We start from the raw sequence: 144,179 nt of genomic DNA, 5'->3' as shown, positions 1-144,179 counted from the left end.
CACATAAAGGGAAACTTCATATATGACAGAAGTGGCATCACAAATTAGGTCAGGTAGAAAAATAAATAATATGATACCTAATGAATTTAAATAAGCAAGTATAAATAAAGCAAAGTAAATACTTAAAAACTCTTTGAAAGAAATATAAGAGAATATCTTTAGGATATCAAGACCAGAAGATTTTTTTTTTTTTTTAGAGAGAAAGAGAGAAGAGTGGGAGTGGGGGAGAGGGGCAGAGATAAAGAGAGAGAATCTTAAGCAAGCTCCACGCTCAGCACAGAGCCTGACCCAGGGCTCAGTCCCACAAACCTGGGATCATGGCCTGAGCCCAAATCAAGAGCTGGACACTCAACCAACTGAGCGACCCAGGTACCCCCGAGAAGAAATTTCTTAAACAGGATGTAGAAAGCTCAAATCATAAAGAAAAATACACTACAAAATTAATATATCTCATATGACAAAAGTAACTATAAACAAGGTTAAAAAGCAAGCAATGGACTGTGGAGACATTTGAAACATATAAAGCATACAAAAAATTACTAGAGTGTATGAAGAATTTCTACACAAAAAACAGTGAGCCCACAGTGAAGTGTTCAAACAGGAATTCACTGAAAGAAAAAGCACGTGGGCAGCAAATGAATCTTGCAACTCATCTGCATTTGTGTTGGGTCCGTGTAACTGAGTTTTGGCAAATAGGATGTGAAGAGAAGTGATGGATGACACTTTCGATGCTAGGGAACAAAAAGAAAATGAAACGGAGAAGGAGGAGGAAGAAGAAGCGGTGGAAGAAAAGGAAAGGCAGCGAGGAAAAGAAAAGGGCACCTGTCACCACCCTGTGTGGTCCTCTCTTCCCCATAACTCGGACAGAAGTGAAGGTAAAATACTCCTGATGGCAGGGCTACAGGATGAAGGAAGTCCGCTTGTTACCATGTTAATCATTATGGAAGAAATGGAGAGTTCAAGGCTTATTACTGCAGCATAGACTAGCCCTAACCTAACTAATATATGACACTCAGTCCTCTGTAGCCACGATTTCTCCATCCCAGTCGATGACAACTGCATCCCTTAAAATATCCGACCTCCTCTTTTTAACACCCAATATCCAACCTATCAGTGGATCTCACGGCTCTGCCTTCAGAAAACATCCAGAATTGAACTTTGATAATCACCACCCAAGTGATCTTCATCTATCACGTGGGTTACTGCAGTGGTCGAGAAATTACTCTCCCTGCGTCCTTATCATTCTCTGAGAGTCTAGTAACTATGCAACACAGTAACTATAGTGGTTCTCTTGGAACTGCTCCTCAGGATTTTCCGTGACATGGTGTCGGCAGTGCAGCTGCTTTAAACTTTCCAAACGCCTCCAGAAAACTGGATAGAAACACCAGTACAACTAAAGACAATGGGGATGAGAGACCCAGAAAATGGACAGAAGCTGGGAACAAGCCAGCCCACAGCGGTGGTTGGACAGGCACAAGATAGCTGTGTAAAAGGAGCAAGAAGCTCAAGACAACTAAATAGCTTAAAAGTTCCCCAAAAGGGAAGGATGTATCCTGAGGGGAAATGTGGGATGGGAAAGATGGGAACAATACGTGAAATTAAGAAAAGTCCCGGGGAGCCTGGGTGGCTCAGTCATTTAAGCGTCCTACTACAGCTCAGGTCATGATCTCACTGTTCTCCAGTTCAAGACCTGCTTTGGGCTCTGTGCTGACAGCTTAGATCCTGGAGCCTGTTTTGGATTCTGTGTCTCCCTCTCTGTCTCTGCCCCTCCCCTGCTTGTGCTCTGTCTCTATCTCTCTCTCTCAAAAACTAAATAAACATTTAAAAAATAGGAAAAAAAATAAAAGAGAAGAAAAGTCCTCACTGGCTCAGAGTTGCAGGTAAGTGCCAAAGCCACACAGGTGGAAGAAACTAAAATGGATGTGAGGGTTCAATAAAACCCCACAAATATCCAGAAAATACTTCCCTCCTCCAGAAAGACAGTGCCTCATTCTGCTGGAAACAACCAAATTGAGGAAGGAAAGAATCATGTGAATCAAAGAGAGAGAGGTGGGCAGTGGGAGGGAGGGATTTTTGAGGGACTCAGAGAAAGGAAAACCCAAGAAATATGAAGTATTTTGGAAAACAAGGCCTATGGACCTCAGGGACAAGAAGCACAAAATCTTTCTAAACCAGACATAGCTGTGAGAAACAAACAAGTGGCTAACAGAGAGGGTATATATTTAATCTTTGCTGGTAAAAACAGAAAGAAATTCTTAGACTGTGATTCAGAGAAAGCCACCCTGGCCGGCTCTTCTCCTAATACCCCAGGAAATCTCATCTTATTTTGTTCCTCATTCAAACATGGGGAATAACACGAACAGAAACTCTTTCTAACATCGTACAAAATCATTACAATCAAAACATAAATGAGATCTTAACAAATTAAGATAAACAATGAGATCTCACCAGAAAAATGAGGTCACAGAGCAGATAAAGGCTGCAATGTAATGTTTCAATAGTAGACAACAGTTAATGCCTTGATAAGAACACCACAAATGAGAAATAGAAAAGCTCAGAATAGATATCAGTAAAGAATTAAGAAAACAGAAAGTATATAAGAACACTAAGTAAGAAGAACACAGGAGTAAAGAGACACTATAAAGACACAGGGAAATAGGAATAAGAAAGAAGAAAATCGAGGGGGAAATCAAACAGAAATAAAGTCAACTATTTTTAAAAAGGACTTGAGAAATGTGTGTGCAGGAGGCAGAAAAATGCCTCCTACCAACCTAATCCCAGAAACCTGTGAAAATATTGCCTTGCCTAGTAAAAGGATTCTGCAGGTGTGATTAAGTTCAGGATGTCGAAATGGGGAGATTATCCTGGATTACTCAGATGGGTACAATACAATCGCAAAGGTAATTATAGGACTGAGGTAATAGTCAGAGTCAGAGGATGTGTGACAACAGAAACAGAGGTCACAGGGATGCGGGACCATGAGCCATAGAATCCAGACAGCTTCCAGAGGCTGGAAAAGGCAAGGAAATAGATTCTCTTTTATAGCTTCCAGATAGAACACAAACCAACCAACCTTGACCTCTGACTTCCAGAACTCTAAGACAATACATTTGTGTAGTTTTAATTCATAAAATTTGTGGTAACAAATATTTTTAAAAAATTGTTATAGCTACCATAGGAAACTGATAAAGAAAATGTGATAGATATTGAAGATGTAAAGTGAGAAAACCACATATATATCTTCGAAATCTTCAAAGAAGAAAACCAAAGTAATGGAAAAAGAAAAATACTTAAAAACATGATTGGAAAATATTTCCTGAAATAGAATAGTAAAGAGCAGATCACACTGTGTATCTGGGAAAATTGACCAGAAATGATCAGCCTTGGGCCATATTCTATTTTTTTAAGGTTATTTTTGAGAGAGAGAGAAAGAGAAAGAGAGAGCAGAGAGATGGGCAGAGAGAGAGAGGGAGAGAGAGAATCTCAGGTAGGCTCTGCAACATTGGAGTGGAGTCTGATGTGGGGGCTCAAACCCACAAACCATGAAATCATGACCTGAGCCAAAACCAAGAGTTGGACACTTAACTGACTGAGCCACTCAGACCCCCGGCCTTAGGCCATATTCTAAGCCAAAATTACTATTTTTTTTAATAATGGGGGGTATTCCCTTTAGTTTACAGACAAGAAGTCAAAATCATTTATAACAACTATCAAATTAGTATGAGGATCCTTCAAAGCAACATTTATGTTAGAAAAAGCATGTAGCAACTTTTTAAAAGATGTTAAAGAAGAGAAAATGTGAGAAGAATTTTATGGACAGCCAAACTTGTCTTCAACATAAAAGCCACAGACAAGCAACTAAAAATATGGAAGACCTCAAGGAGTATCATTCCCTAATCGCTTTGTGACAAATGTACCAAAGAATGAGCTTCAAACAAAATGTTTGTAGAAAGTTTGGCAAATATTTAAGTTGGTAGAACTAAGGTTGAAAGACAGGGAAAAGGGCGAAAAATAATAGTAGTTTTCACATGTTCAGACATTAATATCAACACAACTTACAAGTTAGGAATAGTGGACAATGAAATAAGCCTGTGGATTACCACAGATGAATTAATTATATTACCTGAAGCTAACAACTGAAGTAGTAGAAGTGTATTGAAGACTTGAAATATATTTAAGACTCAACAGTATATTTAGAATAATAAATAAGGTGGTTGAAGCTTAAGTAATTTAGGAAGTAAAGATTAACACTAAAATAATGCTAGAGATCAAATTTAGAAGGTAAGGGCAAGGGAGAGAGAGTAACTTTAGTCTCATTTGTGGTAGAAAATCAACAAATAGTATCTAAAAGAAGAGAAGATTAAGAGTAATATAAAAAAAATAGTGTAAATTAGGGGCTCCTGGGTGGCTCAGTCAGTCAAGCGTCCGACTTTGGCTCAGGTCATGATCTCACAGTTCGTGGGTTCAAGCCCCTCATTGGGCTGTGTGCTGACAGCTCAGAGCCTGGAGCCTGCTTTGGATTTTGTGTCTCCCTCTCTCTCTGCCCCTCCCCCTGCTCACACTCTGTCTCTGTGTCAAAAATAAATAAACATTAAAAAAATTTTAAAAATAGTGCAAATAAAACTACTAGATTGAAGAGTCAAAACTTCCTAAATACCAAAAGAATTATCAACAGAAAAGGCTTAAAAGGACACTTAATTGAAATAATTTTCAATTGAAATGTTGAGCCATACAGAAAATAGACAAGATAGCAAACTGAAACCAAAATATCAGTAAGTAAATGTAAATGTGCTTAAATCACTTACTAAAAAATTCAGATTGCTTATATAGCAAAACCCAATTCTTTGTCATACCTGAAACAGAGGGATTTGGTAAAGTTAAATATTGAAGAATAAACAAAGATATGCAAAACAATACAAAATAATGCCAAGAATAATATCTTGAGGTAGAATTATGTAAAATAAAAATATATTAAACGAGTCAAATAAAGGCCACTTTATAATGTGAAAAGCTACATTTCAAAAAAGAGCATAACACTAATATGTATCTACTCAAAAAACACAATCTTCAAAATTTTCCAATTTGCTTCAGAGGTAACCACTGTTCTGGAAATTCACAAAAATATAATCACGTGAGTCTGGCTTCTTTCATTTGATATGATACTTTTGGAGCTGTATGGTGTTGTATGTATTGGTGTTGTGTACTTAATTTATTAGTGTTCTAGTCTATGAATATACCATTTATCCACTTTTCTATTGAGGAAATATTTTTTCCAGTTTGTGATCATTATGAATAATTCTGCTATGGCATTCATGAAACTTCTTGTGATCACGTTTTTATTTCCCCTGGGTAAATACCCAAAATAGAATTGTTGGGTCATAGGGAAGAAGTCTGTTTAACTTTACGAAGAACCGTCAGTTTTCCAAACAGGTTGTACCATTTTACATACAAACAATGTATGAGCGTCCCTATTAGTCAAAATCCTCTTCAAAATTAGATAATTTCAGAGTTTTCTATTTTACCTTAGCAATGATTGCATGGTGGTTTACACTGTTGTTTGTATTGTAAACCCTCTCGTTGTGGTTTCAATTTGCATTTTCCAGGTGACTATTGACATTGAGTACATTTTCATTTGCTTATTGACATTTGTAATATTTCTTTGTGAAGATTTTATTCAAATAACTTGCCCATTTTTTTTATTTTAAATTTTTTTAACGTTTATTTATTTTTGAGACAGAGACAGAGCATGAACAGGGGAGGGTCAGAGAGAGGGAGACACAGAATCTGAAACAGGCTCCAGGCTCTGAGCTGTCAGCACAGAGCCCGATGCGGGGCTCGAACTCACAAACTGTGAGATCATGACCTGAGCCGAAGTTGGCCACTTAACCGACTGAGCCACCCAGGCACCCTTAATTTGCCCATTTTAATTGAGTTGTTCTTTTTATTATAGATTTGTAGGACTTTTTAATAGATTCTAGATATAAATCTGTGCCAGATATATGTATTTAAATATTTTCTTCCCAACTATAGCTTGAATTTTCATTTTTTTAACTGTGACTTTTGATAAAAAGTTTTGAGGACGTCCATCAATTTATAATTTCTTTTTTCATATAAAATATTATTAAGTTTTATAAATTCATTAAATTCTAGCAATTGTATAATTCTAAATCTATTTCAAATAATTTTTTAAAATATGGAGTGATATGGTGGTCAATATTATTTTTTTTCAATATGAATACTTGGCACCACATATTAAAAAATATCCCTTCCCCCCCTACTGAATTGCATTGGCAATTCTGTTGAAAATTGCTTGACTGTAAAAATGTGGATCTGTTTTTGATTGTTCATTCTGTGTCATTGAGTATTGACTATGTTTAAGCAAATAGCACACTGTCATGATTATTATATCTTTACAAAAAATTTTAAATCAGTTATTATAAACCTTCTAACTCTTGTTTTTCAAGATTGGTTTGTCTATTCTAGGTTCTCTGTGTCTCCATATGAAATTTATAAAAATTGCACTCACAATACAGTTACTTTTCCAAAAGTGACTTTGTATACTCACACCTTGCTAAACATGCTTATTAATTCTAGTAGGTTTTTACTTTTTTTTCCTCTAGATTTACCACCTATACAATCATGTCATCAGCAAATAAACATAGTATTGTTTTTTCTTTCCAATTCTCCTGCCTTTAGGTTTTTTTAAAATCATTTATTGCCCTAAGTAGAACCTCTAGTGTAATAATGACTAGAACTGGTAGGAGCGAAATTCCTCACTTTATTCCTAGTCTTAGGGGAAAGCATTTAATATTTCATCATTACATATAATATTCACAGTGTTTGTCATAGACTCTCTTTACCAAGTTGAGGAAGTACTTTATTTTTCTTGTTTGCTAAGTTTTTATCATGAACAGGTGTTATATTTTGCCAAATACTTTTTCACAACTTTTTTAGCTGATTATTTGGTTTTATTCTTCTTTATTCTGATAATATGGTGAAATATATTTATTTTTATTTCTTTAATATTTATTTTTGAGAGAAAGAGACAGAGAGAGAGAGAGAGAGAGAGAGAGAACATGGGGGAGGGGAAAGGAGAGCAGGAGACAGAGAATCCCAAGCAGGCTCTGAGCCATCATCACAAGCCTGATGTGGGGCTCAAACCCATGAACCATGAGATCATGACCTGAACTAAAATCAAGAGTCAGATGCTAAACTGACTGAGCCACCCAGGCTTCCCTATATTTATTTTTCTGATGCTAAACCAAACTTGCATTCCTGAGATAAACCCAACATATATTTACAAAAAAAAAAAATTTAGTGTTTATTTATTTTTGAGAGACAGAGTGTGAGTAGGGGAGTGGCAGAAAGAGAGGGAGACACTGAATCTGAAGCAGGCTACAGGCTCTGAACTGTTAGCACAGAGCCCGACGCAGGGCTCGAACTTGCAAACTGTGAGATCATGACCTGAGCAAAGTCAGATGTTTGACTGAGCCACCTGGACACCCCAAACCCAATATTTATAATGTGTGCAATCCTTTTATGTGGTCATGGGTTAGATATATTAGTAACATTTTTAAGAATTTTATTTATGTTTAAATGAGTGCTATTGATATATAATTCTTTTTAATATAATTTTTCTTTTGTGTGGAAAACAGCATTATTCTAGCCTCATAAAAATAGGTGGGAAGTGCTCTGTCTTCCTCTATTTTCTGATAGCACTAATACAAGTTTGGAATTTTTTTTAATGTTTATAAAATTTCCCAATGAGCCATCTGGGCAAAGAGATTTTCTTATGGGAAATGTTGTAATTACAAATTAAATTTCTTCATATAATATAGGAAGATTCAGATTTTCTATTTCTTCTTATGCATGATTAGATATTTTGTGCCTTTCAATGATTTTGTCTATTTTATCTAAGCTATCCAATTTATTGGAGAAAATCATTCATATTATTCTCTCATTATACTTTTAATTTCTGTAGGATCTGAAATGCTATCCCTGCTTTCTATCTTAATTTTTGTTACTGTGTTTCTTCTCAGTTTTCCTTGTTGAGACTTGGTAGTAGAGGTTTATCAATATTTTTGATGAATTCAAAATACTTGTCTTTGTAGGTCTTCTTTATTTGTTTTCTCTTTCCTAGATTTCCTCTTTAAACTTTATTGTTTCTTTTTTCCTTGCTTTTGGTTTATTTTAGTCTTCTTTTTCTAGCTTTTTAAGGGAGAAGCTTATTTCATTGATTTTAAATTATATTTTTTCTTAATAATTTTCTTAACCTGCCAATTCTTCCTGATGACAAAGAAGGGGGGAAAGCTAGGCCTGAAATGCTGAAAGAACACATACAACTCTAGACATTTTCACAAAGTCTGGAAACTTGAGCAGTGCAGCACCAGAGTGTGGGCCAAATGACTCTGAATTAGGACAAAATCGGTGAGATTTGCCTTTGGTGGAGGGTTGGGATTGGGCTAACAGTAGATAATTCCAATGTTTTTAAAGTTAGCTATCCCTGGGAGGAGCCAAGATGGCAGAACAACATGGAAGTTTTTTGTGTGTCTCACATACATGAAATACAACCAGACCAACACTAAACCATCCTGCACACCTGATCTGAGGATTAACACAACAATCTGCACAACCTGAACCACAGAATTCAGCAGATACATGGCATGGAGAGGTGAACGTGGGGAGAGAGAAGCTGCAGAGGGCAGGGAGGTGCTTTTGCATGTGGAGACAGGTGGGGGGAGAATGTGGTAAAAGCACCCCTCCCCAAAAGCAGCTAGATAGAAACTGGAAAATTGGAAACAGCCACAGGGACTGAACTAAAAAGGGAGAAAGGAGAAAGGAGAGGGTTTAAATTCCATTAAGACTGTAAAGAGGGGAAGCACAGAGTCTGACACTCTGCAGCTCAATACCTGGAGGTACTCTGGTGGGAAGGGCAAATCCCCAGGAGCAGGGTGGGGTCTGGGAGGTTCTCGGGCCACACAGGGAGAAGCGGTTCCACTGCTGGAAGGACATTTGGTACAGGCTGTGAGGCCACCTGTGCCCAGCAGACCCCAGAGAATGGCTACATTTGCTCGTGCTGGAACAAGGTCATTGGGAATGAAGGCTGGTGCCAGATGTGTTGTGATTTTCCACATTTCCAGAACCAGTGCTTCTACACTGTCTCGCAAACTTTTTCTGGAGCAGACTGGCACCTGGTCATGGTCTCTGGGCATCAGCAGCAGCATGTTCCTGCAAGTGTTCCTGGGTGCAGCCGGCACCCAGCCATTGCTCAGTGAGACCCTCTACAAAGGGGAAGAGTGGCTCAAAGCTGCAGTCCCTTAGAAGTGGGGGGCCAGGGGAGGCAGCCACATCTGAGACAAAACTCAGGAGGGTGGTGCTGCTTGGGGCTTGGTCATGGACAGTGTAGAAGCAGGACGTGGACTGAAGCCCAAGACGAAGGATGGGTGTGCAATTGCTGATCAGGGAGAAGAGAGTTCCCATACAAGAGACTGGGTAGCTGAGTGACGCCATTTTCACTGCTCCTGCACATGCGCATACGCACCTACGAGCGCCACAACAATCCACCCCAGTAGGCTAGAAGCGCCATCTAGTGGAGAACAGAAACGTTACACTAAGCCCCGCCCAAGTGGAACAACCTCGCTCTTCAAGAACATAATTCTCACTGCCTACTTAATTTACGTACTGTTAAGCACTTCATAGTCTGACTTCTAGGGAAAAACTAGTAATTTCAGTCTGCTAGCCAGCCCATCTATTCCATTTTCTTTCCTTAATTTTTTTTTCTCTTTTTTCATTTCTTCTTTGTGAAAACAGAAATAGAAAAAATTCATTTTTATTTTTAATTTTTATTAAAAATATTTGTCTTTATTTTTTCTACCATATTTTTTACTTTTGTGTAAATTTTTTCAAACTCTATTTTACTTCCATCATTTCATTTTGGTCTACTTCAGTGTATGCATTTTTTCAAATTTTCAAATGATTTCCTTTTTTCCCCCTTTTTTCTACAATCTATCAAGCCCCTTTCAACACACAGACCAAACGCACCTAGGATCTAGCGTCATTTATTCATTTGTGTGTGTGTGTGTGTGTTTAATTTTTAATTTTAATATTTTTTAACTTTAATTTGTTTAATTTTAATTTTTCTACCTCATTAATTCATTTTCTCCCTTCAAAATGACAAAACAAAAGAATTCACCCCAAAAGAAAGACACGGAGAAATGACGGCCAGGGACTTAACCAACACAGATACAAGCAAGTACTCTGAACCAGAATTTAGAATCACGATAATAAAATACTAGCTAGAGTCAAAAACAGACTAGAATCCCTTTCTGCAGAGATAAAGGAAGTAAAACCTAGTCAGAATGAAATAAAAAGATGCTATAACTGAGCTGCAATCACGGATGGAGGCCATGGCGGCAACGATGGATGAGGCAGAACAGAGAAACAGTGATACAGAGGACAAACTTATGAAGAATAATGAAATGGAAAAAAAGAGGGCGATTAAGGCAAAAGAGCACGATTTAAGAATTGGAGAAATCAGTGACTCATTAAAAAGAAACAACATCAGAATCATAGGGGTCCCAGAAGAGGAAGAGAGAGAAATAGGGGTAGAAGGATTATGTGAGCAAATCATAGAGGAAAACTTTCCTAACCTCGGGAGACACACATCAAAATCCAGGAAGCACAGAGGACTCCCATTAGATTCAACAAGAACTGACCATACCAACAAGGTATATCAGAGTCAAATTCACAAAATACTCGGGCAAGGAGAGAATCATGAAAGCAGCAAGGGGAAAAAAAGCCCCTAACCTGCAAGAGAAGACAGATCAGGTTTGGAGCAGACCTATCCACAGAAACTTGGCAGGCCAGAAAGGAGTGGCAGGATATATTCATTGTGCAGAATCAGAAAAATATGCAGCCAAGAATTCTTTATCCAGCAACACTGTCATTCAAAATAGAAGGAGAGATAAAAAGTTTCCCAGACAAACAAAACTTAAGGGAGTTTGTGACCACTAAACCAGCCCTGCAAGAAATTTTAAGGTACACTCTCTGGGGGGAGAAAAGATGAAAAAATAAGTAAATAAATAAATAAATATCAAAAGCAACAAATACTAGAGAGGACCAGAGAACACCACCAGAAATTCCAACTCTACAAGCATGATAAAGGCAATAAATTCATATCTTTCATTAGTCACTCTAAACCTCAATGGACTCAATGCTCCAATCAAATGACATAGGGTAACAGAATGGATAATAAAACAAGACCCATCTATATGCTATTTACAAGAGACCCACTTTAGACATAAAGACACCTTCAGATTGAAAACAAGGGGATAGAGAACCATCTATCATGCTAATGGTCAACAAAAGATAGCCAGAGTAGTCATACTTATATCAGACGATCTAGACTTTAGAATAAAGATATGCATCAAGAGATGCAGAAGGGCATTATATCAAGGGGTCTATCCACCAAGAAGCCCTAACAATTGTAAACATTTATGTACCAAATGTGGAAGAACCCAAATATATAAATCAATTAATCACAAACAAAAAGAAACTCATCCATAGTAATACCATAATAGTAGGAGACTTCAACACCCCACTCACAACAATGGACAGATCATCTAATCAAAAAATCAACAAGGAAACAATGGCTTTGAATGACACACTGGACCAGATGGACTTAACAGATACGTTCAGAACATTTCATCCTAAAGCAGCAGAATATACATTCTTCCTCAGTGCACATGGAATGCTCTCCAGAATAGACCACATACGACACAAATCAGGCCTCAGCAAGTACAAAAAGATCGAGATCCTACTGTGCATATTTTCAGACCGCGATGCTATGAAACTCGAAATCAACCACAAGAAAAAATTTGGAAAGGTAACAAATACATGGAAACTAAAGAACATCCTACTAAAGAATGAATGGGCCAACCAAGAAATTAAAGGGGAAATTAAAAAAGTATATGGAAGCCAATGAAAATGATAACACCACAACCCAAAACCTCCGGAATGCAGTAAAGGTGGTCATAAGAGGGAAGTATATAGCAATCCAGGCCTTCCTAAAGAAGGAAGAAGGATCTCAGATACACAATCTACTCTTATGCCCTATGAAGCTGGAAAAAGAACAGCAAATAAAACCCAAAACCAGCAGAAGACAAGATATAATAAAGATTAGAGCAGAAATTAATGCTATCGAAACCAAAAAAAAAACCAAAAAAAAAAACCAGTAGAACAGATCAATGAAACCAGAAGTTGGTTCTTTGAAAGAATTAATAAAATTGATAAACCACTAGCCAGTTTGATCAAGAATAAAAAGGTAAGGACCCAAATAAATAAAATCAAGAGTGAAAGAGGAGATATCACAACCAACACAACAGATATAAAAACAGTAAGAGAATATTATGAGCAATTATATGCCAACAAAATGGGCGATCTAGAAGAAATGGACAAATTCCTAGAAACATATACACTACCAAAACTGAAACAGGAAGAAACAGAAAATTTGAATAGACCCATAATCCGTAAGGAAATCGAATTAGTAATCAAAAATCTGCCAAAAGACAAGAGTCCAGGGCCAGATGGCTTTCCAGGGGAATTCTACCAAACATTTAAGTAACAGTTAACACCTATTCTCTTGAAGCTGTTCCATATAATAGAAATGGAAGGAAAACTTCTAAACTCTTTCTATGATGCCAGCATTACCTTGATTCCAAAACCAGACAGAAACCCCACTAAAAAGGAGAACTATAGACAAATTTCCCCAATGAACATGGATGCAAAAATCCTCAACAAGATATTAGCTAACCGGCTCCAACAATACATTAAAAAAAATTATTCACCACGACCAAGTGGGATTTATACCTGGGATGCAGGTCTGGTTCAATATCCAGAAAACAATTAACATGATTCATCACATCAATAAAAGAAAGGACAAGAACTATATGATCCTCTCAAAAGATGCAGACAAAGCATTTGACAAAATACAGCATCCTTTCTTGATAAAAACCCTCAAGAAGGTAGGGATAGAAGGAGCATACCTTGAGATCATAAAAACCATACATGAATGACCCAACGCTAATATCATCCTCAATGGGGGAAAAACTGAGAGCTTTCCCCCTAAGGTCAGGAACAAGACAGGGATGTCCACTCTCAGCACTGTTATTCAACATACTATTGGAAGTCTTAGCCTCTGCAATCAGGCAGCACAAAGAAATAAGAGACATCCAAATTGGCCAGGAGGAGGTCAAACTTTCACTCTTTGCAGATGATATGATACTCTATATGGAAAACCCAAAAGATCCCACCAAAAAACTGCTAGAACTGATTCGTGAATTCAGCAAAGTTGCAGGATATAAAATCAATGCACAGAAATCAATTGCATTCCTATTCACCAACAATGAAGTAACAGAAAGAGAAATCAAGTAATCGATCCCATTTTCAGTTGCACAAAAAAACCCCATAAAATACCTAGGAATAAATCTAACCAAAGAGGTCAAAAATCTATACACTGAAAACTACAGAAAGCTTATGAAAAAAATTGAAGAAGACACCAAAAAAGTGGAAAAAGATTCCATGCTCCTGGGTAGGATTAACAAATATTGTTAAAATGTCGATACTACCCAAAGCAATCTACATATTTAATGCAATCCCTATCAAAATAACACCAGCATTCTTCACAGAGTTAGCACAAACAATCCTAAAATTTGTATGGAACCAGAAAAGACCCCAAATAACCAAAGCAGTCTTCAAAAAGAAAACCAAAGCAGGAGGCATCACAATCCCAGACTCCAAACTATACTACAAAGCTGTAATCATCAAGACAGCAACACAGCAGAAGAGTGTCACAAGAACAGACACTCAGATCAATGGAACAGAATAGAGAACCCAGAAATGGACCCACAAACATATGGCCAACAAATCTTTGACAAAGCAGGAAACAATATCCAATGGAATAAAAACAGTCTCTTCAGCAAGTGGTGCTGGGCAAACTGGACAGCGACATGCAGAAGAATGAACCTGGACCACTTTCTTACACCGTACACAAAAATAAAATCAAAGTGGATGAAGGACTTCAATGTAAGATAGGAAGCCATCAAAATCCTTGAGGAGAAAGCAGGCAAAAACCTCTTTGATCTTGCCCGCAGGAACTTCTTACTCAACACGTCTCAGGAAGCAAGGGAAACAAAAGCAAAAATGAACTACTGGGACCTCAATAAAATAAAAGGCTTCTGCACAGCAAAGGAAACTATCAGCAAAGCTAAAAGGCAACCAACAGAATGGGAGAAGATATTTGCAAACGACCTATCAGATAAAGGGTTGGTATCCAAATTCTATAAAGAACTTATCAAACTCAACACCCAAAAAACAAATAATCCAGTGAAGAAATGGGCAAAAGACATGAATAGACTCTTCTTCAAAGAAGACATCCAGATGGCCAACCGACATATGAAAAAATGCTCAATGTCACTCATCATCTCATCATCAGGAAAATACAAATCAAAACCACAATGAGATACCACCTTACTCCTGTCAGAATGGCTAACATTAACAACTCAGGCAGCAACAGATGTTGGCAAGGATGCAGAGAAAGAGGATCTCTTTTACATTGTTGGTGGGAATGCAAACTGGTACAGCCACCCTGGAAAGCAGTATGGAGGTTCTTCAAAAACTAAAAATAGAACTACCCTAGACCCAGCTATTGCACTACTAGGCATTTATCCAAGGCATACAGGTGTGCTGTTTTGAAGGGACACATGCACCCCCATGTTTATAGCAGCACTATCAACAATAACCAAAGTATGGAAAGAGCCCAAGTGTCCATCAGTGGATGAATGGATAAAGAAAAGGCGAAGAAAAGGTGTCTGCTACTGTATCTAGCAGACAGAGACCTTGAAAAAGCTAATACATATAAATTATAGTAAAAGGTAAAGAACAGGTAAAGACATGGTAAATCTCAGCAAATAAGTGGAAACTACAAGAAAAAAGATACAAATGGAAATTCTGGAGCTGAAACATACACTATTTGAAATCAAAAGTACATTACATAGGCTTAATAGCCTAATGAACACTGCAGAAAAAATAGCAGTGAATTTACAGACAGATTGACTGACATAAATTATCCGGGATAATGATAGAGGAAATAAAACAATCAAAGAAACTAAAAGAAAATGTAAACAATGTTCACTAATTTTACATACATGAAATTGAGTTTTCAGGAGACTTGGGAAAAAACGAAGGGAGAAAAATTTAAAGAAAGAATAGCAGAAGTTAATCTTTTGTGATTTTACAATCCCTCTGTTTTGTTGGATATTTCCTCCTTGTTATTCCTTATTTTGAACATTTACACTTTATTTATATTTATTAATTTTACTGATGGTTTGTTTCTTTTATCAACTTTTTAATTGTTCTATTTTACCATTTTATTTATTCTCTCTCAAATTCGTTCTGCTTACATCTTTAGTAATTTCTTCCTCTGCTTGTCTTCAGATTATCTTGTTGGGTTTTCTTTCCCTAACTTTTTGAGGAAATAATTAAGATAACTGTTCTCAGTCTTTCTCAACTTCATTAATCCAACAAATTCCAAGCATGTAAATAAAAAGAAATCAGCATCAACATTGCAGTGAAATTGCAGGAAAACAAAGACAGGAAGAACAGCTTAAAAGGACTCAGAGAGAAAAGATAGGTAACATAAAAGAAAAATAATTACTAGATTGAAAACTGACTTCTCAGGAGCAAACGTGGAGAATGAAATATATGAAATACCTTCAATTTCACACTGAAATATAACCTAAAGAAATATGTGCTCACACAAATCAGAGGAAGCATTGACAAGAATATTCATATCAGCAATGTTCTTAATAGCCCAAAACTTGCAATGTCCAAAATGTCTATATATAGTGAGAAGATCTCTAAATGGTACATTTATTCATTATATCACGGCACAGTATATTCATACAATAGAATACTATGGTAGTGATGAAAATAAATACAGCTCATGCATCAATATGGATAAATCCAAAATCTAATAGTAAGTGAAAAAAAGCAGTTCACAAAAAGAATGCATACTATTTAATTCTGTTTATATAAAATGTGAAAGCGAGCAAAGGTATAGAAAATATTTTTAGCAATACACCTATGTGTTAGGTAGAATAATGCTCCCTCCAAAGATGTCCACATTGTAATCCTCAGACCCTGTGAATATGTTACCTTACATGGCAAGCACACACATGTGCACACACACACACGAACACACACACACACACACACACACACACACACACACACACACAAACTTTGAGGATGTCATCATGGACCTTGAGATGGAAAGACTATCCAGGTGGGTCCAATCTAATTACATGGATCCTTAAAGGCAGAATCTCTTCCAGCTGTGACCAGAGGGAAACTGACAAAGTCACTTAGAAGAAGACAAAGTGTGACCAAAAAAGAAGGGTCAGAGATGTGTGGGGGTGGGGGGGAAGTGTTGGGTAGCTCAGTCAGTTAAGCCTCCGACTCTTGATTTCAGCTCAGGTCATGATCTCACTGTTAGTGGGTTCAAGGGATCCTCTCTTTCCCTCCCTCTCTGCCCCTCCCTCACTTGCTCACTTGCTCTCTCAAAATAAGTAAATAAGCATTAAAAATAAAAATAAAAAAGAAGGGTCAAATAACCGCAACATTGCTAGCTTTAAAGATGGAAAACCATGAGCCAAGGAGTGTGAGTGGCCTCTGGAAACTAGAAAATGTAAGAAATGGGCTCTCCCTGAGAGCATCTAGAAAGGAATGCAGCCCTGTCATCACCTTGATTTTATAGCCCAGTGACACCCGCGTCAGACTTCAAACCCACAGAACTGTAAGAATAATCCATTTGTATTGTTTTAAGCCACAAGATCATGGTAATTTATTATCTCAGTAATGGAAAATGAATACAATATGCACGCACTAAAATTCTGTTTTTTAATGTATAAGAATAAATTCACACATAATGCAGAGTTGGAGTATACTCAGGGATTTCTTAGGTACTGGGAAATGTTTTCATTCTCAAAATGACAAATACCTGGTTGTTACTTTTTATTAGTGTTCATTAAACTGTACGTGCACTCTTCATTATGAATATTTTATCTATAAAATATTTTTAAGACAAAGGCAATAGACTAGGGATGCTTGCTATAGGAGGAGCACCTCCTTCAGTACCCTGAATAGGCATCCATTTGAGTTGTAGATTTACTTATCAGTGCCATGACTGGGTTGATGGAAGGATGGGTGGATGGATGGACGGATGGATGGGTGGGTGGGTGGATGGATGGCAGGGCAGAGAGATATGGGTGTCAGGATAGTCTCCTGCACTTTCTACCCTCTGGGATAGCAAGGTTCTGTGACTTTCTCATGACTATGTGAGAAATCATGAAATCTAACCTGTGTTGGAGCCAACTCGCTGGAGTCCCAGCCAAAAGGGCTGCCCACTTATTGAGAAGACTTTAGCAACAAGCATCTGTGGTGAGACCGCCAGTGACAGAAACCAGTGTGACCACAGTGCTGGGGCAGTAGCTGGATCTCAGGTATAAGAGGCCATACAGTGGGAGTCCCTACACAGCCATCCTAAGAACCCATGTGTGCGTGCGCTCACCGACAGCCAGCATCTGGATGGGTGCCATACAAATGAAAACGCCAGTCCATTTAGTGTCTGTTTCCAAAGCACAAACAGCCAATGAGGAAATAACTGTGGCCAAAACCAGTTAAATAAAAAGAGATTTGCCCTTTTCTCTACATTTCTCCTCCCCGGCTCCCTCTGACCCAGTGAAGCCGGGGCCTGGCTAGAAGAGGTAGGGGAATGAGTTAACAGAGTGTGCCCAATCTTCATTCCAAGCCCCTTGTGCCAAGAGCCTGTCCTGCAATGGAAAGAAAAAAGAATTTTGAAAAAAAAAATAACATAAATAAATAATTTAAACTGGGCTGGAGTGAGTTTAATAATGGAATGTGACCAAATAATTATGGAATCTGCCCAAGATATCGTCAAGGAATGGGAAAAAGAGATTTGACACAGAAAGATTTCAAACTGTAACTGAAACATGAAAACTGTGTAATTTAATATTCTATCAGATTGATACTGCTAAAAAAAGAAAAAAAAGAGTTACATAGACAAGGAGGGGTCATAGGACCCTGTCTAAGCAGTGAAGTGTAATTAATGTTCAAGTTCAAAGATAGTGGGGATTGTAGCCCTTACATTAGGTGTCAAATCTCAGCCAGTCTTTAACCCTGGATCATTTAAGCTTTAGTTTGCTCATCTACAAAATGTAAAATAAACCCAAAATAAGAAAGTATATCTGTTTGCTCAATTTAAAAAAGGATAACAGTACCTATTTTATAGGGTTCTTGTAAGGATTAAATCAAATTATAGATACAAAGGGAAAGAGTGCTTGACACCTATTGGATGTGAACTCATTGGATGTGAACTTTAATGACTGGGGAAGCATCCTGCAAGCCAGAAGACTTTCTGGAGTTGGTGACTCTTGGGCCACAGCATGAATAATAGGAGACGGGGGCCCAGTGAGGGCTTTGGTAACAAGAGGGGATGGGAACATTCTAGATGGTGACACAGCATAAGCAAAGAAAGTAAGAAACAGAAGCATGTGATATTGGAGGGGTGGGAGAGGGGTGGGGTGCAAATATTTTGGTGCTGCTGGCGTGTAAATTGTTAGTCAAGGAGAGAAGTCTGAAAAGGGGGGTAAGGACCCGATCGTGAAAAGCCTCGAGTGCCCTACCTCATAGCATTCTGTGCTCTGCATCCCAGAGAAAGGTCTGAACTCTTGAGTTATTATACATACAAAGTCCTTTTTGATCTAGCTCCTGCCCACCTTTCAGAATTCAAGAGCTCATGCGGTGCGTAGACAGGCAGATAGATGACGCCAACAGACCTGAGGCTTCCTGAATACATTAAAGGTCTTAGGCCTCAGCACACGACTCACACTTTCCTGAATACTGGAAACGGTCTTATTCTTCCTTCATGTGATGCATTCTTCCTTTCAAGTTTAATTTAATAGGCACCACCACTGGGAAGCCTTGTCATTCTTCTTCTTCTTCTTCTTCTTCTTCTTCTTCTTCTTCTTCTTCTTCTTCTTCTTCTTCTTCTTCTTCTTCTTCTTTTTTTTTTAATATTTATTGGGCACTTCTTCCTACACAGCACTGTGTAACATGCTGGGGCTGCAGGGTGAGCAGGCAAAGTCCCCGCCCACAAGAGACAATTCTCACGGGGGCGATGATCCAATACCTAGGCAATTATTAAACGATGTTATGACTCAAATCCGTGCAGGGGCTCTGAGAGCCCTGGACTCTAACCCGGGCCCCTGGGATCAGAAAAGTTTCCCCCTCATGCCAAGGATTCTCCTCCTGTGTTCCTGTTGCACCCACTTAGACTGCCAGGGAGGAAGGAGGAGGAAGAGAAGAAAATGAAGAGGTGCTAAAACATTACGCCTTGGTATGTGTCAGCAGCAATGATAAAGCACTTTAGATGAATATCTTATGTAGCCCTCACAACAACCCTATAAGACATCTAGTTGTTATTCCCATTTCAAAGACGAAGAAACTGAAGTATCAGAGGTAAATTCACTCGCCAATGTCACTCAGCCAGTGAGTGGGAGAACAGAAACTCCAGCCTCGATCAGATTCATTCCACTTCCAGTCTGTAAAACCACTGCACCATGCTTTTTGTCTAGCCGTAAAATGTCTCCATTTTGAAAAGATGATTAGAGATTGAGAGCAATTATCACAACTCGCTGTAAATATTGTTTCCATGTCTGTGTCCCTCATTAGCCCATGTCCTTCCCCAGATTCTAGGAGCTTCTCTAGGACATGGAGAATAGAGCCTAAATATTATTCACCTTTTATCTACAGTCTCAGATAGATGACTCAAAATTAGCACCCAGTAAATGTTCATTGGAATGCATTAATGCAGATAAGAATGAACGAGTCTTTAAATGAATGAATTATCTTAGGAGCTGGAAAGAACCAAACACATAGGAAAGGTCACAGAGCTCTCGGGGTTGATGACAGCCGGTAACAAGAAAAGGGCCAGGCCAAGGTGGCAAGTTGTTAGCATTAGAGAGGTCCAACCCACGGCAACAGGCAGATGTCCCGGCCACCAGGCAGATCTCTGTCATCAATATATTCGGCAACAGGAAAGAGACCGAAAACCGGATGGGCACGTGGCGGGCATCAAAGATTTGGGAAGTGGGTACCGGATAGTGCAGCACTGAAGCAGGACCTCATCACACTTGGGTAATAGAGTGACAACAAAAGGAGGCATTCAGGGGCAAAGGGAATAAAAAAAAAGGAGGAGTTCTGAAGCATAGGTTCAGGATTCAAGGTTAGAGCTGCACCAGCGTTAAGAGGCTGGTTGATCTCTCTGCACTGCCCCTTTCTGGAATCCCTCTGGTTTTTTGGACCAAGAGGCCCTGCCCAAACTGTTGGTTAAGTCTGTTTATAGTAATTTATTAGTCTCAGCTGTGGGGATAGGCGGGCTCTGGAAGCAGGAAGTCAAGCACATCATTATTAAAGGAAAGTTTCTGTGATCAGGCCAAAACCAGTGGAGACATCCCTGATTTCTCAAATTCTTTTATACCACACATCCAAACAGTCAGCAAATCCTGTAAACTCTACTTTGAAGACGTATCAAGCATCTTCCTACTCGTTCATACTCTCACTGCTGTGACTCTGCTCCACACCCCGGTCATCCTTCCTCCTGGCTAACAGCAGTGGCCTCCAAATCCCACTCCTGGCTTCTGTTCTGCCCCCCGCTTGGTGTATCCTCAGGTGAGTAGCCAGAATGGGCCTATTTGGTTGTCGTCTTTTTCTTAGCGATCTTTAGCAGTCCTTTATAATCATTGCAAATAACCTTCTCAAAGACTAGAGCTTGTCTTCCATGGCACTCTGTTCAAAACCTTCCGATGGCTCTCCGATTCACCCAGAGTGCACACCAACATCCTGAGCTGCAAGGCAATGCATGAGTACCTTCTCTCCTCTCTCTCACGTCATCTCTTACAACTCCCTCCATTTGTTCACTGATGTCCATTTGTTCCCATGACACGCTCTCACTGAGGGCCCTGCCCATGCGCTATCTTTTCCTCTGCTGGAATGTTCTGTCTCCGGATAGCCATGAACTCAACCTCTTGCTTCCTTCACAGATTGACTCACCTTCTCAGTGAGGCCTTCTTTCCTACCCTATGTATAATTTCAGAACCCCTTCCAGCTCACAAGCACACATACTATCCCCTTTTCCTGACTTAGTTTTTCCCCTTAGACCTTATAATGACCTAATTTACTATATTTTACTTATTTACTTTGATTTTTGTCTCCATCACTAGACTATAGGCCCCCAATGGCTAGGGATTTCTGTTCGTTTTGTTTCTTGCTGTATCTCCAGTGCCTAGAACACAGCCTGCCAGATAGCCACATAACAGATGCCCAGTATATATTGGCCAAATGAATTAAAAAAAATAAATAGAAGTTAGGTACATTTATGTGTGGAAAAGGTCCTGATTAAGACTTTATGACTAACTAGAACTAAAACTAAAGTTAACTTTGTTTAAATTTTATATCAGAGAATCAATAAAGTTGAGATGACTGATACCATATGTATGTGTGTATGTGCGTAAATAACATGTGTGGGGGGGGAGCTGTGAAAAAGAAAGAGAATCTTCTCATGTCTTTAGTCACCATTTTAGCTTTTTGTAATCCAGGAGCTTTACAGAGCCTTCAATATGCCAGTGTATTTATCAAATCCCAAGGAAGAAATTTACAGATCAATTTCCATTATCCCAGTTTATTGACCAAGTGAATTCATTGTTCTCTGAATACCAATTTTGGAGAAAAAATAACAGTTTGAGGGTTCTTCAAGAACTATTATCCTGACTATATACAACTCCTCTTTTTCAAAATCATTTGACTCCTTATTAACTAGAATAGAGGTTTCAAATACTAGATAAATGTACCAACAGCATATCAGACAGTGTTGAAAATTACAATCATCTTTCTTGCTTATCTCAGATTTGGCCTCAGAATCCCGTGCAACACATTAGTAGCAAGTGACTAGACTTGGAGATGAAACCAGTCTACCACACCCAACATCTTACCCCTTCCCCACACACCACAATGTAGCCTCGATCTACATTTAAAACTTAGTAACTTTATATAAGTAAGCGATACTAATCAAGTTTTCCCATACATAACCTGTTATTCTGAAACAACACACAATCATGATGCCATATTGATTTACAACCCAAATGTCCTTCCACACATCTCAGTGTAGATACACAAATGGCTCTCATTCTTTGCCAATCACCCGAAAAGCCACAGTCAGCTATAACCACTGAGCTGAGCATGATCTCTCTAGACTCTGCGCTACTCACTACTTTATTCCTTATGTTCTGACTCATTTTGCAATCTCCCCAGAGCCCTGTACAATGCCGTGCACATTGAAAGTGCTTAGTATTTTCTAAGTGGCTGTCAACTTAAAGTTTAACAAGTAACTTCCTATTTGAATATTGTATTTTAAATCCCTCCTTCCTTGAATTCCTATTTCAAATCTGCAAAGCCATTCAAAATTAGTTCCATGTAATACAAAGAAAGTTTTCAGTGTGTACTTCAATGGGCCACTTTGATCATCTGCAATTTCTATGCTGTGCAGTTGAGAGTTCTGATTATAAAACATGCAATTTCCTTTTTCATCATTCTCTGCCCTACCTCCTGGAAAGAAATAAAATAATAATACCACATTATCTCAAGTGTTCTCACTGATTTCTTCTGGTTCCTTCATGTATGTAAAAGCCTATCTCACTTGGATTATAAATTCATGTCAAGGAGAGGAATATTATTTTCCACTGTATTTCTATTTCCCACAATGCCAGGACAGACATTTCCTAAGAGCCCTTTAAGTGAGTGGGTGAATGAATTAATAGATGGATGAGACTGAATGGGCAATCATGCACAGTATTAGGTAAATTCTACTTAAATTCAAATGTGAAGACTTAAGGTGACACCGTGAAAGACTTGTGTATACTCTGAAACTAGTTCACAGGAAATCAAGAAACCATAGAGCCTTTAGCAAAAAATTGACAATGTGAGTACAGGTTTCTGATTTGCAATTTAAGTATGTTGCAATATGGAACTCAAAAATTAGTCACCTGGGCCCTTCTAGATTGTATACGTAATACTCATATACACAAATATCTTCATTAACTTTCTGCATCTCTGAACTTGCTCTGCCATAAACCAGAACATAGTAAAGACCTGAGAAACTACCGTGAAATCAAACCACTGTCTCTCTCCCCCTGACTTCCGTCAGACCCTGGAGATAGGTCTGACAAAGCAAAAGTCTGTTCCACAATCCAGCTACCATCACCTAGGAGCCCTCAAAGATCTCAAGATAATATAACATAGACCACTAAATTCTGACATTTTTCTCCATCCACAAAGAATCTGACTGTAGTAATGGACCATTATTGTGCTCTCTAGGTGAAATAAACATTTTGTTATTTTTCCATGTAGAGCAGAGTAATATTGTCCAACATTATATGAGTGACCCATTGAACCAAACAATGTGAACATGCAGGGCCCATCAAATGAGCACTTGTAAAGTACTTGGGGTGACTGACACTTGACTCTATGTTGAGTGAATTTATGATATACAAAATTGAGCATAACTAATAAAAAATGGTCTTTATATCTGCTTCCACAGACCCATCCAATTATGTTGAGGTGTAAATGCACGAATGCCATTCTAACAATAATATTGAGCCTTTTAAAAGCTTAATTCTGGTAAGTTAAACAATTAAAGAAATTTCAATAACTCATGATTTATGTTTAAAAAAGTACATATAAAATGTAAAACTGTTAATTATATCTCATTTTACATATTTGGGAATCAGACTGCTTCCATCTAAATAAGTTCCCCGAGAGGAACCTGTCTCTGAGGTTTGATTAAAATCAATTGGAAAAACATGGTAAGTTCTGTTTACCAAAAAGAAAAAAGTGTGTTTAAGGAGTCATATTTTAACTCTCTTTCCAGCTCTACTCTGGAGAAGTTTGCCTAGATGGAGCAGTCAGTGTTTCCTAGATCCAAGCAAATTTCTTCCTTTTCCATCTGCTTTTCAAAGGTAGAACAGTTGATGTTAAATAAATGATCATGTTGGAAAAGAGAGAATAAAATGTAAATATGCTACATAATTTCTTACTGAAATAACCTTCTAAGGTTACCAAACTCACTGAGGTATATTTCAACTCTCCTAATGATGACAAATACCCCTAATTATGAATAAATGTACTATAAACATTCTGATGCTCTGTCCTTTTCCAATATCTTCTGTCTGCAAATATCTTACTTGCAAATCTCCTGTCTCCCTTACTATGAAGTCATTATACCAAAATCTGCTGCTGTATCCAGATTCTACTTGAAAAATGCATTCATAATGGTATGGAAATGATCATGATCAAAAAGTGCTTTTCATAGTTACCACACAGCTGCTTGATAATGATAAGCTCAAGGAGTTCTGAAATTCTGCACAAAGAGAAGGCATCCCCATGGCTAAAATAAACTGCAATCCATTTCTGACTCATATATAATAATTTTATATAACATTTACATTTTTTGCAAAAAAAAACACTTGAAGACATAATACCAGGCATATAGCAGACATTAATAAAGTTTATTGAATTGAATTATTCTCCTAATCATTATTTGATGCACTCGTGTTGCAGGTATTTCCTAAGACCCAGATATGCACATAGACCGAAAGTGGTGAAACTCTGTGAGGTGAAGGTCATTAAACCTGTGGTCACTTCCACCCATCTCTTCAACATTCAGAGCATAGGCAACACATCCAGTTCCTAAAACACCGTCATTGAAGATTCTGGCTAATGCGTAAAGGATTGCACAATAAACTGCAACTGTGAAAGAAAGTCACCAAGAAGTTACATTTGACTTCAGCAAGTAAATTACTGACTGAATAGCCAGCTGGACACAGGTGCAAAAAATTTCCCAAACAGCCATTATTACATTTTAGAGAAGTTCATGGAAGGAAAAGATCTCTCTCTCTCTCTCTGTCTCTCTCTCTCTCTCTCTCTCTCTCTCTTTTTGTTGTTGAGCTTGTTATAAAGTTGGTTCTGGGAACACTCCTCTAGCATCTAGTTTACATGTGTGACATTGCAAGGAGTGATCTTTGATAGAGCAGGCAGAGGAAACAAGGTAGACTGTGCACTCGGGGGAAACAACAGATTCTCATACGCAGCAATGAGGATCCAAGAAAAAGAAGCATCAGAAAAAAATAAAGAATGCTTTTTTTTAAGCGTGTTATTTATTCATTCAATCATGAATTCATCCGCTAAATCCTGAGCATATACAATGTGCCAAGTCTTGTTCTGACCACTAGAGATAAAAGAGTGAAAAGTGTAGGCAAAGCTCTTGAGGTACATTATTCTAGAGGGGGGAGAAGGAGATAATAAACAAGTCAACATATGCAAGCTGACTCAGATAATGAAAAGTATTTGGAAGAAAATAAAGCAAGAAGATACAAGAGAGAAGAACCCTGGGGAAGATTACATTGAGTGGCTAGGTAAAGCCTGAGTAGGTGATACCTAAACAGAGACCTGTAGGATATTAAGGAGTCTACTCTAAAGATTTGGGGGCAGAGGATTTCAGCAGAAAGAACAGCAAGTACTATAAGCTAAACTTATTCAAGAAAGTAAAAGAAATAGGCTGATGTGGCTACGCCACACATAGCTGTGGTGTATGGGAACATGGTCTGAGAGAACTAGGCTGGGACAAGATTACATAAAGCCTTCTCGGCAGCGGTAAGGGTTAGAGATTGTATTTAAAGTGCAATGAAAACTCGTTGGAGAGTTTTAAGCAGAAGCATGGCATGATGGGATTATGTTTTTAAAAGATCACTCGTCTGTTGTTCAGAGAATGTGTTGTTTTGGGCTGTGGAGGAGGAACTAATTGGTGGCTTTTGTGGTAGTTCCTGTGAGAGACGATAGAAGCTTGGACCACGGTTGTAGCAAAGGAGAGGGAGCGATGTGGATGAATCCGGGATGTATTTTGGAGGTCGAGACGAGGTGACTTGCTAATTAATTAGATGTGGGGTAAAAGAGACAAAACAAAGATAACTTCTAATTTTTTGACAAGAGTAACTAGGTAGGACAATTAGAAGAGGAACAGGTTTGGAGGGGGTGGATATCTGGAGTTCTGCTTCTAAGGTTTGGAGGGGGTCGATATCTGGAGTTCTGCTTCTAAGATGTCTGTTAAACATAATAATAGCATCTACCTTGTAGAGAAAATAAGAAGCGTATGTAAAACATTTAGGTCAGAACTTAACACACAGTAATGGTTCAATAAATATAAACTAGTATAATTATTCTTCAAATGGAGCCATAAAGGTAGTTAAGAACATAACAGAGTTCCGCAAGATCAGGACTGAAGATATAAATCCGGGAGGGACATAGAATTTGGGGCTGCTCAAACCATGACACTTTATTTTTTTCAACTTTTGTTTTGAAAACAACTTTGCATTTATCTTTTGCATCGTGGACCAATACTTTTGTAAAATCCAACAAAAATGAATTACTTTACAGATAAAATCAGACACAAAGGTACAACGGACTAATATGCTTGGATGCCAAGGCAATGTCAAATTATTGTGAAAGTTTCTAAATGTAACTCTGGATTTCTATACTCCTCTCTCATTACAGACCAATAAGGAACAACTTGCAGACCAACCCCAGTGGAGGGAATACACTTTGAAGAGCACTAACACTCAAAGCTATGATGTAGCTAGAGAAAGGAGGCCCGGGAGCAAACCCTGAGACCTATTTAACTCCTGTAGAGGTGAGGAGGGAGGAGGCCAGGAGGGTGTTCAGTATGGGAGCTTGAAATAACGCTAACACTGTTTGAATGTAGGAGAACACAAGCAATGGGAAATCATATATATTTACAAGTAATCAGTTTTAAGTAGGTATAAGAAAAAAGCCTAATCATTCCAGCCAGGAACTCACTCCTCTTCCCACAGATGTCACATCTCAAGAGAGACACCCGCTTGCCTAATTCACCCTCACAAACACTTCAATTTAATCATCAGAGATGCAATCTAGCGCTCATGATGCATTAAGCATCCAAAGCTTCTTCACTACCGAGCTGGGCTCCGCTAGCGAATGGAACAATTATCAGACCTGATAGCTACCTAGCTGTCCCCAAAGGATATTCCAAGCCCCTAGCATCAACACCTCTGTTAGTACTTCACGACTCTTGCCTTGTCATCGCCTTCTCTCACTCAAAACTCTGGCTCCAGTGGTCCAGACGCCCGAGACAGAATACATGCCCCAGACCAGATCTGAAATAATTCTTAAAGGCAAAAGGGTCAGATTTCTGGGTGCCGATGTCAACAAAGAACTCTTCATACAGTCGAGTCCTTTGGGGAGCAAAACTTGCTTAACCCCCCACTTTCTTGAACCCTCCCGCAGGGACTGCTTCCCCTGGGACCCCACCGTTGCAGCGCTTTTTTCCCCTCCTAAAAGACACGCTTCTGGTTTCCAGCAGTCTCCTAAAGCGCACGAGAAAATAACGCGGGCTGCGGGCGAACGTGAAGTTGAGGGAGCCCAGGAGGCTGAGCCTCTCCAATCAAGGAAGGCTCCCAGGTCCCCGAGGCTCCGGCGAAGCTCCGCGCAGACCCCCGCACCGTGGGCGCGGCGCCGAGGCGAGCGCGCGGGGGCCGGGCCGCCGGGAGGGGCGGGGCCGTGACTCACGCGGCCGCGCGCCGGGGGAAGAAGCGGCACCTCGGGCCGAGCCGGGCGAGGGGCTGCGCCCGCCCGCGGGGCGCATGCGCGCTGCCGAGCGGCGCCCGCTCCCTCCCCGCCCACCCTCCCTCCTCCCCTTCCCCTCTCCCCTCCATCCTCGCCTCTCTCCCTCTCTCCTCGCCCGCTGGGTGCTGAAGTTGGGCGGATGGCAGCAAACCCGCTCCGCTAGAGGACCGAGCAGCCCAGCCTTGCGCCCCCGGACCCATCGGTGCGCTGCCCACACCTCCAGGCGACGGGGTAAGATGTTGCTTCTGAAACCGAGCGGTGCTAAGTAAATGACATCAAAATGTCTGCTTTGCACCGAGGGATGAATGTTTTAAAAGGTGGTGGCTGGGGGAGGTGAAGGTAAGAGGGGGCGGCGAGTGCAACCGCCGGAGCCCCGGCGGGGCTGGCTGCGGGCGCGGGGGTCTCGGCGCCGGCCGCGGCGCCGCGGGAGGGAGCGGGGGCCGCGCCGCAGGTTTGGGAAGTTGAATCCCGCGTTGCTGCCACCGCGCGGTCCGCTCGCCGCCCTCCAGCTGCTGCGGAGGGGCTGGGCGAGCGTCCGGCCCGCCCGGGGAAGCCTCGGTCGGGTCCGCAGCGGAGGGCTGGGCGCCTTCGGGAAGCCGGCAGAGAGGGCCGGGGGCGGCAGAGACCCCGCGGGGGCGCGAGATCCTGCGGGATTTTTGTGGTCGTTTGTTAGAAAACCGAATGTGAAATTAACAGTGCCCGTTCGACCGATCACCTCGGGGTGGGTTTTTTTTTTTTTTTTTTCCTTTCTTTCTTTGGGTAAATGCACTAACCAGGTGGGGAAGGTGTAAGCCTAAGGGATTGCAAAAATGCATACCTTGAGCGTCGGTCAGATATCTGAGTGGTGTGTGTGTGTGTGTGTGTGTGTGTGTGTGTAGGGCGTGGGGGTCTCTTTTGTTCCTCCCCTCCCGTTAGTCGTAGGAAAGGGAGTTCTTGTGTGCACGGTTTAGGGTAGATTTCACAGGCACCGAGGGGACCAGGAGGAGGAACGCCCACCAACCCCTTCGCCTGTGTCCGGGTGGGTGTATCCGAGACTCCCCTGCTGGGGGTGATGGTGATTCTTTTTTTTGGAGATGGAATCACAGTTTAATAGCTATCTTCTCGCCAGCCTCCGTCCTCCTCTCCTCTTCTGGTGCTGCGGCAGAGACTGGATGCAGACACTCGGCCGTTTCCTCTTCTCCCTCCCTGCCTCCGGGTCTCCGTGAAAAATGTCGGAGGACTGGAGGATGGCGGAGGGACAGAGCTGGCCTTGGAAGCCGAGGAAGGGGGGATGCTCCCCGGGAGCGGGAGGCTCTTGGCAGTGCGTCCCGGGCAGCCCGCGCCAGCCTTGGGAGTCGCTGGGGTCCTGGAGACTGAGCGGGGGTCGCCTGGCCGAAAAGATGCCCGCTGTGCGGGGACCCGCCCTGCGTCCTCTGCCTCCATCCGGAGTCCCGGACGCTGCTCACCTGGGACAATCTTAGTCGCTCCGGGGAGACTGACCCTGGCTCCTTGGCAGAGTTTTCCTAAACCTCCCTGACCCTTCGAAAAATGCCTCCTTCTAAAAGAGTCTCTGGAAAGGTTTGTCTAGGGAACTTTGCAACCTTCCCATAGTTGTTGTTGTTGTTTTTTCCAATTTCCTTTTGGATTATTTTACAGGGAGATTATTTCCATCATGGGAAGCCTATCATAAATAATAGAGAGAAATCTAATAGTTTAGTTCCCGTTTAGAATAAACATTTCTGAGACTAGATATCATCTGCATTTCCGGCGTTCATACATACCGGTTTTCCGGGTAATGCATCCTTCCGAAATCATTTAATTGGAGAAAAGAGAAACAGTTTTTACTGTTGTAGTGGAAAATAATGTTTTCCTCCTGGTCGCATTATGGGTATTAAATAATTTTGGAAACGGAAACACTTTAAATTGTGTTGCTAAAGTCTCTAAGTAATAATAGCAGGTATCCATGAAATACACATTATAGCACTGATATCTAACACAAAGATGATTTGTACTCCGTTTAAATGAATGAGCAGTTCGACCTCCTTCAGTTAAGTTACTGTTATTAAGCCATTTCTTCTGTTAGCATGAACTAAAACAGTAATTAGTACACTCACTGGAGAGTAGATTTACTCAGTATTTTTGTAATCTTGAAAAACTGTAGTTAGAGAAACCATGGAAGGGTAGTTTACGATTTGTGGAGATCATAAAACAAGTGTTTATTATTATGAAAAGATTGGATGGTATCATGTATTAAATAGGATGAATCTCCATGGCAGTGACAGCTGATCTCAGAACTGTGGACCCTTATCCTTCCTCCTAAATTTGTAGTCTGAAAGATTAAGAAAACCACCTAATATACAAACAACATAAGGAATCTATTGTACCAACTTAGACCTTTTTTACTCTGGTTTCTCAATGATTCCTTGGTGTTTAATCCCCATGGAAGAGAATTAACAAGGAGATTTAATTTGCTGTCTGTGTTCAATTCTAAGGCATCCCAGGTTTTCCTTCGCAAATAGGTATCTCTTTGCTTTTAGGGATCTTCGTATAGGGTCTAAATTTATTTGAACTCAGTGTTGAAAATCTAAATTATTGTCATTCCTATGGACTTCCTATACTTTTGCTTAATGACATTCCTTAACATTTCCTACCACTAGGGCTTGGGACTTTGTAGACAAGGAGATATATGTATTTAATTATAATATATGTATTCTTACTCGTTTGATCTTATTATAACAGCCACATAAAAGTAAATAACCTAAGTCTATATCGATAAAAAATCTGATTGACTCATAAATTAAAAAGTCAGAAAACATTTGCCTGTTAATCTACAACTGTAGAGACAGTGGCCTTCACATTAGAAGTCCATTTGCTGAAAGACATTCGCTTTTCCTGAAAAATGGAAGGTGGACATGGACAAAGAAGTATGGAGCCAAGAGGATGGAAATCCATCCAACTGCATTTCTGCTAAGAATCCTTCTTCTGATGGTCCAACTCTGCTTCCTTAGCAATGAAAATACTGTACCACCCAGAAGGGCAAATGTGAGGACTAGTGTATAGCCTGTGGATGAGAATAGTGCTACGTGATATTAAAAACATTTTAGTTCAGGGGCGCCTGGGTGGCTCAGTCGGTTGAGCGTCCGACTTCGGCTCAGGTCATGATCTCGAGGTTTGTGAGTTCGAGCCCCGCGTTGGGCTCTATGCTGACAGCTTGGAGCCTGGAGCCTGGAGCCTGCTTCGGATTCTGTGTGTGTGTGTGTGTGTGTGTGTGTGTGTGTGTGTGTGTGTCTGTCTCTGCCCCTCCCCCACTCACACTCTGTCTCTCTCTTCTTCAAAAATAAATAAACATTAAAAAATATATATATATATATATATATACATATAAAACATTTTAGCTTATCTGACTAGTATAATTAGAGTAAAAGTATGAATGCATTGTAGAGCCTTCACATTTTATGACATTTACGGGGGTGTCCTGGATCCTCAGGAATCCTATATGTTTTTAGGGAAAGATTAAAAAAAAAAAAAAAACCTTAGATGTATGTAGCCAGGACTTCCAGTGTTAAATTGACAGTCTTGCCACCTTCTCTATCTCTTCCCATCTCTACTTATCCCCCAAAGACTTTCCCGATATCCAAAGAAAGTCCTTCAGACTGGTCCTCCTACTATTGTGCCAACATCTAGCACAATACCTGGCAAAAGGTAGGTGTTAAGCAAGTATTTCTTAAATGAATACATTTTGCAGAATTTAGATGGCTCACAAAAGTCTTTGGGATTACACTTATTAAAAGGAGTGCTCGGGGCGCCTGGGTGGCTCAGTCGGTTAAGCGTCCGACTTCAGCTCAGGTCACGATCTCGCGGTCAGTGAGTTCGAGCCCCGCGTCGGGCTCTGGGCTGATGGCTCAGAGCCTGGAGCCTGCTTCCGATTCTGTGTCTCCCTCTCTCTCTGCCCCTCCCCCGTTCATGCTCTGTCTCTCTCTGTCTCAAAAATAAATAAACATTAAAAAAAAAAAATTAAAAAAAAAATAAAAAAAATAAAAGGAGTGCTCATGCTCATTACCCCATTAGTTTGAGTTCCTAAAGATCCTGTTCATAGCCCCACATCTTGGGAGGAAGCAATTTTTAGAATCGTCATTTGTGAATCTGCATCTTTTTAATACAGCAGTTAAACTACGGATTTATTTTCAGATTATAAAAGCATTATATGCTTATTTTAGATCCCCTAGAACACATAAAAATATATGAAACAGAAAATTAAAATTACCTGTGGGCAGAGACATGGACGTGGTGAGCAGGAACTTTGGGTCAAGCTGACCTTAGTTTATGTTCTGGTTTCTCCACGGAAGAGCTTTGTCATTGTGGTAAAGTTGCTTACCTGATCGGGGTCTCGGTTTCCTCAGATATACAACAGGGATAAAACCCATCTCCTAAAATTTTTGCAAGCATTAATTTATTGCATTGTATATAAGGTGCTAAACATATGCCTGGCAGGTAGTAAGAACTTATAATTATCCCAATGCCTAAAGAATTGCTGTTGAAAATATGCAGTAGTTTACCACTATGCATAATGTGTACTATTTTTTAAAGAAGTAGAATCACATTGTAGAACTTCATACTTACTTTAAAAAAAAATAATATTACTTTGGTGTTTCCCAGGAAATTAAAAATGGTATTTTTTTTTAAAAAACACTGGTATTTTTAATACAATTTAGTGACTGCAAAATAATTCAACTTATGGATGTTTTAATTTATTTAGTCATTGTTTTACTTTTAGATTTTTGTGTTATTTCCCATATTTTATTGTTGTAACTGAAGTACATCCTTATGCCTGGATTTTGTCTGTATATCTGTGTAGCATTTTTTTTTTTTTTTGTCTAGGTTTGATGCTTAGAGCAACAACATACTATTACCAACATACTATCGTCTTTTGAAAAATCTTTGCTAACTTGATAAATGAAAATATTTTTCAAACTTTTATTTCTTTTGTTACTAATAATGCTAATAACTCTTTTAACATGTCAAAAAGAAATTATTTTTTTCTTTTGGTCTTTAAGGATAGCTTGTTCAAGTCTTTTGCCCGTTTTTTCTCTTGGTATTCTGGTACATTTTTCTTATTCATTTGAGTGCTAATGTTAATTTTTAAATGTGGCAGAAACACACAAAAAAAGGAAGTGCTTAGTAACCCAGAGGACATTTGGCAAAGACTACTGAGATGGTTGTGGCTGAACCAGACTCCAACTCAGCTTGAGTGGAGGAGACATCACCAAAATCTGGAGATGGATCAGCCACAGGATTCGGGCTGCTGTGGTGTCCATAACGTACGGTCACCTGCCACTGAACCTGGGCTTTCCAAAGTGTACAGTCCCTTTCAGAAGCCCAGAGTCACTTAATAGTTAGGATCTGCTGTTTTTCTGCTTGGGCGCTATGCACGCGCGCACGCACACAGACACACACACATACACATACACACACCTTACTACATGATAAGTTCCTGGATTTTCATGGATTGTTTTTGTCAGTTGCCAATGCTGTAGAACTTTTGAGTTTTCCCGAGATAAAGGAAATTAAAGGGAAATATAAGAGTAGCTGGAGGTCATACAGGGCATTAATTGAAGTTTCTCATCAAAATGAAATCAATTAAGTTGAATTATACAACCATATCAGATTGGAATCTTATCTCAAATTTTCAGCTGGAGGTAAAATTTAAATATTTAAAAGGTGAGAAGCTAATCTAGTCTCTTAATGAGTTCTATATAGTGTTTCACAAGATTCAGTGCTCTACTGAGCTCCCGGTTTTGACTTTTTAAATCCTATGACTTTTGACCAATTTGGTTTCAAAAACCTGAGTAGTTAGCTTGAAAAATCTGTGAAGTCCCTTAGATATGAAACTACCTAAAAAGGGTAAACTTTTATGTTACTGCTGGTGCCCCTTCATCAAATATAGTAAAACCTCAGTAAAAAAGAATCAACAAACTTGGAATTTATAGAATGGGAGGCCCCAATAGGAAAAGCAGTAAGTTGTGGTGGAACAGGAAATCTTGTTTCAAATAAAACTAGATTTGAATTCTTGCTCTACTCTTTACTAGATGTGCAAGTTTTTTCATGAAATTATATAAATGTTTCATACTTGAAATTCTAGCATGAGTAATAAACATCTAAAATCTCTCTGAATTTCTTAAACTTTGTGTTTGAGATTTTTTAAAAAATATCTGTGTCAATAAATATAATTTTATTACAGACAATGAATGTAGTTCACAAAGCAAATATTTACTTCCTTGTATTAGGTCACAGGCTTTTCATAGTACCGCTGATTGTCTATTGAAATACAAAGGTTAGAATTCAAGAGCCATGACATTACAATAAAACAGACACCACCCAGGGGAAATTATGACATAAATGAAATGAGCAGGTAAGTGTTTATTTCATTTCTTCAATTTTCTCAGGTCTTCCAAATGGTATCGTGAGTTAAATCCAGTGAAAACCCTTCTGTTAAAGTTGACAACACTGTCTCTGTTTCTAGTCTCAGTGAGAGGCTGGGGCTTGGTTTTGGTATATTATGGAAGGCTATCTGATCTGGAGATTTTAGGAGTCAGTTTTGGTTCTAGGAAAACCAACCCATGTCTCCACCCCATTTCTCTCATGTCTTCCACTTTTTCAGGCTTCAGTTAGTGAAAATCAACAAATATTTGAAAGTCTGCTATCTGAAAAGTGGTAATCTGTGTGATTTAATTTAGAAGATGTAAAAAAGCATGTGGAAACTTGCCCTTGAAAGAAAGAGACTTGTTTAAAGCAGAGAAGGTAATTCTTTTTGGAATGAGCCCGGATTTGGGATTCAAATAACCAGAGATTTAGCCTTAACCTTGTTGAGCCTTGGTATCATCATCTATAAAATTGAAGACCTGATAGTATATACCTCAAAAATGTGGAAGTATTAAGTGAAATAATGTCTGTAAAAACGTTTCCAATGTTGGCAATGACTATGCAAGTGTTAGACATTGTACTAGAGTTAGATAATTTAAACTAATCCAAGAAGCATCATGTAGATGATGAGTACTTGAAGGGATTTTAATTTCTTGCCAGTATTTGTCTTAACTAATTGGGTCCTTATTAACGTTGAAGTTATTCTCTGTGTTTGCTGTGTTATCCTTTCCTGACCAGCTTGTTTAACCGACCGGTTAAATGAACATCCGTATTCATTCATAAACATTGTTGAGTACCTACCACATGCCACACTCTGTGATAAGATTTTTGGATGCAGAAATTAATTAAATGTGGCCCCTTTCTATAAGGACTTTATATATAAAATTCTTCAGCTTACTGTTTTGCTTCTATCTAGTGAGCACTGACCATTGTGTTTAAAAGGCACAACTAAATACAAGGTGGAAGTAATGAGTAAGGATCTCCTTAGGATTTAGCAGTTTTAGGCTAATTGACCTCAAAGTGAAGATTTCTCTACCCCTAATGAAAGCAGACTCAGATAAGGGGAAGGGAAAGCAGGAAGTGGTTCTGGCTGGTGGATGATGTAACCACCACCTCCACAATCCAAACAACAAAAGACTGGAAGCTTAATACTCTTTGTGAATCCACCCCAACTCCCATTTCTCCCTCATTAACATAAAAAAATGTCTATACGCATCTATACTGTGCCTTTTCCCCTCCTCACTTAAAAATTACCCTGGATGATCATCAAAATATAAATTAAGGTATATTAAAATGTTGGGGGAAGGGTGAGAAAAGGGAATCAGAGAGAGTGATACCATAGATCCATATTTCCTGTGCAATAAAATATCATAAAATTTCTCCTGATACTATTGACATTCCTTCTTTGATAATATTTTTATAACATAGTTAATTGAAATGAAATCCAGAACACTCTTTTCAGATTAAAAAAAAAAGTTACATTTGATTTTGGAGAAAGAAAACCATCTTCAACACCTACTTATTGAAATTATTAGGGTAATCTCTTCATCTAGCAACTAGATGTATCCTGATCTAGGAAGATCTGATATCATTTATAAGATCGAGGTAGAGACTTCAAATCCTCCCTAGAAAAAGATGAAAAGACAGTTAACTTGCCTATGCACAGTAATGAAAGACATTAACATTATGATGAATTAACTTGAAGGTAAGCTAAACCCTCATTTCAGCCACTGAATGTAACTTGCTTGTCACTAAACCTTCATCTGGGCTGCTAATAAGTAACTATATGTGATAATTTGAGATTTGAACTTATTTCTCTCTCAATTTATTTCTACTCAGCACTACCACACCATACACAATTTTCCTGTGCCCTATGAGTTGAGATGATCAAGACTTACCTAAAAGCAAAGGAAAATCCAGTGCTGTTTATGAGGGTATTAAGACAGAGACATGGTATAAAGCAATACAGTGACCTATATAACTCACAAACTTATCCCCAACTAAATGCTATATTTTGAATTGGAGTATTAAATACTCTGATGTAAATTGGAGTATTAAATACTCTGATGTAAATTGGAGTATTAAATACTCTGATGTAAATTAGAGTATTAGATATTCCAGTGTGAATTGCAGTATTATTTTTTTCTCTACCTACTGTGTGGGTGAAACGTGACGTTTGGCTTCCCTTTTTCTCTCTTTTTATTATAACTGGTATGATTGGTAATATAAGTAGTATTTCTAAATAGATAAATTGAAGAGAAAGGAGTAGCCATTCTTTTTGTACACCTAACATTTTATAGAAAATAGGTGTATACGTTATTTTATATAATTTTAGGATAGTTACCTAATTTTTGCCTGAAACTTAAGACCGAGCAAGCACTCAAATATTAAATCTGTCAGGAAAATAAAATAAAACAAAGCCACCCTGCTGTTTTATTCTCTCCTGGTAGTCAGGAATAAACTGGCCTGATTTTCATATCTCTGTTAGTTTATGAGTAAATAATATTGGCAATTTTGATTCAAGCCACTAGAGCCCATGTTTTAACCTGCTCATGCCCAGTAATCTGAGTTTTTGCTGTTGAAGAAATATTTTAGACTAAATTATCTTTAGTAAATCCAATGCCTAATGACCCAACTATAGTTGTATAAATGCTGGATTTAGTTGAAGGTATACTTATGTATCGTTTTTTAATGTCAATAACCAAGAGGTAGAGAATCCTTACACACTGGTATTGTCTTCACAGTTTAATATTTTGAAGAGGTAACTTTCTGTGTCAGTGTCTGACTGTATGTGTGTGTTTCCTCTTTTTGTCTGTGGGTTGATATGAGAAAACAATGGACCTGATGCCTTTGTAATCATAGCCAGGCATTTAGGAAGAAAATATACACACTGTAGAATACCAAGGGAAGAACCAATGAGATAAGAAGGAAAAAGGTAAAAGGAAGACTGGGCTCAGCAAACAAGACTATTAGCTAAAAACTCATTATATCCTAAAGTATAATACCATTCAATACATTATTATGTAATTCCGCTATATTATGTAACCACCTCCAATTTTGTGAATTCATGTGACCTGATCTTAAGAAGGTAATTTTTTTTCATTAATTCAGTAATTTCATTGACTGAACATCTGAGTAATGCAAGTGGTGTTTTATGATGTAGAATTTCATTAAATAAATGTTAATTCCAGGAAGGAAAAAATGTGAAGCACTTTTCTTGACCTGATAAGAGGTTATGTTGAATAGTTAAAAATTCTTCTAGGTAATACCAAAATTCACTCACATTTATAAAAAAAAAAAAAATCTCCAGATTTTTCTTTTTAAATATAACTACTCCTAAGTCCATCTTATATAAAATCAGTTTTATTTTTATGATATAAAGAGACCTTTGCATTTTGATTGAAAATACCAGCAATGAATAAATACACATGTTCAGGGGCGCCTGGGTGGCGCAGTCGGTTAAGCGTCCGACTTCAGCCAGGTCACGATCTCGCGGTCCGTGAGTTCGAGCCCCGCGTCAGGCTCTGGGCTGATGGCTCGGAGCCTGGAGCCTGTTTCCGATTCTGTGTCTCCCTCTCTCTCTGCCCCTCCCCTGTTCATGCTCTGTCTCTCTCTGTCCCAAAAATAAAAAATGTTGAAAAAAAAAATTTAAAAAAAAAAAAATAAATACACATGTTCAGCTTTGTTTTATTGAGCAGTAGGGCAATGTAATGACTTCATGACCAAACTATTTATTAAGATTTTGAAGGGAGTGGCAAGTGTGCTTGGAGAAGATTCTCTGCTCATTATCATTGCAATTATTTTTAAGGGAATGTAGATTTTTTTACGGTTTAGTAGGATCACCAAAGGTGATCAGTGATGCTGCTGGTTACAGACAAAATCAACTTTGACACTTAGTGTGCTGGCCTCTGACCACCAGCCCTGGGAATTCTAGCCTGGTTAAATCTCAGGGAAGAGGAAAGAGTTGCTGTGCTTGAGGGTAGAGCCCACAATTTGAAAAAAATGTAATCAGAGGCAGGCGGGAATAATGGAGACTGCTCTTTTGGGGCATCTGTAAATATGACGGGTGTGAGTCTGATTTTCCAAGTGTTTGCATTAGATTGCCAAGTTTTCTTCAGGTTCAGCTAGTCATTAGTTTCAGTTTTTGTTGTTGTTGTTTCCTGCCTCCTCATTTGTAATTACTGCAACTAAATTAGAGCCCTATTCTGTATCTGGGAATAGTAAAATGAAATAAGCCATAGCTAAGATGTAAGGAGCTTAAAGAGCAGTTGAAAAAAGAAATATGTATGCATATTGCTATTCCTCTTCTATTCTAGGAGAGACACAAAGTGCATGAGAACTCAGGAACTTTAGACTAACTTTTGATGGACAGACCCAGGATCTGGCACAAGTTTCATAGAGGTTGTGACATTTTCTCAAGTTACTGAAAGATAGAATCCTAACAAGCAAACAAAGGCCTTCCAGGCTCAAAGACAATGTAAATAAAGGTGCAGAACTTGAAAAATACTTCGTGGCACAGTTTCCCAGAAGTATATAGTACATGCCGGAAATCATAGGATGATAAGGCCAGAAAGGAGACAGACACCGGTGGGCATTGACATCAGTGTGGGGAGGAGTGCAGGGTAAGAGCTGTCTTCATCAGGTCTACACAGCGGGGAGCTGGAGGGAAGCAGCTATCCAGGTGAGAAAAGCTGAACCTAGACTGGGAAACAGAGAAAGGCCCAGCCTGAGGCAGCAGGACGATGACATTGTGAGAACATGTTCAACTCCGAGCCTTCATGACTTGGTCACCAATGATATTTAGAAGATGTAAAAGGAACCTCAAGGCCAACGTGAAGGATTTGAGCCTATGTGTCTGGGTAGTACAGGTACAATTAAGAAATAGTTTGTTGTACCCATCAGAATTCTAGGAGCTGCTGAGTAGGCCGTTGGTTAAAAGCCTGGTTGATTCTGTAGGCAGGTCCCCTCTTAGGCTAGGTCAGCACAGGCCCATAGTATCTAGAATGAAGCTGGTGACAGTTCTGTTCTGCATATTCAAACCACAACTGGAATGTTATTTTGAATCTCTTTCCTCTGGACACCATGGTTAAAGGTTTGCAATACCGATGGTAAAATTAACAAAATCTGTTGTTCATGTGAGAAGTGATTGGAGGAGGGGCACCTGGGTAGCTCGGTTGGTTAAGCATCTGCCTCTTGGTTTCAGCTCGGGTCTTGATCTCAGGGTCATGAGATCAGACCCTACATTGGGCTCAGCGCAGAGTATGGAGGTTGCTTGGGATTCTCTCTCTCTGCCCCTCCCTGCTCATTCTTTCTCTTTCTCTCCCTCTCTCTCTCTTTCTCTCTCTCTCAAAATAAATAAGTAAATAATTTATTTATAATAAATAAATACACTTAAAAAGTGTATAAAAATAAATACACTTAAAAAGCCTGGGTGGCTTAGTCAGTTAAGCATCCCACTTTGGCTCAGGCCACAACCTCACGGCTCATGAGTTCAAGCCCTATGTCGGGCTCTGCATTGTGGAGCCTGCTTGGAATTCTCTCTCCTCTCTCTCTCTCTCTCCCTCAAAATAAATGAATAAACTTAAAGAAAGTGATTGGAGGCACTTTTACTTTCTGAACCTGAAATAGAGTAGCTCCCCTAGAGAATATGTGTATGTCACCATTTGGAGGAGACTCATGTGAATAATTAGATTAATTAAAAATTGCCCCAGTGATATATGTGAATAATAAAGCCACAGGGCAGAGTTGTAAAGAGATAATATGTGCAGTGGCCCTGGCACATGTTTGGTATTCAGTCCATCTTAGCTCTTAATGTTACACTTTTAAGAATGGCATCAGAGGGGCACCTGGATGGCTCGGTCTGCTGAGCTTCTGACTCAGCAGAAGTTTCAGCTGAGTTTCAGCTCAGGTCATGATCTCACAGTTCATGAGTTTGAGCCTCTCATTGGGCTCTCAGTGCAGAGCCTGCTTGGGATTTGCTCTCTCCCTGTCTCTTTCTGTTCCTCCCCCTCTTGTGCGTACTCTCGCTCTCTCTCCCTCAAAATGAGTAAATTTAAAATAAAGAATAGTATTAGAACCGGCAGGCACATGTCACAGAAATAGATTTTTCCATCCTACTGGAAACAATAAAAAAAATTTTTTTATGTTTATTTATTTTGAGAGAGACAGAGAGAGAGCAGGAGAGGGGCAGAGAGAGAGGGAGAGAGAATCCAAGCAGGCTCTGCACCGTCAGTGTGGAGCCCAGAGCAGGGCTTGAACTCAGGAACTGTCAGATCATGACCTGAGCTGAAACCAAGAGTCAGATGCTCAACTGACCAAGCCGCCCAGGCGTCCCTTGGAAACAACTTTTTAATGGTCAAAACCGGCTTAGTTAGATGGGCTGCTTTGAAAGGCGATAAGGTTGCTGTCAAATGCTTGGTGGAAGCATTTGCAAAGAGGGAAAATCTTGCCAACGGTGGCGCACTTGGCCTAGATGTTATGGAGGAGATTTAAGGGTTGGGAGGGTAAAAGAACTACAGGGCCTCATTCTGACTCCGATGTTCAAGTGGTTCCAGGGAGTTTGGAATGTGAACTCAGGAGAGAGGCTGAGGCTAGAAGTACAATTTGAAAATCTTTTACTTAGAAGCAGCAGTGGTAGGTGATTGCCAAGAAAAAAAGTGTAGACAGGAGTGAAGAAAGCCTGGAAGAGAATCCTGAAGTATATCTGCATTGAGTGGGCAGGAGGGAAAAGGAGGAAACTGAAGTGCACACACATGTACACACACATACACATGTACACACACATGAACATACATACACATGCACACATGCACACAAACACATTCATACGTAAGATGGTCAGAATAAAAAAAAATGTGTTAAAAGGAAAATGAAGACTCTGTAGTCTCCCAGGAAACCAAGGAAGTAGAGTTGCTTTTAACCAACTTTCTTCATATTTATAGTAATCTTCCCAAAAGAGATTGGAAAAGGGAGACAGGTTCATAAGGGACGAGCAACTGGGTTATGTCTTGTGGCAGAGACAGTAAGACTAGGACCAAGGCAACACGTGAGATTTTGCAATGAGGAAGTTGCTTGTGAGTGTCCAGAAGGCACTGGTGATTAATAACTTATACATCATCTATTTCCAAAAGGTCAGAGGCAGCTTAAATAAAAGCACTTTCACAAAGGGGAACGAAAATGAAACAAAATAAAGATAAGCCACAAAGAGAAATAAATGGGGGAGGGGGTGAACATGCCACAAAACACGGACAGGGCTGTTATTGTAACAGGGACACTAGGTTTTACCTCTGAGATTCCAGCAGCCAAAACGAAAGGGTTGAAGGACAGTTTACCTATAACTCATTGCTTAATGAAAGGAAACCATTATTCGGAAGAAGTTTTATTTCCTGGCATTAAATCCTATGAAGGGTATATATTCCACAACGAAGAGTATATTGTATGAAGAGTACATTCTTAGATAAGGAAAAGTGACACACTTCACTATGAGGTCATCAGTGTTTCTGATGTTTCACTATGAGGTCAAAGATGATGCAGGCTTGCTTTGAATTGCTGTTTCTCTTTTAAACCCTTGAGGGTCACATAGATAGCATTAAGTCTGTGAAAGACTAGTTGGGCATCTAAATACTCCTGGGTCTGAAAACAGCATTTAGGACAGCATTCGAGAGGAGGACATCCTAGATGAGGGGAAGCAGAGTAGTTCCGGGGACGTGAGGGCAAAGAGGGCACCAAGCGCCTTACAACCTCACGTCCTTAGCATTTGCCATTCCCTCTGCCTGAAAAACTCTCCCCTGATCCTTCCCGTCATTTAGGTTTCAGTTCACAGGTCACCTCTCCAAAGAGACCTCTTCTGGACTCTGCCTGATGTTACTGCTCTCATAAATTATCAGTCTCCTTCGTCCCATATGGCAGAATCTAAACTAGTACCCTGAACAATGCCAGTAACAGAAAAGGTGCTGAGCATGTTGAAGGGATGAATGTTTTGTGGATGGGGAAATTCATTGATCAGGTTTCTAAGAGGTGGAGCCTAAGAGGGAAGAACACAGAGTTGTGGCTAATTCCCTTTTCTCTCTCTTTGGATAAGATTATTTACTGTTACCCATTTACATTATGAAGAGTGTCTTCCAAAAGTGTCTTATGCTATGTTAGCATAAATAGTGTAGCAGGAGTCTTTCAAAGAGTAATTAGCTATTAGGTACAATTCCTTCCATGATCCCTCCTGACAGCTATCATGTTAAATGTGTGTGTGTGCACGTGTGTAAGGAATGCATGGTGTGTGTGGCAGAAAAGAATGCATCAAAATTGCCTAAAGCGTAAATCAAGTCACTGACACACAAATAGAAAAGTAGAGGTGCCCAGTGAGAGAAGACCCTTAGTATTGGGGAGGAAATTGGAAGCAACTCTTGGGAGACTGGAACCAGCATAGGAGGGGAGCAGAGAGTGCTTCCAATAAGAACTAGTTGTTTGAGAGAACTGTAGAGAGGACTAAGTGGGGGAGGGGAGCAGCCTCAGGTGGGAAGCAGAGCCAACATTGATTTTCGCTATGGAGAGGACTACATTTGTTGGCAGTGAGAAGCAAAATTATCAATGGAGAAGTTTTTTTTTTAAAACATTTATTTATTTTTGAGACAGAGAGAGACAGAGCATGAATGGGGGAGGGGCAGAGAGAGAGGGAGACACAGAATCGGAAACAGGCTCCAGGCTCTGAGCTGTCAGCACAGAGCCCGACGCGAGGCTCAAACTCACGGACTGCAAGATCGTGACCTGAGCCGAAGTCGGATGCTTAACTGACTGAGCCACCCAGGTGCCCCATCAATGGAGAAGTTTGAGGGAAAAGGCCATAGACTTTTCTGGAGCACTAATTTCATTCGTTCTTGAGAAATTTAAAATATTTCTATATCAAAATAAAAACAAATATTTATTCATTCAAGATCAACCATGGCGGTTGGAAGAAATTTTGATTATTTAGCCCTATTTTGAGCTTTGCCTCCAGAATCCAAGGTAAAGTTAGCAGTTCGAAGGTATAGTGGAATTTCCCCAAGGTTGTGGGCAGGCAAGGGATTTTAGAACCGTGGAGCATCATAAGCTCAAAAGTCACCTTGAAACCACCTGAGTCTACAGAATTAATGGGTTCTTTTTCCTGTCTCCTCATCACTAATATTTTAACTCGTAGCCAGAAGAAAGATGTTGTGGGACAACGCTTACAAATTGAGTTTTCTCTAATGGCTTTACTGGAGGCATCCAAAATGACAAAAAAAAAAAAATATTTACAGCCTAGAATAAAAAATTCTCCATCTAGTTTTCCTTCTATGCTGAATGAGGAGTTTTAATCGTAATATTGTGTATTACTTAGTCAATTAATGAAATGTTTGGTTGTTAAAACAAGCAAGTAAACAGAGACTTTCCTAATTATTATTATTTGTTAAATCATTCCACATGGGGATGTCCAATCTAGTAAGTATTGCCTTTGGGTAATGAGCAAAAGTAAATTCTCATAGTTTCAACTGAGTAAGAATGCAAGTTTAAAAAATGAAATTAGTGTTAAAAAAAAATAATCACCTCAAAACCTCATTGGGAAAGCTAGTCTTTTGAATGCAAAATGAAATAAGGTGGGTTTTCATATATGTGCATTCTTTTATTTGAAGGCAGAACAGTGAACTGTCATTCAAAAGTAGGGAATAAACAGGAAATTGAAACTCAGGTAATAAAAATGAAAGGAAGAAATCATTGTTTAACTGCAAACCTTTCAAACTACAAAGCAGCAGCTATATTCATAATCTGAAATATATTGTTGTTTGTAACACTGCACTGCATTTGGCTTTTTTTTTTTTTTTTATAATTTGTTTTAATTTTAAAGAGAGAGAGTGTGTGGGTGCATGGGGGAGGGGCAGAGGGAGAGAGGGAGAATCTTACACAGGGCTTGGTCTCAGGACCCTGAGATCATCACCTGAGCTGATCAAGAGCCAGATACTCAACCAATGGAGCCACCCAGGCACCCCTGCATTTGGCTTTTATAGGAATAATCTGAGAATGAAGAATAAGTGATTTGGGGAAAAGGTTGTAAGTAAAAATATATCGTGAATGATTGAGAAACAAATTTTGTGCATGGTGCCACCCAGTAAAGTTTCTCTTTTAACAAATACTTACTGAGCACATACTATGTTCCAGGTACTGTTCTGGGAGATTCAGATTTGTTAGAGAACAAAGCATACAAAAAACTGCCTGCCTCCATGAGCCATATATGCTTGATCTTTGATTTTTTTTAATAGACTCAGAGGGAATCATTTGTAAAAGCACTTGGGATCCTTTATAAAGCAGGGCTATCAAGAAATATATATGTATTTTCTTTACATGTATATATTCCTTATATATGTATATATTCTCTACATATATGTTCTTAACTCCTCTATTCTGTGCAAATGCTTGAGGCTAAATGGGGGTATACCAAAGATTGGAATATAATGTGAATTTTCTAGACCTGAATTCTTTTGAAAATTCACATGACTTGATATCAGTTTATTTCAAACCAGTATATTGTACCACTACAAACGTCGTCATCGCAGGTCAGAAACTACTGGAACGAGAGGTCAGAGGAAGGAGATTGCGTTCTCTTGGCTTCTCTCATCCAAGGTAGTATATGATAGAACTGATAGCATCCAAAGTTCTGGCACAAGGGGGAGAAGTGAGCTCATTTTTCGTAGACTGTCAATCTGACTTCCCTCCAGGATTTTCCCAGGAATGAGCTGCCAGTTTTGTCTTCATCCCTTCGCTGGTCCTTGCATTCGTCTGCCAAACTTGCTTCCCAATGTTCTATGCTCTGAGGTACATTTCAGAGACTTTAGAGCTTAATTAACTGAAGTAGAAGAATTCCGAGGTACGTCAGAAAATTCGGATCACATTTAACAGAGGTGGAAAGCCAAAAGGAATACGTTCCCGAAATCATATTTAGGCAATAAGATAGGAATGCAGTTTTATTGTGTCAAGCTCTTGGAAAAATTATGTATGGAAGCTGTATAATGTGTAGAGCCAGGATGGGAGTGAAATGAATGAAAATGAATAAAGCTGTAAAAGAGAAAAGGCGGAGGCAGCTTAACATTTTAAGGAAGGATGTGGTCCTTTTTTTTTTTTTTTTTTTTTTTTTTCCCCTCTGGATAGGTGTTATCCTATGACTGACATGTACTCAAAGTTTCCAGTTATGTTATAGGAGAAGCAGTATTTCCTAGAAGAAATGGTCTGGAGCAATCTGAGTGCCTGTGATTTGTCTCGGTTCATAATGACATGTACAGAATCACAGGATGGCTTTGTTTTCAAGGATGGCACTGAAGCAAGAAATGATGAATTATCAAGAGCTGTTAGGGATTTGATTGTTGTCAGGGGGAAATGAAGGAAAGAAGTCTGAATGTGTTCCTGGAAGAATAAGTAAGTGTAGCTAATGCTCTGATTGCTATTTTATTTGTATTTCAATGATGGACTTGTGGAGACATTATGAATATTCCACTTGTGATAATTTAAGGCTAAACAAAGCAAGTGATATTTTTACAGCTGAGACTTTAAAAATATTTTTTTAAAGTTATGTGTTGTCTGGATGGGATGAAAATTTGATTATCCTAGTGCCTGATGATAGAAAATATAGACTTTAGGAAGCTTATTTTGTACTTGTAATTTGGCTTATGCAAATAGGACGAAAAATTCATTATAGAATTTATTTAGTTTCACTTCAAAGAACAATTAAAGGCTTCATGGAGAAATGAAATCAATTTAAATAAAGTGTTAAACTTGTTATTGACACTTCAAATATAATTATAATATCAGGTGTTGGGAGGAAAACATGGCACCCGTGACTCTGAACCATAAATTGCTACAATGTCCATTTAATCTTTAGATGGGATTCAGGAGAGCCAAGTTCTAACTAGAGCTACATAGGGGCTTAGTGAGCTCAAGAATCCTAACACAACAAAGAATTGTCACGTTCATGTAGGATCGCCATCGGTATCATCACGGTGTTTCTGGTGGGTACCGTTAATCATCTAGGATTGCTCATCCACTGTGGACCCGGATGTCTCCCACAATAGAAAATTCTCTCCCCTGAAAGGGGAATTTCGGATGCAGACTCCACATCATTTGAAGACCCACCTTTTCCTCCCCTTTCTCTTACCACTCTTCTACTCGCAAAGACCAGTATACTTAACCTGCAGAAAAAGGCCTATGTTGCCACTTCTGTGCCTTTGCTCCGACTTTTTTCTGTCTGGAATGCTGTACGTGTTTCCCTCCATTTTACTAAACCCTGACCATCTTTTAAGGTCTGTACACGTTTCCCTCCACTTTTCTAAATCCTGACCATCTGTTAAGGTCTAAGCTAAAGTCCTGAGACCTTCATGAATCCTTGTCTGGCCACCTCGTAGTGACTTGTCTCTCCACTGAAACCGCCTGCATCGTAACAGTGACACTTGTATTATCTTCTCCATGAGCAAACCTTTTTCCTTCCCATATTCTTTTTTTTTTTTTGAGAGAGAGCATGCAAGCAGGTATGGGAGGGGCAGAGGGAGAGGGAGAGAGAGAATCTTAAGCAGGCACCATGACCAGTGCAGGACCCGATGCAGGGCTCTATCTCACGACCGTGAGATCATGACCCAAGCCAAAATCAAGAGTCAGATGCTTAACTGACAGAGCCACCGAGCACCCCTCCTTCCCATATTCTTATCAGAGTGTGGCATCTACACAGTCATTCGTGCTGGTACACCAGGAGGTGACCTTGAACCCCCTCTTACACCCTGCTCATGACTAATCTGGCCTCAAGCTAGGCTTAATTTACCTCGAGGGCTTCCTACCTGTGTCCCATTTCTCTATTTCTATTCTTCCCATTCACCATCATCAGCTTGCCTGGACTATTGCGGTAGCCTCCTATCTGCATTCTCACATCATTCCACGGTCCTGCACAATGGTGCCAGGATGACCAACATAGGCCTTCCGTTGCTACTTCCCGTGCAGAAAGCATGCCGTGTCTCCCCATCACCTACGGATAAAATCCAAATACTATGCGTGGCCCTCTCCATGATTCCTTCTGGCCTGTCTTTCCCCAATTGCTGTTAGTTCTCAGGTACCTTATTCCCCAGTCACACTGGATGAATGAATAGGTGGATGGATGAATGAATGAATGAATGAATCCTTAAAAAATAAGCCATGCTATTATAAGCCTCCTTGTTTTTGCTCAGGCTGTTACCTCTGTACAAAATGTTTTACCTGCCTTTATTTAGAAAACCTCACCTTACACACTGCTTTCAGTAAAACTGTCTCTGGCTATCCCTGGCATAATTCCATGCTTGCTCCTCTATAAGTGAACACTTGGTATAGACTTGAATCATCTCACAGCGTAGCGCTAAGCTTACTGAAAGTGGGGACTAATTTTTTGTTGGGGTTAGAAAGGAGGAGGTGAGGAGAGCTTTTCTTTAAATGCCCAGCACAGATAATAGGTCTCTGATAAATATCTATTTATTAGCTATCCATAAAGCTGAAATCTTATCTGTCAACACTCTGTAGGATAGGCAATGCTCTAAAATATAAGATGGAGCCAGAGTGACATCTGTTTGCCAGGTAGCCCAGGACATACTTGGGATGCCTCAGACAGAGTCATTGAAATTGACCAGACTCCAGATTCCGTGAGGCTACTCTGACTCAGGTTATCATTTTGCTCTGAGTAAAATCCCAAGTCCCTAAAATGCCCTGCAGGACCTATGTGATGTGTCCACGGTCCCCTCTCCACCTTCTGTCCCTCATACCCCTCTGAACTCATCACCTACACTCCCCCCTTGCTACTATGCCCCAGCCATACAGCCTCTTCAGAACACTCTTAACTCAAGCCCTTTGTTCCTCCTGCCTGGAATCATCTTCCCACAGATATCCATATGGCTCACTTCTTTATCTCCCTTATCCTTGTCAGATGTCACCTTTTCAAGGACACCTTCCTTGACCACTATTTAAAATTGCAGGCTCTCCCTCCCTTGTTACCCTCCACCTTGTTTTTCTCAATAGCACTTAGAAGTCTTATGTGATTTTTATGCCTTTTATTCATTTCGGTATTCCTGGTACTAAAACAGAGCCTAGCTCAAAGTAGCCATTCAATAAATATTTGTTGAATAAATCAATGCATCCATCTAACATGTGTGACAGCTCTTCTTGTACATTTCTCTTTGAATAATCTTTATGTCCATGAACTAATTTCAGGTCCAGTAGTTGGTTAATGTCTGATCTTAGTCAAACACGTTCTGGGTTAAGAGGCATTTATCTTAGGTTTCACGCCTGGCTCTGCCACTTACTAATTATGTGACCTTGAGTGAGTCATTCCATCTTTCTGGGTCTGGTTTTTCTCATTTGTAAAACAGGGCTAATGACACCTAGTGAATTACCAGAAGTATGACAAACACTTCAACAGCTATGAAGTTCCATAAGCATGTTGTTATTTTTATTTATTATCTATGCAAGGAACTTAAGAGACAACCCGGCATAATGAATAGTCAAACAGATGTAGATTTGACATCTGTCTCTACTGCTTATTAGCTATGATTCCAAGAAACTTTACTTCCTTTTCTGTGAATAAGGAGGATATTTTATCTCAGAATTGATTGAGATACCAAATGAAGTAATATACAATGTTTCAATAGTTCTATATACTGGTGGATTTTTTGTTTTTCGTATTTTAACGTTTTCAGAACCCAGTATGCATTTTATAATCAGTGATGTCTTAGGTTCAGTGAAATGTGGCATCTACTTGAAAACTCTTATATGTTAAACAGGATGGTAATTATAGTTCAGAACAGTTTAGGTCACTCTGACAATTTTAAAATATTTGTCTCTCTTCCCTTACTGAGAAGAAGTGGCTTTCAGTGAATAATGATAAAGCAGTGAATTTTGTCTTAAAATATTTGGTGGCCATTATTTTGCAGGTTGTCTTCAAAATCTGTTATTTTTTTTCCTGATTTTACCCAAAAGAAAATAAACTGCATATTTATCATTTTATGTTTGTTTTTCTGGGCCCCTCTCACCCGTATCTTCACCGTTAGTTTGGTTTACACGTTGTCCTCCCTTTGGTTTGGTCATGGAGAACAAGAATAGAAGAATATCCTGGCAACCTCAGCAACCGTACTTTAACATAATACGGTTGCTAGGAGAAGAGGGTAGTAGCAGCACTTGAGAGGACAGGACGTGTGGTGCTGCTGGCCTGTAGGAGCCAGTGGGCTATGGCGTACACCAACAGCCGAAGCAGCCTTCTTCCCCCTGCCTTCTTCAGGAAGGCGTGGAAATACAACTGTCCTGTCAGGCCCTCCGTCAACGAGTGGTAATATTTTATGACCTGTTTTAAATAAAATGTAAACCCAAAGGGAATAAAAAAAGTTATAACTCCCAGTAAAGATGCTGTCGTAAAGCACTGCCATATTTCAGCCCATTACTCCTAAGACATTCTCCCGTTAACATGAGACTACTAACGCAGTGTTCTGACTGACAGTAGGTCATTCCTCAGATGGCGTAGCCTCCTGTCTGTTTTGTGGTTTGTTGTAATGCCCTGGCGTTCAGTTTACAGCACTGGAAGAGGATAACTGCCGAGTCCTACGTGCCTGCACTGCAAGAAACTCTACACACGCTAACCATGCCCCTGGTTCTCCGGACTGTAACAATTCCGAGATGGGCATACGCTTCCACAATGACTTGCAGTGAGGAAGCTCATGGCACAGTTCGTTTTATTCATTCAGCAATTGTGGCTGAGATTCTACCAAGGGCCAGCCACTGGGTGTCAGGGCAGCGGCCAAAAATAAATATTTTAAGATAGAATGCATAAAGCAAGACACGTGCAGAATGAAAATAGAATGCCTAATGTTTGCATTGTGCTTTTGCTTTCTTTGAGGAAGGCACCAAAATGTTTGAGGCTTAGCCCTCATTAGCATTTGAAAGAAAGTAAAATTGACAAAAAGAAACATTTCTGGATCCATCCACATAGGCCAGCCCTCAGATAAGATTTCTCCATATGCACAGGGGGCCTGGAGGAACTCTCGGTAACCACCCCTGCCTATGCCATTGTCTATGTTGCAGCCACAATGAGGTGGGCTGACAAAAGCCAGTGAACTATCCCTGGATAATTTTAAGAAAATTCAGATAGTAGTCTCTCCTACCAGTTTTCATTATCTGCTTGGTGGGTTCTGGACAAAGTCTGACTCCAGTATACGTTTATTACATTCTGTATCTGCGTTTCTTAGACTAAGGTACATGTGATTCAGTTCATTGGGTTGTAAGGCCTGTATCATTCAGCTACCCTCATTTTTTCCTTCTCTGAAGAATTGATTAACCAGATTGGCATGTAAGAAATTCTTCGAACTCATGAGCCTATGCCAACTAATTCTTTGATTCTTTTTTCCCTTTGATCTGCACATTAAAAAATGAGAATGTTAGCTTCCATTTAGGTATGCTTCAATCCAAAATAAAACTGAAAATAGGGTTACAGAGTGATGTGGCTATGACTTCAGTATGGAAACTTAGAAACATTTTTTTTTTCTTTACAAAGACTAAAGATTTATATCAAAAAGAAGTTCTAGGACAGAGAATTATTCTATTCCTTTCTAGTCCAAATCACATTTCTGGGAATATAAGGACTCTAGAACTAGTCTTTCTGTATGTTCCCATATGTTTGTGTACATATACACGTTCTATCCATGATTTTACTTAACTTGAAAGATGTATGAGTTTTGCCAGTTTTACCCCTAGAGAAAACCAAAGACAAAGGACAAAGGCAGGCTGCATGTCCTGTCCTTCCTACTGGGGTCCCATCTGACTGTCACAGCATCACCTGGTGTCTGCTGTTTGGACTTATGGATAGAGTGAGTGATAAAGGCTTATCACTTTCCTTAATAGAAGGCTGTGAAGGAGCAAAAATGCCTTTGAAGTACAGAGACAGGTCGCTACATCTGATGGAATGCCAGGCAATGAATCTGATATCTTGGTGGTAGGTACCACTGCATAACCACCTAACATAGTCACCCAGGGTAGCATATACTGTTAACTGCCAAGGTCAATCCTACCAGCCTCCATTTTAATTTTGTGAAGGAATTCTGCTTTAAACAGAAAAGGTATCTGTCGTAGCTTTGAATCAATAGCATATAATGTGGTCGCTAATAGAATATGGAGTAGTAGAATGATTGTGAACTTTGAAGTCTATCAGATTAGGTTCAAATCTTAATTCCAATGCTTAGAGTATAAGCAGTTGCTTAAATTATTGAAAACTTGGGTTTTTACTTGTTCTGTGAGAGGATATTTACCTGACAGAATTCTAAAGAATAAACTAGGGTAAATTAAAACATCAAGCAATAATCTCTAGTATATATATTAATACTTAAGCCATTATTCCCAGACTTCAGCAATCCTTTGACCACTCAGGGACCTAAACTCCATTAACTGTCCCTCATCCCCTTGATGTCCTCTTATTCCTGGATGTGAAAACTTTTTAAAAGATTTCCAGATTGCTATTGTCTACACCCTTCTAGGCATACTAGTTGTTCAATAAACATTTATTGGATGAAAGAATAAATGTGTGTAATGAATGTTTAAACCCACAGGTCCTTTTTCCTTTTATTCTTAAGAAATATTTGCCCATTTTCTCATGCAGTCGCACTACATATTTTATCAAGAGCCACAAATAACAGCTGACTAGTTCACTGCTTTTTCCATTATTTGTCAAGGAATAAATAAGTCAAAGTGCTTAAGCTATTACATTTCATTCTTAAGTTACAATCTAACAAGACACTGAGTTAAACCATCTATAAAACAAATAGGTTCTAGGTGGTTCCACTATCACCAATGTTATTTTTAGAGGAAGAGGTCCTTTTATAAAGAAGGGGCAGTCTCTTGGGGGCACCTGGGTGGCAGTCAGTTAAGCGTCCGACTTTGGCCTAGATCATCATGTCTCCATTCCAGACTTCGAGCCTTGCATCAGGCTCAGAGCCTGGAGCCCACTTCAGATTCTGTGTCTCCCTCTCTCTCTGCCCCTCCCCCACTCACGCTCTGTCTCTCTCTGTCCCTCAGAAATAAACATTAAAGAAGGGGCAGTCTCTACCTTTGGCCATGTTTTTTATATGCTTTCTACCATCTTTCTGAAAAACCTTCAAGAAGAGTTAATTTATCTGAAATAAACATGAAAATCAGAGATTATCAGTTTATTTTTAATTTTATTTTTATTTTGAGAGAGAGATTGAGATTGAGATTGAGGGAGCATGAGCAAAGGAGAGGTACAGAGGGAGAAAGAGAATCCCAAGTAGGCTCCACGCCAAACAGGGCTCGATCCCACAACCCTGGGATCATGACCTGAGCTGAAACCAAGAGTCAGATGCTTAACTGACCGAGCCACCCAGGCACCCTGATATTTTCAGTTTTAAATGAGGCATTCAACCTGACGACACGAAGGCCAGTTCTGTGACCCCTTTGTTCATCAAATTTGACAGCTCAAGTTTTTTAATGGGACATTTTCCTTATGGAGAAAAAATACCCTACATTTGAGAGGTGAATATGAACTACTATTTATGTGGCAGTGGCCATATAGCTATAATATAATCTGTAAGCTGAAAGAGACTTGAGATCACTGTCTAGTTTGATCCTCCTCCTATTAGGGAAAAGGGAGAGCAAACTCAATGAGATTAAACGGCTGCCTTACTGTGATAAGGAAGTGATCCCAGCTTGACACCCAGGATCTCTGTTTTGCAGCAGCTCTTGCTTACTGAGCATTTCAGAGTGGAGCAAACACACTGCCAGGCCTTTTACACGCATCACAGATCCTCACAATAAGGAAGTGAGGGAAGTCTTCTTATCATTCCTTATTTTTCTTTTTTTTCAGATGAGGAAAGTGTCCAGAGAGGCTAAGTAATATTTCTACATTACACAGCAAGTAAGACTCAGAGCCTGTCTTCAGCCTCATTGAATCACCTTTCCCCAACACTTAATGGCCTTCCTACCCTATGCCTTCGCTTATGATGCCTCCCTTACCTGTCAGACTTCTTCCCCATTCTTAACAGACAACAGAAATGTCACAACTTTGGGAGCCACTCCAACCGTGTCTTCTGGATTCCAGGAACGCTTTGTTCATTCCCCCATCAAAGTCCTTATATTGTAACATTATGAAGGATCTATTCCCGTCCTTCTTCCCATAGGATGTTACCTCCCTGAAGACTGTCTTACTTTTCCTTTACATTTCTTAGACTCATCCAGGACATGGAAGATGCTTATCAAGTGTTAGTTGGATGACTATATTATAAGACAGACTCTGTGTTGTAGAGAACTGAAACTGATACATTCACATTTTCAGAGCTGAAAACAGTGTGGCACCTAAGTATTATTTGTAATTATTTGCAAACCAAGCTACAACTATTTCTTATAGGCTCTAAGTAATCAAGTGCCTTCCCATATGGAGAGTTATGCATCCCTTTTACGATTCAGCCAATATGAATAATATAGAATTAGATCATTTTTTCATAATCTGCCAAAACTTGGAGAAATGGCATTCTGGTACATGCCTTCCTCTTAAAACATTTATTTGAGAATTATTTGTGAAGTACTTTTAGAAATAGAATTCTGTGTCTCTATAGAATAGCATATATAATTCAAAACCCTGCTGTACCTCAGATTCAATGATTAAATGGATAGATTTTCCTAGAGTAAATACATCTGGCATTCAATTTCAAAAATAATTTATTAAATTGCAGCATTCTACCAAAACACAAAGTAGAAATATTTAAAATTGTGAACAGAACACGACCCCTTCAGAAATGTTTCTCCTGTTTTATTCTTGTATTCCCTTTGCTGCTGCTTTTTTTTTTTTTTTGTATCTGTCACATGGTGGCCAAGATGTACGCCCTTAAATTACTTTTAACAGACTCTCTTTACTATCAAAGTATATTTCATTATGAAACATAATGATTTTCTCTCTCTGCCACTCAGAATCTTTAATTTGGCAGTGATTGGACAAAGCTGAATTTTGAAAATATTGTTTATGTACCCTTAGAAAATGGCACTTAAATTTGTATTTTCCCCAAATTATCTTTTTAATTTTTTTAATGTTTATTCATTTTTGACAGAGTGTGAGCAGGGGAGGGTCCGAGAGAGAAGGAGACACAGAATCGGAAGCAGGCTCCAGACCCTGAGCTGTCAGCACAGAGCCCAACATGGGGCTCGAACTCACAAACTGCGAGATCATGACCTGAGCTGAAGTCAGACGCTGAACCGACTGAGCCACCCAGGCGCCCCTTCCCCAAATTATTTTAATTTTTCCCTAAAAACAAATATTTATATGAGGTTTACTAGTAGCCAGGATCAGAGAGGCCGAAAGTGGGATGGTGGTTGTCAGGGCCTGGGAGGAAAGGTAGAATCGGTCGTTGTTATTTAATGGGCATAGAGTTGCAGGTTTACGAGGTGAAAATAGTTGTAGAGATGGATGGTGGTGAGGGTAGCACATCCTGCATGTATTTTATACCACTGAACTGTCACTTGGAAAAATGGTTTAGGGTTGCCTGGGTAGCTCAGTCGGTTAAGCATCCAACTATTTTAAGTTCGTGTATTGATTTCGAGAGAGAGTGAGTGGGGAGGGGCAGAGAAAGAGGGAGAGAGAGAATCCCAAGCAGGCTCCATACTATCAGTGTGGAGCCCAATGCAGGGCTCAAACTCATGAACTGTGATTGCACAGACTGAGCCACAACCAAGAGTTGGGCGCTTAACTCAGCCACCCAGGCGCCCCAAGCGACCAGCTCTTGATTTCAGCTCAGGTCTTGATTTCACGGTTTGTGAGTTCAAACCCCACTTTGGGCTCTGCTGCACTGACAACACAAAGCCTGCTTGGGATTCTCTGTTTCCCTCTCTCTGCCCTACTGCTACTCACCCTCTCTCAAAAAGAAACATTTAAAAAAAAAGGTTTAGAATGGTAAATTTTTATGTTTGTATATTTTATCACAATAAAATTTTAGAAAAAAAAAGTTATGATAGTCACCTCAAAGTCTTTTTATCCTGGAAAAAAATGTTAATGTGAATGAAATAAGAGTTCAATGAAATTTTACCAAAATTTTGTCAGAACTCCATCAAAAACAATTCAAGAGCATGGTTCTCTAATTTCAATACTGGCCTCATTAACTCAATGTATTTATTGAGTAATTGATCCAGCTTTCAACTTAGATCTTCGATGATAGTGTAATCAAAAATAATTATTTTCACTCTCCATGACAGGCATATTAATGTGAATGTAGAAATCCATACACACAAAAAAATAGCATATCCATGATGAATAAAAATGATAGGCATATTCTAGAAAAATATAATGACTCAGAAATTTTCACAAACCAGACTTAACAAATATTAAACTCTTAACGGATGCATCTGAGATTTTGCATTATTATTAAAATTGTTTTTTGGATATAAGTGTTTATCTTATTTAGTTTATGAAGATTATGTTAGCTACAAGATTATACATGAATGTAGTAACTATAAAAATTACCTTTTGGGGGCGCCTGGGTGGCTCAGTCGGTTAAGCATCCGACTTCAGCTCAGGTCACGATCTCACGGTCCATGAGTTCGAGCCCCGCGTCAGGCTCTGGACTGATGGCTCAGAGCCTGGAGCCTGCTTCCGATTCTGTGTCTCCCTCTCTCTCTGCCCCTCCCCAGTTCATGCTCTGTCTCTCTGTCCCAAAAATAAATAAACGTTAAAAAAAAAATTAAAAACAAATTACCTTTTGAATATGGTAATTATAAAAAAGATTATTTTTTTTAAATTGAACATTCTAATTCATAAATGTTTTATGGAGATTAAACTGATAGCAAACGGGATATTCCATTTGGAAGAAGGTATAAAACTTCTCCACTGAAAATATATGCCTGGGGATGGCTGAGGAGGGGAAAAGAAAAGGGGCTGGAAAATTATTTTGAGACTTTTGTCCTTCTCCCATTTGTTTGTGCAGTTTTCAGTTTATCGATATATTGAAAACATCTCAAAAAACTACAAGAAAACCAACCTGAGAATTAAAATTATTAAGTTGAAGCTCATCTATTTCCTCATGACACAGAACCAGACTTCCTAAAGTTGTTCAGTGCTCTGAATTTTCTGTATTTTTTTAATATTGATACTGACCAATATTTTTTGTAAGTTTATTTATTTATTGTGTGTGTGTGTGTGTGTGTGTGTGTGTGAGAGAGAGAGAGAGAGAGAGAGAGAGAGAGAGAGAGAGAATCTGAAGCAGGTTCCCTGCTGTCAGTGCAGAGCCCATTGGAGGGATCAAACTCACAGATTGTGAGATCATAAACTGAGCTGAAATCAAGAGTTGGACTCTTAACCAATTGAGCCACCCAGGTGCCCCAAGAGTACTGATCTTTTTGCTAGAACACTTTGAGTTTGTCTCCAGAAAGCTAAATGGAAACATGTTGTATATTTATCCTCTTATCTATTAGAACAAGATTGTGTTGAGTAGGTGCCCTTTTAATGTTTATTTGTTTTTGAGAGAGACAGAGAGAGAGAGCAGGGGAAGGCATAGAGAGAGGGAGACACAGATATCTGAAGCAGGCTCCAGACTCTGAGCTGCCGACACACAGCCCGAAGCAGGGCTCAAAGTCACAAACCAACTGAGCCACCCAGGCATCCCAAGTAGGTGCATTTTTGGGCCTCTCTCTGTTCTCCCTATCTCTGTGGACTCTAAAGAATATGTAGCATTTATCCTATCATTTAATTATCTTACCCAGATGTGTTGCAGTATCCCCATCACCTGTCCCCTTGTTTACTCCTCATCCTTGAAGGAGGCAAGGAATGGTCATGATTAATCAAGAGTTAGGTTCCTTGCTGGTAGTTAAGGGGTTTGTGGAAGATAAAGTGAGCTTTCTCCTTGTGGAAAAAAGAAAGATGAACCAAACCAATACTAAAGTCACAAGTGATTCACTGACTTACAGAAATGATCACGGTATTAGGTACCAGTGAAAAGAGATCCCTGGAAAACGGAGTTTCAGAGGCACAGAAAGAATCAGGTCGAATTACCCTGTGATCCAAAATGCAGTTCATCTGCCTGTAGACAGCATGAATGTACCATTAAAAATATCCGTGTTGAACAACACCAGGGTAAAATCTGGAATCAAGAGGCGCCTGGGTAGCTCAGTCGGTTAAGCGTCCAGCTTTGGCTCAGGTCATGATCTCACAGTTTGTGAGTTCATGACCCACATCAGTCTCTCTGCTGACAGCTCAGAGCCTAGAGCCTGCTTGGGATTCTGTGTCTCCCTCTCTCTTCCTACCCCGGTCACACTCTGTCTCTGTCTCTTATAAATAAGTAAATGTTAAATTTAAAAAAAAAAAAAATAAAATCTGGAATCAAATAAGACACAACATGTGCAATATTTTTTTAAATTAAAAAAAAAATGTTTCAAGTACACAGTACCTGGTTGTGAGACTAATTAATTGCTGCTGATGACAACATTTCCTGAGTAACATCTTCATAGGAGAATGAAAATTTAGTATTCCGAAGCCCTGAGAATGTCAGGAATTAGTCAGTCCATGTCCCCCCTTTTACTGCTTTTCAAATGAAAGCAAATCATAGGAGGAAATTGAAACTATAACTGCTTCTGCAACACTTAGTTCCTCAGGGGGTACTTGGACTAAAAGGAGTGCACAACAGCAAAACACAGTTAAGGTACAAGTTCCATGAGTCATCAAATGCTGTTTGTATAATTCCAAAACATTCGTAAGCTAAATTGTACTGGGATAATTTGTGAGCAATGTTCTGACCTCTAGCATTTCCAAGTCCCACTTGACTTTGTAGCTTAGGGGTATTTTTTTTTTTTTAAGCAGACTGTGTCACTTTAATTCTGTGATTCCCAAGTCCATTCTGCTCCAAGCCATGTATAATTGTACATTCTTTATCCCAAAGGCAGAGCAACCAGAGATGGAGAGTTGGAGGTGGGTGGAGACAAGAAACACTGTATGACAAAACAGAACCAAATTAATGGATATTAATTGTTAGAATACAGATACCAAAATATTCTGGTTTCCTAGAGAGATCTTAATAAAACAGGTACTGATAAAAGCTTTAGCGTCAAAAACCAAACCTCAAGAACATTTTGGCTGTCCTAAAGAAATGCTACCTACGTCTTCACCTGCTTGCCATGAACATTATGAGGTTAAAATTGCACCTCAGTATTTAGGTGTATCAACAAAACAGCACTTTCTTCGGGCAGAGAAGACTCCTCCAAAGTGGACAGTCATAAACCTTGTAAAATTCTAACATAGAGCTTATATAGATGGGTTAAAAGATGAAGTATGTCTACATTTTTTAAAAGAAAAGAGTACAAAAAGGTAAATTCAGTAATCTTTTGAAAAATGTTTAAGGTTTTCACGGAGTGGTAAATATCGGTCTCATGATATTCCCAGCTGAATCTGGACATCATATTTCCATCAATTTCCCTCATGTACTGTTTTTCATGTAAGAAGCTCATGGTTTGATCTAGATATGTGTTTTGCCAAATACCTGTTGAAAAGTGATTCAGGTTTTTAATTTCCCCAAATTTACAGAATAGTATTTTGGACTCAAATATTTGTACTACAAACTTTATACTTAAATTATGGATTTTAAGTGTTGTATCTTTGCAGAATACATACCTATGGGAACATTAGCTCAACAACCATTAATACATTTCCTGTAAAATATTCAAGGGTTTACACTTGACAAAGTTATATGAGACAGTTCTCCAGAATAGCCACATTTTTAATGTTGAAGAGGTAAATTCAGTATCTCAATACCCCAATAGGAGACATTTACAATCAGTTGTGCTTTTAGACAGTTGTATTACTAGGCAGCCTCAACATGTGAATAACTAATTAGATTATTTTCATGCTGTTTCTAAACCGAGCTCCTTTTTCCTTATATCTTTCTGATCTATAGAATTAGGTAATTATAAATACTGAAGTATCTTTAAAATATTTTAAAAATGTTTACATTATTTAATCTTCATAAATTCTTTTATCCTTGCCTAAATCTTGTATTTATTATTGTATTAATTGTTAAATGGTGTTACTGTAGGCAATAGCAACTTGGGGGTGAAATGTTTATTTTTACCTCTGTCTATTGTAAATACCCTTAATAATGAAGTTTTCAGCATCCCAGTTTTTCCCTTTTTATAAATTGATAATAATTTTTCTTTTACCTAAATTGATTTCTCTCGCACTATAGAACAAATAATATTTGTGAAAAGGAAAATTTAAACTAGAAATAACATGATTATTCTGAAAGCTTCATATACTTTTCCATTCTTAAAGAAAAGTAGGTCAGTGGTAGGATTGTACCTGCCAAGACAGTCTTCTATTAAAGATTCTATGGGGGCAACCTGGGTGCCTACTAAGGCATCGGACTCTTGATTTTGGCTCAGGCCATCATCTTGAGGTTTGTGAGATCAAGCCCTGCATTGGGCTCTGTGCTGATAGTGCAGAGTCTCCTTGGGATTCTCTCTCTCCTCTCTCGCTCTCTGTCCCTCATGCACACTCTCCCCCTCCCTCCCTCCCTCTCTCTCTGACTCTCAAAATAAACATTAAAAAAAAAAAGATTGTGTGGACTATATATTGATATCTGGAAAAGATTTATTAACACTTTATCTTTTACCTGAAAAAAGGGTTTCATCACACATTTAATAGACTCAGCCTAGATATATTAACCAGAATGATATAAAAATTATAAAATGAATGCTTGAATTATATATATATATATAATTATACATATGTAATATTATACATATATATATATATATATATATATAAAATACTGAGATTTTTTTCTTTAGCAGACTGTAGAATGGACAGCAAAAGAAAAACAAAGTTTAAACAGATCATTAATGTGGGTAATTGCCTTGAAAAAAAGATGGTGTAATCATCTGTATCCGTTTCAGAATCACACCTTTTTGTATGCATCTACCCAGATTTTCTTAATATCACTTTTTTACACAAAGGTACCATACCTCTTTAATGTGTTGATGGCAGAATCAACATTCACCAAATGGCTGGACCATTTCCAAACTGTTCCTTTCAACCACTTAATCACCAACATTATAGTTAGTTTAGACCCATTATTTTCAGTTTTATTAAAAATGGACTTTCTGTTTCTAGATGAAACTTTATTTAGAATTCTAATTTCGAGAATATAAATGTTTTTACTAATTGGATTCAGTTGGCAAGATGAGCACATAAATCTATTTCTGCCTACCCAGATCCCTTAAGAAAGAAATAGATGTATGCATATTTAAATATAAATATGTGTTTTATGATACATCCTTAACAATAATGAGGGAGGGGGAAAAAAGGAGACAATTGGCCAGATCTCTGATTTTGAGGCATTCCTGAAGGAAACAAGACAAGAGGAAATCACAATCCAAAAAATGTTTGAGAAAACTCTTTCTAGGGGCGCCTGGGTGGTTCAGTCTGTGAAGCGTCCGACTTCGGTTCAGGTCCTGATCTCATGGCTCGTGGGTGCGAGCCCCGCGTCGGGCTCTGTGCTGACTGCTCAGAGCCTGGAGCCTGCTTTGGATTCTGTGTGTGTGTGTCTCTCTCTGCCCCTCCCTGGCTCACGCTCTCTCTTTCTCTTCCTCAAAAATCAATACACATTAAAAAAAAATTAAAGAAAACTCTCTTATAGGTGGAAGTAGTTCTAGAGATTCTGTAAATACATAGTCAAAATACATAAGGTAGTACATGCTTCTGGGAAAATCACTGGATGAGCAGTGGGAACCATGTGTGGAACGGTTGAATTATTCCTCGTTCTTTTTCCCCTCACGGTAATCTGTGGGCAGCTGCAGTTTTTACCCCAGGCTAAAGTAGCAAATATGGCTTACAAAGACATGGTACTATCCCAGATGGCTTATCATCTGAAATATAAATGGGTAAGCCACATACTCCAAAGAGAAGCTACCTGCAGGCACCTTACCCCAGCATGGCACCCTCTGCACCCCACAGTCAGCAGACGCACCTGCAGATGGGCAAGCAGATGGGAGTCTCACCTACCAAGATGAGTAGACAGCCAAGGAAGACCAAGAAAGACAGATATCACGAAAGAAATTCAATAGTGCCAAAATCGAAGGCCTAACAACTGAGAAAACAAAGTAAAAACTTTAAAATAAGAATAATGATGTCCTCAGGAGTTCCTATACGACATGAAATATTCATAAAATAAAAATAAGTGGATGAAAAGGAAACAATCAGACGTTGGAAATAAAAAATACCTTTACTTATAAACTTAATAAGAATGATAGGTCAGGTTTAATACATATGAAATGTTTACTGAAAACAATAAAACATGAATTTAGTTTTATATTGTACTAGGCATCTGTACTAGTTATTTATTGTTACATAAAACTTATCTCCCCAAAACTTAGTAAGGAGTGCAACCAGCACGTATTATCTCATAGTTTCTGGAGGTCAGGAATCTGGGCACAGTTTATCTGAATGTTTCTGGCATAAATGCTCTCACAAGGCTGCAAAGAGGGGGCCACCTGGGGCTTCAGTCATCTCAAGGCTCAGCTTGGGAAAAATCTACTTCCAAACTCAGTCATGTGGGTGTTGGCAGAAGCCTTCTAGTCTTTTCTGGCTGTTGGCTGGACACATCAGTTCCTTACCACATGGGTGTGCCACAAATGGTAGAGTGAGGGATGAGAGAGAGGGCCAAGACAAGCCACAGTCTTTTTATAACCTAATCTCAGAAGTGACACCTCATCACTGTTGCCTTATTCTCTTCCTTAACGGTGAGTCAGTGAGTCCAACCCATATTCCAGAAGAGAGAATTGCACGTTTGTGTGACTATAGGGAGGCAGGGCTCATTGGGGGCCATCTCAGGATTCTCAAAAGTGTCCTCCCCTCACATCATAGGCTCAAAGCTCAGAATCTCTTCTAAATCAGATCCAGGTGTGGTGCTGCTTAGGCATAGTTCCTTAATTAGAGCTCACTGAGTACTCCATCTGTAAGCTGAAGAGACAGGTTACCTATCTCCCGTACACCCAACATCCAGTGGTTGGACAGGCAAAGGAGAACCACTGTAGACATCTCTCCTCAAAAGGTGGTGGGGAATGGGAAACTCAAAAAGTCACTGCTACACAGAAATTCTGGAAAATGTTGGAAGCTGGGAAAATGTTGGTAGTTTTTGCTTAAGTCTCAAGGGCTAAGACTAATTCCCCGTGCCTCTCAGCTCCGCATCTGGGTCATCTTTCCTTTTCTTTGAAAGGTAGCATGTGTTTGCTGCTGAGTAGCATGTGTGAATGTTTACATTATGAAAGACTAGAGGATACGCATATGTGTGGACACACACAAAAATAGTTAAGAGTCGTTTCTAGGTTATGGAATATTTTTCGTTACTGTGAATATCTGTGTTTCCTAAATTTTCTACAGTAAACATCTTCAATTTTTGTAACAGACACACACACATAAAACGTTTTTAAGCATGGAAGAAAATCACTTAATTCAATACCCAAAGGTAATCTGATGAATTCACTTTTACTACCAGATCACAAGACACAAAATGTATAAATCACATTGCCAGTTTATTAATTCATGTTAAGAAATAGTAGCTAGCAAAAACTAAGTCAGAATGAGAGGGTTGCTTGGTGAACACTCAATCGGAGCAAAAGATAAAATCAGTAACTATGTCCACACGCTGTATGTTGATCGGTGTTTCCACTGTGGGACAAACAGTGACACTGAGTCCGTCTGTCAAGTGATACATGGACTTGAGCTGAGCCAGGTTTGCCTTTCAAACCTGCTTCTGTGGTGTGAAAAGATCATCCCTCTTCTGTTATCACAGTTTTCCACACGGAGTACAATTCAGCAGCTTAGATTTCAGTCTTTTAAAACACAGTTGCATTTGTATTAAGTCTCCCAAACCACTTTATCTCTGTATTTATAAAAAAAAAAATTGGGGGGGTCATTCTTGCAAATGATGAGCACCTTTATGTTTGAACTCTTGCTGATTTTACTCTCAGAGTTCTGAGTTACTTCTTTATTACTTCAGGTACTGACTAAAAATATTTTGGGTGCACTTTCTAAATTAGTTTCTTAAGATGTAGTCACTTCAACACTGGTAGACTTTTCTTCTTCTAGAAACCTACCTACCACCTAAATAATAAATAGTGCCTGCCTCCCAATGAAATGATTTCACATATTTAGTATGTTTAGCATATTGCCTGCAGGCATCAACTGTGGTAATAAGAATGCTGAAGCATTCTAAATTATTCTGGAAGGGGCATTGTAGGAGTTCACCCTCCTTCAGGGCAGCTAGAAGTATGGTATCCATCACAGTGAATGTGGCATCACCGCTTCTTCTAGAGCTCCTTCAAAACAGGATTCATAATTTCAGCATAATTGATGTGCAGGCTGATTTTTGCAAAGTGAGAAATGAAATCAGTGACCACTAGTGTTCTGTTTTACCCTGTTGATTCAATGGCCATTTTTCTCATGCTTAGGATTAACTTTCAGATAGCTTGTAAATTACAGTGTATTTTTTAAAGCACTATGTCCAAATTTGTCATTAGTTCTGAAAATCAATCCATACTGAATATGATGAATCATGACATCGTGCTGTCATATTATATATACATAGTCATTTCCTCCTTTTTGGAAGTGGGGGTGGGGAGTAGCACGATCCTATTGCCATGGTGCATTTAGTGATTAAATCCATCAAAGAATTCTTGAAACAATTATTTTCGTGTAGTGGTCAGGAACAACTAAAGGCTGTGAGTTAGCAGGGATATAATTATCCTTCAGGGGTTGAATCTCTTAGACCAATGCAGGAGAACATGGATCCCAAGAGCTCTACCGGATTATCAAACAATAAAATTGACCAGATGAAAAGGACAGCCCACCTCCTTTACTCTCCATTTTCATGTGTGAATCCCTCTAAATAAAGTCATGTAAACCTGCACAGTAAGCATCTCATTCTCACGCTTGCAGATTCAGTATGAGTGCCTTTTTTCAGAAGGTCGATCTCCTGGGCACTTATGTGATTTTGTTAGAGAAGGAAATGTAAGAGTAGTGAAGTAAATATGGCTATGAAAATCCAACATACTAATAACATAGTAAATATACTAATGCCATTGATAGGTAGAGAGAGAACCAGACATTTTGTGAGTGATTTTTTTTTTTTTCAGTTAGAGCGGTACTACTCAAAGCATAATCTGTGGACTGATGCCAATAGGTGAGCTGAAACTAATGATCAGTCAGAGAATATAAACCAGCGCACTGTTTTCCTTATTCTTTTGCAAAACCTTGTCTCAATGTGGACCGGTAATAAACATTTGAGACTAGAATTTTGAGAAGCAGTCAGCTAGAGTAGTAGTTCCAGTCAGTTCTGCTAGCCTGCTGCCCGTGTCATGGCCTAGGTGCGTGGTCTGGACTCTGCTGCTCATCTACTATGTGATTCTGATGGGATTCACTTCGCTGTTTTGCCTCTGGGTTTTGCCCTCTTTGTGAAGGATGTGGCACCCATCATCCCTGAGCTCCTTGTCAGAGATGTAATTCAAATTTATGCAGTGATTGAGTTTGAGTATAGAGAAAAGGCTAGGTAAATTATGGCAATTAAAAATTATACAATTAAAATGGTGTCTGTGAATGCTGTGTAAGATAACATGATTATGAAAAGTGAAACAGTCTGCCCTATAGTATTTGCATATATACTGTATTTCAACTATGTAAAAACATACACAAAAAAGGATGAGCATTATTTAAAAAAAAAATTAAAGCATTGGGAAACTCTGAAGCCTAGGTATTTCTTTCTCTGTTACCTAAATTTTGATAACATGGTTATATCCTTCACAAATAGAAGTGAAGAAATAGCATACAAATGTATTCAGTTCAACAGAGTACACCTCCAATTTTGGGTCTTTTTCTATATTCCTTAATGAATGTAACTGCTCTGTTTCCACCATTTGGGATATCCATCCTATGGCATTTCTCAGTTCCTTCTTCCTACACCAGGCAAGGCTCTTCCAGTGCAAATATTTGCATACTTCCAGCCAGTCTAGAGTCAAAGAAGCTGTTCATTGGACAGTACCTACGTAACCTATTACATTAAAAGCGGCATAGCTTCTAGCGAAAGCATTCTCCACCTGTCCTTTGTATTACCTTCCAGTCTTCTCAGGAACCTTAAATCACTTCTGTCTTTAAAAATGAAAGTTTCCTCCCTTGACTCTACACCCTTTTCCAGCACTTCTTTACCATTCCTCTCCCTTTCACAACCAAACTTTTGAAAGAGTTGTTGGAGCTAGTTGGCCTTCTTGTCTTGTCTCTCCTTTGTACCTCACCCCTTCCAATCAGTCTGATGTCTTAGACTATATATATGACCATCTTCTGATGGTCCTTGACCCCCATGTATTTAAATCCAGTAATTTTTCTTGATTTATGTGTCAATCAGATACAGAATCCACTCTACAATAAAACAGAAAACAAATTTGCTAAGGGGTCTTACATAGCTCACAGAACTCTAAGAGTGCCCGTGAGACAGGCTCGGTGGCTAAATGTCGAGGAGCAAGGCTCACCTGGGGCAGCTGGAGAGAAAATATCATTGCTGCTTCTGGTCAGCCTTGATAAGACTCCGGGCTGGATGACAGAACCTCTGCTGCTCCCCTCCATGAATAGCCAAACGCTTCTCCCACCTGACATGCAGAAAACTTACTCTCTGCAATGTGGCCCTCTTTTCCCTCTTATACGTAAATAAATCTGTCATTCATCTAAATTCCAATGAGTTATTCATCACTACATTCCCACAACCTAAGATCATATATCATACCTGAATGTCATACATCAATATTATCAACATTCCTATTTCATGATAATGAGGTTTACAATGATATTTTCAATATTTGCATGTGTGTGTGTCTTTAAAAGTAACCCCTTAATCTGGAAAGCTATCTTATAGTTTTTAGTTATGGGAAAGCTAACATTGTCTCCTCAAGAAAAGCATGCCAGGGGCGCCTGGATGGCTCATTCGGTTAAGCGTCCGACTTTGGCTCAGGTCATGATCTCACAGTTGATGTGTTCGAGCCCCACGTCAGGCTCTGTGCTGACAGCTCAGAGCCTGGAGCCTGCTTTGGATTCTATGTCTCCCTCTCTCTCTGCCCTTCCCCACTCAAGCTCTCTCTCTGTCTCAAAAATAAATAAACATTTAAGAAAAAGTTTTAAAAAAATAAAAAAAAAAGAAAAGCATGCCATTTTATAGTTTGTAGCATTAACAAATTCAAGCAATTATAACTTAGGATCTTACAATGTTAGCTTAGAAGTCTTTAGGTTTTTGTTGAAATGCAGCTCTTTGGGCTTAAATTCAATTTATGTTGTAGCAGTTCTTACATTTCAATTCCAAGATCTAGCCCTAGAGTAATATTTACTGGTTCTGTTTCTTGTTTGTTTCCCCTTCTCTGCTCCCCGATCAGTATTGTCCAAGAATTAATGAATCGTGTCCATCAAAGATTAGTACTAATGATCTTATTTCCATAAAAACAGACTCACCACTCTGCCAGCTTTTTCTTCTGCAAGCTTGCTTGTAGGAAATGATCCATTAGTTAACAATTTAAAATAAACTAGAAAATGTTTGTCTTCCATAAATCTGACTATGACCTAGGCCTTAATGTGTTTCAGTATTTTCCTAGAAGAGAAATTTTGTAAAAATCTGTAATGAAAGCTATAATGGCTACTTTTTAATCTATGCTCTAAAAACTGATGAAGAAAACTAGCTTTCTTAGTTTCATGAGATACTCACTATAAAGGAGACAAGATATTTCCTCACCACCAGAATTCAGATAAACATTAATTAGAGATACAGTCCTTATCTTGGAGGAGATGGAGACGGAATTTGTGGGGGAGAGTCTAGAGAGGAGGTAAGTTTTCAGATAAAGAGCTGCGGAAATCTGCACAGGATCTACTTGAATTTTTGCTAGATGCTAGGCCATGAATGCATAATGTAAAATTCCACAAAGTCAAGCAAAGAAGAAGGGAAGAGCAGTATGCGAAACAGTTCCCAGGGCTCATAGTTAGGCAGGAACCATTCAAGTTCCAACTAGCCAGAGTAGATGGATAGTCCATGGTAATCACCTGGTGCATCTAGTGGGGATCCTGGTGGGGTCAGGCCCTAGTAGGAGAGCTGGACTGCATTTGGAGTGATGGCTACTCTAGACCCACACTAGCAAAGCTTGAAAAAGGGCCTTAAACGGATCATGCCAGTCTGCAGGTGGCTCAGTGGCCTGCCAGAACAAAGTCCAACTACCATTAAGAGAAGAAAACAAAATTTCTTATTTAAATATGTGAGTGGATTAAGCAGCTATTTGGGCCTTATTTGGGAGCAGTTTTAAAGTTATAAATTCAGGGGCACTTAGGTAGCTCAGTCAGTTAGGTGTCCTACTCTTGATTTTGGCTCAGGTCATGTTCTCAGGGTTGGTGAGATCAAGCCACACCACGCTCTGTGCTGACAGCTTGGAGCCTGCTTGGGATTCTCTCTTTCCTTCTCTCTGCCCCTCCCTCCTCCCTCCCTCCCTTGCTCCCTCCCTCCCTCCCTCTCTGTCTCTCAAAATAAATAAAGAATCTTTAAAAAAAATAAAAAATAAAGTGATGAATTCCATGCTTTCATAATTATGGGAACATTTAGATTTCCTGTTTCTTGTTCTTTTGAGGAATTAGTCCATTTGACCTGCGCTGTCCATCATTGGCATAAAGTTGGTGCTAACATTCCCTTATTCTTTTAATGTCTATAGGACCTGTCAGGGTACCCCTTTGTTTCATTCTTCATATTGCTTATTTGTCTTCTCTTTCTTCCTTGGCTTGAATTACTTCAGTTAACCATCCCCCACATTCATGGATGTTTGGGTCATGCCCAATTTTTTCTTACTATAAATTATGTGTTACTGTATAACCATGTGCACATACTGTTGCATATTTGCAGAGCTGAATCTTCATGGTAGATACTTGGAAGTGAGATTGGCTAGATCCCAAAATACCTATATACTTCTATTAGATATTGCCAAATTCCCCTGCATCATGGTTGAACAATTTTGTTTCCCTTCCAGTAGTATATGGAAAGTAGCTCTTTCTCCACAGCTTTTCTGACAGGATATGTTGTCAAGCTTTTGATTCATAAATCTGATACTTGAATGATGGTATATCAATGTAATGTAATTTGGACTTATTTATGCATAAGGTTAAACGTCTTCTTAAAGTGCAATTATGTGTTTCCTTTTAGTGAATCTGTATACATTTTTTGTCCATTTTTTATTAGGTTTTTGGTTCTTTCTTTTGTTTAAAAGAGCTCTTTAGATCAGCAAACTGTAGCCTTGCCCAGATTGAATACTCTGATCATCCTCACAACTCAGTATTTGTACCTTACATGTCCTCTTGGTACAGTTGTACCTTCCTGTGGAAATTAACCCTCTAAAGTTTAGCATTTGCTTAAACATTTGTCTAAACATTTGTCTATTGACTCTGCTTATGCTTATTGATTATGATTGTTATTTTTGTTTTGTTCTGTTTCTCGCCATGCAAAGTCATTTATTTTTTTCTAAAAGTTGATCGTGGCTGGCAAGATTTACCCTTCTCCCAGGTTATAAAGAAATCCACCCACATTGTCCTGTAATACTTGTATATTTTCAACATTTGCTTCTATGTCTGGAATGTGTTTAGAGTATATTCTGATGTATAATTGGAAGATTCGAGGAATATTATCCCTTTCTAAATAACTATTCATTTCTTTTTTTTTTTTTAATTTTTTTCAACTTTTTAAAATTTATTTTTGGGACAGAGAGAGACAGAGCATGAATGGGGGAGGGGCAGAGAGAGAGGGAGACACAGAATCGGAAACAGGCTCCAGGCTTCGAGCCATCAGCCCAGAGCCCGACGCAGGGCTTGAACTCACGGACCGCGAGATCGTGACCTGGCTGAAGTCGGACGCTTAACCGACTGCGCCACCCAGGCGCCCCATAACTATTCATTTCTTATAACACTACCTTTTCATGTTTATTCTGTACTAAATTTCCATTCTTCTCCTCTGTAAATAGTATCAATATTGAATAGGTTCATCAAAGAAGAATGGAATTTGCAAAATAAGGAGTCAAATTATTTTCAGTTTATTTAAAGCTAGGTTACCTAATTTGAACTATGTAAATAACTTTTGGATTCTTTTTTGAACTGTGTAAATAATTTTTTTGTTTTTTTGGAACTACGTAAATAATTTTTAATACAGCACAGGGGTGCCTGAGTGGCTCAGTCAGTTAAGAGGCTGACTTTCGGCTCAGATCATGATCTCACAGTTTGTGAGTTCGAGCCCCATGTCAGGCTCTGTGCTGACAGCCCGGAGCCTGGAGCCTGCTTCAGATTCTGTGTCTCCCTCTCTCTCTGCCCCTCCCCTGCTAGTGTTCTGTCTTCCTCTCTCAAAAATAAACATTAACAAAAAAATTTAAATACAGCAGAGAATAAAATGTATGAACTCATTTATTTATATTGTTACTTATTCATCGTTTTGTAAGTTCATGTTGTTGAAATAATCAGCCCAGTTTTGCTCTCTATTCTGTTCAGCACCCAGGTCAGGACAGGACGTGGTTTCCCACTAATGTGGGATCAGATGATGGCCCCTACCTCGCCAGGCTTCTTCTCTCTTAACTGTACTTCAAAAGGAAAGCTCAAAGAATGGATTTTAGTTCTTTTCCCAAACTGAGGTTTTCTTATGAAAGGCAAACAATCAATCAACTAGTAAACAATCTATCTTTGATACCAACCATGGATTGCTGTATATACAAAAATCCTTTTTAAAGTAACACCAACCCAATTAGTGATAAGACTATAAATTGCTGACAACATCCAATTAACTGAGGCTAAGGAGGAATTTCTAATAAATTGTATCCTGTTTGTAACATCTATACACCTAGAATGGGAAGGCAGCCTTTTTCCTGCCAATTACAGAACTAAGGAAGCATTTTTTTTTTTTTTTTGTTCCATTCTACTCTACAGTCATTTCAAAATGGTAACTGGAGAGTTCCAAATATTTCTGTAATCCATTCTGCTTTGACAGGGACTTCTGTAATGAGGAAGCTGTTGAAAATGAATAGTGTTCTGAATAACCTATTTTATGTGACCAGTTAAAACAAGGGATGTAGAGCCAAACACAATGAAGGGGATGGGTTACCAGGAGAAATGCTCATGTGGAATCAATTTTGTCTGCCTGTTAAAACTCAGAACACTGACTTGAGACCAGCGGAACACTGCTGACTTCTGGTTGTGCTGACTTGTGTGTGAATGAACCACCAAAAGTTAGTTATTATCCAACAAACCCCAGAAAACATGATCGCTTGGGAAATTGAAGAGATTGTGGAAATTTGCATCACAAACAGGGACAGCTCTTTTCTTAAGGATAACAACATTCATTTCCTCCTTAAGAATTCTTTTAAATGTTGAAAAAAAAGTCCTTCTGTTTATATTTCAGGAGTGACAAGAAACACTCATCTGAATAATCTTTTAAGCTATATTTTAATATATCTTAATTCTGACTCACCTCTTGAGGTGGGTCTGAGTTTCATCTCTGTCTCAGTTTAGGTCTGAATGTCGTCCTTAGCAATGTTCAGTAAGGGTCATTGAACGGAACGCCTTTCAGTACCTGTTGTCGTCAGTCAGTGAGTACACAGAACACACATGAACACAGAGCAAGAGAACAGCCCTCAATGCTGGATGACCACCATTTGTCCCTCTAGAATATTCTCTCTTCTTTAGCCTCTTTGTCCCAAGAGACTGATCTGTTTGGCCTACATTGATGAGTTTGGCCAACATGGAGCATGGCAGGAGGGCAGAGGGGGTGATTGGGATATTTGCTTTCTGCACAGTCACCTGAGCTGCCTGCCTCTCTGGGTCTGCCTCAGATCACAGCTTTGCTCAGAAGACCTCTCCCCACATAACCCCCTGTGTCCCTACGTCCTGATGACCATTTTCTCTCCTTGGACCTGCATGACTAGGAGAGGTAGCATCACCTGTAATACCTACACCTATCACCTGTTCCTTAAGGTGCTGCCTCGTGCCTTGGGGCTTCCCCACTTTCCCCCACACCCTTTTTAAACAGCCCATTGTGAAACACTCTTTAAACCTGACTGTGCCATCAGTTACCTCCTGGGACCCTGACTTCTAAAGCCTCTTTGGAAATTTTACGGAATATCCTCGAACTGTCACAGACATGCCTGGGGCACCTCAAGCTAAGTCTGGAAAAGTAGCAGATGCTAATAAGACTTTCTTAAGGGGAGTGAGCCTGTTTGGATAAAAAGCAAGTCACTGCCTTTTCTGGGCAGGGCTTGAGGACGAACTGGAAAAGAGGTCTGGAGCAGAAGGAGATGGTTGCATAGGAGACTAGCGATACCTTTACTTATGGTAATTCTAGTAACATTTTAGTGAAGTATTTTAGAAGCCCCTTGGGCGATGTATTTGCAGTGAAGGGGATGCCCTTTTATTGCAAACCAACCTACAGACTTTCACTGCAAACCAATATAATGAAAACTGATGGGCCATTAAGATGAAAAACAAGACAGTTATCTTTAGACTGATACATAACAGGAGCTGTACATAATAGGAATGTAATGTATGCATGTTCATTGATTTTTCTGGATTTGTAAACCTTCAGTTGCAAATCACAATTTTATATATTTTAAATGTTTATTTATTTGAAATCGAGAGAGAGAGAGAGAGAGAGAGAGACAGAGACCTAAGCAGGCTCCATGCTGTCAGCACTGAGCCCAACGAGGGGCTCGATCTCACAAACCGTAAGGTCAGGACCAGAGCTGAAATCAAGAGTTGGATGTTTAATCGACTGAGCCACCCAGGTGCCCCAATAATCTTTATATTTTAAATTTTGAATCAAATATTTCACAGCTCACATGAAATGGAAACCAAGTATTATAAATGTATTTGTATAATGAACAGTATTCCCAACTGATATTTAAAATAAATGCCGACTTTTATAGGCTTTCTCGCTGAATAAAACTGATTATTTCAAGTTAATGGGGAAAAAACAGAAGTCGAGATGATGACAAGAGATTGACAAAATCATGCATCATGGATGGACTGAGCTATCCAGCCTTTCTGGAACATCTGGGATATGCCCATGCCATAGCCTGGCAGAGAGATTAGCATGAGGGCTACTACTGCAGGTTATGATCACTTCTTGGGTCCTATCAGAGCTTTGCCCTAGAAGTCTGTGCTAGAGCACATTGCCAGGAATTATTAACAGAGAAAGGAGGAAAGACTCTGGAGATAGGCAGTCTTAAGTTTAGACTAAGTAATACTAAGTTTACTGAGTATTAGGTGGATACCAGGGGCTAATCTCTCTGGTTTCAGTTTCCCTATATATAAAATGGCAGTATCTACATCATAGGTTTATTGTGAGGGTTGCATGAGAATGTACGTAAAAGCTCAAAAATAATGATCTGATTGAGTGTATGATGGCACAGCCATTTTGGAAGATACTTCAGCAGCTTCTAAGTAAACTAAACATATTCTTTTTTTTTTTTTTAATTTTTTTTTTTTCCGTTTTTTTTTTTTTTTTTTTTTTTTTTTTATTTATTTTTTTGGGACAGAGAGAGACAGAGCATGAACGGGGTAGGGGCAGAGAGAGAGGGAGACACAGAATCGGAAACAGGCTCCAGGCTCCGAGCCATCGGCCCAGAGCCTGACGCGGGGCTCGAACTCATGGACCGCGAGATCGTGACCTGGCTGAAGTCGGACGCTTAACCGACTGCGCCACCCAGGCGCCCCAAACTAAACATATTCTTACCCCATGATGCAGCAATCACACTTGGCATTTATCCAAAGGAGTTGAAAACATATATATGTGTGTGTGTGTGTGTGTGTGTGTGTGTGTGTGTGTGTGTATGTAAAAACCTGCACACAATGTTTAGAATAGCTTTATTCATAATTGCCAAAACTTGGAAGCAACTGAGATGTCCTTCAGTAGGTGAACGGATAAACATTCACCTATCCATTCAGTAGGTGAATGGATAAATCCAGACAATGGAATATTATTCAGCTCTAAAAAGAAATGAGCCATTAAGCCATGAAAAGACATGGAGGAACCTTAAACGCATATCACTAAGTCAAAGAAGCCAATCTGAAAAGGCTACACACTGTATGATTTGCACTATAAAACGTACTGCAAGAGGCAAAACTATGGAGCCAATAAGAAGAGTAGAGGTTGCCAGAGGCAGGGGGTGAGGGGAGAGATGAATAGGCAAAGCACAGAGGATTTTTAGGGTAATGAAAATTCTCTTACGATATTACAATGATGGATATATGTCATTACACATTTGTCCAAATCCATTGAATGTGCAACACAGAGAGTAAACCCTGAAGGTAAACAATGGACTTTGAGTAACCATGATGTGTCGTCAGTAAGTTCATCATTCTGGTGGATGATGATGGTGGGAAAGATGTGCATGTGTATTGGGAGTGGTGGTATTTGGGAAGTCTCTGTACCTCCCTCTCAGTTCTGTTGTAAACCTAAAACTCCTCTCAAAAAAATAGTCGTCTAGCAAATTAAAAAAAAAAAATTGTCTCCATCCCACTTCTATCTAATTATATGATCCATTTCTCCCTAACTCAGTAACACAATGTCAGAAGCCCTGTTTCATGAGGCTGACTTTTGCTGAGACCTGAAATGTGTGTTTTGTTTTATTTTGTTTTGTTTTAGTATTTTAATGCCTTATGAATTGTATGGAATAGAGCAGTGTAGGAGCATTTTTTTCCCAACAGTATGTGAATTGCTTCTACTTTTCACACTCCTAAGTATACTAATATTTTCTGTTCCTACACGACGAATCATTATCATCAGTATTACCTGAGCAGCTAGTGACAGTCGAGCACTGCCTTAGATGCTGAAGATACATATAATAATTTGGCAGTTCCCTTATCTTCGAAACATTCGTATAGAAAGGACAAAAGCATACAAATCAGTGCAAGTACTGTAAATTGAATGCTCACCGTGTGCCCAGCACTTTGCTTATTACAAAGATCTTTTCATTTAATCTCACACCTTTTGGTAAATTATTAGGTAATGTTACTGATTTCATAGTTGCGTGACCTAGAGCTCAAAACAGTTAGGTAACTTGCTCATACAGTAAGAGAGCAGTAATCTGAATTTTCAGCTACTGCCATAGAGTATATACTCCCTGACAATGCTAATTCTGACATCGGGTACAGACAGTTAAGTGTTCGAACATTGCTACTCGACGTGTGATTGTGTGTGAAAACCTTTCTTATCGGTCCATAACAAGCTAAATAATGAAATTGAGAGTAAGCTTTTATAAATGTTTACAGCAAATTTGACAGAGTGATTTTTATGTCTATTAAATCTAATAGTAAAAACTAATTGGTGTTTTGTATTACATCTTTTCTCCATCTTATTATTTATTTTTATTGTATTTGACCAAAGTACTGCTCCATGGCTGATTGGAACTTTACAAACCAAAAAATAAAACAACAGCACCCTAGTCCTTCGCTACCAATAGTGTGAGTCACTCTTCTAATCCAGAGGATTAGTGGCATGGGAAAGGATCAGACATGAAGTAGAAATTATGATGACAGTGAGAACAGCTAATGATAATTGAGTACTTATTAGGTGCCAAAGATTGTGCTTCGTTTCTCTCTCTCTCCACGCTACATACGCACACAAACCATATAAACCACATGTATGCCATACACATGTGATATATACATACCTGTGTGTAAACATATATATGCATACATGTATAAGCATGCGCATACAGTACCATATATAGGTACATACATATATTTCTTTGTACAGAGAGAGTTCTCATTTAATACCTGCACAACAACCCTAAAACATGGAAGTAGATATCTACCATGGCCATTTTACCTGATTATGTTCTGGATATTACTGCTAACATCTGCTTCTCCCCCGAGTTATTCTTAGCTAAAACCAAATGAATGGAGTTCCTTTCATTACCAGTGCTCTTCTGTGAATATATGAGGATGGAGAATAATTATGCTTCCCCACCTCTCCTGTCCCCCTAAAAGTAAAACCAATCACTTTCCTTCTTATCTCTTTTCTATATTTCAGGGGGTACTTAGTGGGAGATTGGAAGGAGCTGTGTCAAGGGCTTCAGAAGAGCATGTATTCCTTCACCATGCTTAGCTTTTCTAGTAGCTGCTACTCACTCTTCCTGGAATGAGTAAGAATGTTCTGCTGTGTGAGTGAACGGTGCTGACTGAATTGATTCCATCACTCGTGTACTTCCTGGAGTTTGGTGTATTTGTTAAAAAAACAAAACCAGGGCGCCTGGGTGGCTCAGTTGGTCGAGTGTCTGACTTTGGCTCAGGTCATGATCTCACCGTTCCCGAGTTCGAGCCCCACATGGGGCTCTGTGCTGACAGCTCTCCCTGTGCTCTCTCTCCCTGTGCTGACAGGTTCTCAGAGCCTGGAACCTGCTTCGGATTATGCTCGCGCTCTGACTCTCTGTCCCTCTCAAGAATAAATAAATGTTAAAAAGACTTTATAAAAAAACAAAACAAGAAGATTGAGGTGGTATGAACATTATAATGGGACCAGTTTGCTGAAAATGGTTACATTAAAGGCAGAGTAGAAAACACACGGGCTTTTGAACATTTCCTGGTTACTGGATTGTATCTTTTTTTTTTTAAGTTTTATTTATTTATTTTGAGAGAGAGCATGAGTCGGGGAGAGGCAGAGAGAGAGAGAGAGAGAGACAGAGAGAGAATCCCATGTAGGCTCTATAATGTCAGCGGCAACTCAAGGTGAGACTCAAACTCATGAACCATGAGATCATGACCTGAGTGGAAACCAGGAGTCGATGCTTAACCAGCTGAGCCACTCGGGTGCCCCTATATTGTGTCTTTAAATGTTCTTTGTTTAGATGTCTATTAGTGTCAGACAATATACTGAATGTAACTTTGGAAAGAATAGATAGGTTATTACCTCATATACTGAATATATCTGAGGAGGTGGCAGAGTTAAGCTGTTATACAATATAGAAAGTATTGGGAAATGCAAGAGAGAATCAGAGGCAACCTACACTGGCTTAGTTGTAGAAAAAAGATTTGAGTAGCCTATAGGGATATTACATTAACACAAATGTGGATGGGGTATATTTTGCGTTGTAGCTCTCTTCTGGAGATGCTGGCACATAATATTAATCCCTTTGTTCCCATTTAATGTGTTTATATAGACATTGATCTGTATTGAATTTCCATAGCAATTATCCCTGTTTGTGGAACTATCTCAAATAATCATTTGAATAATTACAGTTAGGAGAAACGGTCTCTGGCATACCCTTTTTCAAATGTTGTGGTTTTGTTTTCTCTACTGACCTTTTTTCCCTATTTACAGTTTGTCTTTTTTTTTTCTTATGTTAACTTGCTTATCTTTTTTATCTGAATTGAAATAATAAGTATATCTGCTCTCTGGAAAGCAGTTCAGTGATTCTCAAAATGAGTATGTCACATACATTAAAGTGCTGTCTTTATTTCCCTAAGTCAACACATGATGATTCCATATCAATCAGTGGAATTTTCTAGAATGGCACGATGAAAGTAATAAAACTATGCTAAGGATTCTCCTTGTCACCATGTGGTGTTTAGGGCAAAGATTTAGTTCCATTTCTAAAACATTCACCCTAAGCTGATGCTGTTGTTCTAAACTAAAGCCAAGCCTGAATACATCAGGTAAAGAGTGGAGTTTTTTTTAAGGCTCTATTTTACTGTATTGGTATTTTAGATTTCTGATATTGCCAGGTAATTGAATGACCTTCCTCTTCACCTTAACAGAGCAAATCTGGTTTCTGTTGGGGAACCTGTCTGCTCACCTATGCTAGAAGGACACCTTCTCCTTGTCTTGTGCCACTTACTTGACACACGCTGACTGAGCTCCCTGGTTCTCAAGCTTATTCATATGTGATGCAGTTCCTGGAAAACATGGTGCTTTTCACCACATATCATTCTGATGATGTTAACATTGAAATAATTAATTTTTAAATTTGTGTGTAAAGTTAAATACTGGCTTATATTAGATTCCATAACACACAAACCTTAGTAGACACCAACATTTTAAGAAGGAAAAAAAAAGGGATAAACTTTATGAGACATTTCTCCTCCTTACATTAACTTTTCTCCTCTGACCAAAAGAAAGAGATGGTTCTCTGTGGTTGGAATAACTCTCTCCTGCTCACAAAATTTCAGTTCTTGGTGGGAGCTTAATTGAGACACATAATTACTGTTTCATGTGTTTCGAAATTACTAAGATGAATGGCCCGGCCTCTGCCCTCAAAGAGCTCATACTCCCATAGGAAAAACTCACAAAAGGAAAAACTATAAAACAGTATGAAATCTGAGCTACACTAGGTACTTTCCCGTAGGCTGGTCGGGCAAAGATGGCCAAGTTTAGGAAGCTCCTCTGTGAGGGGCTAGTGACACCTGAAGGGAAGGAGACTCTTGAGGGTGTCAGAGTCCAGTAATGTAACAGACTTCGGCACAAATTACAAGTCAGAGGGGTAGGTTCACATTACTGTGTCAGCACTGAGAGGGGAGCGCTTATTTCTGCCCCAAGGAGGTAGAAGGCAGAGGGCATAAGCGAGGTGAGCACCAAAGGGGTAGAACTTCAACAAGCGCTTTGTGATTCTTCTACTCCCACTTGGTAGTTAACTAGAACGTACCACGTCTTTCTGACTCGTGGACATAGCTCCTATACATGCCAGTCACAATGCCCCACGTTCACAACTTAGTGTGGCCTGAGCCAGTGTTTCTCAGGCTTTGCTAGTTATGCAGATAACCAAGGAATCTTGTTAAAATGCAAAATCAGATCCAGTGAGTCTGAGGCGGAGCCTGAGATCCTCATTTCTAAAGACCTCCCAGGGGATGTGGTTCTGCTGGTCCATGCACCACACTGTGAATGGCAAAGGCCTGAGTTTTAACTCTTTTAATTTTTTTTAATGTTTCTTTATTTTTGAGAGAAAGAGAGAGACAGAGTGTGAGTGGAGAGGGGCAGAGAGCAAGGGAGACACAGAATCCGAAGCAGGCTCCAGGCTCCGAGCTGTCAGCACGGAGCCCGACGTGGGGCTCAAACTCGCGGACCGCAAAACCGTGACCTGAGCTGAAGTCGGATGCTTAACCGACTGAGCCACCCAGGAGCCCCCTGAGTTTTAACTCTTAACGTGAGAACTGAAAATGGAAAGTTGGTAGAAGAGCAGAATCATAAGAGAAATTGTGATGTTCTGTGGAATAAAACGGCAGAACACTCTGAGGACAGAAACTAGCAGCAGACTGTCCATGGTGCCCTTATCAAACAGCCCTGTTAAATAATGCTTTCACATGCGTCCAGTGGGTGCACATGAGCCAGAGCAAAAAGAGGGCCTGACTCTGATCTGCTTCTATACTTTAAAGGTAGAGGAAGACACAGCAGTAATTATATTTTAGTCTTACATATTTATATACTTATAAATATGCATGCAAATATTACCAATGTGAAGAGAGAACTGCAGCCTCAACATAGTGACATTTTAGCAAGCTTTATATATCACCTAGGAAAAGAAACACATGGACATATTCACTGATGGACTCAGACCTAACCATTCCAAGTATGCACCAGAATCACATTCTTAGCATTATTCATTCTGAGTGCACAGACATTATTTCTTGAGTTCTTCGTAGTTTTAATGTAATCATAAAAACGGTGTTTTTGAAAACAGCATGCTAAAAAATAGCCTCCCTCCCCCCCAAAAAAAGGCAAAAACTAGTTTGGATGCAACTCCTTTTAGATAAACATGTCATGAGACGAGAAATGACTTTGAAAGCTTGCTCCATTACACAAATAAATGCAGGCTTAGCTGAAGCAGAGTGGTTATCAGAAATTTTAAATTGAAGAGTGAGTTGTTTTCCTTCACAGGGAAAATACATCACAACCAGGAATAAATGTCTGTCCATGTTGAATTGCTTCCTTGTCCACCCCAGTGCTAAAGAAGGCCTCATAACTTTGGCTTATTTAGCAAATACCTTTTTGGGGCTAAACACTGAATCAACAACTATATGGCAAATCTGAATGCTTTCACTAAACATGAGAAGATGGCTGCAATTATAATGAAGTTTGATTGTTGGATAAGGAGTTGATTGTGGGGACTCTGAGTCACTTGAGACTCCGTTCATTTACATGTGATAAAAATTACAGTGTTAATGGTGAAATGGAAAACTAGACTATTCGTCTTCTTTCTTCACTGAGTAAGCCTTTCTGCAGATCCCTGAGATAGGAAGATTCTACCCAATGGATACAAAAACTTTACCACCCACCCTGTAAGAAATGATCTCTCAGCAAGAAGATATTGATGGAAATCGTCAACATCTGTAGCCTGAAAACATCATACCACACCAGCTCTCTGGCAACACTGGAACAGCCCTCTCCAGTATTATCTTGAGAGTAGCTGTCACTTATTGAGTGCTGGCTATATGTATAAAAATTTGTTCCTAGTTATTTTACATAGTCAATCTGTTTGACCTTTACAGTAATAATGATATACTATTCTATTATTGTCGATCCCGAAGGGATACTATGTGAAAGGATAAAGAGCACTGTTCAAGCATGACAGTATGTCTTAGAGCTATACGAATTGTATGTAAAAATGTGAAATCTCTGCTTTGGGAAAAATATTTTTTTAATCTGAGGAGTCTCCCATATTCACCATCAAAATATGCAATATTTATTTTGCATGTACTATGGATAGAAATTACTGCTAGATTCCCGGGAAACCAATATATATGAGATATTTTTTTTCTCTTTCCTCTTAAGAGTTTTACAATTCTAAAGGGAAGCAATATATAAATTAAAAAGATGAAGAATAATATTAATATAATATAATATTAATCAATGCTCACAGACAGTAGAATCTATAAGAGTGTAGAAATTGATAACAACAAGGGCTCCCCTCTGTTTCCCAAATGTATTTTGAAGAGAGTAGTTAGCATGGGCAGCCCATTTCAGGAACAATAATCTCATAGTTAAGATATCTTCTGTCTAACCATCCAGGTAAAATTGAAGCCTCTGTAAAGCAACCTCTTTCAAAGGGTTCTCCAGCCTCCATTTGAACGCTGAAGAATACTTGGCTTGATACTAACCTCACAAGTAAATGAAGGTCTCATCTGACCATCAGACAGACTTTCCATATATGGAAGCAAGAGTCTCTTAATTGCTCGTATTCGTCAGTCCATCTTCTAACATTTGGGATCTTACAAAGCAGATCTATATTCTTTCCCACATGACGTCACTTCGGATATTCGAAAAGTGTGATTCTGATGGTCTTTTCTTCATTAGAGCAAACACCTTTGCTCTAAAAGTAGTATTCTTATGAGACATTTATGAGGGTTTTTATTTCTGTCCTCTTTCTAGTCTTCTGAGCATATTTCAATTTCTTTCTTAACTTGTGTTGATCAGAATTAAACATAACCATTTAACCAGCCCAGAGAAGACCTGTCACCAGCTTGTTTTAGAAAGCATGTTTCTATTAATACATTCTAAGTTTTCATTAACTATTTTGTTTACATAGTACTGTTGATTAATACTGAATTTATTGTCCAGTTGAAATCACCTGGAATTTTTCATAAGCTCCTTTTAAGCCATGTTTCTTCCCTCCTAGTCTTACGAAGTTTTTCTGTATCCAAGTTCATATCCTTATATTTACCTTTTAAATTCCATCTTGTTTTATTTTGTTCATTGCTCAAATTGTAAAGATTTTTTTTCCATTGAGCTATAATTGGTGTATATACATTGTATAATTTTAAAGTGTACGAGTGTTGGTTTGATATATTTACATACTGTACTATGATTAGCACCATGGCATTAGCTATCACCTCCATTGTGTCACGTAATTATCATTTCTTTTATATGGTGAGAATATTTAAGGTCTAGTGTCTTAGCGACTTTAAAGTATATAATACAGTGTTGTTAACTGTTAGCACAACACAATAGCCTCCAGATTTTATTCATCTTCTAACTGCAGGTTTTATCTTTGACTAGCATCTCCCCTGTCCCTCCAGCCTCAGCCCCTGAACCACCACTCTATGGTGTTTCTACAAGTTCAGCTTTTTAGATTCCACATATAAGTGATAGAATACAATATTTGTCTTTCTCTGTCTGCCTTGTCTCACTTATGTTGCCCTTGAGGTCCATCCATGCTGTTGCAAATGGCAGGATTTCCTTCTTTCTCATGGCTGAATAATATTCCATTTTATATATAAACCACAGTTCCTTTATCCATTCATTTGTTGACACATAGATTGTTTCCATATCTTGGCTAGTGTGAATAATACAACTACAGTGACCATGGGAGTTCATATATCTTTCCTATATCCTTTTTTTATTTGCTTTGGACATATACTCAGAAGGGAGATTGCTGGGTCATATGGTAATTCTATTTTTAATTTCTTGAGGAACCTCCACACTGTTTTCCATAGTGGCTAAACCAGTTACGTTCCCACCTACAGTACATGAGTGTTCCCTTTTCTCCACATCCTCAACAATAGTTATTTTCTTGTCCTTTTTTTAATAGACAGTCTAACAGTTGTGAGGTGGTACCTCATTGTGGTTAAGATTTACATTTCCCTGATAATTAGTGATGTTGAATATCTTTTCATGTACCTGCTGGCATTCAAATGAATCTCTTCTTAGGAAAAATGCCTATTCAGTTCCTCTGCCCATTTTTTTATTGGGTTGTTATTTTTTGTTATTCAGTTATATGAGATCTTTATATATTTTGGAAATTAACTCCTTATCAGATATATGGTTTGCAAATATTTTCTCCCATTTTGTAGGTTGCCTTTTCATTTTGGTGATTATTTCTATTGCTGTGCAGAAGCTTTTATAGTCGGATGTAGTCCACTCATTGAGTTTTACTTTGTTTTGTAAAAATGGTTTTGATCACTGCATGTGATCCTGGAAAAGGGAAAAAGCAACATGAAGTAAAACTGTGATCAGGAGGAAATGAGATCAGAATTTCCTCCTTGTTTTTATTTATTTTTTATTTATTTTATTATTGTTTTATAACATTTTTTAATGTGTATTTATTTTCAAGAGAGAGAGAGAGAGACAGAGCTTGAGCAGGGGAGTGGCAGAGAGAGAGGGAGACACAGAATCTAAAGCAGCCTCTAGGCTCTGAGCTGTCGGCACAGAGCCTGACACGGGTCTCAAACCCTTGAACTGAAAGATCATGACCTGAGCCGAAGTCGGACGCTTAACTAACTGAACCACCTGGGCGCCCCTCTTCCTTGTTTTTAGAAGAGACAAGTAATGCCCAACAACAACTCCAAAAAGCCTTCCTTCATCACTACCTCAGATTTATGGGTTTTCCTTGCTAGCAAATTTGCCTAAGCTTTGAGGGAGCATGAGCGTGATGTTCAAAGTTAATCTTTATTCATAACAGCTTTCCCAGAACCTCTAAGAACTAAATGAAGTGTTTTCCAAGGTGGCCACTGTGAGAGGAGCAGTCTGGGCTGCCACTGTACATGCTCCCAGCCCTCGAGGGCCTCACAGCTCAGTCTCAAGTCCCAATTTCAAGCACAGGTATGTGATTCCCTGCAAAGGAGAAACCAATTTCCCCCACCTCATTCTCCTCTACCCTGTGAAATTAAATGGTTTCTTGACAGTCCCTGGGAGGTTGAGTGGAGGAAAAAGAAATGGCCTCCAGATATTCAAAAGTATTTGAGAGTTTTCATCCTTGGTTATGCTCCCTGTGCAAAACTTTTTCTTCCCTTTTTTCCTTAATGCTATTAAGAAACTTTGTTTTGCTTAAAACTAGAATCAGCCGGGGGGCCTGGGTGGCTCAGCCTCTGACTTCGGCTCAGGTCATGATCTCGCCATTCCTGAGTTCAAGCCCCACGTCCGGGCTCTGTGCTGACAGCTCAGAGCCTGGAGACTGGTTCAGAAGCTGTGTCTCCCTCTCTCTCTGCCCCTTCCCTGCTCATGCTCATGCTCTGTCTCTCAAAAATAAATAAGCATTAAAAAAACCCCAAAAACTAGAATCAGCAAACTCTAGAAAAGAAAAATGTAACAGTTATGCAGATTATCCCTTCTGTATGTACAGATAAACCCCAGGGAATTCTCTTAAGCACCGCGGTTTAGAAGGGCCCACAGGAAGTAGATGAGAGGGTTCCAGGACGTGAGTGGTCACTATTTGCCTGTTCACCCAGAGAGAGCCCTGTCACTAAGTAGGTCTCTAGATCGTTTTTCTTCCCCTTCTCTGTGGTGTAATTCTTTGGACAATGCAGCTATGTAGCAAAATATGACAACAGACTTTTTTTCTTATATATAGCTGTATGCCAGGCAGCCTAGGAGAAGTTCAGACTCTGAACACAGTTGATATAATACTGAATATAAATACTGAACTGCTGGTATTCAGGGACACATACAGACCGGTCAGAAAAAATAGAAGCCACCTGCTCCAAATAGTAGGGGTGCTTACACAAGAGAAATCAGTGAGTAGGAAATTTATTTTTGCCGGAAGGAAAATGTTTATGACACAACACACACAGTTACCTCAGAAAAGCACAAAGAAGGCATTCACCTGTGATTTTTTTTTTCCTAATGAACCAAAGGACTTAGAAGACAGTGAAAGGCTGTGCAAATCTAACATAATATTTGAACCTCTTTTCAGTGGTTTTAAACCACAACATTGCACCCAACATGGCATTTCTCTATGAATTTTCCAAAATTAAATGTTTAACAGTGAGAAAATTAAGAATTAAATTAAATTAAATGTAAATTTGGGATAAGATGTAGGTAAGGACCTCTGGTATAAAGATGTATTGTATTTATGTGTGTATGTGTGGGGGGGTGTTTCTGAAGAAAACAGTTAAGTATAGATAAGTGCAAGAGATAATAAAATACTCTTTTGCACAATACTCCAGTTAGACAAATATTATTATTTTGTTATTGCTTCACGTCTTTGTAAAATAAATAATCAGATAAAATTAAAAACCTCTTCTTTTCCAATCACATTCCCATGCAAAGTCATGGATCTAGTTCATACTTTTATTACTTTACTATATATGTTACCCAGAAAAAAAATAAAAGGTATTGCTTTCTATACTTATGAAAATTACGTTAATATTAATAAATATGCTAATAATATGTTACTATTAGGTCAATAATAGTTATATTAATAATAATACATAAAAATAATATGTTAATATTTTGCAGCTATTTTTTCCATTCTGTGTTATTTTACGATCTCCCTGTTGAATCATATAGATCTAAGTTGTTGATTTTAAGTGTGGTTTTACAGATCATCATATAAGGAGATTGCCATTTTTATTCACTCCTGAAAAGATGAAAATGAATGTTTCCCATTTAAGGTACCAAAAATACTGTAATTAATGCCTTCATATGTGTGTGTGAAAGTTTCTCCAGTGTATTCACGTGAGACTAGAATTTGTTAGCTCTGTAGCCGATATTATTCTTCAACATGATTGTATGAGAGCTTCTGTTTACCACATCTTCTCTCAAAATTGGTGCCCTGTGACTTTTTAACTGTGGAAAATTGATTAGGGAATCATTGAAATTTTATTTGAATTTCTCTGATTACTGCTTTTGAGCATTTGTTAATCTAATTCAGGATCTTTATATTTTTATATTTTCCTCTTCTGTAAACTGCAGCACATCTCCTTTGCCCATTTTTCTCTTAGGTTATTAGTATTTTTCAATTGTGACATGTTACTTACATATTACAGACAATAATCCTTTGTATCCTCTAGTCTGGTTCTCATTTTTAACTCTACTTATATTATCCTTATTTCTTCAAAGGTTTTTTATAAATTAGACTATATCAAAAATAATGTTTTCCTTTTTGCTTGGTCTTCTAAGAAATCCTTTTCTGGCCTGAAAACTATAAAAGCTATTTTTGATATTTTCTTGTCATAGTTTTACCTTTGTGTGTGACACCTAGTCATCTGAAGTTTATTTGTGTGTGTGTGCTCTAGCTTAGAAATGTAATTGTTTTTCATATGTAAATCTAAGTGTATCAACACTACATACTGAATTCTTTGCTGAATGGTGATGGAAGCATCCTTTAATCATGGAAGCCACGATTGCAAATATGCCTGAGTCTGTGTCTCAGCTGTGTACACATTCCATTCTCCTGGTCTACTTATGTATTCCCATGCTAATGACATATTGTCATAATTATTATTGATTTATATTACTGATATGATACCCCCACTTGTTCTTGTTTTCAGAAATAGGTTGGTCGTTTTCAGCTCTTTATTCTTCCACATAAATTTCAGAGTCCCTATGGTGAGTTCTATGAATGATTAAATTAGAATTTGTATTACACTCATTGAATTTATAGAATAATTTGGGACAATTAACATTTTGAAGATATTCCATTTTCCTGCTTGAGAAAATAACCTATCTCTGTATCCAGGTTTATTTTATGTTTTTTGATAAGGTTTTATAATATTTTCATAAAGTTCTTACACAACTTTTGTTAAAAATACTACCAGTTGCTTTTTCATTTTTTAACTCATTTGCAGGTTGCCTTTCTTTCTTTGATATATTATAATTAGTTATTTGTGGTATAATCGAAGTATATTGATTTTTGAAGCTTAACCTGGTATTCTTCTTGAACTATCTCTAATAACTTTGTTGAATCTCTTGGAATTTCTTTGTAGACAACCATGTCACTTGTAAATATTAACACTTGTGGTTTCCTTTCCAATCCTTATTTGCTTTTTCTTATTGTATTGCATTGGCTAGGAAATGAATAATTTTCAGTGTTGGATGTGATAGAGTTTGTTGTCTTTTTCTTGTCATTAATGAAATTGCTTGTAAAATTCACCACTCAACAAACATTTCTCTGTTATCTACTGTGTGCCAGGCATTGTTACAACAACGAACAAAACAGACAAAAATCTCTACCTTTCTGGAAGTTATTTTCTAGTTAGTTAGACAAACAAGGGTGGATAGGTCATGCTGTGGGTGGAGTAAGGGAGGTGTAATTTTAAATAAAGAGCAAGGAAAGTTCCCCTGAAAACGTAATGTATGAGTAAGGATGAAGTTAAGCACTGAGTGCAGAACAGCCAGTGCAAAGGCCCTGACACAGGATTGTACCAGGCATGGTTGAGGGGCAGCAAGGAGGCCATTGTGGTTAAACAGAGTGAGTGAGGAGGAGAGGGAAGGACATTCACTCAGAGAAGTGATGAAGGACCAGATTGCAAAAATGCTGGCTTTTACTCTGAGTAAAATGAGAAGCACTGAAAGATTTAGAGTGGATTAAGGTGGAATAACCCTTGCTGAAATCATCTACTTAGGTTTTAAAAGACTCACTTTGGCTGCTGTGTTGAGACTGGAATGGATTGAAATAGGAAGAGAAAAGATGAGGAGTAGTAAAAACAGAAGAGGGGTGGGTGGAAGGGAACAGTGAAGAGGGCTTACATTTGCTGATCTGCTGATGTGGGGGTCTGAATGAAAGAGAGGAGTCCAGGATGATTCCACAGGTTCTCCCCCACTCTTGGTCTGAATAATTAGAAAGATAAATCTTTTCATTTACTGAAAGTGGGAGAATTGTGAGAGGAACAGGTTGGTGGGGGAAGAAGGCGTCAGATTGGAACATGTTGTGACTGAGATGGCAAGTTGAGAAAACCAAGTAGAGACATCAGGTAGGTAGTTGGATATATGAGTCCTGAATTCAGGAAAGTCATCTTTACTGGACTTGTAAATTTGAGAATTCTGAACTGGAAACAGGTAGATCCTGTAAAAGTTCATCCCAAAAAATGACAGAGAAGAGTTCCAGGGACAGAATACTGTGGCCAACCAAAATTTGGAGGTGAGGGAGATGAAAACGAAATAAAAAAATAGACTGAGAAGTGACTAGTAAGATAGAAAGCAAACAGGTGAGGGGCACTCAGTTGGTTGGGTGACCGACTTCGGCTCAAGTCACGATCTCACAGTTTGTGAGTTCGAGCCCCGCGTTGGGCTCTGTGCTGACCGCTCAGAGCCTGGAGCCTATTTCAGATTCTGTGTCTCCCCCTATTTCTGCCCCTCCCCTGCTCACACTCTGTGTGTCTGTCTCTCAATAATAAATAAACGTTAAAAAAAATTAAAAAAAAAAGAAAAAAAAGAAAGCCAACAGGTGAGTGTGGTACCCAAGAAGGCAAGAGAAGAAAGCATTCCAAAGAGGATGGAGTGGTCGCTGTATCACAGGTGCTGATAGGCCCAGAGATTATTATAAAAGGACTCCTAGATTGAACAATTTGGGGACGTTATTACACATATAAAAACAGTGTTAGTGGAGGGAAGAGCAACCCTTCCACTTCCCTAGTTTATGTAGTCTTAAATTTAGTTCTTGACTATTCTAAACAGAGAAACATGGGGGTTTTTTTACTTGAGATAGTCAATAAGTTCAACATCAGAGTTTGTCAATTTCAGTACGTAATTGCTTCTTATGTTTCATTCCTTCCCTCTGACTTTGTTCTCTTCTGACCGAAGTGGATTATATACCTGTTAACCGTTTAACTGGAAATGCTATAAGAATACATAAGCATTGACCCATGAAAATTTTTTAGCTCCACCCCTTACATGAACATAGGAAAAAAATTTTAATATGTATTTTATTCTCCAATTTAAAAAAAAATCAATGCATGAAAACATAATTTTGAATGCATAAGCTCACAATGCCAAAATAAAGTACATTATGGTTTTAATAAGTATTGCTGTCAGTCACACATGACATTGTATGTATATAATTTACATACACTGCATATTATGAATAACATCATGCATCTTTTCTTTTTCTATGAGTTAATGCTATATTTGATATTATTCTACTAAAACAAAGCTTTATTTTTTTTTTTTTTATACTCAACAAAGTGCTAGGTCAGGATTGGTCTTATAAATAGGTGACAAGCCATTTGGCCTGCTCTGTAAGGTCACAGGTAGTGTGCATCCTGTATCCTGATGTTTATCTCATTTGACATGATATATACATTCCACCAAAGTAATTTCCCTGGATTTGAGGACTTTTCATCTTTCCACAGTTCTCTACTGACTGAACACAAATCTAGGTGGTGGAGGAAAGGGTGGTGTTGCCTTTGCAACATGGACTCCTAAGAGAGAGAAAGGCACTTTGCCAATATTATCAAGATTAGGCCCCCACAGGGTGAGTCAGATGTATCAAAAAGGAAAGGGGATGCAGTGTTCTGTTTTTTGTTTTTTTTTTTTTAGGTTTATTTATTTATTTTGAGAGAGCGCAAGCACGGGAGGGGCAGAGAGAGAGGGAGACAGAGCATCTAAACCAGGCTCTGTATTGACAGCAGAGAGCCCGATGCAGGGCTCCAACTCACTGACTGTGAGATCATGACCTGAGGTCAGATGCTTAACTGCCCGACCAACTGAGCCACCCAGGCGCCCGCCCCCAGATTCAGTGTTTTAGAAGAAGCTGAGAGAAGACCAAAAACAAACTTGATCTTCCTCACAATGTTACATAGTTAGAACCCCCCCCCCCCCCCCCCCCCGCAACCTGATTTGGAAAGCTCAGTTGACCTTACTGTAAACATCAGTGGAGAAACAAGTTACGTACACCTGCCACAATCATTTAAAGGTGTTCAGGAAGGGAAGCAGATGAAATCATTTTTTAGTAAAAAAAGAAGTTAAATTTTCAAACTTTATCATATTTACCTTACCAATTGATTTTGATTATGTGACAACATTGTGGCAATAATTTTATGTAGCAGACAACAGTAGGTAGAAGTTTGTCCCAAAAAGTGTTTAAGATATTCTCTTAAAAATGTTTTCTTGGGAATTTTTATTTGACTGCTAAAGCTTATTCATTTTTACCTTTTCTTTTTTTTTTTTTTGAGTTTATTCATTTATTTTGAGAGAGAGAGAGAGAGCAAGCACGAGCAGGGGATGGGCAGAGACAGAGAGGGAGAGAGAGACTCTCGAGCTGGCTCCATGCCAGGCTCCAGTGCAAAGCCCGATGCGGGGCTTGAACTCACAAACCATGAGATGTGACCTGAGCCGAAACCAAGAGTCAGATGCTTAATCAACTGAGCCACCCAGATGCCCTGTTTTTATCTTTCCTTAGTTTATCTGCTCCCCCTAATTAAATTACGTTCCCTTCAGCATAGGCAACTTCTCTTTCCCTTATGTATTTCATACCTTAATGTCTTCTCTCTTCTTTCAGCCCGTTGGGTACTGAAGCAGCTGAAATGCGAAAAAGACAGCAGTCACAAAATGAAGGAACACCTGCTGTGTCTCAAGCGCCTGGAAACCAGAGGCCCAACAACACATGTTGCTTTTGCTGGTGCTGTTGCTGCAGCTGCTCCTGGTATGTGGCTTTCTCTGTGTGACACTCCCCTGAGCTGGGTCCTAACTGGAATGGATACGCATGTTCATTCTTGGTGTCACAGAAACTTCTCAGTCTGTCTCCTTTTTCTCCTTTACAAGTAGGGATTACTGGAGACCATCACTGGGAGTAGAATATTTCCCCAGAACCTACACTTAAGTTGATAGTAAGGTAAAGAATGAAAACTTATTTTATATCCTGTTTTTCTCCATCCATGCTTCTTAAAGATGTGGGTAAAAATAAGATTATGGGTATGTATTTGTTTAACCGTAAAGAATGTTCTCCAGTGTTCCAGAAGGTGCGAGACTGTTAAGACAGTATCTAGCAGTACTGTACGTCATATTCGATGTTGTGCTTTAGTTATATGGTATGTCACAGAGTGTTGATCATTCATTCACAGAGCCACAAAACCATGAGTCTGTGTGGCACTCGCAGCTACAGACTCCTGATACAGGACAGAGTATGAAGTCTAAGTCAGTCAACTAAAAGCCAGAGAACCTGCTTCCCTTTGTGATTTTATCACTGACAGGTTCTGTGACCTCATACAAATGTTTCATTTCTGCTTTTTGGTTTCTTCATTGGCAAAATGATGGAGAGTTAGCCAAACTGATTCCCGGAGTCCTGTCTAGTGCTAAATTTCCATGATTCAGACACCTCAAAACACCTGCTCCAGTTCCAAATTCTCAGAGTGCCTTCAAACAAGAAACTCAGCAAGACCCAGAGTCCTAAGATTTAAGCACATGAGACTCCCCAGGGGATGCTAGACTTAATGGAACTTTCCATAGAACTGTAAGTTTTGGGGTCCCTTAAGATCCAATTTACAAGTGGATCTTCTGGATCTCCCTGCTTATTTCAAAACTCTGAAGAAATGCCCAAATGCTTGTACCATCTTCTTGTGTATGATTACTACAGTTTCCTGACATCCATTGAGGTTATTGTTATGATATGGTGGCGTAATATTCAGTCATTATGGCCAAAATAGAAGATGAAATGTATTAAACTTCACTGGTAGCCATGGTGTTGAAAAAGCTCTGTCCCCTCTACTAAACTTCATTTCCAGAAAACCATCAGACATTTCAGTAATTTGGAAGGTTTTAAAGTAGTTTTTATAAATATCAAAATTGCTTCCCAGATGATGATACTTTGTTAGGGAAAGTCCTATCTGACTCCTTCGCTTTCATGTTTAAGCCTTAACTATTTCAGATGGAGGAAATAGAGTTCTAGAGGAGGGAGCTATTTCAATAAAATTGTATATATTTTTTTCCTTTATTACTCCTAAAAAATATTTTTTTTTCCCTTTATTACTCCTAAAGAGATCATCTAGCTCTGGCCTGAATCCATGAAGTAAAGGGTAGTGATTTAATATGGTGTTTCAGAAGTCAGACTGCCTGGGTTCAAATCTTATCCTCATCATCACTATCTGTTGATCTTCAACAAGTTACATTATCAATGTCCTCAAATTCTTCATACACCAAATTACAGTAATAAGAATCCCTACTTCATAAGGTGGTTGTAAACATTGAATGAAATAAAACACATACAAGCCAAGAACAGTGCCTAACACATAAGTATGTGCTTAAGAATTAGCTTGCTGGGTTATAGCACACTTCATATTGGAAGACTAATATTTGAAATAATGTATACATGTCTTTAAAAGATCAGCTTATGGATATAATATAAAAAATAATCTTGGAAAAGGAAAGGAATTTTATTGTAGATTCTGCATAAGACATCACAAATACATTGTTACGTAGTGTTGACGATTATATTTCTTATTTATACTATGCTGTGTTCTAGAAATCATATATGATTTTATTTGCCTGATAAAACTTATTTCTGAATTGTTTCAGGATTAAAACACCAAAACAGATAAGAGTACTGAAGTTTTGTTGTGCTATATTTGTTTGCTGTCGAACATATTTGGTTATATTTGCTTTTATCTGGCTTACATATATTTAGTGAGACTTGCTTTTCTTCATTCTTAAAGGGCATATTGAATAACAAAACATTCAATATGAGCTTATGAACATCAAATTGTCACAGACCACAGACTATGGATGGAGAACAAAACAGCTTTTGGAAGCTGCCTTAACTCTCCACACCTCTAAGGTGACGTGTATTTCAAGTCATGCACTTGGCACATTGGATGAGCGCTCTGTGAGGCTCTATGAGTTCTGGACTAACGTGTAATTGTCAAGAACTGTGTTTGTGAGTAATAAGTCGCGGATGCCTCAGTCTAAGCCATAAAACACACAGTCTACAAATTTATAAGTCTTCCGTATGTGATAAATGATAGGTAATTTCTAACATAAACAACTTGAAAAAAATGAAAGTTAAATTGCTTTGAATTATGAGTTTTAATTGTGACAATGTTATCTCATTGCAAATGAGAATTTCCTTAATATGTGCCTTTAAAAAATATCATTATTTTTATATTTTGAGTTTAAGGAAAGAAAATGTTAAAGCCTTCTTAGAGTGGAAAACAAAAGAAAGAAATGTTCTTTAAAATTTCCAGGCTAGGTCAGAGGAGCAGAACAGAAAGAAACACTAAAAAATGTTAATTTAGGGACCAAAATAAAGTTAGAAATCAAAATATGAAGGAACTGTCGTTTGTAAATAGGAGCAGTTGTCATGTAGCTGGTTTTACCTCCTTTTAAGGAAATAGAATGCTAGGAAAATAAATTTCTGTATCTAGTAATAAATACAAATACCTCACCCTAGCCCTACATATTATGAGTTTTTTAAGCAACACAGTATTTCCCTCAAATTTGTATTTCTCTTTCATATGTCAGTGTCAGCTCCTCTCCCATTTTTAAACTTATTCCTGTCTTAATAAAATTACCACTGTGCTTTATGTTGGGGGATGATACAGAGATCAAGTACAAAATTGATGAATATTTCCAGTTTCCTTCCAAAACCTAAAAAGTTGGGACTTAATTCATAATGACTTGTTAAGCTGATCTGTTCTCTGTCGCTTTTAAGAAACCACTTCTGTCCCCAAATCAGTCTGTTTCCCTTCTCTCCCCACGGCCTTACATTGCAAGAGGAGAAAACAAGGGAATGTGGTTTAGAGCATGTAAGCTGTGTTACATAAAGAATCATAGACATCTAGTCTTGGCCATAAAATGAACAGCATATAAATTTGCAAGTCTTTCCATGCATGGGACTAAGTTGTTCCTGACCAGGAGGAGAGAGAGTTTTGTCAAGACTTCCTGTCTAAAGGTTCAAGGCTACCACTGTGAAAACTTAATTTATATCAAGATTCAGACAGAGGTCGTTTACTCTCTTCCCTTTTCTTGATGGGAAAGAAACCTTTGAAAGATATGGGCTCCTCCCCCACAGAACTGCTGTCTCCAGGACAGTAGCGGGCAGTGAGGGCTTTCACACACATGTGCACTGGAGACAACACCTGTGAAGGTGCATTGCAAAGTACAACCTGCTGTGGGCTCACGAAAGCAAGGTGCCTCAAGAAGGAGATGGAAAGGTAGAGCTTTCAAAATGTGTTTTGAGCTTAAAGCTAATGTCCAAATTGTCCCACAAACCCTCTCCTAATATCAGAGTTTATGGTAAAATAACCTCGACTGTTTTTTTCAAAGAAGTCTTTAATTTTTTTTTTAACAATTATTCATTTTTGAGAGACAGAGAGGAACAGAGTGTGTGAGTGGGGGAGAGATAGAGAGAGAGGGAGACACAGAATCCGAGGCAGGCTCCAGGGTCTGAGCTGTCAGCACAGAGCCCGATGCGGGGCTTGAACTCACGGACCGCAAGATCATGACCTGAGCTGAAGTCAGACACTTAACTGACTGAGCCACCCAGGTGCCCCGCAAAGAAGTCTTTAGGTATGAATCCATCCCTGTTTTAATTCCTTGTTGCTCCTGGTGGTGTCCTATCAAGCAGGACAGATTTCCATGTTCAATCATAAAAAATCAGAACTCAAGAGACTTCAGCTCTTATCTCTCCAAAGTTTCCTAATGACTTCTCATGCTGTTTGGTAGAAGTAAGGGGATAGCTCCAGGGGAGTTGGCGGCCACAGTATTTCTGGCCACAGCCCTGGGCTCCCCTCTTGGCAGTTTCCAAGGGGGTGGTTCTGTCTTTAGCTGTTTTACATATTAGACTTAGGTGTAAGCTTTTGTTTGAAAGAAAAAAACGGCTGTGTTAAAAAAAAAAAAAAACTGTCTGGAAAATGCTGTCTCTAAGGTTCCACCCAAGGAAACTGAAGGCTTGCCTACTCTCACAAAGCTCATTAGTTAACGAAAGGCTAAAATTCAAGTCATTTAACATCCAGTCTGTCGTTTCGTCCACTTGAAGGTGACACTTCCAAACTTTTCATTTCCAGGTTTGATATGAACCATTTCCAAAGCTTTTTAGTTTCCAAGTCGAATTCAGAATCTCATGCACTATGTCAAAATCAAATTCACAATCTCATGCACTACTATGTATTGCCTACAAGATTTGGGCCACTGCATCAGATACTCTTCATTCTTCTCCGGAGAAACTGTCCCTCAGACTGAAATTAGCGAGCCCTGTGAAAGCTAAAATCATCTTCCTTTTGGACACGTGATTTCCCAGAGTTCCCAGACCATGGGCTACATCGAAGTAAATGTTAAGCACTTCATAAACATGTTTTCAGTTGCCCCTCCCTCCATTTTTAGCTAGTACCACAGTCTCTGTAATTCAGAACGGTCCAAAAATAATGTCCTGTTTTATACTCTGATGCTGTCACACGTTAGCTCTCTGCCAACGAAAATACTACGGTGCATGCTTTAAAAGCCAGAGGTTATTTTTCAGAAGGAAAAACAAAATCCACGTCTGCTCCATGGTAAAGAAACCACCCCCTGGAAATAAATCTGCTAACACATGTAAGGTGAATCATTTCATCTGAGGCACCAGTGAATAAACACTTTTACCTGTCACCCTTGCAGACCTGATTCATGGTACGTGGGAGCTTGAGTTATGTGCCTAGGATTTCCAAAGTACTTGTAACCAGTCCCCAAAGTATCGCTTACAAACACTTCTACAGTTTTGAAACTCCATCTCCCCATGGCGTAGTGAATTTCCTCAACAGTTTCTAGACTTACATAAACCTTAAACTTGCGCCATCAAAAGACATCTACTAAAATGAACCCCGGTTTCCCAGGCCATAGCCACAAAAAACCCAAAAAGTGGACATTAGGACCATGGACATCTATATGTCACACATTTGTGAATTCTCTCATTTACAATTTATTGAATGCCTATTATTGCCCCGTACAGTTGTACTTCTTTAGCTTTTGCCACATTCTCCCTGCCTCTTCATCAACAGAGAATAAATTCTCAAGAAGCAGTTGAACCTGGAAGGTCACCCTCTAGAAAGCTTGGTATTCAAACTGCCTCTGCCAGGTCTGTGTGACATATGACCAGAAGGCTACATATTGGAAAACTGCCAGAATTAGAATACCTCGATCCTTTTCCATTGAAGGCATACCATTGGTACTCTTTTTGACTCTGTGTTTACTATAAAGGCATATTTTTTGAGTATCACATAGCAGTGTTTAGATCACCAGTGGAAAGATGGATGTGTATAAGACAAAATAATAGGTGAAAATGTTATGCCCAGTCTCATTTAGAAGAATAGAAAGAATGAGCCAGAAAAGGGCTGGAGAAAGGAGGTTAAATTAAGTCAGAAGGAGGCAAGAGCCAGCTTAAAAGAATAGCCGATTCAGTGAGGAACGAAGGAAGTGTCCCTCCTGAGTGCTGGGGACACCTGTGAGGACACCTGTGGCATGATTTCCCGGAAGGGGTGGGTAAGTAAGAAGGAGAGTCTATGGTGTGAGGAACCTGGTAAGGAATCACAGAGCTTTTAAGAGGATACAGAGAGGTGAGGAAGGGGAAAGTCAGGTGGCATAAGCCTAGAGAATGCAGAAGAGGAATGCCAGCGCCCCCCCCCCCCCCCACCACATCTTGCCCTGTGGGAAATGGGCTACAGAAGAAGACAGGAGAGTGTGTGGGACATGGAAAGGAAGTTCCAAAGAAAACAAGTATCCTCTAATGAGAGAGAGAGAAGCCTCACTCTGGTGAAGAAACCCAGGGGCTGACAGGAGAAAAGATACTCTAGGTACAGAGGTTGGGAGTGCGTTCTGAGACAGGGCCCTGCAAGGACATGAGTGGGGTACGCTGGCCCAGATACCCCAGTTGACTTCAAGTCGTTTTAGGTTCAGACTCGGGGAGAATCTCTTGAATCTCAGCTGACTCACTGTATGTGGTGATGTGGTGAGAGCCATCTGGGTCTGGATGGGCCAGGATGTGGCAGACTTCTGGGATGACCCTTGGCATTGGGTCAGTGCTGTTAATACCTATGGCCATGCCTCCCACCGCCCTGAACAAAGCTGAACACACGGAGGGCCAGGTAGACTCCCCAGCTCATTCTGCTGGTTTTCCTACTAGTGATTCTCCTGTTTAACATGTGTTTTGTTGTTGTTGCTGTTGTTGTTGTTGTTGTTTTAGGTTAATAACTTTAAAATTTATTATGTGGATATATATAGTTGAATTCATAAAAGCTCACATTAGTCAGTTGGCACTGAACATTTTTGTAAACATATACACTGTTTCATACTTGAAAACAGCCAAAAATAAATTGGCTTGTAGCATGTTATTTGACACATAGTAGGTGTTTAATTAATACTAGGATGTGAAATGCAGGATTGAATTTGGACTTATGAAAATGTGTCACAAAAATTATTTTTAAAAACTATAGGCATAATCTCTCGGGCCTTTGTGTAATCGTGGGGAAGGGAATGCTTTTAGGCTTCTATCACGTTTCTTCTTACGCACCATTTTCCTTCATTCTCTCTTGCACACGTGCATGTGTGTGTTAGGAGTAATAGTGGTAGCATACTAGTAGTAATTGGTAGTAGAGAGGGGTAAGGGTTCTGGAACAGAGCACGAATACTCTAGTATTCCTAGGGTCTAAAGTCAAGAGGACAAAACAGAAGGCTGAAGCAATAGGCAGTGACAAGCAATAAAATGCCTTTAGTGTCATATTAAGGAGTTAGGACTTGATACTTTTTTGGATATAAGACGTGATTGAAGTTGATTAAGTAAGGAGGAGACGCAGTCTATTGCATGTGTTAAGTATACCCTTCCGGAGGCAGTGGAAATATATGGAAGAACAAGACAAGAAAACCAAGGAGAATATTAGGAGATTTTGTAATAGCCTCAGTGAAAGATGTTGGGAGCCCAAAATAAAGAGATGATTTTAAAAAGGGACACCTGGGTGGGTCTGTTGGTTAAGCCTCAGACTCTTTTTGTTTTTTAATTTTATTTAAATCCAAGTTAGTTAACATATAGTGTAATAATGACTTTAGGGGTAGAATTTAGTGATTCATCCCTTATATATAAGCCCCGTGCTCATCCCAACAAGTGCCCTCCTTAATGTCCATCACCAGTTTAGCCCTTCCCCCCACCCGACACCCCTGCAGCCACCCTCAGTTTGTTCTCTGTATTCAAGAGAATCACCATCTCTCTTTTTCTCTTACAGCCTCCGATTCTTGATTTCAGCTCAGGTCATGATTTCAGGGTCGTGAGATGGAGTCCCACATCAGGCTCCCTGTTGAATGTGGAGCCTGCTTCGGATTCTCTCTCTCCCCTCTGCCCCTAACCCACTTGCATGTGCACTCTCTGTCTCTCTCAGAAATAATAATAATGATGATAATAATAATAATATAAAGTAAAAGGACTGGAGAGCTTACCAATTCAAGAGACACTGGATGTACTGCCAAGAATTTACACTAGACGAGGGGCACCTGGTTGACTCAGTCCGTTAAGTGTCCAGCTACAGCCTAGGTTATATCTCAAGATTCACAAGTTCGAGGCCCGTGTTGAGCTCTGTGCTGACAGCTCAGAGCCTGGAGCCTGCTTCAGATTCTGTGTCTCCCTCTCTCTCTCTCTGCCTTTCCGCTGTTCATGCTCTCTCTCTCTCTCTCTCAAAAATAAATAAACATTAAAAAAAAAAGAAAAAGAATTTGCAATAGATGAGAAACAGGAGGGACAGATAACTCCACTTGCTCCAGGGGCTGGGTTGATGGGGGCCCCATCAGATGAGAGGACACATGAATAGGAGGGTGGTTAGGGCAGGGCATGTGATGAGCGAGCCCAGCTCTGTGTAAGGCACCCCAGGAGTTGGCTGTGGAATGAAGCTGTGAGCTAAGGAGGGACACCTCGGGGAGTTCCAACACTGAAAGAGAAAGCAGTGGCACTCTGCATCTGCATACACAGAGCGCAGAGAGGAGACTGTCTGAGGGTGACACAAAACACACAGCCCTAAGCTGGCACAGAAGCCACGAGACGAGTCGCACGGACAAGACACTGGCCGATGTTGCTGATGCACAGCACACCGGGGAGGTCCAGTGGGATAAGAATCGTGGAGTATCTTGTCACCTGGCCAGCTGGGAGTGGGTCCGTGAGCTCTGTGAGGATCCTGCTTCTCTTGAAGGTGCACGAGGAGGAAGGATTTAGAGAGAAGAGCTGCAGACTGAGAAAATGAGTACACTCCTCTTCAAAGGCCGGGAGGCACCCTCATCTTTCAAGGTGAAGGTTCAATTTGAAGGAAGCTGGGATTCCCTTCTTGACTCAAAGCACAATTATTCAGTTTCTAAAACATTAGGGAATTTAGCACTTTCAAATCCAGACAAAATTTATTAACTCTCTGTACAATATTTAAGAACTTCCCCTCCAGGGGCGCCTGGGTGGCTCAGTCGGTTGGGCGTCTGACTCCGGCTCAGGTCATGATCTCGCAGTCTGTGAGTTCGAGCCCCGCGTCGGGCTCTGTGCTGACAGCTCAGAGCCTGGAGCCTGTTTCGGATTCTGTTCTCCCCCTCTCTCTACCCCTCCCCTGCTCACGCTCTGTGTCTCTCAATAATAATAAATAAACGTTAAAAAAAAATTTTTTAAAGAACTTCTCCTCCAGCCTCCCCAGAGCAATAATACAAAACACACAGTTACATGTTGGCTACCCCTACCCTACCCACAAAACGCGGTAGCTGTTACATCTGATTGAAATAAGTATTCACTCTTTATTTTTGTTCCTCTCATTAAAACCCTTTATTATTTCTTGTAGATCTGGTTCACTTTTTCATGGTGTGGGCATGGTAGACCTATTAAAACATGCCTGCTATTTTAGGATGTCATTCAGGAATTACTTGTTCCTTGTCAGATACAACAATAGAATCCACTTCTTGTGAATATGAAATTTATTGTATCATAGTCTGCTTAATTGGGTTCTATAAATATTATAAGTTCCAATGCTATGAAATTCATATCTCTGTATCAGATGTCAGTACAATGTATATCAATGTTCACTTCATGCCTGGAAGCATGGATTCCTAACTAGAAAGCAAATTTCTGCCATTGCTACTTTTTCTATGAAGCAATATAGATTATTTAAAAGTACAGGGCTATTTTAATCGACTAATTCTGTAAGAGTGGAAAGTTAATTCCATGTGTTTTTTTCTTTTTTTTTTTTTAATGTTTATTTATTTTTGAGACAGAGAGAGACAGAGCATGAACGGGGGAGGAGCAGAGAGAGAGGGAGACACAGAATCGGAAGCAGGCTCCAGGCTCTGAGCCATCAGCCCAGAGCCCGTCACGGGGCTCGAACTCACGGACCATGAGATCGTGACCTGAGCTGAAGTCGGATGCTTAACTGGCTGAGCCACCCAGGCGCCCCCCATGGGTTTTTTTCTAAACAGATGTCGTCTTGCCATATTTAAAGACTACATACAAATTCTAACGTGTCTTCCTCATATAAAGCCTACTAACAAGGGACCTCGTGGGGTAGGGAAGAAACGAGCAATGCTGGAATTAGACCGAGATGGGTCCTGGTTCCATGACATACAACTGTGAAACCTTTGGCAAGTGACTTGTCTGAGCCTCAGTTTCTTCATCTGTAAGATGTAATGAATAACACACATAAATCAGTGAGTTTAGGTTTCAGTACGTTCTAGGGGCCTCCTGAATAATCCTTTATTGATAGGTTTTACTTCTGTCCCCTTTGCAAGTCTCAGACTGAAAGGAAATTAACAGACTTTGTAGGATTTGAACGCTGTATGCCTCGCGACTTCTATTCACATACTGTCAGTAAATGTAAGAGAACCTGTTCCTGCATTCTGTATCCCTGGTCCTTTTTCCCCAAATGTCAACTCACATTCACCAGCACAGGTACAACTCAGCATTCCTGGAGCATGCACTACACAGCCATAGGATTCCCAGACAGTGGGATATTCTATTCTGGAGCTAAATTTCCCCACAGATCAGGATTATTGCCTTCAGTCATAATTGTTCTCAAGGATGCTTCCCACCTCATCCCATACATATTCATGCACACAGTAACTAGAACATACCAGGGGAAGGATGAATGGAGGATTGTAAGTGACCCTCTCAGCCATCAGATGTCTTTCTGAGTAGCAACTACTAGAGTTCTAACTCTTTCACTCTTCTTTGGATGACAGGCACACAAGTTAACTAAAACCAGAACCTTGAGCTCCAACTCAACTGATGCTTTCAAGGACTTAGATGACTGCGTGCCATTTTAATAACAGTGTCTACTAACTAAATAGGGGTCCATTTGGCCTTTTCACACCCAAGACTATTTGCTTTCCCACAGAAGCATCAACTAACTTAATTATGGCTTACAGGAAAAATTACAGTGGGTGGAAGGAAGAGCTTAAAATAGGATTTCAATCAACCTGAGAACTGAAATGGAAGAGAGATATTATATAAAGAACATCTAAATATTCAGTGCTGTACTTCTCATTTTTTTATAAAGCAAAGTGCCTTTTTTTTGAAGTTTATTTATTTATTTTAAGAGAGACAGAGACAGTGTGAGTGGGGGAGGGACAGAGAGAGGAAAACAGAAAATTCCAAGCAGGCTCCATTCTGCCAGTACAGAGCCTGATGTGGGGCTTGATCATGAACTGCAAGATCACAACCTGAGCCAAAACCAAGAGTTGGATGCTTAACCTACTGAGCTACCCAGGTGCCCCAGTCCTGTACTTCTCTCAATTTTAAGGCGGGGGGGGGGGGGGGGGGGGGAGGGGGGAGAGACCTGTTTATACCAAATAAGAAACTTTGGTTATTTAAGCTAAACATAAACTTTACGTAATGGATCCAGATTTTAACTATGTAATAGCTTGTCAGCAGTTGGCCTTCTAAATCAAACTGATGTGTCAATGAACCTAAAAATAATTGGCTTGGAGTTTGAAATAAAAATTTAATACCAAAGGTAAAAGGGGATCTTTCAAACCCATTTTTGAAACAGAAGCATGTATAGTGAGAAATTGGTAGCAAAGAGAGAGGGGATGAGTAGATAAAGAGATTTCTCTTCAGTTTCCATGCATCAAAAGAAGAAATGATTGTTTACATATAACCCAAACTTGAAATAAAATAGTTTGGAGAGTCTTCTCTCACAATGGCTCCTTTAAAGAATATTAAATTAAAAAAAAAAAAAAAGAAAGAAATTTCCTGCCTGTTGCTAGTTAGAAACCTTGTCACATTAATTTGTTCCAAGAATGTATGACCTCAGTTCCATATTACTGCAGCAAGAGACATTAGAGTTTCAAACAACTTATTGGGATGGATATCTATAATGTTAATAGGATTATGCCTGCCTTTTTTTTTTTTTTTTTTTTTTTTTTAAGACTAAAGTGTTCCTAAGTCAAATGACTTAAGGCTGGGGAATATCCAGAACGTTTTCTAAATGCCAAAAAGGAAAACTTGGTGCCATTATGCACACCTCCCGAGATTAAATTTATCCCCTTCAAGTTTGATTATTTCACTCCCAGAAGAAAACTTGAATGACTCTTCTCCAATTCCTTAGAAATATATAATTATCAAAACTCCATCAACTCCTTTTTTTTTTCCCAAATAAGGGGTAATTACTCCCAGAAACTTTTTTCATTTTCTTTTATTCAGATTTGATTAAAAATTATATTTATAAAGGCAACACAGCCATCTAGTGGACAGATTTTTAACAGCTGATTATTTTACCTCTGAGAGGTTTAAGTGTGTGAAAGAAAAACTTAAGCCAAATAAAGTACTTGTTTTATGACACATGATTATATTTCTCATGTGTCATAGGATTTATAGACATGATTATAAAAAGCAGGGGGGATATTTATAGAGGCAGTGGTGTTTTTTAGACAACTGTTGTATAACATTTCCAGACACAAAATTTTAACCACCATTGCCATCCCCACATACCCATTCAAAAAGCCAACTTGTTTTACCAAAACGTATACATAAAAGTGATAAGGTTGAAGTCAAGGGTTTGACTCTAACTGGATTTTTCTATGTGAGAAATTATGCATGGCATATGGTTGCTTCCCCACCTTGTGGGGCCTTTTTTTCTTCCGTTTCTTGTCTTTTCTAAGCAACGCATCACTGCTCTTCTCCTTTCTGCACTCCCTTCTCAAAGTTTCTCTGCCGATGTGAGCAAGGTGTACCCCCAGGGGGCTCTTTGCAATAGCAACACCTAGTTCGCAGTCATGAGTGGAATCTCCTCATGGAGATTCTCCTCGTGGAGGCTTTGCTGTGAAAATGCTCTGTAACAACTCCTTCCTGGTAATCTCAAATTCCAGGGAATTGAGAAGTTGCTTCCCGCCGGTATCTACCGTATATTTAGCCCTCTGGGCAATAACCCCGACAGCCCGATAGCAGTGGACGGTGCTTATGGAGGAGGCGTGTGAACTCAGTCAACTGGTTTGTGATAAGAGTTTTACCTTTTCCAAACACGTAAGAGCAATCAGTCTTTGTAAATAACTAAAAAGGCAAAAATACCACAATTAATTCTTTTATATAAAGAGAAGTGGCATTGAATAGTGAAGATGAACATGAGACCAGAAGTCAAAAGACATGAGTTCAACGCCAGCCCTGATGTGGCTTACTCGTGGGAATGGTGTAAATCAACCCTGGGGACTGTTTGCTCTTAAATAAGATGGGAATGATTAATAACAAATCCCCTGTTTACCTTACAGGACTATTGTGAGGAAGAAGTAGTCAGGTCATGTATGAGGAAGTGTTTTACAATAATGGCTAAGTATAAGGCTTTATTTCCTCAAGCTGAAATTAAAAGCTCTTTGGTAAACTTGGGTTTGTCATTTTAATATGCAGCTAATTTGCCCTTCCATTTAATAATTAAGCAGGTGTGATAATTTGCCTTTTTGTCTCAAGTTTTTAGTCTTTGCTCTACAACCTTGTATAGTGGCTCTTAACCCTATCCCCATTACGAGTGAAGGAAAATAAAGCATGGAAAACCAAAATCATTGTAAAGGAGGTATAGTCTACATTCGGAGAGCACGTCATTGCCTTCTTGCCCCATTCCAGAAGCACACCTCACTGCCTGTTCTGATTTATCACTCCCACCCTGAAACATCTAGTCTGCCCATTTGGGCCCTTCATCCATATCATGACTTTTTTACAGCTCTCAGCCTCGCAGGTGTGACAGTCCCCCTCTGCTTGGAATTAATTCCCTTTGCCCAGGTCTCCCTCTGAAACACCTGCTCTTTGGTCAGCTCAGTCTAATCATTACCTCCTCTGCAAAGCCTCTCTCCATTCTCTCCTGCAGGAGTGTGCAGATACTGTAACTACCTAAGGACCAGTGGATGCATACCACTATTTTAGCTCTCACTGCAGCACTGTGTGATGCTTATGTACCTGTCAGAACCTTTCAGTTTCAGAGACTCTGTCTTATTTATCTTGAATTTCCAACCCAGGCAACATTGCATGGACCAGCTGTCTCATACATATTTATAAATTGTTGTTGATTCCCAAATAGAGCTGTACTGTTATTTTACCATGGTATTTTTATGGAGAGAGAAAAAAAATGAAGCATTTAAAGAATAACCTACCAATTATTTTTCAGAGTCCAAAGGATATTGGTTCCACTTTGCACTGGCAAATGTGAGGCAGAAGCTGTTAAATAAAAAAGAAAAATGGATTTAATGTAAGAATATTAAAATATTGAGTAGTATCTGCAGTTACCAATTACACTGGATCTTTCTTGAGCCTTGATGTCATAGTGAATTAAATTCAAGCATCAAATTGATTTCTCAGTTGAATTTTTGTGTAAATATATGTGGTTTTGTGATCAGCCTCTATCCTAGAGTTACCATGGCTACTGCAAAGTTTTCATCTTATTTGCAGTCATTTCAAGGGCTCTCCCTCAGAACCAATTGTTTTTCTTACAAAAGTAGACTGTCTTCCAAAATAGGCCCTACACATATCCATGATGATGAATCAGTAGGTAGGCTCTATAATGGGCAGCTGGTAATGTTTTCTGCACCCCACTAGCCCAACTCCCCTGTAAACAAAAACCCCCCACACAAAGAAGGTATACATCCTTATTTTCTGAAATATACCACATGTATTTCTCGCTTCTCAAAAATCACCATTCTAGAAAATTTCTAATGGGATTTTAAATGCTTATTTTAGTGGGGTGCCTGGGTGGCTCAGTCAGTTAAGCGTCCGACTTCCGCTCAGATCATGATCTTGTGGATCCTGAGTTCCAGCCCTGCATCGGTCTCTGTGCTGAGAGCTCAGAGCCTGGAGCCTGCTTTGGATTCTGTGTCTCCCTCTCTCTCTTCCCTTCCTCTGCTTGCACTCTGTCTCTCTCAAAAATAAACATTAAAAAAATTTTTTTAATTCAATGCTAATTTTAATATACTTAGCCTAGATTATTGGCAGTGTCTTCTATAAAATACTTCAACTTTGACCAAGACCCCCCCGGTGAGCATTGTACATGCATTCTGTTATCTTTATGGCTTTAGTTGTTTAAAAAGCTGAAATGCTAGTTAAGAATGTTACAAACATTGTCAAAGTGAAAAAAACATGTCTCCACATGACCCCTCACAACTGTTAAGCTTGATTTACTTTTAGAGCTCTTCTCAAGCACATGTACTATGTATATATGTTCATCTAGAGCAAATATTCCCTGTCCTTTATCACCTTAAAGAAAAAACCCTCTACTATGTTACTTAGAGCAAGATCAAGTAAGTCAGGACAGACATTGGTCATTCCTAAGGCACAGATGGTAAACAGTCTAGTACCTGCTCCTTTTTCATTTTATCCATTTCTCTTCATCATAAAGTGGCATTATCAGTGGTTCTTGATAATTGGAACTTTTAAGCCAACTTTTTAAGAATGGTTGTAAAGCAAAGTCAATTAAAAGGACACTTGACAATTGCTAAATGTCAGTTTCTTTCTCCAGGGCAGTGTTGTATCCGATATCAGATCAAGAAACAGAGCAAACGGTGAACAGTTAAGCACTTATTGAATGTCTGTTATAAGCAGTTTTAGTACAAATGTGTGTCCATATTTTACCATCTGCAGAAATGAAAAATGTAAACAACCCAATATTTCAGGATGATCACTCTAATATGGTGGCATTTGGGATGTTTGTAAATATCACAGAAACAGATAGAAGAGCCAGAATTCATGTTCAGAAACTTGTGAGTCATGCATGCAGATTCCAGATTTGTTACTCTTACAGCAAAGAGACCATGGAGAACAATTTTTTTTCCCCTAAGATGTTGTGTCAAGTATAGCTGCATTTGTGTGGCACACTCTGTGGGACACTGTGGAAATGTAACAGAAATACATTTTCAGGTGGGTTATTATTTAATCAGTGAAAGCATGCTCATTTTCTGGTCTGTTTATGGTGTGTGTACACATACACATATAAGCTCAGTAAAGCTTGGCAGAATGAGTATTAATCTATTTAAATACGGTCTTTTTAGAATTTACAAAAATCTTGTATATTTTATATATTTGGCATCATGAATTTCTCCCAGGAAATTTCACAGGATATTGTCAAGTGTATTCCTACCTCCTCCCACCCAATTTCCCATAATTACTAGAAATATGTCAAATTCCAGAGAAGCACTCCTCCTCAAAGATGCTTTGAGAAGTTAATGGATCTCATCTCAAATGCATCCCTGACGTACGCATGTTGCCACATGGAGGGCTGAGGGTTCTAGGCTACCTCAAGCTGCAGACACATTCACAGATCCCACAGGCAGAGACCTAAATGACTGTGCTGCTCTCTCTGATTCACTGTTTTCCCCGTGGCTGCTCCACACTGAAGGCTTTGAGGGTTCTCACCCTGGAACCGCTTCCTCCCTGTGGAGCACTAGTCAGTTTGCTGTGTGTTTAAGTAACAATCAGCTGTAGTTTCTGCTCCCCAGAATCCTTTGCAATTCCCACTGCGTTCTCTTTTCTCCAGGTAGTCCGCTTTCCCAAATAGATCTTCCCATCTAGTCTCTTTCAGTTCCACATTGGCCCCTCTGCCATAGATTCTGCCCTTTGCAACATTCTCTCTTTCCTTACCCTTACCCTTGCAGAATGAATGAATTAATGAGACAATGTCTCCACTTCTGTTACCAGACTTTCCAGATTAAGACTAACGGTTTGTTGTAATCCTTCTCCCATGAACCTCCTTCTTTCCACCACAACCATATTTAGTGCCCCTTTTCTGCATTCACACAAGTAGTATATTGCCTCAGTGCCTATCAGAAAGCATGTTTTTTAAAAATTTTTTTAAATGTTTATTTTTGAGAGAGAGCGAGAGCGAGCACAAGTGGGGGAGGGGCAGAGAGAGAGGGAGACACAGAATCTGAAGCAGGCTCCAGGCTCTGAGCTGTCAGCTTAGAGCCCCATGTGGGGCTTAAACTCACGAACCGCGAGACCATGACCTGAGACAAAGTCGGATGCTTAATCATGACCTGAGTCAGAGTCCGACGCTTAACCGACTGAGCCACGCAGGCATCCCGAGCATGGTTTTTAATAGGTACTCAATAAGGATTACAGAGTTGTGTGTGGGAATTGGGTTCAAATCCCAACCATACAACATATTTAGTGTCCGACGTTGAGCCAGCCTAGGAGACAGTTCTGTGGCTCACTTTGCTCATCTATAAAATGGGGACAATAAAACCAAAGAGACAAAGACAGTGCCTGGCACATAATAGGCACTAGGAAATAATAGTTCCCATTACTCCTTGTGGAATAAATGTATGAACAAATGAAAGACCTGTTGTCTGAACTTTTACTCTCTGACGGCCTCCCATGAGGCTTCCTGGGTTTCAGACGGAGGGATCAGTTTAATTCAGCGGGTTGACTTTACGAGGACACTGAGTCATCCCAACTATCCTGCCTCTTAGTATCACCCATAACCTCCCTTGTTATGTCTGGTCTACACTGAGAACCTTCAGTGTTCTACCCTATAGTGCTGCTTAGCTGCGGTTTATCTGAATCCTCTTGTTCTGGGTTACGAAAGCCCATGGGATTATCCTAGCTCCTGCAATCCTGCAATATTTTCAAATTGACATCCCAGAGACCCAGAGGCCCAGTGCTCTCTGACCCAAACCCTCAGAGTGACTGCCCTGTCCCTCCCAAGACATTGAAGATTGACTGAATGGGAGGAAAGGGCAAAGACAAAGTCAAATACAAACCCAGTGGTTCAAACTTGAGTGGATGGAGGATTGACAGTGTCAGGGACAGAAAACCCGGGGTGCAGAAAATGACAATGTGATTTTAGCAAATTTTGTTTTAGAATCTGAAACATTTTATATTTTTAGCTATCAGTGGGGGAAAATAAATGGAAAACAAACTAGGAATAGAACCAAGCAAAAGTCAAAATGATGTTACTCCAAAGAGTAACATCATGATATCTATCGAATATTAAGCATATAATCACGTGAGTACCTTAGAGATGTTAAGTAATTCAAATTATGTAAGGATGAAGTCAGAATGTAGAACAGAATCCATTTTTGAGATTATTATTTACTTCATTGTTTTATTAAATCATTTTGATTCCTTTCATCGACATAGACTCACCCATCGTTTCAAAATGGTATCACTCTTCTTGTGCTTTATGTATTCTCACATTGTTGAGGATAAAATTCTTCTGCAAAATCCTTTCCTGGAATTTTTTTTTTCTTTTCTTTAACTAACTGGTTTTCCCTAGACACACTAAAGTGTTATACTACCTTGCAGCCTCACTGTTAGGAATGAAGAAAGAGGAGAAAATGCAGGAAGACCCACACATACCACCAAAATGGAGAGCATCCAGGTCCTAGAGGAAAGGTGAGTGGGGTTCACCTGGTAATTGTGTCTTCTTTTGGTACACTGTTCACATCTACTCAGTGCTGAGGTGTGATCTCTTGAGTCCTGGTACTCCTCCAGATGGTTTTGTGGAATGAACACCATCTCAGCCTGAGAGATCTTATTTTGTGATGGTAATTGCTTTTAATCAGGTTTTTCTATTATCAGTGTTAAGCTATCAGTGAACACACTGCCTCAGTTTATCTTTCTCTTTCAAAAAGTAATGATTATTAACGTGCAATAGCCCCCGTTGGCCCTAATTCTTTACCTGCCTTTTCTACGGATATTTTTTCTAAGTTTTTCTCTCTATCAGGGAAGAGTCTAAAACAGACACAAAAACATATGTAACTACCTAAGTTGGTCAGAAAGGGCACCCAGTTAGTCCCTGGTCCCATTTCCATCAGAACAGACTCTAACCAAGTATTTTCTCCAAAATGAGAATCAACTTCTCATTGCAGTATCTACAGAATAAAATTAAAATCTAAGCAGATTAGTATATAATTATAGGTGCTTTCTTTTTCTGCTTCTTAGAAAATTTTAACGTTGATGCTCCATGGTAATTTTAACACCTTTAAATTAAAAAAAAAAAAAATTTTAATGTTTATTTATTCTTGAGAGAGAGAGAGAGAGAGAGACACAGCATGAGTGGAGGAGGGTCAGAGAGAGAGAGAAGGAGACACAGAATCCGAAGCAGACTCCAGGCTCTGAGCTGTCAGCACAGAGCCTGACGCGGGGCTCAAACCCAGGAACTGTGAGATCATGGCCTGAGCCGAAGTCGGATGCCCAACCAACTGAGCCACCCAGGCGTGCCCCCACCTTTAAATTTCTTTTAAATAAAAGAGGAAGTTCAGACATTTTGGAATAGTAGCAAATCTGCTTAAAATACTTGATCAGAAAAAAATAAAAAATAAAATACAGGTACTTCTCTGACCAAATTATTTCAGGTTGGAAAATTCTTTTTTTTTTTTTCTTTTTTTTCTTAAAGTTTTTATTTAAATTCCAGTTGGTTAACATATAGTGTAATATTAGTTTCAGGTATACAATATAATGCCCATCATGATTAGTGCATTCCTTAATCCCACCACCTACTTAAGCCATCCCCCTGCCACCCACCTTCCTTCTGGTAACCATCAATTCGTTCTCCATAGTTAAGAGTCTGTGTCTTAGTTTGCCTGTATCTTCCCCCCCCCCTTTTCTCATTTGTTTTGTTTCTTAAATTCCATATTATGAGTTGAATTATATCGTTTTTATATTTCTCTGACTTATTTCACTTAGCATAATACTCTCTAGCTCTGTCCATGTCATTGCAGAATGGCAAGATTTCATCCTTTTTATGGCTGAGTAATATTCCATCATATATATGTATACCACATCTTCCTTACGCATTCTTCAGGCGATGGACAGTTGGGTTGTTTCCATAACTTGGCCATTGTAGATAATCCTGCTATAAATATCAGGGTGCATGTATCCCTTTGAATTAGTATTTTGGTATTCTTTGGGTAAATACCTAGTAGTGCAATTGCTGGATCTTAGGGTAGTTCTATTTCTAACTTTCTGAGGTTAGAAAATTCTTAAATAAACCAATGGATAAGAAAGCAAGATCAGGATCAAGTTAACCATAAGAGTCTCCCAAGCTGCTTCTTTCCATTTCTTTGATGTATACCAAAGGAGTGATAAATGGTGGTTTCTGAATGAACACGGCCACTGAAAACTTGAATATAAATATTTAGAAAGCCCTCAGTGTCATTAGAAAGGCCCTGTCCTTTTTAACTCTAATAACTCCATTCATGGTAATAATTCATTCATAACATTTCATAGAGTAACTATTAAAGCTTAGGAAAATGTGTGACTAGTGCACACAATATATTCTTACTTTAGATTTAGTGACAAATGAAAAAGTAGCTACCAGAAAGGAAAAGAGAAACTATACCTTATGGCTTTAAAATTAAAATCTATATCAGATGCAAGCAAAAAATTCAACTTGCCCTTCAAAGTAACACATAGGCTGTCTTTATCAATTTGTAATACATTAAGATTTGAACATTTCCAGGCTTCCTTAGGAATTTATGATGATAATGTGCATAGTGTGTGTTGCCCCTTGCTATTTGAATGCTTAGCTCCCTAACACACACTTGTGCCTAAATGAATTTTTCTTAATACCCAGAAATAACTAGCTTAGTCCTGGCGGGTGATTCCCAGACCAGGCCGAACTGATGGGAAATGAGCACTAGATGGCAGCAAGTGAATAGTAATTTCTATCTTCCTAGGCTAAGCATTCTTCAGTCAAAGCTGCCTTTGATAATGGCCCAATTCTGTCTTTGCAGCCAAAACCCCACTTCAGATGAAGTGTTGTCCTGGTCTCAAAATTTTGACAAGATGATGAAGGCCCCAGCAGGAAGAAACCTTTTCAGAGAGTTTCTCCGAACAGAATACAGCGAAGAGAACCTACTTTTCTGGCTTGCGTGTGAAGACTTAAAGAAAGAGCAGAACAAAAAAGTAATTGAAGAAAAGGCCAGAATGATATATGAAGATTACATTTCTATACTATCACCAAAAGAGGTAAACATCCGGAAAATAATTGATGTGGGCTTCCTAAAACCAAGGATGAACCCGAGGGGACCTCTGTCCAAGTTGGGTGATGCATGGGGTGTGGACAGGCTCCAAGGCTTCCCTGGACACATAATTTAGATTCCACTCTGAGAATCTACCTGAATAGGTTTGAAGACTAGTTTCCCCTCTATGCTTTGATCATTTATCTCTGGCTGAATCGTGTGGTAGGCTACTTGCTTTTCAGAACTAACATTAGGAAGCCTGTTAGACACAATTTGCTTTATACAGTGACTTACGCTAAAGTGGAAAAGAAGAGTTTACTGTGGGGAAGTCTTTCTCAAAGTGTGGTCCCCAGATCTCCTGTATGAGAATCACCTGGAGCATTTGTTTGAAAAGCAAATACTCGAGGCCTACCCAGGACCACTGAATCTGAATTTTTGGATATAGAGCCCAGGAATCTGGACTTTTAACAAGCTTTCCACATGCATACTAGTTTGAAGACTTCTGTAATAGGAGCTGTAAAAACAAAACAAAACAAAAGCTGCCATGTTTGTTGATGTTTATGATAGAATTGTTGCAGAATTGAAGAATGGGCCTTTATGACCCTTTAATATTCTTTGGGGAGAGATGGTAATAGCAATTCTTTTACTTATTCTAGTTATCCTAGTTTTGCCATTGCCAAAATGTACCTAATAGAGGGGACATTTCAGGCAACCAAATGAACACTTTTCCATTAACTCTGTAAAAAATCAATTTGCTCCTGAGAAATGTTCCAGCTTCCAGAGTTTAAAGCAGGGAGGGATTGATGAGGGAGGGGTTAGTAGTGTAGCCAGGCCTCAGGAGTATGGGGTGACAGACTTCCGAGGTGCGCATTTGAATTGAGAGGTTCCCAGAAGGCCTTCTTTTCTCCACACCACCTTCTGTCTTTTCTGTCTCTGTGCATTTAAACATCCTGACCTGGTACCTTCTGCTCCACACTCCTCTCCTGTGCACACAGACATTTATAGAGTCCCCTAGAAATTGTGCTTATCGATGCCTCACCCAACCTGGGATGTGGCCCCCACCTGCCTTCCACTCCTCACCTTGAAATCTATAAAATGAATCAGTGTCTACTTTATAATCTCTATGTTTGGAGTGCTATATAAACCGTTTCACTTCTAATGAGGTATATACCTAAGTCAGTTTTTAAAAATTTGTTAGTTGGGTTATAATTGCCTTTGGTATTCCAGACTACTCCAATAGTATTGTCTCTACAAAATGAGGAACCTGGAATTGGATACACAAAGATTTTCCTACTTTTTTTCTTTATTTCCTGCATCAACATAGAAAAAGTATTCAGAGAAACAAGGTGGCGAGAATTTTTTCTGTAGCCTCAATACATTTATTACTGATGCCACATTGTGGTTCTAACACCATTATACTTCTATATCCCAGAAGTACATTCTTCAGGTTTCTGGTCTATCTAGAACCTCAGCACCTAACCAGTTCTATGTGGATTTTATTAGCATATTAATTTCATTCTCATTTTTATTTTAATATTGCATTACATGGCAGATATATCAAAGGATCCAAATGTGCCTGAAAATGTGCTTCTCTTGCCTGTAATTAGTGTTTGGGAAGATTATCTAGCCCATTACTCTCCCCAAAATATATAATATGTATCATCTGAAAATGCTAAATGTCTTGATTATCTGGTTCATTCTTTGCACTATCTATGATGGTGTTCTATTTTTTGTTTAAAAATTTTTTGAATATTTATTCATTTTTGAGAGAGAGAGACAGAGCACGAGCAGGGGAGGGGCAGAGAGAGAGGGAGACACAGAATCCAAAGCAGGCTTCAGGCTCCGAGCTGTCATCACAGAGCCCGACATGGGGCTCGAACTCATGAGCCGTGAGATCATGACCTGAGCCGAAGTCAGACGGTCAACCGACTGAGCCACCCAGGCGCCCCCGATGGTGTTCTATTTTAAAATAATGTTGGTAGAAAAAAATATTCTCAGTTATTAAGTACATATAATTCCTTTACTTTACAGTCTCTATTGGCTAGCTTTTAATTTTTATAGGAAACACTTGCCCAGTGTCTTCACAGTCCTGATTTTCAGCTGTCACTGATTAATGGAGTTTTGTAAAATACACAATTTTCACAAAATTAATTCTTCTTTGGGCTATAGTTTAAAGCTATCTTAGTTGTAGATTACTCACATATGAACTATTCAGTTTTCATTCTTTTTTCAAAAATAATGGAATTTTGTTTTACCCTAATATCTTCATTTTAAATATGAGTTTCACAAAAGTCATTAAAATATTATTTCCTGATCAAGATAATTTTCCTAAATTACATGGATTAATATTTAGTATAACAGCCATGTATTTTTTTCTCCTTTGTCTATCTATATTTGGGCCATTACCCACTCTTGAATATCCCCTAAACACTACACAGAAAGGCAGAAGCGAAATTCAAATTTTTATCATTTTGGTACTTATGTGCTGACTTCTAAATGACTCTTGACACAGGATCTAAATTATTGGAGAGTGTGCAGTACCTTGTTTAGCCAACAGATTGTTCTTCTCTCGACATAATAATTACACTTGATCATTGTTTAGCAGCAAAAACAAATCAAAAGTAGGTATTTGCAGTTATAAAAGATAATTGTTTAAAGGCTATATTTCAAGCCAAGGTATAGATATATTTATTCTTGAACCATGACCTGAGTCACTGATACACTTAGAGTATGACGTGCACTTTCTAACTACTGCAGAGCCATTTCTAAACTATTATGTCTCACTGACCTTTCTGTGCAAAAACTTCTCAATCTCTAATCAGCCACAATACATTAATAACTGATGATACTGAGCTATCACCCTTTGAGTTTTGTTTTCCAACCCCGGAGAGAACACATGCCACATCAAGGGAGCCCTGACTATATAGCAGTAAGGACACTGAACTCCTCATTCAAGTGCATGGGATTCTGGTTCTGACTCTGCTTCATCCTAATTGTGCGGCCTGGGATAAATTAGTTCACTTCAGTGATTCATTAATCAGTTGATTTGTTTACAAAAGTAAAGATAAAAAGGGACACAGAGAATAATAGTAAACCAAATCCAGAATGACAGCTGGGAAGCTCTTACACCACTACTTCATTCTCTCCACCAAATGACACGGCTAATCGATCCTGGTTCTTACTGTTAAAGCCAGATTCAACCTGAGAATCCCCTCAACACAATATTCAAAGCAGCCATAACTGACCAATTGGAGTTGGGATCTATTTCCCATTTGGGGGCTAGATAACCAGGCTGTTCCACCTCTGGAATTCTGTAACTGTTTGTATTTATTCAAACTATGTTTTTTTATTTATTTTGAGAGTGAGAGAGACATCACATATGAGGGGGGAAGGGAGCAGAGGAGACATGCTGCAGGCTCCATGCTGTCAGCACAGAGCTCAATGCTGGGCTCGATCCCACGAATGGCACGCGCGATCATGTCCTGAGCAGAAATTGAATTGGATGCTTATTAACCGACTGAGCTACACCCAAGCGCCCCTCAAAATATTCTTAAATAACGTGAATATTTGAATCATTTATAAAATAATGACTAAATAACTAAAAATTGTTAGGATTTGATTCTTAACTAGAAACTCATTTTTCTTCACTAGACTCTCATTTAACCTTAATTTGATTGAGTTATCATGCTCCTCTTTGTTAAATGTAGAGAAATCTACATTCTTCGGGGGAGGGGGGATATATATATATATATATATATATATATATATATATTTCTTTTTCTTAATGAAGCCAGTGTGCTTGAAATTACATTTTTTATTTTAATAAAAATTACATTTTTATGCATTTTTAATAATTTGAGCATTATGTTTTAAGTAGATGTTTGCAATCAGGAGACAATTTAACTCCCATTTCTTGGTATAGCATACATCTCAAGAGGGGAAAGGGCTAAATTTTAAATTAAAAAAAAATGAGTAAATAGCATTTTTCAACAGTAAGTTTTTAATGTGATGTTCTCAAAGAAAAAATAAATGGGAGCAGTAAGGAAGAATTTAATATTAACCTTGCTGCAGATTGCAGATATTTATAGCAGCTTATATTTATTAAACATCAAAAAGACAAACCCAGCAAAATAAACAACTTTAATAAAAAGTCTATTTGGGGTGCCTGGCTTGCTCAGTTGGTAGATACACCTGCAACTCTTGATCTCGAGGTTATGAGTTTGAGCCCCATATTGGGTGTAGAGGTTACTCAAAAAATAAAATCTTTTTTTAAAAGTCTATTTGAAAGCTATTACCTACCATAAACAGCATTGAGCTATTGAATGAATACATAACTATAAATCGTCAACACACATAAGACACCTGAATTGAAGAAAACTATGTGCCATCAGTTTTTTACAAATCTCTTTAGTGATGGCATTATCCTTAACCTGGGCCGTAATCCAGGTCTGCTACTACTTACCATCCTTGTGACACTAAGCAACTCACTTCAGTGCTCTCTGACCTCATCTTCCTCATTTTGTAGAAAAATGGCATAGAAAAAGTTCAGAAACTGGCTAAATCTCTGACTTTCTGGCTCTCTCCCACGGGCATCTGACTAGTGGTAGGGGTTATTTGCTGCTTCTGATTTCATCCTGAATTTCCAGTTGCTCTCTGAGAGAAAAAAAGCAGTAAACCTATTTAAATTCCTAAATTATCTAAAAAGGATGCACATGTGATAGATATGTGGCTTCTCTGTGTGCAGGTATATGCCTCTTCAAGCAAAATTATGTGAATTTAGAACTTTTCAGTGAATTAGTTTTTCTAAACAGGACTCATTTGACTGTATTTTCCTAGATTCATTTCTTTGGGCATGAATATTATCATTCGGAACATATTTAACTTTTCCCTATGAGCCAGGTACTGGGCTAGATGTTGGGAATATGTTAGTGAATGAGGAAAACATTGGCCTGTCCTTTATGGAGCTTACATTTTAGGAAGACAGACAAATCATGTCAAAAGCAAGTAACTAAAAACTGTAATAAACATTATGATGGGTGTGGAGGTCAATAGTATAGTTTAGAATAGGGGTTGTAAGGTAAGGTCATTCTGAGTAGGTAAAATTCAAGTTGATACAAAGTCTGAAGACACTGATCAAAAAAGTGTCATGATATGGTCCATTATTATTATTACTAATATCACTTTACATTGGGCTTACATTTTGTTATTGACAAAATGGTCTCACATACATAATTGAATGAGTCTCACAAGAATCCTTTAGTCCCTAGGACAGAGGGCGCCATCTTACAGCAAAAAAAATGGATTCTCAAAGAGAGGAACAACTGTTGTAGGGCATCAGAACTATATCTATCTGATCCCAAAGGTCTTCTGATCCCAAAGGTGTTGCCTTTTCAACTGTAATATGCTGACTAGTAGTCCCATTGCTTAGTATTTTCTTCATGACACTACTGTAGGTTTCTATAAACCCAGCTAGAGAATTTGAGAGAGAATGAGAAATAGTAACCATTACCATATGCCTGAATTTTCCCCCAGAAAAGCAAGATAACTTCCCCATCATTTGGGCCCTACCAGGAATATGGTTTTTGCACTGTATCCTACCAATGATCTTTGTTCCAAGAACAAAATTCCAGTAGTCTTATTTGCAACTTATAACCATTTTCAGTAGAAACAGTCAACACAAAATAATATGACTAAAAGTACACATGGTATTAATTTATTAAAACTGATGGGAAAACAGATATTCTTTATAAAATTTGATATGAGAAAACCAAATTTAATTAAAATTAAAAAGAACATTTCCAGTAGCAGAAGCTATCACTGGTAAAATTTAATAGGAATTTATAAGGTAAAAAGAAAAAAATCAGAATTATACTTAGAAAAGTATCCTAAATAAAGCAGCTTTGGTAAAATTAAAAATAAAATGGGGGGAAAAATGGAGGAAAAAACTTAATCATGATATCTAAAAAACTGTTCAAGGAATTAACCTGATTGATATAAGCGGGGTCTCCGCAAGGGAAAGAGACTTCAGTGAAAATTCATCATTTTCAGTATGATTCTGCCCAAAACTTCCAGAGTCAAAATTTCCATTGCATCTTGATGTCTGGAACGGAAAGGCAGGGTCAAAAATTAGTATGCAATCTTCTGGCAATATTCACCTGCCTCGATGCTCTCCTCCACTGGGTAGGAAATCTGGCAAGATTAAGCAGGCATATATATATCACTGAGTTGGGTCCAGGTTTTCCCAGACCACACTAGCAAGATTTCTGTCTTAACTCTCTCCGATTTACCTCCACACTCTTGTTGAACCTGTAGCTCTCATGGCATTTTCCTCCCAACTGATTTGTGGAGTTGCCAGCAGACATTTTTCGGTTTGCCAGCCACTTGCTTTTCCTCTTCCTGTCTCCTGCTCCCAGTGCGAGCGAATGCCTCCAAGTTCCCCCGGGCCTATCACCAAGTTACCTAACCTCTGTAACTGCACTTGCCACCTCTCAACACTGCCAGTGTTTCCAGCTAAAACTGCTGGTTGAATGTCGCCAAGTCCATAGGTGCCGTCTTGTGCCCCAGCCACAGGAGTAGTTCTTTTTAACTCCATTACTGCTCCACTGCACCCTTCCTTCCCCTACCTACACGTGAGTCTGTGAGGACTGAGTAACAAAAGACTTCCCATTGCCTTCGGGTAGCTCTTGTCTTGTGCTACTCAACTTTCTCTTCCCTTAGGTTGAGTTCTTTACAGGAAACTCCTCAATCCCTTAGACTTTGGACCCCAGAGTAGATGGGATCACGAGCCATCCAGTTGTGCCTGAATCCTAGGGTGACTATGGCTCGGTCCCATGCTGGGATCCACCTCCACTAACTTGTATTATAGATGTTCCACAATCTGAAGCACAAAGATGCCACAGATGAAACTATAGATTGTTATACCCGTGGGGTTTATCCTTGTTATTTGACCTCTCTACACCTCTTTTGACTGACAACCTTTCCAAACAAGCACATATCAAGGTAAATATTTTATTTTTTAAATAGAAATAGCAAATGAGTTTTTGTTACTGCTTACTAAATGTTGAATGTATGGTACTACTTTATGATCTTTCACTACTGTTTTCAGTTTGCAAAAAAATAAAACTATGCAACGAAAACTTAAGACCTTTAATAATTCAAGGTATTTTATTTCTCTGTCTTAAGATTAATGTTTCCAGCTGCAATCAAACTATATTTAATTATGCTGTTATTTAAGAAATAAATGATCTTCTTTATCACTAATATTTCCCTCTCCATTGAAACAAAAAGTTCTGAAGTTTGAAAGGAAGAGCAAAAACATTTACAAAACCAGTTGAGTGTATTTGGTTAAGATTTCACCTTACCATAACACCACTTTTCAGTATAAGATCAGTTTAAATAGTGTCAACATATTCCTATTGAGTAGAAAGACCAACAATATTTTTAAACAAAAGCTTAGGAAAAAAAATCTATTTTTTATTACTCTATACTTGATGATAACCTTAGAAGGCAATAACACAGAGAATAAAACCTAAATGATCCATTTCCAGAACATTTTTTTTTAAGAATTCCTTTAAGACAATAAATATAGTTCAGCCAAGAGATGTCTAATTTTTTTCTGTAATGCCACCGAAATTACACTGGATCACCATTTCCTGACAAATCCTCCCATAGCAACCATTTTGGGGGTGTATCAATCAACACAATTTCACATGGGCCACAGAGCTCAAGAATCTGAGGACACCAGATGGAAATATGAGTTACTTCAGTCACCAGGACTGTCTAGACCGCAGGCTTAATCCCAAGAGTGGGTGGGAAAAGAAGCCTGGCCAAAAAGTCTTTTGCAAAATGCTTGGGACAAAACATTTAAATATCACTATAAAAGGTTTGTATAGACTTGCCACGAGACAAGTAATATGGATCACAATGTTCTAGTCCGTGTACAACTATGAGGACTGAGGAAACCAATCAGGACAAGTCTGTGATGGTTTGCCTCTCAGATTTTGCTAATGTCATTTCAGAGCAGAGTTTACTTCTGTTCCCCAAACATGCCCTTATTGCCATTTATTTGTCCTCAGTTCCCTTTCCAGCACATCCTATCAGCTCCAACAGACAGGATCAGCATATAGTGAGGAAAAATAACAACAACCACCACAACAACTATCATTTGCAGAATTTAATTTATTTACACTTCAAAAACAATGCTGTACTGATTACTTGTATGGGTATTCTGAATTCCTACTTGTATTTCTCCTTTTAAAGACTCTATTTCAAGCAATTGTTCTACTTAATCTTTAGTAAAGAGATCTTCAGATGTATTTCTACATAAGGACTATATAGTTCCCTGTGCCTTGCCAGGTACACTAAGACATGAAGAATACTTGCTGTAGTTTTGCTCCACTACAGCCTTCCACATTCTGGGTTTCTTACTTTGCCACAGTAGGACTTGTTGGGATGTAATACGATCAGGAATCAGCACTCGATATACATGCTAATATTTGCCAGAGAACTACTCTCTGCCAGATTTTTACCTTGCCCCATCAAGAGAGTTACCCCCAGCAGTCACATAGTAGGAGATAAATCCTTGTTCTGGCTAGGGAATTCTCCAGGGCCTCAACAATGAATAGAAATGGTCAAAAAACCCCGAGTGAAATGCATAGAAAAGATAAATCCAAGTAAGCCAAGATATCTGTGAACTAAATTTCTGGTTTCAAGACAAGTTGTTTTTTTGTTTGTTTTAGTTCAACTTTTGAAGAAAAGTATGCGAGGCGATATAGCCTTTGAGAAGGTAACCTCAAGATTTTAGGTAGTTAGATTTAACTCTGAAGTTTCTCTGAAATGTCACACACCTGTATTTACTTAATTGAGATCTTTTGAAAAAAAATTTTATTTAATGTATCTGCTCTTATTTCTTTTTAGGTCAGTCTCGATTCTCGAGTTAGAGAGGTGATCAATAGAAATCTGTTGGATCCTAATCCTCACATGTATGAAGATGCCCAACTTCAGATATATACCTTAATGCACAGAGATTCTTTTCCAAGGTTTTTGAACTCTCAAATTTATAAGTCATTTGTTGAAAGTACTGCCAGTTCTACTTCTGAATCTTAATTTTCATTAAAAAAAAAAAATCATTTTGGAGGGCTGGGATGGGAAATAAAAGTAGTTCACTAACACCAGAAGCTGAGTTCCTGGAGAACTACAGTTTAGCATTCCTCAGGCTACTGTGAAAATACAACCATATGGTCTTTGTCTCCATTTTTATCAAGGTTATCCATGGTTAAGTTTGGAGAAAATACCACATAAGACAATGAATTGCCAAATTGTTTGTTTTATTCAACACTCATTCTACTTGCAAGCAAACTGTATTTGTAGTCCTGTGAACAGTCTCCTAGTGTATCCCCCGAGGCTGCATGTACAACGTAGAACTGCTTCATTTGCCCCGTAGCTGTTGTAATATTTACTCCAATGGCATAACTTATATCCGTGTTTAAGGACTTTTGTGCAATATGGTCTTATAGAAATAATTGCCAAAAATTGGCTGTGGTTTGCATTTTTAAATATAATCTAAGACAGAAAAAGCCAATTTTTTAGTTGTAACAATGGTATTAAACATGCTCTATACTGTGTTCAGTACACTCATTTTGAAGCCGATATTTCTGTACTTGGAAAAAGAGCTATTTATCTATGTTTGTTGGGAAATCCTGATGGGGGATTCCTCTGGTTGTTCACTGCCAAAACTGTGGCATTTTCTTTACAGAATAGTTTGCTATGTAAAAAACAAAAACAAAAACAAAACAAAACAAAAATTTAAAAAAACCCAACAAACAACAAATAATAAGAAGAAAAGAGAAAAAAAGCACAAAACAATTTGAAGATATTCTATCTCAATGACAAATCAGAGTGATAATTGTTTTTAATTGTAATAGAACACAATTAATCTATGTATATATCAGATGTCCAATACTGTAATTAATTTATTAAAGACTGGCTCTCCAGTTCTAAAATGGTTGTGTAAAGTATGTACTTCAGCAAGAAAAAAAATACTAAGCTCGATAACTTAGTTTTGGAATATAAAAAAAAGATTTAATAAAGGAATGCCTACATGTAGCATCATAAAATATTTTGATGAGTAGCATCTGTCCTCTGGCATATTTTCCTTGAAAGCAAAGTCTAATGAAAAGCTAAGTTTTTAACTGAGAGAAGTTTTGTAAGGGTTACGCAGAAGATAATTCTCTACTTCAGACCTTAACTGTTTTCATAGTATCTTCAGAATGACTTATTTTAAAAATGTTAAAACCAAACTATTAATACTCATCCATAATTGAAAGGCAGGACAGTGCTCAAATCTTCTAGCTGCCATATTATTTTTTATAAGTACCACTAAATCTTTAAGACAAAATACTTGCCTGACATTGGCATATACTTTTGACATTCAAGAAAACAGTATCCTATCATGCACACACACAAAAAGTCAGTGTCATATTTATATCAAGGTGTTACATTTGAATATGAATATCCCCTGGAGGCTATTTTTTTAATCTTAAACTTAATAAATATAATATTGAGTAACCTAACATGAAAGTTTTAAAAATATTTATATCCACTGAGAATACTGGGCCTTATATTAAGGATGATATTAAAATTATAGGTTTTCTTTGCCATTTTTTAACTACCTCTCATTTTTTAATTTATTAAACATTTTTAAAATAAACAACTTTGGGGTTTTCTTTTTAAATTTTATTTTACTTGAAAAGCTGGCATCGTAAGTTTCTTTTTCCATAAACTTAAAACATTTCAAGAATTGTTTTTTTAAGTGAATTTGATTTTCTAATTTATATAGAATTCAGGAGATATGGTTAAAAGGGCTATTATCTATTCCCTATGCAAATATTTTAACTGTTGCAGTGTTTGACAAAATGGGATTAAAAAAAAAGTTTGCAGAGTAGAAAACAAAATGTTCTGTTTACACTGGCGTTGCTGACTATCCTATCATATTCAGCACTTTTAAATACACTATTTATGAAAATGTAGTTAAAATACAAGATAGGAAGTATTTATAATAATCATTTCTTTTAACAAATGCCTGTTTTTGTCTGAAAGTGTTAGTGTGTTAAGACATACTTTATCAATGTCAGTAGATATTTACTATTTGAATAGTTTTCAGTAATATGTTAAAGAAGATAGCTATGAAGATGTTTACAAAAAGTCCTATTTTTTCCAAAAGAGTGAAGAAAAACCTAAAAGAATCATCACTTCTATTGTGAAGTTCTATTGTTCCTAAATTATTTAATTTTTTCTTGATTAGAATTGAGTTTATTATGCTTCTATGATGTATACACATATATGTTGTAATATCATACTTGTTGCTATGTTTGAGGCACAATAAATTGGTGCACATGACTAGAAAATATGTAATATACTATGATACACAGCATGCGTCAATCTTTTTAAATGTAGACTTTATATTCTTGTTGTTACTATATATGATGGTGACCTGCTAGTCATAAGTTATCTTTATAAGATACTTTGGACTATTAGATGAATTGTCTGTTTGACAATACCTTTAATATTTTACCAAATGTAAAAGATAAGGACCCTTCTAAAGAGTCCTAATCTCTAACCTGGGCATTTGTAGAATACAGACTTTGAAGTTAGTGTATCCTTTTGAAACCTGATTAGGAAGTTGCATTGAGAATGATTCTAGACGAGATTTACACATTGGATATTGGTAACCATGTTATGTGAGCATTTCTGCGCTAAATTCCTATGGGGGGGGAGGGTTTCTCATTTAATTTCAAATCGTTCAAAGTTTCTATCTAAGAGTATGTATATTTGCAACTCTACCAATTTTTAAAATATGGTATAACTCCTTCTGTTTTAAATACAGAGCTATAATAAACAAAAATCCCCCAACTGGTGTCTATGCTACCATTCCAAGAGCACAATATTTGTTATGGTAGAATTTGATTTTTCCTAGTGAATATATTCCTCCCAGGGGAAAAATTAGCACTTTAGAAGGTACACTTTGTGTTTCAGATCGTCAGGACATCTTTGTGTACTGTTAAAATCTGCTAATGCACACAGAAAGAGCTTAATGCTCTTTCTATAGTGCCTAAATTCAGATGTGTCTACAATGGAAAGAAAAGTAGAGGATATAGATCATATATAAATACATGTAACTAAATTGGAGAGCCAGACTTCTTCAGAGATGGATCTTGTAACATAGATCACACTAATAATGGCCAGATGACGCTTCTTCTTTACTCTGGATAATTGTTATTATGTTACCCAAAGGTAATAAAGATGCCCCGACAGAGTTAGAGGGCAGCTCTAAGCACAATGGGTGCGCTGGCATATGAACAATAGCAAAACACAATTTTGATATCAACGTTATGGAGCGCAAAAATCAAGACCATAATATGGTCTTCTTTTTTTTTTTAATCTTAAAATATGTACATAGGATGACCAGTTCTGATATTTGGTCATGGTGCATGGGTGTTTATTAGTATCCTTTAATGCTGCCTAGGTTCTTACTTACAGAATGAAATGTATATCATATATTCACCTGATAGTTCAGTTTTGCAAAAGGACTATAGAAATAGGTAAATAATATTTATATATTAGGGGCAAAAATACATTTTCACCCCATTAAGCTGATTTAAAATAAAACCCAATTCTTAATTTTGAACTTACCCCTTTGTTTCTATACACTTTTAACATATTGAAAAAAATGTCATATCATAACTATGACATTATATTTGCAAAAAATACAACATATCAGATGCTTTGAGGAATAAATATACAAGAAAGAAATTTTAAATACAATCAGAAATAGGAAAATAAGAACTCTTTCAAAAGCCACCTACAGTTTCTTAGATCTTAAAATGCCTATATAGAACCCTATCAAACATTAATTTTAAAAACTTTGCACTGGATACATTGGCAAATTATTTTGAAAGGTAGTAAAGATATTTTCTTGTCTGTGTATTTATATTGACAGCTTATGACCGTAACTTTCAAAATAATATTAAGCATTTATATTTGCATGCTCTTTTCAATTCTTTTTAAATTTCTGACCAATATAAAATGCTTATTCTTCTGAGAAAACAGTATTTAATCTGTAGAAATTTTAGTTATTCCTCACTTGCTACAACTGCAAATATTTATCAATAAAACTGATAACCAAAAACTTGACTTCTCATCTCCCTGTAACATTCTTAATAGTATCCTTGCAACACACGATTGTGCACAGATTGATCTTTTTGTTCCCAAATGACAGACTTTAATTTTAAATTTGATTTCAAGTGACATGTCTGTGTCATATGACTTTGGGCAAATATTCTATTGAACCTCTCTGAGCCTGTTCCCTCATCTTCAAATGAGAAACAGAATACTTTATTTACAGGGTAGGCATGAGAATTAAATAATGTAAACATGGAAAGAATGAAGTGTTACATATAACATTATTATTTTATCAGTGTTCTCCAGCTCAATAATTATTACTATTTCAAGAATGTTATGAATTAGATGCCACTGTAATGCACTTTTCCCATATTCTTTTGAAACCATACTTTAAAATCTGATTTAATTATTCATCCAAAAAACAAAAAACCAACCTGGGCACCTGGGTGGCTCAGTCAGTTAAGCGTCCGACTTTGGCTCAAGTCATGAATCTTGTGGTTCATGAATTTAAGCCCCGCTTCGGGCTGTGTGCTGACAGCTGAGAGCCTGGAGCCTGCTTCAGATTCTGTGTCTCCTCTCTCTGCCCCTCCCCTGCTCGCACTATCTCTCTCTCTCTCTCTCAAAAATAAGTAGACATTAAAAAAAAAAATCACAAAGAAAGAAAAAAATGCAACCAAGCTGATTTTAAGATGGAAGATTATATGAATTTGTTCCTGCTTTGTTCAATAATATGATTCACACTCAGTTTTCAGTTCATGAACATCACACTGAATCTACAATCAAGAAGTAGGTTTCTTTCAATGATACACATACACAGATATATGTATATAGATGTGTGTATGTGTATAAATTGTATGCTTAAAATAAATGTTTAAATAAGATAAATCATTTGAAAATTTTATTTCCAAAGGGAAAAAACAGTATTCCCAAGGACAGGAAGAATATAAACATCAAATAATTCACCAAATAAATATGTGGAAGTAAAGCTAAAAAAACTAAGTTATGAGAGATGGGCCATTAGAAAACATGGATACTGTCATTGGAATAGAAAGCATTCTAGTATGATTTTGTAACTAATTTTACCATGAAAATATGAAAATTTAAAAAATGGTTGTGTTCATAAAATTTTTCATTAAACCTTTTATTTTAGAATAGTTTTAGAGTCACTGAAAAGTTGCAAAGATAGCACAGAGAAGTTCTATATACTGCACATCTATTGAGACATTTGTCACACCTCATGAAATATTGATGCATTAAGTCACGCTTATTCAGATTTCCTTAGCTTTTACCTAATATCTTCTTTCGGTTCCAAGATCTCATTCAATATACCCATTTACTTATCATGTCTCCTTAAATTCCTCTAAGCTCAAACATTTTTTGTTGTTGACCTTGACAGTAGTGAAGAGTACTGGTCTAGTACCTTGTAAAATGTCCCTTAACTGGAATTTGTTGATGTTTTTCCCATGATTAGACAGGTGTTACCAGTTTTTGCAAGACCACAGAAGTAAAATGCCATATTACTATCACCAAGACTTATCACTGTTCATATTGACCTTGATCATTCAGTTGAGGTAGTGTTTGTTAGGTTTCACTGCCACAGAGCAATACATTATTTAATAAGTTATGTTAGAGGTAATTTCACTGGACGTTAACGCTGAGCTTAAAAAAAATTCTGAGCAGATTTTGCAGCACTGCTATTAGGTTCCATTAAGTACTATGAAGAAATTATAATAAACTGGAAAGTGAAATGGAAAAATGAAACTCTGAAACTGTTAGCTTGAACATTCACTTAATGGAGGTGAAAGTGATTTTTTTCCCTTGAACTACCTTCACCTTATCCTCTACATCTTTGGGTAGTAAAGATTTTAGTTTAATCTTCAGAAGAGGTAATTTAAATTAATAATCATTTTGCTGAGTGTTTTTCTATATTGCTGTCAGTTGAATAATGAACACTGATTATTGAAACATTGTAAAAGACTTGATTTTTTTCCCCCTTTGCTTTAACCGATTTGTCATACAGTTTCTTGTATACGGTTTTAGGATGTTTGCTAAATATAAAAAAAAATTTCAGTGTGCTTGGTTCTGTAAAATGTATCATATCGAATGTGTGCAATTTTTACTACCATGTTCATTGTACTTCACATTTTGCACTTCACTAATATTAGTGGACCATGAAGAAGTTTTGAACGCATGAATGCAGCTTGAGACACCATACTTGGTTATTTTGCAATGTCAGAATAATTGTAGGTACTTATAAATTGAATAGATAATCCAGATTATTTTCCTCCAATTTAAGTTGTTTTGGGTTTTTATTCCCCCTGTCTTTGAATTTATTTTATCATTTTACCTATGTACAAATAATAGACTTCCTGAAAATGCTAGAATCTTCAACATGTAATAATAGAATTTGAGCATGACAATAATGTAAGAAAATTCAAAAGTTTCAACCTTTTCTTTTTGAGTTTTCTAAGTAAATCAAACTACAGCTGTTTTCATTTGACTATTATTGTGGAAACCTATGGATATTATTGTAAAATACACATGCATCACACTTTTTAAAAATGTTTTGAATTAATAAAGAATTCACCAATGTATCCTTAGACAAGTTACTGTTTCCTCATTGGTGTAACACTATAGGAGTAAAAGGTACACTTATTTATATTACCTAAATTGCTTATGCTTATGAGGGAATATAATAATTTCGGGCTGGATTCTTTACAGTGTTCCATAAGGTTATTGCTTATTACATTTTTTCACCTTTTATAAATAATAAAGTATATTCTTGAAATGACTTGTTTCGAGAATTCAGCTGAGAGATTTATCACATTGAGTTAAAATGACTTCCACCATTTGTGTTTTTTTAAAAAATTCAAAGTTGAGTTGAGATTTGGGAAATAATTATTTCTAATAAAGATTAAAAAATGACCTGATCGGTCCTGTTCTATACTCGGATCAGAATTAAAATAAAATGGGTTTCAACCCACTATCTTAAAGAACACTTTTATAAAGTAGTGTGGCTTGAATACACCAAGTGAAACGAATAACTGAGATGATTAGTTGGAGTTTTTAAGTAGCAAAACCTATTTCTGGTCGGTATTTGGAGAGACATCTCATCCCTCCACTTCACTTTATATTTGTATGTGGAGCTCTGGAATGAATAGAGGCAATGCAAACGCATTCTACAAAAATTTTATACTTCATCTCAGTAGTGTTGAGTAGACGACTTAAGAATGACTTAACCTTGTCAAGGGCTCCTGTATTTACCTTTTTTTTTTTTTTTAATAAATCAATTGCAATTTTCACTATTTCAGCTCTCTCAACAGTGAACACAATAGACCCTGAGCAAGCCAGTTAGTGGGAGTTCCCAGTGAGTCAGCCCGTGTATCCCTAGGACTGTCTTGATTATACTTATTCCATCATATCCATCCCACTGGTGGGTTGTGAAAAGATCTTTAGAGAAATGCAGAGCATTACGCCAATAAACCTCAGTATCCCTGGCACCAATCCGCTATCTTAAGGTTTTTGGAGAGAGATAGATGGAGGCTGGGCTACCGAAGGTGGGACTATTAAGGCTTTGCTGCGCTGTGGTTTATAGGAACATAGAATCGCTCAATCTCTTTTAAAAGTAGCTAGCGATAACTAGGAGTGAGACCGGACTGGCAGGAGACTCGGGTGAGGAAGGAAGTTGTTTGAAAGCAAGTTACATGGCAGATAGAGGACAGGAAAGCAGATTTTGAGAAATCACTCTCACAGGTTGCTTTTGAGTACACTAGTCCTGTCCTCATTAATACGAGCCTTTACCCACCGCCGGAAAGAGAAACTTAAGCAGAAACGAAGGAAGAGGAGTAAGCACACATACACACACCGATGCCCATCCTACAATTCACTCTTGGAGACGAAAGGCCTGTGTCCTCAGCCCCGGTAGCGGACTACACTGCCCTCCGCTGCGGTACTCGAAATCCTCATTCAGTGCTTGGAAAATAAATCTTCGACGTCAGAAAACCGGGTGGCAACCTGCAACATTCCCCTTCCTGTCCAACACACCGCCCTCGTACATCCGAGACGTTTCCGACCGCGCTTCTTAGAGGGGTCTCCCAGACTCACTCCGATCGCATCCCGCTCTGCCCCCTTCCGGCCGGCGCGCGCGTGGCAACATTTAAACGCTTGCCTGGAAGTTCCCACCGAGGCTTTCGGGAGGCCCTTTAAAACTGGCGCGTGCGCTGGGGTAGGTACGATCAGTTCTCGCCGGGTTTCCAAACTCCGCGCAGTGTCGCGAGATTCGCTATCCGAAACTTCCGGTTCTGGTCCGCCTCGGTGATTGCAGCTTGGCTATGCGGTCTCGGCTTCTGTTTAGTGCTGCCCGGTGTCTTCGGGCGCTCCGGGCTATTAGCCCGGCCCGTCGGCACCTAAAGTGCGGCAGCCTGCCGCTGGAGGAGCTGTTCGCCCCTGGCGGACCTTTGCGGACCTTCCTGGAGCGCCGGGCAAGGTGTGAAGCCCAGTTGCAGTTCGGGGGGTCTGAGCTGCTGGCGGTGGCCAAACTGCTGAGCGAGAAGGAGCAGGAGCTGCAGGAGACCGAGCATTTGCTACACGGTGAGGGCCGGGCTTAGGGGAACGGGATTCAAAGCCGATTCTTGACTCTTAGTTTGCCTCGTCAACTAAGCCGCTGGTCAGGTGTCCATACCTCCCCAAGTTAGAAGTTCTTTACTCCGTTGCAACCCTTTTTCGCTTGGATCGGAGGTCAAGGCATCACTGTGTGCGCTCTGACTCCATCCTCTCCCTTTTGAGCCCCTGTGCTCCCTGGACAGAATGCTCCGCCCCCTTTTACAAAATTTAAATTTATCGATTGTCTACTGGCCGAAGATCTTTAGCTTACCAGGGACAAATAAGGGACCATCCCTGTTACGTGCTTGACAGCAGGGTTTCTCAAAGGGACCAACTGGGATAGTGTCAAGAGAGGTGCATGCTAAAACTAGACTTTGGACTCAGAATCTGAGATCTAGAAATACGCGTTTTTAACAAGTTTCCCAAGTGATTAGTGTGCATTCGAATCTGGATGTGTCCTAAGTTTCTGCATTTCTACAAGCCCCCCCATGAACCACACTTTGGCTAGCTTGACTCTAGAGAAGATGTATTCAAGGAGAGAAAATACTACAGCTGAAAAAGTGAGAACAGATAACTGAATAAACACCTAGGGAAAGCAAGGAGAACTTGTTGGGAAGGCCTTGTGCAGTGATAAAGTTCCACCCTTAGAGGATATTAATAATAGTTTAACCTTTATTGTTATTTTGCCGTACTTCAGGCTTTGCTTAACTATTTTTATGTATTAAATCACCCAGTTCACATATCAAACTGTGAAGTAGGTACTGTTAGCCTCATGTGACATAAGAGGAACATGAGGCATGGAGGTAAAATAACTGCTCAGGCTAAACAGCTTTTAAGGAATGGAGTTTGGATTGGACTGACTCCAAATCTCATGTTTTTAATCCCTGTACTCTTTGTTAACCAAGAAAGAAGAGAAGTTACGGGGAGTGGCAGGTTGAAACATTTTGTAAAGGTATGAAATACTAACCTAAAAAGGTTGATTTTTATCCTGTTGGCAGAAGGGAGCCAGCTGAAGCTTTTAGATTGGGGAGTGAATGCCAGAAATGGCTTACTTGCTTAGAAAGTTTTCTGTCTGGTAATCTGGAAGTCAGCCTGGAACGAGATTGCAGATGCTTGGAAAACAGAAGACTGAAGTCTAGTTGAGACTTAAGGAGAGTCTAAATCAGGTGATTTAAGAGAAAATGTGGCTTCCCAGAGTGGGGTTAAAAAAAGGATTACTTAACCATACTAGGAAAAATACTTTGCAAGAAAAATAAAATTGATTTCATAGCTTAAGCCAAGCTTAAAAACCAAATGGATATACGGGTTAAATATTTTAAAAACCTAGCTGTAAAGAAGTAAACAGAATGTTAGAAAATTGTTACTGGCAGAACACAACTCAGCTTAATGATAGAAAATATCATTTAGCAACTCCTGAATTCTTACTTTATGTCAGACACGACTAATTACCCAGAAAATACAGAACTAGTTTTTAGGAGCTTGAAGTCTAGTGAAGAAGTGAAAATATATGTGAACAAGTGCTCGTTTTAATTTCTGCAATAAAGAGCAGTTATAAAAAGCAAAAGGAGGCATTTAAGTGGATTTCAAAGAGAATGCAGGAGGTTGCCAAACAGTACGAGAAGGGGATTGAAGGCAGAGGTGGCCAGCAAGAAGAAAGTACCAAATTGGAAGACATGATGTAGCAGGAGCATAGAGTAGGTATGGGAGTTGATAATGTAACAGAAACTTGAAACCAGAAACACAGTTCAGAACGCTGCATGACAAAGAAACTGGATTTGTTCCTACAGACTGTGAGAAGTTAGCACGTTTTTAAGCAGAGAAGTGACTTTTTTTTTTTTAATCATTTTTGAGAGAGACAGCACGAGTTGGGAGGGGCAGAGAGAAAGGGGGACACAGGATCTGAGCAGGCTCCAGGCTTTCAGCACAGAGCCCGATGCAGGGCTCGAACTCACGAACTGTGAGATCATGACCTAAGCTGAAGTGGGATGCTAAACCTACAAGCCACCCAGGCACTGCAAGAAATGACATCTTTTGAAAGATTAATGTTGGTGTCAGTGTTTGAGAATGAACTGGAGTATTCTCCAGGGACCCTGGTGGCCGAAAGGCCAGTGAGAAGGTAGTTGAAACCGTGCAAGAAAGAGGTGGTGGTAGGCATGGGCCACACTCACAAGACATTCTAACAATAGTCAGGATTTGGTGGCTTACGTCCCGAGAAGAGTGAAGGAGAGAATTCTAAGAAAAGTCTTAGGCTTCTGGGTTCAGAACATGAATGGTACTGTTAACTAAGATGAAAATATAAAAGTTGGATAAATTTTAGGAAAAAAAGATGTTTTGTGCCAAACAGGCAGCCATATTAAGCCAGGAGTACCTGTAAGGACATTCAGATGAAGAAATTCAGATAAAGATAATGGTCTAGAGAAAACACTACTGGCAGAGGAGAAAAACTGAGCCTGAATAATCGTATGAGAACTCAGCATATATTTGACAAAGTAAAGCTTAGAGGCAGATGAGAATACTCAGGAAGAAGTGGTTGAGAAAGAAACAAGACACTAACAAAGGTAGAAATACACAGTATTGGAGGAGCAGGCAGGACAAAGCTATAAAAGATCGAGAAAGAAAAGGCAGAGCTTTGGGACCCTGAACAAGATAAATGAAGCTGTAAACACCAATTAAAACGTGAAGGGATTGTTGATACTGGACTTAGAAAGGGCTCACCTTTTCAGCTGACACTGAAATAAGCCTTTACGTTTGGCAATTTTATCATGGGTAATTTTAATAAAAACGGTGTCGGGGCACCTGGGTGGCTCAGTCAGTTAAGTGTCCGACTCTTGGTTTGGGCTCAAGTCATGATCTCATGGTTTGTGAGTTCAAGCCCTGCATCAGGCTCTGTACTGACAGCCTGGAACCTGCTTCGGATTCTGTGTTTCTCTCTCTCTCTCCCCCTCCCCAACTCATGCTGTCTTTGTCTCTCTCAAAATAAATAAATAAAACTTAAAAACAAGATGTTATTAATATGATTATGAAACCCAGTGTGACAACTAGAGAAGTAAATGAGAATTAACACAAGAAATCGTAAACCTGGCATTGAATCTCCAGGAGTTTGGGACGGAAAAGCAGGGGGTGACAAGTGTTCACTTGAAGGGTCTTTGAAGAGAACAAGAACCTTTACAGCAGGGAAAACATAAACATATTGGTAGACAGAGGAGAAGGCAGGCATGTGATAGGTGCCGAGTGGACATGTTGATTAATAACAGTGAATCAGAAAGAACTAGTATATTTCCACTGCCTAGGAATAACCCCAGTCTAAACCCTCCAGAGCTTTGCTGTCTGGTAATAGTAGCCAGTGGCCACACAAGGCTACTAAGCACCAGTAATGTAGCTAGTCTGAATTGAGATATGCTGTTAAGGATAACAGATTTCAAACACCTAATATAAATATTTTATGATATTTTAAAGTACATGTTGATAATGTTTTACACATACTGGGTTAAATAAAATGTAGTATTAAAATTAAATTACTTCAAGACCTTATTTCTAATCCCCTTAGCCTTACAGAAGATGCAGAACTGAAAGTCACCTTAGAGGTCATCCAGCCTAGCTCCTTCACTGTTCCTGAGATAATGGAGATTCAGAGAAGTTGGATATGTTGCCCTGAGAGAATCATAGCAGTTGAACTAGGACTAGAATTCATTTTTCCTTTGTCTAATAAAACACATTTGCCATTTCACCACATTTTTCTGTGCAGAATTCCTGCCAAAATAATTTCCTGCCTTTCCACCAACACTCCGAATAGTTGCTTATCTCATTATTGCTGTTGCCATTTTCCCTCCTTGAGTTAATGCTTCTTTCCTTTTTCTGCCCATCCCAAAAATAAATGCAAAAACAGTCCTTTAGTGTGCTACCATTTTAATATTTAATCACAAAGTGTTTTAGATTGTAATTCTGTGTGAGTTTTCTCCCCTAGAAAAATATAAAGAAACCAAAATTATCTAAAATCCTGCCTTGAGGACAGGTCTTACATATTATTATCTCCAGTTCCTAGTATAGCTGGTACTTAATCAGTGAACAAACATACAAACTGATACTTTGGAAGAGCCTGATCTTTCAACAAAGAAAGCTATTTGTAATAACTAAAGAAATTTCCCTTCTCTCCTTTCTATAGGTCGCATATTGTCCATAGGATAGAGAAATGAGAAAATATATTTTGTAAGGTAAAAATGAAAACTCAGACAAAATAAGAAAGTAAAAGCAAGTTGGGTGGGGGAGTACTTCATATAAACCTTCTGTAAACATTAAGGAAGATCTAAATGTTTGGTGGATATTTTATATTAATGAAATATTTGGTAAAGAGATAATAAATTTCTATTTTTTTATACAATTTTTTAATGTTTATTTTCAAGAGAGAGAGATAGAGCATGAGCAGGGGAAGGGAAGAGAGAGGAGACACAGAATCCAAAGCAGGCTCCATCCAGGCTCTGAGCTGTCAGCACAGAGCCCGACATGGGGCTCAAACTCATGAACCATGAGCTCATGACCTGAGCCAAAGTCGGATGCTTAAGTGACTGAGCCACCCAGGCACTCCTCTATTTTTTAATTCAGTTGTGGTTTAACTGATGGAAACTTTAATTCCCCTTCTGGTCTGACTACTCAGTGAATTTGTTGTTGTGTAGTCTAAGTTGGAAAACTAAAACCATATTTGTTAACATGAATATTTCATGGGGGTAGAATTATAGAATAGTTCAATAGGTTCTTTATATTTTTCTGTAGATTCTTTTTAATCTTACGCGTCTGTCATCAGCAAAAAAGTTTGTTGTTTTTTCTTTTAAGCTACATGCTAATGAAAACTAATGCATACAGTGCTACTTTTAATTAATGGCAGTTATGAAAAGGACAAGAAAGACATTTTTCCCTTTGGCTACATTAATAAAATGAAGACCTTGAATTCTGTTTAATTCCTTAATTAAGAAAAACTTAACCTACTGCCTTATTTCCATAGATGAAAATGAAGACTTAAGGAAACTTGCAGAGAATGAAATAACTTCATGCCAAAAACAAATAACTCAGCTGAAGCATCAGGTATGGTATCTGCAAAGAATAAAAATTTTGTGCTATTACTTCTAATGAATTTTATTGTAAGTTGATAAAAACAACTCAAGAAGTAACTAGCTTGTTAGTACTTAGAATTATAAACTTTTCTAAAGCAGGAAAAAGTATACTCCGGGTGGTGCTATTTTTATCATAATAAAAGGATCGGACAGCTGTGGAAAGAAAGGTGACTGCCATGTTGATACGAGTTTTCCAAAAAGCAGTGGGATAAATAGCAGTATTCTACTTCCCCTCTTTTGGTTTTTTAAAAGAGGTGAGGGGTAGATGGTGAGTAGAAACAGTTACAGAGCGGTGGTAGATGGTGAGCTCCTTGGCAGCAGAAATATTTTTCCTATCTTTGGCGCTATGAGAGTGCCAGACCTAGGATCGACCCTCAGCTTTTAGAACTGAATTATACTGCTTTGGTTTTACATATGGGAGAATATATAGGCATTAGATGAAGAGTAATCATTATTTTAATGTTTATTTATTTTGAGAGACAGAGTATGAGCAGGTGAGGGGCAGAGAGAGAGGGAGACACAGAATCTGAAGCAGGCTCCAGGCTCCGAGCTGTCAGCACAGAGCCCGTCTCAAACTGGGGAACAGTGAGATCATGACCTGAGCGAAGTCGGACGCTTAACCACTGAGCCACCCAGGCGCCCCAATGTAATCATTATTTTAAATTAGACCTAGCCTTTTATGCAGATTCTGTAAAGCAGAGCTTAAAGATTTATAGTAGTTATCTCTGAGGATGTAAGTAAAAGAACATGCTATGGTGAGGAAGGAGCCCAGGAAAAGGGGGTGCTTCATTTAAAGATTACATTTCTTCTCTAGTCAAAAGTGGAACTCATCAAAAGTTAATGTCCTTACCACCCATTCCAGAGGGAAAGTTCCACCATGAAGTCTCATATAACTTGCCTTCTTCCCATTTTCTAATATTTTTGTGAAATACAAGGACATATGTATTAAAGGTTTCTGTTCATTGACTAGTAGTTAACAAACACATAAATTCAACTAGTTACTCAAGATTTGAATGACCATGATGTACTGGCATAGGCTAGAGAGATGGAAAAGTAGTAACAACTATAGCTCCCAACCAACATATATGATACTTCACAATTCTGGCAGATCTGGGTTCAAATTCTAGTTCTTCCACTTTCTAGTTGTATGTTCTTGGGCAATGAGATTATTCAACTAAATTAAGCTTAAACTTAGTTTTTACATCTTAACTAGAGCAAGATACTATCTTCCCAAGATTGATTTCAGAATTAAAGTATATAAAGTGCTTAACAGAGTGTTTGTCACATACTAAGAGACCAGTAAATGTTGGTAGCTTTTCTTATTTAACTCACCTAACGAAAGAAGCTTTTATTCTGCATCCTCTTAATTAGTACATACTGAAGTGTGAAAGGTATATTGTCAGGGAAGGAGGACTGATCTAGGCACCTTGATTTGAGTTCTTCTGCCTGCTCTGCCAGAAGCTAACCTTTTTCTCTTTAGCAAGTCATTTAGTCTCTACAGCCTCATTTTCCTTTACATGCAAAAGGACCAGATCACACATCATCTCTAAGGGCCTTTTCAGTTCCAAAATTACAAATTTCTCTTCCAAAGTAAAGAAACTTAAAAAATAGAAACGTACAATTTTAGTCTTTTTTTTTTTTTTCTTTTCTGCCATACTAGGCTATAGATTTCAAAAGGATAAGAGTTAGGATCTTCTTTTGCATCCTGCACACAGTATAGTGTCCTACTCGCAACAAGCTCTGAATTATTAAACAAACAGAACTGACAAAGTTTTACATAAACACCAAAAATAAACAAATTAGACCCATAAGTTTTATCTGGACCTTATAGCATTTATAATATAGTTGTAACATTATATTTTTTAGAAGTTATGCATTACTATATGGTTCTAATTGGCAAGGTGGTTGAAGAGTAATCAGCAATATTTGTTTAGAGAAACTTTAAGTAATTCACTATTTAAATCCTGTTGCATCTTGGGGCGCCTGGGTGCCTCAGTCGGTTGAGCATCTGACTTTGGCTCAGGTCACGACTTCACGGTTCGGGAGTTCGAGCCCTGCGTCAGGCTCTGCTGAAAGCTCAGAGCCTGGAGCCTGCTTTGGATTCTGCGTCTCCCTCTCTCTCTGCCCCTCCCCTGCTCGTGCTCTCTCTCTCTCTCTCTCAAAAATAAACATTAAAAAAATTTTTTTTAAATCCTGCATCTAATCATTTAGTGTTTTTTTTTAAGTTTTAAGTAATTCCTAATTATAGGAGGGGTGATATTTTTGTATTTACAGATTATCTTACTTTTGGTTCCCTCAGAAGAAACAGATGAAAATGATTTGATCCTGGAGGTAACTGCAGGAGTTGGGGGTCAGGAGGCAATGTTGTTTACATCAGAGATGTTCGATATGTATCAGCAATATGCTGCATTTAAAAGATGGCATTTTGAAACCCTGGAATATTTTCCAAGTGAAATAGGTAAGTACACTGTTTAATTCATTTTGGGGAAAGAACAGATTTAATCTATCTACATGTGTCATATGATGATGTTTGGAGAGACCATAACTAAGCCTTAGAATTTATTGGTAAGGAAGCTTACCTGATTTTATGTTTACCATTCACTTAATAATTTTGAATGCAAATATACCTGTTTTGAGTGGGCCTATAAAATACTAGTCATTCACTACTCACCATTGAATGATTAATGGTCTTTTAAAAGTGCTCTCTTATACGTTATTGAATCAGTTCATTAATACCATAAATACTTTATGTTTCGTGATTATTAGCAATAAAGGTATTAAGTATTAAAACACTGGATATCTAGACTTGCTAAAGTATTTCAATGCTTTTATATTCTGTATGCTTATATTGGTTTGTAGCTCTTTTAAGTATATTTCAAGATGGTGGAAGTGATGATCAGTTGTTTATAAATGGCAATAATAATTGTTTACTCAATATTTTCAAGGTGGCCTTAGACATGCATCTGCCAGCATTGGGGGTGTAGAGGCCTATAAGCACCTGAAATTTGAAGGTGGTGTACACAGAGTACAAAGAGTGCCAAAAACGGAGAAGCAAGGTCGCATCCATACCAGCACCATGACTGTGGCAATCTTACCCCAACCGACCGAGGTAAGGCATCAGTCTCCTTGGAATCCTGCGCTCAGCACAGTGCCTTGCCCCCAGAGTAACAACTCACTTCACTGAACTGAATAACTCCTTTGCTCATCTTTGGCCTTTATCATGTATTTTGAGGGTTTAATAATCTCTTGTCTCAGTCCAAAAAAATATCTTACAATAGTTGTAACAGTTAAAGATATATAAATGATCTAATGTTGCAATATTTATTAATTTTTGTCCGCCACTTAGTTATTGTAAGACCATCTCAGTAGGAGAGAGTATTACCCTACTTTAAATAGGATTTAATACTGATTACCCTTCATAATGATTTTTGTTTTGTCTGACTTTCCCAGAGTGTAAATAGAAGAATTCTATTTTAACAAGGGTTAACAGAACTGCTACTTCATAACCCAGTTGCATTAAAAGGCAAATACATTGGGCGCCTCGGTGGCTCAGTCGGTCAAGCATTAAGCATCCAGCTCTGGATTTCAGCTCAGCTCATGATCTCATGGTTCGTGGGTTTGAGCCCAGTGTCGGGCTCTGCACTAACAGCACAGAGCTGCTCAGGATTCTCTCCCCTTTTTCTCTGCCCCTCCTCCCTGCTCTCTCTCAAAATAAATAATAAACTTCAAAAAGATGGAACTATATTGTTACAGTGCTCATAATGAGTATACTTTATTCTCACAAGCAAATTCTCAGTCTATATGGTATTTATAAAATAAATAAATTACATCCCTTTTGCTGAAAGTGATAGGAAGTATATGACTTGTTTTTCAGGATGAAGTATGAATGATTTGAGGAAAAGAAAGTTTAATTGAGGTTTCTTTTCACTTGGGGGAAGGTGCTTGTTGACTCTTTAAGTTCCTTTCTTTAATCTAATTTATACATGAAGCCTAGATGAGGCACAGAACAGTTAAGGAAGATATTAGTTGCTTTGGTTTAAGTATTTTGAAGTATTTTGAAGACAGAAGGAGTAGTTCAGGAAAAGATGTATTAAGTATTTTGAAGTATTTTGAAGTGTATTAAGTATTTTGAAGACAGAAGGAGTAGTTCAGGAAAAGATGGACTGAAGTCTGTATTTAATGCTTCTAGCAACCATACAAAGAGCACATAGGGAGACACAGAGGGCCTGTGAATGGTAGGAGTCCTGTTGTCAGGGTGCGGACCTGTTGCAGAATGGTCCGTAGTAGTTCATGAAATAGAGCTTTTTAAAATCTGGTGCTTCTGATGGCGACTTCCAGGACAGAGCATTATGCTGATGTCAGATCCCAGCTATGTATGACTTCTTGGCTTTTTTGCCTTTTGCTGTTTCCATCTGCCTGTCCTAAGTCCCCCTTTATTTAAAATTAAACAAAATAAGCCTTCCCATAATTCTTAAGCTAGCAGTGTTTTTTTTTCCTGTGTTAGTCTTTTTTAAGTCAGAAATAACCCACAGAAGCTCACTTTAATTCCTATATTCACATTTCTAGTATTAGCTAAGTTCTTCTGTTCATGTATTAAGGAAGAGGGTAATTAACAGAGAAGTCCAGTTTTTGAGGATTAGGGAGGGTTTGTTTTTGTTTTGTATTATATTTTGATCTACTTTTCCAAAAAAGAGATGTTTTAAAAAATGGTATCCTTCCAACCTTTCTATCCTTAAAATTAAAACTTCTCAATCTTATAATTCTATGACATGTAATTATACACATAAATGGACAGTTCTTGCCCTTGAACAGTTCACATACATGTGGTATTTTTAAATCCCAACTTTGCCTCTTATGTATAGATCAATCTGGTAGTTAATCCCAAAGATTTGAGAATTGATACTAAACGAGCCAGTGGAGCTGGAGGACAGCATGTAAATACCACGGACAGTGCAGTCCGGATAGTTCATCTTCCAACAGGTATGTCCTTATTTCTTCAACATAAAACTTTGAAGAAAGAAAACAAATTCTGATTAACTTGACTGATTTTCCACTGTAATAGATCCTCAGTTACCAGAATATATACTACTAAAGATTATTATTAAATACTTTATTTAGATTAGAATCCTTAGATGAAACTCTGCAGGATAATTGCAAAAGCCAGGAAGACAGAGGGACCTAAGCCCAGAGAATTTCCGTACAGGTGACGATGACGAAAAGGTGTGGACAGTCCTGCAGGTAGCTTCCTCAACTTCATACTTGGTAAATGTCACTATTAAAAGAAAATCCAGGGTGCTTGGCTGGCTCAACCTGTAGAGCATGCGACTCTTGATACCAGGGTCATGTGTTCAAGCCCCATATTGGGTGTGGAGCCTACTTAAAATTTTTTAAATTTAAATAAATGAGTAAAAAAAAATCCTCAGAATGAAGTCACTGTCATGGGTTCTTCTTTATCAGAAAATGCTCAAAATCACTAGTTCCCAGCTTTCTTTGAAGGGAGGAGGACATGGACTTCCTTGCGAAAAATGAAAGCTTGGACTTGCTTTCTCAGAAACATGCTCACATGCAGAGTTCTGCCCATAACTTCCAGGGCTGCTGCTCCATGAAGTCCATCCACAAACCTCCAGCAGTTCTACTGGAGATACGCAGGGGAACTGTGTCTAAATATTTAAGTCTTCAATATACTCTTAAGTGGAACTAAATGTGATTTACAATTATTACTGCAGTGATTTACATGTGATAAAGAGCAGATGGATAGCAAACTTCAGATACCTAGAAAGAATACACTGTGACTGATCTCAAATAGGCATAATTCCCATGGATCAGTAGTGTTGAACAGGAGTGATTGGTAGGTTTTTCCTTTTTAAAATTTGAGGAAGGCCTCAAGTTAAACTTTAAGATGATGTCTTATATAATATATACTATATAAACAGGAATAGGAAAAATAGATGAAACTCCTCACAAAAATATTAATTGTGCCTATCTCTATTAGGACTAACTTTTTTTTGTTTTGGTGATGACAAATAGCTACTTAAAAAAATATATGGTTGCTAGTTAAGGGTATGGAAAAACAATCCTTATTAAATGAGTAATGATTTTTGTTTAGTATGTATGCCTTCAATATGAATGTATTTGCACTATAGCTTAATCTTCAATTTTTAGTTTTCTGAGAACTCTATAAAAGTTATTTGTTTAGTTTATAGTCTTCCTTTATTAGAGTTGTTTTTTTTCCTCATAAAGGAAGAAGAAAAAGAAGGAAAAAGTATTTCTTGATAATAAATGAAGAAGATTTTCCTATTAAAACTGTTTAATTCTCATGACACTATTCAGGTGTTGTTTCTGAATGCCAACAAGAGAGATCTCAACTGAAAAATAGAGAGATGGCTATGAAAAAGCTACGTGCAAAACTGTACAGCATGCATCTAGAAGAAGAAACAAATAAAAGATACAGTGCTAGAAAGATTCAGGTAAAACTTAATTTAAAACATGCTCTGAAGGGGGTGCCTAGGTGGCTCAGTCTATTGAGCGTCTCTTGATTTAGGCTCAGGTCATGAACCCGGGGTTTTGGGATTGAGCCCTGTGTCGAGCTCTGCACTGAGCTTGGTGCCTGCTTCAGATTCTCTCTCCCTCTGCCTCTTCCCCGCTTGCACACTCTCACATGCTCTCCCTCTTTAAAATAATTTAAAAAATGCTCTGAAGGATAAAAGTATAAAAATAAGATAAGCCAGTTTTTATATATGCTGAAATTGTTTCAGTGTATTTGTTAAAATAAGGAAAGAATTCAAGTAGCTCAACAGAGGGTTATATGTGTTTCATAGTAATCTTAAACCTCTGCCCTGGTTTCTATATTCAAGGGCTTTGTTTCCTCAGATTTTTTTTAATGTTTTATTATTTATTTTTGAGAGAGACAGAGAGTGGGGTAGGGGCGAAAAGAGAGGAAAACACAGAATCTGAAGCAGGCTCTAGGCCCTGAGCTGTTAGCACAGAGCGTGACCTGGGGCTTGAACTCACGAACTGCAAGATCATGACCTGAGCCGAAGTCAGACACTTAATTGACTGAGCCACCCACCCAGGCGCCCGTTTTTCTCAGATTTTTAACCAAAGTTACTAAAAGAGGATATATGGAATCCCCATTTTGAATCCTTTGAAAATTATGGGAGTTGGAAAGCAAACTGAATTTACTTTCTTCCTGTTTGGCATTTAATTTTACAACCACCTTGCCCTTTATTAATTCCTTTTTCTGGGAATTCATCATCGAAAATGACCAGATTAATTCACAGATATATATGGCTACCATTTGAATGCTAACTCTGTGCTAGGCTGTATGTATATATCATCACTGTGTTGTAGGTATTATTTGTATTTTATGGATGGGGAAACTAAAATTTAAAGTTTAAATAAATGTCTGAAGTTGTAGAGCATTGAAATGGCAGAGAGAAGATGAAATGCTATAAATCTGTCTCACTTTAAAGCCATTACTCTTTTCTTTTTCTATTACGTCCCATGTTATTTGAGGATTAAAAATGTTTGAAACTTGGTTCTTATATTGTGTTTCAGATTATAAACAAAGAGCTTAATCTCCAGGTAACTTAAATTTGTAGGTTTAGTTGCTTTGAATCTAACTGTATCTTATGTCTTCATATATATCTGTATAGGTTGGAACCAAAGGAAGGTCAGAGAAAATAAGAACATATAATTTTCCACAGAACCGGGTCACAGATCACAGAATAAATAAGTCACTTCATGATCTTGAAACTTTCATGCAAGGGGAATATCTACTGGATGAACTTGTACGGTCATTGAAGGACTACGCTGATTATGAATCTTTAGTAGAAATTATTTCCAAAACGTAAATTAATTTATTATTAAAGACTTATAGCTTATAATAATTCTACCACAGCAAATTACATTGTGTGTAAATACTAGTATTCTCTTTAAAAACATGAGTTAATACATTTGGAAGTAATGTGTGTATTTTAAAGACATAATTTATATAAACCTCTCAATATATTAGTAAAAAAATGTACAATACAATCATGACTCTGCTTCTATATTTTGGACTCTTATGTGAAGTATACAAACAAAGCAAAAACAGTACTTTGTTTTCTTTACTGTAAAATGTTTAGCAAATGATCAAACATAAAAGAAATACAGTAAATATTGTATTAGTCAAAGTCCATTCAAGAGACAGAAACCAGACCATGAATTTGAACAGGGATAATTTGGGTAGAAAGAATTTTTAACTGGTAATAGGATAAGCTATAAGGGGATAAGCGAGAACTCATGCACTGTGAATGAGAGAGAGTCCCCAAGGAAAGAACACCCTTCGAAGGAGCTTTCCTTCCCCCAGGGTAGAGTCAGGACTACTGGAGAGAGCATGGCTTTGGCCTACTTGATGACAGAAAGGTTCCCTGGGCTGCCCTGAGCCAGAGCTGGTCTGCAGGTGGTGGTGGATCAGGCCTTGCAAACAGGACCTCAAACCCTCTGGAATGATAAACAAGCAGTCTCTCACCAAGGTGTCAGAGAAACTTGTTGGACGGTTAAGTATCAGTTCGTGTCTGCATTAGTCGGGGTTCTCCAGAGAAACCAAACCAGTAGGATGTGGGAGATTTATTAGGAGGAATTGGCTCATGTGACTACGGCAGGTGGCAAGTCCAAAACCTGGCAATGTGAGCTAGCAGGCTGGAGACAGCCACAGGAACTGATGCTGTGTTCCAATCCAAAAGCAGTCTGCTGGAGAAGTCTCTCTTGCCTAAGGGAGGACAGTCTTTTTTTTCTTTTCAGGCCTTCAACTGATTGGATGAAGCCATCTACCTTATGGAGGACATTCTGCTTTGCTCAAAGTTCATTGATTTAAATGTTAATTTCATGTAAAAACACCTTACAGAAACACCCAGGGTAATGTGGACTAAGTATCATGGCACCCTGTTGACACATGGGCCAAGAGCACCCCCTCCTCCCGCTGGCAGCTGTGCCCTAGATGAGAAACGAGAGAAGCCTGTCCCTCCACCACCCCCTACTGACAAAACTTGGTACCAAACAGGTCCAGCTGCAGTACTCTGAAGTGGGGTGACGAAGGGTAAATTTGTTGCCGAGAGGCAACAATTTGGTAACTGACCTAAATATACCCATATGCATTACCTAGTTTCAACAATTGATACATTTTCATAGATTCTTGGTGTTAGAAGTTACAAGTATTGTTACATTGTTAAATATTTCCACTTGCATTGTTAAAAATAAGGATATTATATTCTATTTTTAATATGTATTCTATAATATATTCTACTTAATCATTTATTATCACATGTAACAAAATTCTCAGTAGTTCCCTAAAATCTTCAAATACCCAATTCAGATCCTCCCAATTCTCCCCCAAATGCCTTAACTGGCTTCTTCAGACCAGGATCCAACTAAGGATCCCACATGGAATCTGCTGGTTACATTGTGTAAGTTTAGAATAGCCCTGCCAACTGCTGCCCCCTCTTTTTTTCATGACATTGCAATGAATTTGCATTTGAGAAGATCAGGCTACTACAGTGTCATTTAATTCCTCAAGTCACAGTATTTCCTACAAACTGGAAGTTGGAGCTTAACACTCAGCTAGTTTTGCATACTCTCTCCCTTTCCTCTGATTTAGCATTTTTGTTATTAAAATATATACCAAATAAGCCAAGTTTGAATGCTCTGATGTGCTGAGATGTATTTGATTCTCTAAAATACATGGACAGATGAGAAAAATGACTTAACCCTTGTGAAAGGAGAAGAATTTATTGTTGAAAGTGAGCTTAAAGCTAAATCAGTATAGTATTTTTTTTTTTATAATTAAAGTTTATTTACTGTGAGTGAGCACATGTGCCAGCAGGGGAGGGGCAGAGAAAGGAGAGAGAGAATCCCAAGCAGGCTCCTTACTGTCAGCCTGACTCTCGAGTCTCAATCTCAAGAACCACGAGATCATGATGTGAGCCAAACAGTCCAATGCTCAACCGACTGAGCCACCCAGGTGCCCCTACATCAGTTGAATCTTTATCAGTATTTTTTCATCATAAGATTTAAAAGGAGTTTAGTGGCTCTTATTTTCCATAGGAGTCCTGGTTATGATCAGCTCTTTTCTGAGAAGACAGACTCCAGAGAATTGGGGTCTAAAAGGGAAGAAAGCCTGGGAATGTCTGCTTGAGGCTACACAGCTGTGAAAGACCTCTTGGTGTTGAGGGCAACAGAGATTAAAAAGTGCTTACTGTGCTTGATAAAGAAATACGAGGGGTGCCTGGGTGGCTCGGTCGGTTAAGCGTCTCACTTCCGCTCAGGTCATTATCTCACAGTTCGCAGGTTCGAGCCCCACATCAGGCTCTGTGCTGACAGTTCAGATTCTGTATCTCCCCCTCTCTCTACCCCTCCCCAGCTCATGCTCTTTCTCTGTCTCAAATATAAATAAATGTTAAAAAAAAAAAAAAGAAACAAACAAACAGGAGGGGCGCCTGAGTGACTCAGTCGGTTAAGTATCTGACTTCAGCTCAGGTCATGATCCCACAGTTCGTGGGTTCAAGCTCTGTGCATCGGGCTCTGCGCTGACAGTGTGGAGCCTGGAGCCTGCTTCAGATTCTTTGTCTCCCTCCCTCTCTCTTGTGTGCACATGCTCACTCTCTCCCTGAAAAGTAAACATTAAAAAAAACAAAAAACAGGAGACATCCCCATGGTTCTTCCATGGTGTATGTGCTCCTTACTGTAAGGAAGAGTAGTAAATTCAATGTGTTTAACTACAAAGAGTGGAAGGGAGAGTAGGGGAGGGGAAAGAACTACAGGAAAGGTCAGTTACCCATAAAGAGAGAAAGGCTGGAAATGCTGATTCTAGTTTTTGAAAACATGAAATTAACTAAGGACTACAATTATGAGAATAGCTCTATCTAGTAATGTTAATTTTATAGTAGTTACAACAAAGTAGAATTTCCAGAGAAATAAAATGACTTAATTATTAAGGTTATATGATGAAAGGGTT

The 144,179-nt window shown here is 38.6% G+C and overlaps 2 protein-coding genes and 1 long non-coding RNA gene across 10 annotated transcripts; 2 read left to right on the top strand and 1 right to left on the bottom strand.

The window, feature by feature from the left end:
* The first annotated feature begins 27,922 nt into the window (after positions 1-27,922).
* Positions 27,923-126,270, top strand: RGS17 (regulator of G protein signaling 17). 3 transcript variants are annotated; one of them, XM_058735718.1, is made up of 6 exons: positions 27,923-28,077; positions 89,458-89,601; positions 107,641-107,730; positions 110,073-110,307; positions 117,166-117,299; positions 119,217-119,327. In XM_058735718.1, exons 2-5 carry the CDS (start codon positions 89,483-89,485, stop codon positions 117,265-117,267), a joined length of 546 nt encoding a protein of 181 aa, XP_058591701.1. In that variant the 5' UTR covers positions 27,923-28,077; positions 89,458-89,482; the 3' UTR covers positions 117,268-117,299; positions 119,217-119,327. The 3 variants fall into 3 exon arrangements, with proteins under 3 accessions (XP_058591701.1, XP_058591698.1, XP_058591699.1); XM_058735715.1 differs by lacking the exon at positions 117,166-117,299 and having other exon boundaries at positions 27,924-28,077; positions 119,217-126,270; XM_058735716.1 differs by lacking the exons at positions 27,923-28,077; positions 117,166-117,299 and adding an exon at positions 28,098-28,185 and having other exon boundaries at positions 119,217-126,270.
* On the bottom strand, positions 62,787-89,478 carry LOC131515068 (uncharacterized). The gene is made up of 3 exons (XR_009263414.1): positions 89,433-89,478; positions 65,125-65,276; positions 62,787-63,155 (listed from the first exon to the last, which is right to left on the bottom strand). It is a non-coding gene; the product is annotated as an uncharacterized LOC131515068 (long non-coding RNA).
* Positions 126,271-127,736: 1,466 nt separating the features above from the next.
* Positions 127,737-141,365, top strand: MTRF1L (mitochondrial translation release factor 1 like). Of its 6 annotated transcripts, none has more exons than XM_058735709.1 (7): positions 127,756-128,069; positions 133,078-133,157; positions 135,461-135,644; positions 136,132-136,295; positions 138,049-138,166; positions 139,517-139,653; positions 140,842-141,365. In XM_058735709.1, exons 1-7 carry the CDS (start codon positions 127,811-127,813, stop codon positions 141,037-141,039), a joined length of 1,140 nt encoding a protein of 379 aa, XP_058591692.1. In that variant the 5' UTR covers positions 127,756-127,810; the 3' UTR covers positions 141,040-141,365. The 6 variants fall into 6 exon arrangements, with proteins under 6 accessions (XP_058591693.1, XP_058591694.1, XP_058591697.1 ...); XM_058735712.1 differs by having other exon boundaries at positions 127,932-128,069; positions 135,486-135,644; XM_058735713.1 differs by lacking the exon at positions 127,756-128,069 and adding an exon at positions 132,274-132,292 and having other exon boundaries at positions 135,486-135,644.
* The last annotated feature ends 2,814 nt before the right edge of the window (positions 141,366-144,179 follow it).

Source organism: Neofelis nebulosa, chromosome 6, assembly GCF_028018385.1.
Source record: "Neofelis nebulosa isolate mNeoNeb1 chromosome 6, mNeoNeb1.pri, whole genome shotgun sequence".
Lineage (NCBI taxonomy): Eukaryota > Metazoa > Chordata > Mammalia > Carnivora > Felidae > Neofelis > Neofelis nebulosa.
This window is presented reverse-complemented; position numbering and strand designations above follow the sequence as displayed.

What these genes read in the sequence shown, in the direction of transcription:
- RGS17 (XM_058735715.1), top strand. Translation starts at nt 89,483, where the DNA reads ATGCGAAAAAGACAGCAGTCACAAAATGAAGGAACACCTGCTGTGTCT. An exon ending in TGTTGCTGCAGCTGCTCCTG is followed by an intron (nt 89,602 to 107,640) that starts GTATGTGGCTTT and finishes ACTACCTTGCAG; the next exon opens with CCTCACTGTTAGGAATGAAG. An exon ending in CTATACTATCACCAAAAGAG is followed by an intron (nt 110,308 to 119,216) that starts GTAAACATCCGG and finishes ATTTCTTTTTAG; the next exon opens with GTCAGTCTCGATTCTCGAGT.
- MTRF1L (XM_058735709.1), top strand. Translation starts at nt 127,811, where the DNA reads ATGCGGTCTCGGCTTCTGTTTAGTGCTGCCCGGTGTCTTCGGGCGCTC. An exon ending in TAACTCAGCTGAAGCATCAG is followed by an intron (nt 133,158 to 135,460) that starts GTATGGTATCTG and finishes TTGTATTTACAG; the next exon opens with ATTATCTTACTTTTGGTTCC. An exon ending in ACAGTGCTAGAAAGATTCAG is followed by an intron (nt 139,654 to 140,841) that starts GTAAAACTTAAT and finishes ATATCTGTATAG; the next exon opens with GTTGGAACCAAAGGAAGGTC.